Source organism: Drosophila tropicalis, unplaced genomic scaffold, assembly GCF_018151085.1.
Source record: "Drosophila tropicalis isolate 14030-0801.00 unplaced genomic scaffold, ASM1815108v1 contig_158, whole genome shotgun sequence".
Classification (NCBI taxonomy): Eukaryota; Metazoa; Arthropoda; class Insecta; order Diptera; family Drosophilidae; genus Drosophila; species Drosophila tropicalis.
Window position 1 is genome coordinate 5,717,215 of NW_027172602.1, and position 106,493 is coordinate 5,823,707.

At 38.3% G+C, this 106,493-nt stretch overlaps 9 protein-coding genes across 9 annotated transcripts; 3 read left to right on the forward strand and 6 right to left on the reverse strand.

Moving 5' to 3' along the window:
• Nucleotides 1-2,613: 2,613 nt before the first annotated feature.
• Nucleotides 2,614-4,552, reverse strand: frma (fra mauro). The gene has a single exon (XM_068303160.1). It carries the CDS (start codon nucleotides 4,543-4,545, stop codon nucleotides 2,662-2,664), a length of 1,884 nt encoding a protein of 627 aa, XP_068159261.1. The 5' UTR covers nucleotides 4,546-4,552; the 3' UTR covers nucleotides 2,614-2,661.
• A 3,303-nt stretch (nucleotides 4,553-7,855) lies between these two features.
• On the reverse strand, nucleotides 7,856-49,277 carry SPR (Sex peptide receptor). The gene is made up of 5 exons (XM_068302682.1): nucleotides 48,921-49,277; nucleotides 18,135-18,934; nucleotides 16,626-16,756; nucleotides 13,015-13,076; nucleotides 7,856-10,075 (listed from the first exon to the last, which is right to left on the reverse strand). The coding sequence occupies exons 2-5, from the start codon at nucleotides 18,832-18,834 to the stop codon at nucleotides 9,346-9,348; spliced, it is 1,623 nt and encodes a 540-aa protein (XP_068158783.1). The 5' UTR covers nucleotides 18,835-18,934; nucleotides 48,921-49,277; the 3' UTR covers nucleotides 7,856-9,345.
• An 11,852-nt stretch (nucleotides 49,278-61,129) lies between these two features.
• Nucleotides 61,130-63,711, forward strand: LOC137584066 (nose resistant to fluoxetine protein 6-like). The gene is made up of 9 exons (XM_068299309.1): nucleotides 61,130-61,403; nucleotides 61,461-61,827; nucleotides 61,893-61,966; nucleotides 62,019-62,221; nucleotides 62,281-62,393; nucleotides 62,449-62,662; nucleotides 62,721-62,902; nucleotides 62,974-63,445; nucleotides 63,520-63,711. Exons 1-9 carry the CDS (start codon nucleotides 61,130-61,132, stop codon nucleotides 63,709-63,711), a joined length of 2,091 nt encoding a protein of 696 aa, XP_068155410.1.
• A 7,000-nt stretch (nucleotides 63,712-70,711) lies between these two features.
• Yp3 (Yolk protein 3) lies at nucleotides 70,712-72,224 on the reverse strand. The gene is made up of 2 exons (XM_068302600.1): nucleotides 71,581-72,224; nucleotides 70,712-71,515 (listed from the first exon to the last, which is right to left on the reverse strand). The coding sequence occupies exons 1-2, from the start codon at nucleotides 72,142-72,144 to the stop codon at nucleotides 70,844-70,846; spliced, it is 1,236 nt and encodes a 411-aa protein (XP_068158701.1). The 5' UTR covers nucleotides 72,145-72,224; the 3' UTR covers nucleotides 70,712-70,843.
• Nucleotides 72,225-72,952: 728 nt separating this feature from the next.
• Nucleotides 72,953-74,554, reverse strand: Rtc1 (RNA terminal phosphate cyclase 1). Its single transcript, XM_068302657.1, is given in 4 exon segments — nucleotides 72,953-73,344; nucleotides 73,409-73,562; nucleotides 73,632-74,189; nucleotides 74,191-74,554. Coding segments are annotated over 4 exon segments (1,161 nt in total). The 5' UTR covers nucleotides 74,446-74,554; the 3' UTR covers nucleotides 72,953-73,150.
• A 48-nt stretch (nucleotides 74,555-74,602) lies between these two features.
• Nucleotides 74,603-76,195, forward strand: Naa20A (N-alpha-acetyltransferase 20 A). Its single transcript, XM_068302659.1, has 5 exons — nucleotides 74,603-74,769; nucleotides 74,822-74,937; nucleotides 74,996-75,262; nucleotides 75,328-75,961; nucleotides 76,079-76,195. Exons 1-4 carry the CDS (start codon nucleotides 74,717-74,719, stop codon nucleotides 75,417-75,419), a joined length of 528 nt encoding a protein of 175 aa, XP_068158760.1. The 5' UTR covers nucleotides 74,603-74,716; the 3' UTR covers nucleotides 75,420-75,961; nucleotides 76,079-76,195.
• Nucleotides 76,184-77,831, reverse strand: p24-1 (p24-related-1). The gene is made up of 2 exons (XM_068302658.1): nucleotides 77,696-77,831; nucleotides 76,184-77,623 (listed from the first exon to the last, which is right to left on the reverse strand). Exon 2 carries the CDS (start codon nucleotides 77,427-77,429, stop codon nucleotides 76,716-76,718), a length of 714 nt encoding a protein of 237 aa, XP_068158759.1. The 5' UTR covers nucleotides 77,430-77,623; nucleotides 77,696-77,831; the 3' UTR covers nucleotides 76,184-76,715.
• Nucleotides 77,832-78,080: 249 nt separating this feature from the next.
• On the forward strand, nucleotides 78,081-78,783 carry LOC137587317 (uncharacterized). Its single transcript, XM_068303659.1, has one exon. It carries the CDS (start codon nucleotides 78,190-78,192, stop codon nucleotides 78,742-78,744), a length of 555 nt encoding a protein of 184 aa, XP_068159760.1. The 5' UTR covers nucleotides 78,081-78,189; the 3' UTR covers nucleotides 78,745-78,783.
• Nucleotides 78,784-79,067: 284 nt separating this feature from the next.
• On the reverse strand, nucleotides 79,068-82,759 carry LOC137584073 (O-acyltransferase like protein). The gene is made up of 11 exons (XM_068299321.1): nucleotides 81,790-82,759; nucleotides 81,550-81,728; nucleotides 81,280-81,488; nucleotides 80,952-81,220; nucleotides 80,754-80,903; nucleotides 80,610-80,689; nucleotides 80,453-80,551; nucleotides 80,115-80,371; nucleotides 79,855-80,049; nucleotides 79,621-79,790; nucleotides 79,068-79,552 (listed from the first exon to the last, which is right to left on the reverse strand). The coding sequence occupies exons 1-11, from the start codon at nucleotides 82,757-82,759 to the stop codon at nucleotides 79,068-79,070; spliced, it is 3,063 nt and encodes a 1,020-aa protein (XP_068155422.1).
• Nucleotides 82,760-106,493: the final 23,734 nt, after the last annotated feature.

Sequence of the window (106,493 nt, forward strand, 5' to 3'; positions counted from 1 at the left end):
TAGCAAATTTTGTTATACAACAATGCAAAGAGACACGAGACGAGAGACAACCTGTGCCTAGTTTTGAGGATTGTGCCATGGCAGCCCGGCTATAGTACAAAAGTTTTAATGGTGCCACCGACTGGCTAAGCTGTTATTAAAACTAAAATCTCTTTGGACTGAAACTGCAATTATTTGACGCTAAAGTTATATACTTAATAATAAACAAAGTGTGTTCCAATTATGACAATCATTTCGGATAGTTTTGAGTTCTACTTGCTTTACTTTTCTATTCGATGGCTTTATGATAAATCGAAACATGTACAAGACATTCAGATTTATATGAGTTCTTAGTTATTCACTTGAGTTAGTTACTTTGCCAAATTGAAGGATTTGCCATTTGATATAAGTAGAGTAACTGGGATAGAAAGAAAATTGTTGCCATAATCGCTTGAGACTTAATCAAGTTATGCATAAGTGGGTATACATATATATATATATATATACATGTACATATGTATAGGCATGGATCCAAACTTGTGATGAACTTTTTCATGTTATTTTTTTTCTTCTTTCGTGCAATCAATTTTTGTAACAAATCAAAAGAATGCTGATGCTTTGCCATCATCTTTGCTCTCATTAATATAATGATGTTTTTTGGTTTATTTAGGATTTCAATGCATTACCCTGGCAACTGTACAACAATTGCTGACGCCACTCCCCCCCATCAGGAGGCGTATGAGTGGATAAGTGGGTGGTTGGGTGGTTTTTAGGGCGTTATACATACATACATTTGTAGGTCTGAGACTTTCGAGAAACGAAAGAAATTGAGAAGTTAATCATTAACTTTACCTGCATATGTATGTATGTGTGTATGTATGTATGTATGTGTGTATGTATGTACATGTACATACATAAGTCTAAACAAATGCTAACTAATTAATTGAATGATACATAATAATATCTTGTATAGGATTTCAATATTTGTAGCCATGTTGGCAACTGGCCCTGGCAACTTGAAAGATGTTGTTCTTGTTGTTGTTGTTCTTGTTGTTGTTGTTGCTACTGCTTAGGTAAGGCCAAAATATAAATAAACAGAAAAAGAAAAATTACCTGCAACATGCTTTTGCCTAATGAATACGGTGAATGTCAAATGACAAATTGACAAGCAACTGCCAAAGCCCCATTTCCTCACTCTCTATCTCTCTCTCTCTCTCTCTTTCTTTATGTCTGTCTATGGCCATATGGTTTTTTTTTTTTTGGGGCAAATTTCAGGCAGCACGTTATTAAAGCTAATTATGTTGATTCATAAATTAGAAACACCTTTTGATTGTGAGTGCGTGACAAATGTTACTCTCAGTCTCTCCCATTCTAGTTGGCTTAGTTCACCCCACTAAAACTGCTACTAATTTATAAAGTGTTAGGGTGAGACACACACACACACTCACAGAGAGAGAAAGTGTAAGAGGGGAAAATGGTGAGAAAAAAGCTCCTTTTTGGGGATAATTTGCCACTTGGCCACACAAAAATTCCAGCAATGAAAATGCGACCAAGAAAATGTGCAAAGTCATGCATAATACCAAAGCCGCCCTTCACAAAGCCGAAACCTCCACAATCCACTCCTGCTTATCGCATAATATTTGTATGGTCATAGTTGACTATTAAAAGATGATGAATGATGGCATCCATAGAGACAAAAAGGAATAGAGCCCCAGAGAGCGAGCGAGAGCAGAAAGCGAATTCTAGAGAATGTAAATTGCAGAAATAAAGGAAAAAAGCAACCGCAAACAAAATACATAAACTAAATGAAATAATGAAATGTTGCCAAAATGTTGCTCTCCTTTCGGCAATTAAGAACATAAAAACCCACAGCACAAAATGCTCAGACAAACCGCAGACAAATGTTGCCTCAACAAATATTAACACAAACAACAACAAACAGCAAACAGACAACAAAACATCTAACCCAAAATCTTGACCCAAAACAAAATGCAATTAAGTTTTGCAAAAAAAAAAGGATAACAAACAATATCAGGCATATCAATTTATTAAGAAGCTCGTCTCATTTTAGCTTAGACCAGGTCAATGCGAGTCCCACAGAAGTTATGGAAGTGTCCAAGTAACCTTCTGAACCTTTAAGGAAGTTCAAGTTCAACATATCCCAAAACTCTATACAAGTTTTTAAAGTCTTCGCACATACTTTCTGCAAGGACCTTGAATCGAATATTAAATTCTCAACATTTTTGAGGTGAGATGACATATTGATTAACCAACAAAAGTAAAGTTAGTCTCCGAGCAGCTGTGCCGTATAATTGCATCTGCAGTTTGCCATTAAACCGCAATCAACTGTGGTTCAGCTATCAATTCTGGATATGCGGTCTCGTCGAGAGCTAGATAGATTCCATGGGATGACCCTTTGTTTTGCCTAATTAGCTGCGAATGATGCGAGATGTGTGCAGGGTGTGCAGGTGGGGAAAGGGTCCATGCCAAATATTTGCTTTGTAAACCAACTGACAATCAGGTGAACTACTACATAGCTGCGGTTTTCGACAACATTTCCCAAGCTTTTGCGGAAAACCCAAAGTCAAACATAATTAAACCAAGGAAAACCATTAACAAGATTGCCCAAGCCAGTGTCAAGGAGAATTTTATTTCAGCTTGAAGCTTAAAAATTGCTTTGGTCTAATACAATTTACATTTTGTAGATGGTCTACCCTTTTTCACAAGTCCTTCACAATGAAAGGATTGCCGAAAAGTTGACAAATTTTCCATGGCCTCGTTGACTCGTTCTCTATTGCCGCCATGCTCCTCATTGGTATCACTATCCAATTCGTCTTTATCCTCGCAAAAGAACTGAGCAAAGTTGAGAAAAAACTGTTGACGTTCTCGTTTAGTTAAAGGATGTGACTCAATTTTGGCATAGGCTTTAAATGCCATGGTTAGGCCCATTAAATCGGCAAATTTCTCATCAGCCATGTCACCGTAAAGATCTAGCAAACATTTTCCTTTTTCCCGAAATCTTGGAGTAGTTTCCATTTGATCAATCATGCGATTGCCCCGACTATCGTAAAGAAAAGCAAAGTTGGGCGTAAAACCATGGGAAAGTTCATGACCTATGAGAAACCCTAAAGAACTATATATCCATATGTTTGATTGATTGGCTCCAGACAGGGATGGACCTAATAGAGATAGCGGCAAGATCATTTCATTGCTCTGCGGTAGAAAAAAGGGTGAGGCAAAACTACCATAGTCATCGGGCTGAACTACATAAAAGTCTTCCGAAACTCTACTCCGACTCGACCAAAAATCAATGTGATTAATCAATTTTAACAGATTGCCATAATAGTCGGAATCATTCAAGGCAAGATTCTCATAGTATTTCATTAGAAGCTGCTCCAAGTCGGATCCTCTAACACCGTATGGTAAAACACTGAGTCGCAGTCTCATTTTGTCAAGTTTATCGTAAAGAAACTGCTGGGATTCTTTAGGAAAATGGTTACGATTCTGAATCAGTTCCAGTCGAAATTCTTGCTTGATATCTGTGAAAACTTTTTGCATTAGAAAATCCCAACTTTCAAAATTTTCTGATCTTGCCATTAGCCATACGGCTGCATGGGTTAGAAATTGTCGTGTCTGAGTCGAGCAGGGCAAACGGGAGAATCGCGGCGAGACTTCAAGGGAATATTCCAAACGATGTTGCAGTCGCAGGAGTAGATAAGGAGCCAACAAGCCCGGTGATTGTTGACTCAGCAAGTGGTTGAGGCGTTGCAGGTATTTTTCAGTTGGTGCTGAAAAATTCTTTGACAGAGGTAATATCCAATTGACTGGTAGACCAATGGCACTCTCGGTGCCAATATCATCTTGTTCAATCTGTGTTATTTGCTTCTCCAAGTGTTTGATACGGCGCCATAGATTTCTATTATCCAAATTAAGATGCAATTTCTGAAATAAACGCTGAAATTGCTGTCCTCGAAGAGGTTGCAAGATCACACTTTGAGTTTCTTCATTATTTTCTTGCCAAAATTGTGGCCAAAATGGTTGAATGTGAGTTAACCAACGATGTTTATCTATATCCAGAGTATTCAAGTGCTTGCCAAGTACTTGACTTAGGCCAAAGTTCATCAATACGCCAAGAAGTCTCTTCCAATTCGGTTCATTCCGTTTGTTTTTGCCACTCCAATCGATAAGAAAATTGACAAATTTATCAGGCTTATATGCCTCACGACTTAGTTTCCTACATGACTTATAGTTGGTCTTCAGAAGTTTTTCAATAGATGTATTCTGCTTTTCATTATACGCCTCCTCTTCTTCCAATAAATCAGCTAGACGCCTATTGAAGACATAATCCAATTTATCCACTTGACTGCGAAAGGATCGATCCCGATACACCTTTGCCCAATTGCCGCAAGCGAAGTTGTAGAAATCTTTGCATGGATCAGTTTTGGGATCGATGTGAGGTGATATGGATTCGGGCAGCTCGAGTAGCGACAACAATTTGTTGCTGCCACTGCCAATGATAATTGTAATGCAGATAATGATGATGATGTTGATGTTTATGCACCACATTATTCTCGAGAATTTAAACTTGAACTGAAATCGATCATCGATCGATCGATCGATGCTATCTACAATCAGATGTGAGTGAGAGACGTCTGATAACCCCATTCATTATCAGTAAATACTAAAGAGTCTCAAAAAAGAGAGCAGAAGACAGAGAGAGAAAAAGAGAGAGAGAGAGATCTGATCTTTAATAGATATATTTCGATCAGTTATATATGGAAAACTTTGACCGGTTCAGTTCTCTCAATAAATCACTTTAGCTATTGGAACACACCTCGTATACGTAATTTCTTGGCTTTTAGCCACGACAAGGAGTGAAAGAGAGATGGCTATACAGGTATTTGTCACAGACAGTTAATTGCCTAACTATAGAAATGTTTGGAATAGGATGGGAGGATTTGAAAGTGAAAAGTTCTGTTCCCCCTTCTCTTTTTTTTTTTTTTGCTTTTGCGTGAGATTTATTTCGCTTGATGTCTTTGTTGTTGTGTTGATCTGTCTGCAAGCACAAGGCCTAATCCATTGGGGTGTCTGTGTGTGTGTGTGTGTGTGTGTGAGACGCATAAATTCAATTGAAAATTAATTAGCGACTGACAACATACAAACAATAGCAAAAGCAATGCTGAAAAACCTAATTGCCTTTGTTTATATACGGTTTATTGATACTTGGGCATTATTAGAGGCTTAGTCACACATACACACATATAGCCACTGACATATTTTCTCTCCTGATAGAGTAATGGCAGGGGACAGAAAGAGAGCCAGAGCGAGAGAGACAGACAGATAAATAGATAGACCCAACGTCGGACCAGACAGGCATAAGCCACACGCAGGCATTAAATTAGTATTAGAGGCCTAACCAGACAAGGCAGCAAGGGCCCAATGCTTGGACCAGAATTTGATTGGCATTGACTTGGACCTGGTAGGGTCCTTGCCAGTATGGTGAATCGTTGGGGTGGGATAGGAACTCCATTTGCCACATGCCACACACGCCACATACATTGTCGCTTTGACTTTTATTTATTTTGTTAGACGCATTTTGAAAAGGCAATAAGCAGCTTTCTGATTGATTATCTCCTCTCGCTTGCCTTTGCCATCTCGCCGGCTCTTTGTTTCTCTCTCTGTCTCTGTCTCCATCAGTATCTCTCTGTCTCTATCTTCTGCTCTCCCACGCTCTCCATTAATTTTGTTGTTGTTTACATTTGATGTGAAACTTCACGTTGTTTAGATGGGTGATGCGGGGTTTGCTATGGGTTTTTATTTTGTTTTTTCTCTCTTGTTTTTCGGGGGGAGAAGCTGCGAGGCGTCAATCAATTTTGAGTAAAATAAATGAGGCTTGAGGCAATATTTTTGTGTCCCAACCGAAAAACAAAAAAACGAAACAAAAAAGGCTTAACACATTTTACATAATAAATGCTTTCCCTCTCTTGTACTCATCCCCATGCTAGTCCCTCCCTGTTTGCTCTCCTCTTTTATCCTTGTCATCTTTGTGTGGGTGTAAAAACCTTGAGGCATGTAGTTTGTTAAAACTGCAACTGGAGCTTGCATTCGTCAGATTTTTTAAGGACATTTTTATCCACAAAAAACACATGCCACGTGCTAAAGTTTTGCAGCACTTCACTTCCTCATTCCTCTGGCAACTGGTGCCAAGTGTTTAAGGAAAAACTTTTCTCAAACTCACTTCGTTCCCCTCATCAACACCACCAGCAACACCACCCCTGAAGCAAACTGCATTAAATTTTGAATGGGGCCACCGCAGCGTGCTTGTGTGTATGTGTGTGTGTGTGTGTGAGTTATGCGTGTTGCATGTAGCCTCAAAAATTTCATTTTAGCTTTTCGGCAAAATTACGTCCGTAAGATTTACCAGTAAAATTTAGGTTTAAGTATTTGATATTATAAAGAAAAAAGAAAATGACTAAAGATTATTCTCAGGACAAGTATGTTAAAGTTTTAATACCCTTCATTTGAAAGATTCTTCTTATTTAGCTATCAATCTTGTGCGTCTCGTCGATTTTGATAATCGATTTAAAACTAGGATATATTTGCTGATCTGATTTCCTGATCGTATTTGATAATGTTTTTCGATCCTGATTAAGATTTTCACAGTAAATTAAACTAACAAAGCTTGGGACTATATATGTAAAGTTCCGATTCGAATGAATCCGAGATATGCAGTACCTACTATAAGGCTAGATTAAGGATAAATCTACCTATACACAGAGTCGAAAATGGTTTCTCTTAAGTGAAATAATATACCCCTAATATAAGGGTATATTAACAACTACCAACAAATTGTCATACTTTAATATTTCGAATTTAAAATTTCATTCAAACGAAGCGGAAATAAACATTTGAACTTTAGTTGACCCTGTGACATATGTAAATATGTACATAACACATATAATATATTTCAATTGGGATGTCAGGTAATTTTAGAAATCAAAACGAATAGAAACACATAAAGAGAACCCATTCGAGGGGGAAAAGTTTTGCTGAATTCGACAATTTTGTTAAATGCTTCTCAAACGATTGATTATATATATTTAATAATTAAACTAATTTCATATAAAATATGATCATTATTATTATGATAATCATAACGTCTGTTAAAACACGCAAGAAGCGAAATAAATAACGACATTACGTATACGCAAAGTGAGCTAACCATCAAATAACGACATTACGTATACGCAGAGTGTGCCAATTTGTTGATATTTTCACCCTCCACCAACCACCCCTTGACCACCCCCCAAACGTATTAAAAACAATTGTTTTATTTCTTGGTAACATTTAGTTAGTTTATTTTTAATGTATTTGTAAATTTTTTATTGTTGTGATATATCCAATAAAGAAATATATTCATGTATATACAATTAAACTAAAAATTAAACATACAAATCAAAAAAAAAAACAAAAAAAAATCGTACTTACCACCGACAAAAACATTTATATTTATTCTTTATTTAATAATTAAGTGTAGAGACAAGAATTCACTTCACACACGCGTACGAATTCTTGTCCGCTTACAATTTTAGCTTAGATCCTAAAAAAAACATTCATAAATTTGAAACATTGGAATTTTTATATCAAGTTATTAACATTGAATATTTCTGTTATATCTACGTTGCCAAAAAAAAAACTTATAGACTAAAACATAGACAACATTGATGCAAGTTCAAGAGAAATTCGTGTTTATTGATTCTTTATTTGATTTTTTATTTTTGCATTTGCATGTTGTATATAATTTTATCATTTAAATTGGTAAACTTTTTGGGGCTCAATTTAGTTTACAAATTTAAATGAGTTTTTTTTTTTTTTTTATTGGTTTCTTCTAATTTTAAGATTTTTATTTGTTTTTAATTTAATTTACAAATGTCTCACACAAAAATAAACAATTTTCTTTCTTTCTCTTCACTTATATATTACATATAGGAAATATTCCTATATATTATATGTATGTTTTATGTATATATAAATACCTAAACAACTAGATTCAAAATTATTTTCAGTTTTCCATCAGTTGTTGTTTTTTTTGTTGTTGTTTTGCCATCAAAGGAGTATACAGAAATTCTTAATAGAGCTGAGCACGAGTTCTAGAAAATTATTTATTTAAGGGTTTCAATTGTTATTCAATCTTATGAGTTATATATTCGCCCATGCCCAGCTCCGATATACATACTTATCATAGGCAAATGTATTTCTACTTGTTATCTAACCCATTCATAGTAATCATATCACTGCGATTTTTCAGATTCTTCTTACCAAGCCTTAGTTAAATATATCTAAACCAAAAAAAAAAAAAAAAACGTTTACCATTGATTAGAGAAACTATTGTTTTCCATTTCTGTGTGTAGTCTTAGTAGTTAGTTTTAAGTTTTGTTTCGTGTTGGTTTCTTTCTATGGATCGATCGATCTGTCAATTGTAATAAATGCTTATCAATATTATTGTTTTCTATATGAGGATAATCCTAACAAATTATTTTGGTATTCCTCAAGTTTTGTAGTAACTTGTAGAATTACCCTCGCATCTAGATTTTATATTTTGTTTTATAGACCAACAAACAGATAAACAAAATACTTCAATTGAGTTGTGTGTGTGTGTGTAGGTGTGTGTGTGTTAACTGACATCAAATATTTATTTGCTTTTTGGCATATTTGTTATTTTATTTTAGACATTCAAAATTTGCAAATTGTTAAGTTACTCATGGAGAGGGGGCAATATCAATGGACAGGTGGAAGGTATTTTGATGGAGTGGGTGCTTGTGGCGGGGGGGAAGGGGAAGTATTTGTAGTTCTCATACCTTGTACCTGCTTAATTACACGGCTTATGTTCTATAAATGTATGTATGTATGTTTGTATTACTATTGAATTTTAGTTTTTGCCTTTTTGTTTTAGTTGTCATTCAATTTCTCAGAGTGAGAAACTTTTTCATAATTGAATTTGTTGTAAGGGCGGGAACAATTTTATTTTGATTTTTGAAACCGAGAGATTATGGAAATTTATTTCATTGGACAGTTTTCTCTTAAGACTTTAGAAAAACATAAAAAAAAATAGAAACAACAATTTCACCTCAAATCAATTTAAACATTTCGCTCTTCAGTTATGATGTCCATGGTGCTAACGCGACGTTGCTGGACATGTGGGAGCAACTGTTGCTGCTGCTGTTGTTGCTGATGTTGCTGATGCTGCTGGCGCTGACCACGAGTCGATCTCTCATCCAGCACTGTCGACGCAAGGGCGGCCCGTACTGTGGTGGTGCTCCGATGATGATCACTGCTACCGCGGCGTGGCACCAGCATTACCAATTACTAGAGGACCGTCTCGTTTGTGTTGGTGCATGTGCGTGGTCCATTGACAATTGAGTATTTCGACGAGTTATCCTTTTTGCCAATGACCCGGCCCAGAAATATTTCCTTAAAGGTCTCGCGGAATTGTCGCGACATGCCGCAATAGATGCCAAAGTTGATGGGATAGCTTACGACCAAAAAGAAGTTGGTTAGCATTATAAATATATTGGCTATGCCATAGTCAAGGAACTCAATAATCAGCGAGCTCACAATGTGCAGGACCGTGACAACGGCAATGGGTATTTCGGCAATAAGGAACACCGTTACAACTACTATCAACATCAAGGTGGTGCAATTGGATTCACGAAGTTTTTTGCATTCCTTTTTGCGATTCTCACGGAATAGTAGCTTGCGACGCTCCTGGGCCTGACGCATGGCCGCGAACAGAAGAATGTTGAGTGTCACCAGGATGATGCACGGCAGCAAGTGCACGAATAGCACACGGAATAGATAGTAACTGGTGTAGTATAGGTCAACGCCAATGTATTCGTGCACCCACATAGATGTCTCCAGATGGCAAACTTCCGTCTCGTTGCCCTGCCATTCGATTTGCATGGGCAAATAGGTGCGATCGAAGAAGCGTGGCAATTGATGTAGAAATGCCAAAAGGGCTATAAAGAAAGTGCAGCGTTTTACTCGTGGCATTGTGCACCAGGTGCGTGCCATAGGTGCATGACAGACGTAAATGTACCTATAAAGAGAGAAAACAAAAATAAATATTCTTTAGCATAGTCAACTTATTGAGCGCCTAAAAGACCACTACAGTTTAGTAGTTTCACGCTTTTGATGGAAAAATGAAAGTTGAAAGGTGAAAATTGCAAATTGGTTTCGATTAAGTTTATCCTCCAATGGCGTTGGCTGAGAGTGATTCCATCCCTAGCCGGCTTGTGCCCTCTTAAACGAATTTACTTAATATGATTTGCTGATGCTTCAATTTAAGATTCCAATTTGTCAAATGCAAATTTTCTAGCGATGAATCAATCTGGCAAAGCTAATCAAGTTTAAGCTTGATAATTTCATAATTTCAAGTAATTTGTCATAGCAGCGTCAATTTTTTCTCACTTTTCATAGAATTTCAAGCAAAGTTCAAAAGAGAAAACAACGAACTTTGCTTCATTCACAACATTCGCAGATATCGAGAGGGAGAGAGATGAAGAGAGACCCGGCTTTTTTTTTTTCGTGGACATTCTCAAGGTCTAAGCCTTGGCCTAATTTATGCGCATAATTATGGGCACGCCCACACTCAAAGTGCCAGCCAGCCAGCCACCCGATCCTACCCCCCCTCTCAGCCACCCATCTCAGTCACTTGGCACTTGAGAATGTTTTTCAATCAATCTTTCATTGAACCTTTGTCAAGCGGGGATTTCATTAAAGTTGAAAGCAAAATAACAGTAAACAAAGCCGAGCCCGAGAGGAACAAAAGGAAACGATACGATACGAAACGATTGTCAGGCATTTAGCCTTAAATGGAACCGATGTGTCTCTCCCATTCCTCTCACTTTCTCATTGGTTTCTCTAACAATTTTTGTGTCTTTCTATAAACAATTTGGGCTAAAAGGCTTCTTTGATCCCTTGCTACTTTTTGTCTCTTGCTGATCCGAGATGCTTATAAAATGAAGTAGGACTGCAGGATTTTTTTTGTCTTAAACCAGTCTGTGAATGTCCTTGAAATATGTTGTGAAAATTTTAAAAGGAAGCATGAGAAAAAGTATTAATTATCGGCGCAAAATAATCATTTTATCATTGCCAAATGCTGCAGTAGGACCTAATTCATAACACGGCTCCTCTCCCTCCATTCAGTCACTCTCTCTTTCTGTCTCCCCTTCACTATCTTGCTCTAAAAACACAATAAGTTGTCAACAACAATAACAATAAACGGTTGACTGTTTTTATCGTGCTACTTTTGCTGTTTTTCTCCTTCTCCTTCACCTTGCTCTGACTTCTTTTTCTTTCTTCTTTTCTCTCTTGTTTTTTTTTTTTTTGCTGTGTGCTTCAGTTTATAGAAAATGTCCTGAACAGAGACAGAGTGCGGTCTCTCTTCTTCCCTTCTTCTTTGAGGACACCATTTCTTTTCAATACATAAATATTATTTAGCTATTTGCGGCATACTCACACCCGAACCAAGCCACACACACACGCACACACACACACACACATTTTCGACCCATTCTCCTTCTGTCAATATTGAAACCCCTTGTAGACCACTTGAAAGTGGTCCACTCTCGCAATGGTTCCTCAAAAAAGTGAAAAAAAAAACACAAAAATGTAATGGGACCAAATATTTATGACTATTTTTATACAAATTTTTCGCTACTTTCGATACCCTGTAGCAGCAAAATGGACAGGATTAATATCCATGACCAAGATATTCTGATCTGAATAGTTATTTGGCTTATATATCAGACAATAAATGAGAATTCTTAAATGACACAAACGGAAATTGATAAACGGTATTCTAACAGTCGATCTCTGTGTGTGTTTTGTTTTGAAACAATAGAACAATGCGATGGCGGCGGCGACGATGCTGCTCCGTGGCTCCTAGAGCCCTTCGTTCCATACATAAGTGGTTCATGGGTGAGCGAGCGGGATGAAAATGGGACCACTCGACACTTGGACGATTTATGTGGCGTATTTGAAATTAGTTTATTGTTTTTTATACTCGGCACAACACACACACGCACACATACACACACACACACACACGTACACACAAAATTATTCACAGCTTTTCGACCCTTCTCTATATTAGTTGATTTAATTTATGACTCTACAATCTGATTTTAAATGCCATCCCTCTCCCATCCTCCTCCATCAAGCCATAGATAGAAAAGTGATGAAAGTTATTTTGAATTGAAATTAATGGGTGTTATTAAACCTATTTGACTATGGCAATCTTCTCCCTGCACTATAAATTATGCATAAATTATCACAGTTATGTCCCCAAATGTTTAGTTTAAAACGATTCTTCAGTTTTAAGCAGACATTTCCAAACAATCCGAGAATGCATTAATATTATTTGCAATTATTTGTAATTATAATTTGTTTAGGTGTTGGCTTTCGGGCGGAAAAGATGTCACTAAAGTCCAAGTCCAAGAAGCTTAAGGGAAAGGCAATTTGTTGACGCATTGTATAAGCATAATTTGTAGGCCCCAGGCGGCAATAGTCTGCACAAAGAAAATAGAAATAGAAATAGAAATGGCAACAACATTGACATTTTATTTCTAATCCAAGTCTGTGTGCGGCTGCCGCTGCTGCTGCTGATTTATTGGCCCATTGACAAGTCAACGAGACGACATCAACGACGGCCGAAAACCGGATCCGTAACCGTAGACCAGAGAACATAGAGTCATTCAGTCAAGTCAAGTTAAGTCAAGTCAGTCAGACATTTAGTCAGCTAGTGAGTGAGTGAGGCAGTTTGGAATGTCTGCTTGCTGGCTTTGTTTTATTGACAACTCAACTGGATGTGTCCTGGACAGCAACAGGACAAAAATGTCATAGCCGGATAGGCAGATGGAATGAACAAACGAAAGATGCAGATGACGATGATGATGATGATGATGATGACAAGCTTACTGGCTAACTGGATGCTGCCTGGCTGGGCACTTTTTATTAACCTAATTGCATATTTACCTTTGTACAGCTAAAGCCAGAGTTAGCCATATGGAAATGGTGTGGCACATGGCAGGCATTATCTGAAAGAGAGAAAAGGGGGAAAAGTGTTAGCCACAAAATATAAGATTTACGGTACATAAGATACAAACTGAATATATATGTATGTCTACATACACAATGCGTTCCAGGAAGTCTACCCGCCCTTATTGTGACAACACCGACCACACACACACACACATCCGACAAATGTAACCAAATTCCACTTACTTATGTAAGTAAACTATTTTTTAATAATCGACCCAAATCAATACACACCGACCTCTTGAGCCACACACCAACAAATCATAAGGACTCTTATGATTCTTACTAAATATTAGCACTTATTCTTTTTGTATACCGAAAACCTGAAACTGCGACCGAGTCTCACACTTCTGAAGTGGGTTGCGGTATGATCAATAGCCATTGATCAACCCGAGTGAGGTATATTTAAGGCCCCTATCTCCGGAGCATCGTCAGTCTTAAGCCAGACCTTAAGCCAGACAATCAACTAAAAATTCAGTGTGTAATCTGTTCAGAGTGTTAAAAGGAGGAGTCTTGTGTCCTGTCTATCTATTGTATCACGTATGATTATGGTAAGCAACAGAGAGTGAGATCGTTTGCCAATGCACAACTTTTAAGGCCCAGCTTGCCACAGTTAGCGCTTCAGGACATTGCAAACAGAGCCACGATAGCTGGGACTATCCCGGTAATTCGCACGACGGAGAATAAGGGAGGAAGCCAGCGATATCCTGAGAGAATGGAGGGCAAGCCCCGGATGCTGGGAAACTATAAAAAGGAGACTTTAAGGCCATTATGACAAGCGCACCGCCGACGACATTGTGGCCGAAATCAAGAAACTACACCAAGGAGATGATGAGCTGGACATTTATTACAGGAAGCTCTACGCCCTGCACAATCAATGGATCGCTAAGATAAACGAAACCGCAATTGCTTCCGAATCAAAGGCCATCATAATTGCAAGACAAAACCAGAACTACATGCACACCTTCATCACCAAGATACAAGACCCATTAATGACTCATTGGCCGTCTTCACTAGAAGAGGCCCAAAAAATCAGAAAGTTTTGGGACGTAATGCGACACCCGAAAGACGCTTCGTCTGAGGATCCGAAATCCAACTTATAAGTCAAATGGCTACCAAAGACGCATCGGCAATGACAATCTCAAGGGAACAAAAGTAACAATAAAACAGCTCAAGGATAAATAATTAGTTAGTTTCCCAATAAACGATATGACCAAATCCAATTTTACTTCCTATTGCAAAATATTTCAGATTCTCATCCCCTATAAAAACAATTTAACTTTTTTTGGTTAATAATCATCCGGCTTAAAGTTAATCTAGAACCCCAGAGGAGTAATAAATTGGAGCGTTGAGCTTCATTAGCCCAAAGATTTTCATAAATTTTAAACTAATTCATAGAGGTCAGGAGGACTTGCCCAGTATTCGTTCGGTCCATTTCATGTAACTTTCACGCCCCTTTCTCTGCCCTTTGCCTATTTTTTGCTGTGTGTAATGTTAGGTGCAATTGTGCATTTGATCGCAGGTGAGTGTGTGTTTGCGTGTGTGTGTGTGTGTGTGTGTGGTTACATTTATAGACCATAATGAATGGGGCAAAGCCATTTGCCAGTCTGTTCTAGACACTCTGTGTGCTCGTCCGTCCGTTTGGACTCTCTATACTTGCCTACCACATATGTATGTACATACATACGCACGCACCCACACACGCACACTTAGACAATTGTGTGCATTTGACACATGTAAAAGAAGAAGCAGAAGCTTTTGGCCAGAAGCTGGGCCATATAATGCTCAATCTGTGGCCAAATCCGGTTTATGTGTCTACGCTGACTGCGCTGCAATTACACATAGCCAAGAGATAAAACTCATGTGTCTGTATTTTACAATGAAATGGTTAACCTGATACCTCCACCCCACCACCCATCAACCACCGTCTCCATCTTCCCCCTCCACCGCTCTACAAGCATTAACATGACCATTATACGCGCCATTCAAACAAGGGTAATGCCAGCATCACAAGGAGCAAAAGAAAGAAAGACGAGATGGGAGGATGTTCTAAGTAGCAGTATGCAGAGCCAAAAAGAAGGCAGAAGCATATAAATTGCCGAAGAAATGAAATGAAATCTTCAACTTCAGCTCAGTCTCTGGCAATGGCCGCCTGGTGGTTATTACCCACCAAAAAAAAAAAAAAAAAACCAGAAGAACCAGAAATAGACACCAGGCCAAGCTGGGGTAGCTTTGTATGTGTGTTGAATTTTATGGCAGTCATACACAAAGATAGCTCACCCATTCCCCTTCGAACCCATTCCATCATTATATGCCTCCTTACCCTTACTTAGCCATTGCCATGCATTCCGCTCATCAGCAGCGGGCACAGCATGAAATTTGGCTGGTACAAATCCCTTGGGAGCTCACTAACAGCACGTAGCAAAACCAGCAATAGCAGCAACAACTACACATTGCCACACCACAGTGGAACCAACAACAACCAAAAAGAACAAACAGAAAACACATTAATATCAACAAATTGCTTTCAATGTCAAACTAATCACAACAGGTACACCGATTTCCATGACAGTTGGATTTTCGATTCGATTCATTACAGTAGACATGAATCTAACAGTCAATGCTCTCTCTCTATCTCCCTCTCTGTCTCTGTCTCGCTCTCTTCGAGATTGAATTTGGAAATTCAGCAAGTTTTCTATATAAATTTTCTGAGATTTGTTTAGCAATTATTCGTTCTGAAGTACACTAAATGCAAATTAGATTTGGTTGGAATATTTTGTATTTGCGTTCCACTGTGCGGTATGTGCGCCATGCCGTGGGTTTGGGTCTTGGAGAGTGGTAAAAGGTCTGGACCGGGGGGTGTCCTAAGACAAGGGCATTTTATCAGCTTTGACACTACTTCATTGAAGTGAGTAAACAGTTTCGCTTTTCTTCACCATTCCCTCGCCATTCACCCTCCCTAGGCCCTAGGCTCCACCCCTCTTCCACTTTGGCCCCTCACTACACTCATTCTCTCTTTCGTTTATTCACTGTGAGTGCCATAAATTGAAAATGTTGATTAATCGAGGCACAAGCCAAATGGCAAAAACCAAGGGGGAGAAAGTGAGGGAGAAATGTTACTTTTCCTCTCCTCCCCTCCCCACCTCATCCCATCTACTTTCTTTTCTGCATGATAATGGTGAAAATGCTTCCGAATGAATGAGTGTAGTGCGAGTGAATGAATGAATGTGTGTGTGGGTGTGTGTGAGTGTGTTCAAATGGGACAAGTATTCAGCAGGTGGCAAAAAACTTGTCCTTCAATCCTTCATTGTGCTGACATAGACAATAAACCAACAAAAACTTCGATAACGATAACAATACCGATAACTAACTGCCATCACAATGGTAAATGAGAGCAAAAATTTCAATTTCAGTCAAGCATTTTATTTAGGTCAATGCGCGAGATTAGAAAGCCTTTCTTCAGTACAGAGATACGCAGAGCGAGAGGGGAGGGGGTTGAGAGACTTGACTTGTGACTTTATTCTATTTTGTTTATCCAGTTGACTTACCTCATTGAAAATACTATAGGCCAGACACATGGACACTGGATGCAGTGGCTTATAGTGATTGCCAAAAGTATAGGTATACCAAAGTCCTGGGGCTGGAAATATAACAGTCAGCATATCGCATATTGCCATGCCTAAACGAAGAGAAGAGAAAGAGATGAAGATAATTATAATATTAGGAGGTTTCGATCAAAAAGGAATGGCATTTGCAGTTGGTAGCACTTTTCAAATCTCTCCAGATTTGCTTTATGTTTATAGTGATTAAAATGATGCTTCTTTGTATAATTTTATATACTTCTTAGCTCACCCCTCTACCCATCGACAAACGCACTGCCTTTTGTCTGGCTTGCCACTTGCCCCCCGTTCCCATTGTAGTTGAACCAAGCCCAAGCTCAGTCTCCGTCTCCTTCTCCTTCTTCTCTTTGACATTTTTATGATTTTGATTTTATTTATTTTTATTCCATGTCATTTTGTGTCCCCTTCAGTTTCATTCCGCAAGTTCCCCCCTCTCCACAGTAGCCTTTCTTGCCATGGTTGGGCTCCCTCTGTCTTGTTAGAGTCATTGTGGCACAATGTTAAATCAGGCAGAAGTTTTTGCGAGATTTACAAAATAGCTAGAGCAAAATGTGCGTGCCTTGCCGCGAGACTTTGTCACCCACCACACCCACCAATCCCTCCCCTCCTCTGCACCCATTCGCCCATTCACCATGCCAATCCCGTCCAGCTATGGCAGTAACCACCAGTAATGCTGAGATATTCTAATAGCGTGTGTAATGCTAATGGGCTGACTGGCTGACGACTACATACTACATACAAACAACACAACTCTGGTAAGGATGTCGCTGGGTCTAGAAGGGGGAAGGACCGAGACTAACTCTGAGACTAGAGGGGGCACGACTGACTGGTATTTGCCGCTAATTTATGAAAAGTCGCGGTTCGTCGTTCGAAGGCAACTGCTGTGAGTGGCAAATGTTAGTTGTAAGTGGCTTAGATATGGCCCCAAGAGAGAACAAAAAACAAAAACAAAAATAATACCAGCCACAACCCAGCCAAGGGAAATTAAACCTTGCATATTTGAATCAATATCAGTTATAATGTGAAAAGTGTATACACTTTACCGCAAAGAGTTCATCATATGGGCATTTAATACGAAAGCAAAATATATTTCGTTTGAATGAATAATATTTGTCCATCCTGTTGACCCAGTTGAACCAGAGACTTAAGCATTGGATAAATGCGCATGAAATGAACTTTGAACTAAAAACAACAAAACAGAAAAAAAAAAAGAAAAGACTAAACTAAACTGAACTGAACTAAACTAAACTTAAAACGTGGCTGCCATAAAGGACAAAGGTCAGTTTGGGTCACAGTCAGTGAGTGCTTAGCATGGGGCTTGGGGCTTGAGGTCAACAGAGCAAAGCAGTTAACTTAACTGTTTAGTTTAAATATGGCCACGCTAAAAGAAAACGTTTTTAACTACATGCATACATATGTATTTAAGATGAAACTTACCCATTAAAACGAAATTGGTAGGCGTGGCCATACTCTTTTTGCTTAGCACAAGGACAATCAAAGAATTGGCTATAATGGTTAGAATCAGAAGGAAGGGCATACAATAGCCATAGAGCGGAAGAGCATAGTCCAATGGTGAATCGCAGGTGAGATTCCAATAGCTCAAATTCCCATAATCCTGTCGACACTGTCCGCCACCTTCTGCTTCTACCCCACCGGGGCTTCCTCCGCCAGCACCCGCACCACCAGCACCGTTCAGCAATTGCTGCTGTATGGAGGCATAATCCAGGCTAGAATCATTATTGATCAGCCCAGATGTGGCATAGTCCAGTAGAAGGAACTGTGAGTCATTTGCAATTTGCTGGGGCAGGCGAGGTGTTGCAGATGCGCTGGGGAAGTGATGCAACAATCCTCCAACTCCCAAACCAATTGCCCCACCTCGTGATGGGGTACCTCCTGTTGCTACAGATAATGTGGATGCTGGATGCGGTTGGGACATTACTGAAGTGGGCACTGTTGAGATGCTCGGCGACTGGGCTAGACGTGCTCCAGCTGTGGCACTCCATTGATAGAGCACGTCCGTGGCAGAAACAGACGACGTGGCTGGGGACGCATACACCGAGCTATTATCCACGCTGTTGGCCAATACGGCAGCGGCAGCGGCTGCTATGGCCACAGTTCTAGAGACTGACGGTGACATTTCCTGGGACTTCAATTAGTTGACTTTACACCAGATCCATAACAGGACATCATCGTGATAAAGTTTTTCTCTTCTTGCCTCACACTTTACCCAAAGAAGTCTGCAACAGAAAGAAGAGAAATACAAAAAACAGAAAATTATTAAAGTGAAGACAAGACACAGGCTTAGACTAGATCCTATACATATGAACCTCTATATTCATATATTTCCATTTATATCCTTCCTTTGTGTAGCCTATTGTTACCCCTTTCCACTTTCATTTTGATTTTGGGTGGTCTAAGCATTAGAAACTAATAACATGGCATTTGGCATGTTTGTGCCATGTTTTTTCCTTTCTCGGTTTTTATTATGTTATTATGCTGCCTTTTTTAATGGTTTTATTTTTGTCACACAACCGAAAATCAAAACCAAAAAAGAAAACAAAAAAGGAAAACACAAACAGCTCAACTTAACTTTGACCCATATAAACGAGTAAAGAAAGAGATAATACAGAGACAGACGGACAGACGGACAGACGAGTAAGAGAAATGGGAGAGAGAGAGAAAGAAAAGTCCGATTTGACTTTAAAAAAAAAAAGAAAACACAAATGGACAGAAAATCAAATTGTTTCTTGGTCCTTTTTAAGGTTTTCTTTAAGCATGTTGTTGGTCTAATGTCTTTCAAGTTGGCTTTCGGCTGTTCTTAAACGTTTTGCAAAGATGAGCCAAAAAAAAAGAACCTTCAAAGTTCAATTTAATTATAACAGCAAAAAGAGAATAAGAAGTCAAATTGGAACTTTATTTTTGCATGCAATTTCCGCGAAATGAAAATAATCAACTTGCTGCCAATCAAAAAGAAAATCGAATCAAAGCGTCAATCAATGCCAGCAAAGAACATCAATATCCACATATATTCACCTTGGTATAGACCACGGTTATAGACCGCAATAAATCTATATATATGTAGATGTAGATATACTTTATATGACTTATGCATGCTATTTATATACATAGACAAAATGTGATAGATACACATTGGCAGAGTGGGAGGATATGTGCCCTGAATGGATTTTAATTGACAGTTGGCTAAATTACTGCAATTACCACTCAGCATTTAGGGTTAAAATGCATCTTACGGCTAAGAGTGATAGTCGCTCCATCTTCGTACTCTTCTGCTTGTCTCTGTATCTCTCTTTTAACTGCCTTTAGTTGTGGTTTAAAGACCACTCAAAGGAAAAACTAAATCGCCTCTAAGGAAACTCCATTAGCCACTTTGCTTGTTTGCCTAATCCATTTGCAGTCAACGTAGCTGACATAAACGACTTTTAAGTACCCTGTTAAAGGTGTTATGCAAGTAAGAAGTTGGAAGAAGAAGGAAGCTGCAGATATTGGAGCAATTTAATATCAAGGCAAGTCATTAAACGTGAATTCCTGTCGACAGGACAAACATGAAGTAGTTTCGTCTAATGGGAGATTTTTCACCTGTTTCATATTCAAGACGAGCCACAGCTATACCCATACACATCTAAATGGTATATAGAAACTAATACATATACATATATATAAAATACTATATATATACATACAAGTCATCATCATAAAGCGATTAGTGAAACTAAAACTGCCATTAAAATGCCTCTGCCTTCTACTTGAAGTTCCGAGTTCTGCATCTGTAGATAAATGTATATGTGTTTGAATGTGTGTGTGTGTGTGTGTGTGCATGCCAGTCATCAAGGACATTTTTTGTGGTGGCCTTTCAATTCGTCATCATCAGTCCTTAGCTTTGTAACAAACACAGAATGCCAAGCCATTAGAAAAGAAAATTGAGAATAAAGAATATATATGTACATACATACATTTATGTTCATATATTTAGAATCACGATGCACACAAGATCTTTCAACTAACAATCGACGAGTAAAAAGAAGAGAAAAACAACGATGAACATATTAAGAAGAAGGAAAAACAATTTATTTCAACACTATGGAAAAAATATGCATACATTCACACAGAGGTAGAAAGGACACTCACCATAGTGAGAAAAAATATATCCTTTTTGGTTGAATTTTGAGAGCTCTTGCACGCCATGGCAAAAACTAATAATAATAATTCTCTTACTCGCAATTGGAATAATATGAAAATCAGGAGAAAATTACATTTTAACTCAAAGTACATAAACATATATATATATATATATATATATATATATATATATGGAATTGATATAGTTGGTATGCATAAGGATAATTTTATTCATTTTGTGGTTTAAACGTGAGAGTTAAGTAGCTAGACCACTGTGCAAAAGTGTGTCTCGTCTAGCCCTTTGTCTGGTCCTCTGTCAATGGGCCATTTGCATATTATTCAGTGTGTAATGGTAAGCCTAATGGTTACTGTAACTGGTAACGGTAAAGGTAATGCTTAACGTTCACAGAAGCTCCAAGCTCGGTGCTCTCAGAGCTTTGCGATGTAAATGCGCGCGGGTCATTAAAAATATAAATATAAACCAAACTGAAATGCAATAAAGTACACCTCAACCCACACACACACACACACACGCACACGCACACACATCACAAACAATGATATACCTGCAAATACATATACATATATGTTCCATGTAGATGTGTTTACTCATGTATATAAATATAGTCTCGGCCAAACAAAGTTGGCTGTACTCGGCTTTTGCCTTAACGAATGTTGTGGTTTGCCATGTTTTTGCCTTGCGATATTAACATTCTGTGTAAACTTCATTTCCGTTTTACATTTTGCAGGTAGGCGTATAAAAGCCCAGGTATACATAGGTACCTATGTATATATAAATGAACTCTAGGTACGTATATAATTTACTTTCTTGTGCACTTCAAGTTAAATTCTATATAAATTTCTAATTAAAATTGTGATTTGCTTCTAAAAATCATTCGTTTTGAAGGACTTCAACTGACTATGATTGCTTATTTATTAAAGGCCTTAACAGAAGGAATCCTTAATATGTTCTCTCAGCTCTACAATGGAGTTGCTGTTTCATCAGAAAGTTCATCCTATTCTCAAAAGAAGTACTGAGAATCAGATCTCTGAGTGAATGAAAAGCGTTCAAAAACGATCTGCGATCTGGAAATTTTTATAAATTTCCCGACTTTCCCGATTCGGATTGATTTGAGAGCATGACAATTTCATTGATCACCTCTTACAATTGGTCTCATCTTAACTGAGTTTTCTGTAGTCCATTTGCCCAATGGTTCTCTCTTTGGCCAAATCGAATTCAATTGGCCATCAAGCTAATGTCTAGACAAACTCACTTACTTACTTATACATTGATATAAATAAATATACATATCTTGGTATAAATGGGAACAAAAAGGGCGAGAATATTGTAATAGATTCCATTCCATTCGATTCGATTCGATTCGATTGTTATATAGACATAGACATGGACAAGGTAATCCTTTTTATTTTCACCAGACACGCAATAGGCTTGAAGGTGGCTTCTAACCAAATGGAAGGAAGGCCAATTTGTTTGGCGGCTTATCACTTATCTCTGTGTGTGTGTGTGTGTGTGTATGTGTTTGTGTGAGAATCTCTGTTGGGCTGAGGCTGAGGTCTGAGCTATATCGAGAGTCGTATGGCAGGAGGTTACGCTGTTGGCATTTTAGCCCATTAAAGTCAAAGCCAAAAAGCTGCGATGCGTGGCGAAAGCAAAAACAACTTCTCCGACCCCAAGATGGGAGACTTCATCCTTGCTTTCAGCAACTTTTGTTTCGGCCCTGGCATCGCGGCCTTAGCCAGAGGCCAGTTGCTGTTGCTGTTGGCGTTTTTATTTTAATTCCCAAATCGAAAAAGTTTGCCACTAAAACTCTAAACGCTTCAAGCAAATGAATCCATGTCTATGGATCTATGCTAAAAAAAAAGAAGGAAAGAAACCAAAATAAAGGCATTCATATGGCAGGGCAAGGGGGATGGCATGCGGTGGGGTGGTGGTGAGGGCGTATGTGAACTACTAATTCGACATGTCTGGGAAGTTTCTTTCTGTCATTTTGGCCCTCCTCTTTTCCCGTTTGGCCCCCCTGGTTGTCAAGCCACTTGGTGGCTCATTTCGTATGCTCATCGAGATGCCGCGTTAGCTGAAAGAGAGAAGGGGAAGGCGGCACTAGAGGAAATGGAGGCGTGGCTCTATGCAGCCGTTAAACGATTACAAATGATTAAGTCGTCAAGTTGGCGTAAAATTTGTCCAACAACAAAACAACACACACACACAGAGAGAAAAATAGGAAAAAACTGCAATTCAAATCGTAGCATCCCACCATTCTCCATCCCCGCACCCTTGTTGAAGCCATCATGGTACTATGTATACACTTTAAGTGGGTTGTGGGCCGGGGAAACGGAATGAAAATGTGCCTCACATTAGATTCCCCTCGGGGCAGCATCCGCAAGTAAATTTTCTTCATTTTCATTTATTATTTCGGGGAATTAATTATGTGACTGGGCTCAGATCGCCCCTGCTTGTACTCCTCTAGCCCCCCCCCTTCCACCCATCCTTTATGCATGCATGAAATTTATTCATTGCACCGCAAACAAAAAACAAACAGACGCAAAAAAAAAAAAAAGAGAAAAACGAAACATTAAAAAATTCAGACATAGTAGAAAGGAGGCAAGGACGCAGAAGAAGATGAAGAAGGCGTAGAATTGGCAAAGAATGGAATGGAAAATGGGAAATGGAAAATTACTTAAGCCAAAGACAAAGGACAAAGAAAGAAGTCGTCTCATCTCCATGTTGGGTGCTGTTGTCTTTGGCTCAGTCTCTCTCTCTCTCTCTCGGTCAATGAACATGCCCTCTCCCTTCCCCTAGCTACACCACGCTGACTTTTTAACATTTAATGCTTGTTCCGGGCAAAAGACAATTAAATATCAGAACCACAAAAAAATATATATATATAACCACCACCATCATTTCATGTTTGCCATTAAGGACATGGCTGAAGGACAAATCGCTATTCCTATTTGAGTGTTTTCAAGCTCAATAAACGCTTAGCGCTCCCTAGGACATTCACAAGGTTTTCTCCATGGATCTTAGCATTGGCCATTAGTCAACGGACTGGATTGATTTTGCTCTAAAGTCGACACCATCACGAATGCACTGATCCTTGTCACTTTGCCCCATTTTAATGATGCTCACCTAATCTATAGGCTTATGCTATCTCTCCCTCTCTCCCGATTTGCAAAAACATGCAACTAATCCCACAACTAAAAGTGGCATCACCGACAAAAACTTTCTCTGCTTTAAGCCAGTTCATGGTTTTGTTTGTTAGATAAGCCTAGTTGGCTTATAGTTGCTTCACCCTGCTCTGCATCAAACTTTCGAATACATCCTTCTATATATACATATATATATATATGAATGTATGGTCTATTCTGTTCTGTATGTATATGGTTGCAATCAGTTTTAGTTGCACAAAAATATTGGCATGATTTATCAATAATTACAGTCGAGTTTGATGTGACTTCACTTGGGCTAGTTGGAAATTAGGTAATTATGGGTATCCTTGCTTCACAGGACACCAGGAAAACTGTCCATATCAAGGATGGAAGGATCAAATGTAATGTAGTGGAAATTCTGTATTTGGCTTAGCTGCCAACAAAATCGCTGAGGTAAATAGTTTTAGTTGGCCTTAAAATTTGTATGACAACAAATGGTTCGAAGGTCAGAGATTATTTGCCATTGTCGTTTGTTTTCTTACTCTCGTGTTTTTTCCCCCTCCCCCTCAGTTGGCTGCAATTAAAAGCAAAATTGAAATTGACCACAAAAATTTGCTTTAAACTTGCCAACGCCAAGTCTCTAACAAATTGATGTAATAGGTAAACCTGGCCAACTCTGTCTGTTTGGGTCATGATGGGGGATAGTTTTTCGCCTTGTCAACCGTTAAAAGAAGAAAGAAAACAAACAAGTGGAAAATATTTATATAACAAACAAAGAACCACAAAATCAACATCAACAATAAAAGAGAAAAATAGTGAAAACTTCAATGTGATTTGTTGAAATTGGTTCGCCCCACAGGATATCCAGCAATCAGAATGGAGAATCACCTTTCCGATCTTTTGATTCATGTTCAGCTGGAATATTCATCATGGATTCATCTCCTTCAATTCATCTAGGTCATTCATTTTGTTATACTTAATGCCACTGAATTTCACTCAGTCGTTTATATTCGTTTTCATCACTTAGTTACAGGGTATCAGTGTGCAAATTGAACAATTTGTTTTGCAAAAACGCAAAAGAGTTCTCGATTTGATTTCACAGTAGTTAGATACCAGGCAAATAAATGACAAGCTTACACTATAATAAACACAATTTAGTGTAGTGTGACATGTTAATACTCGTGTTCAATTGCAGCATACTCAACTCAAAACCACATTGGCAAATTGAAAAATGAATTTTAATTCAAATATCAGTGAATTCGTATATGGTAAACCCCTCAACTTTCCCATACAGAGATGATCGCACAATGTTATCAAAGCAATTTCAATAGATCCATGAGCTTAATATCAATTTGACATTCGACAAGTTTTCAATTAATCTAGGAGATTTGCTTTTTGGAACATTTCCACTAACTAATGTGTTTCTTTCGGATTTGAAATTGAAAGAATTGCGTCATTAGCGATACTCGATGGTAAATCAACTTTTGAACTGAATTTGAATTAAGCTGTAAATGTAAACAAAATGATGGCGTCTAAAAGAGATAGCACGAGAGAGTGAGAGTGAGAGAGAGAGAGAGAGGTTCTCGGGGTCTGGGTGTCTGGTAGTAAAGTGCTAAACGATTTACGATCTAGCTAGAGATATATGCCCTGAACGAAAGTCAACTAATTAGTTTATGCTTGGCGCGTTTATGTTTTTGCTGCTACCAATTAGTCTTACTTCTTGGCACCGATGATGATGCCGTTGCCTTTGCCTTTGCTGATGCTGTGGCTCCTCCTGCTGGCTGTTGGATTGCTTTCTTTTCGCCTCTATTCATTTCTTTCAGGCTTTTCTTTTGTTATTGTTGGCCAACTTTTGATTGACTTGTGGGCGGTAGAAGATGGGCTAGAAGATGGCTAAATGAAAAGATGTAGAAGCTACAGACAAAAGCTTAAAGTTTTTATGCCAATTGTATTTAATTATGCCATGTCTCTGTCTCAAACTCTCACACTCCATCCATCGAGCCCATCTTGTTCTCTTTCTTTTCTGTCTTCGTCTGTCTGTCTGTCTGTTAGCATGTCTGTTGTCATTTAAATGGCCAACTGGCGCCATCAAGAATGGAAAATGGAAATGCTTATTGAATGTGCTACTAGAAAAGAGGGCGGACCAAGGTGGAGACTGAGAAGAAGTAAGAGCTAAGCCAAATAATTTGCCCAGTTCGTTTTTTTTTTTTTGGCAATTTTCCATTTTTTTTTTTTTAAGTCGTCTGGTTTCATCATCTTCTTTATCATCATCATCATCATCATCGTCGTCGACTTTCTCATTGATTTACCTATGTTTTTTATGGCCAAGCTTCTTTGATGGTTCTTTCACTTACATATAATTGAATTATATTTCCCTGAATAAGATTTAAATAATTTCCATCAAAATACCAAAAAAAAATAAATAAAAAAAGGAAAATTCTTTTCAATGGCCTTTCCATATTACCCTATACCATGTGGCAACAATAAAAGGGTATATACCATTTCTTAGCCAAATATAAATCCAAGGGAAAACTATTGAGAAAATCATTTCAACCTTAAGTGTTAAGAGATCAAGGAATCCCTGTAGACAAGAAATATCTAAGTTACTCATAGAAAGGGTATTCCATAGTCGTTCAACTTTACAAATATGAAGACAACATGGTTTTTGGCTGTTGTTAAAATACATTTCACAGTCGAGAACTGAATTTTGCTTTATTTATATTCTTGTAACAGTTCACCAGATGAAGGAACATCTGGAGAAGAAAGGCAGAGCTGGGCAGGGTGAAATCGAGCGAGTTTTGGGGTCATAGGGCACGTGTTGTAGAAGACGTCCTAATTAAGTCAAAAGTAAACATGAAAAAAAAGACGTCAGAAGGTTCGCAAAATAATTCATAAATACTTTTAAATACCTGGCCCAACAGCAGAGGCAGCAGCAATATCAGCATTTAATTCAAAGAATGCACAAGATGATAATAATCATTATAATAATCATAATAATAATAATAATGATAATCTTTTAGGGAGTAAGAAGAACAAAAATATGTCTGAAGAAATGGAAATGGGTACATAAAGTTTTCCTGATATAAAGCGGAAAAGGCAAACAGGCATTTAGTTTAGGGGAGTAGAGGAGAGAAAGATTTCACTTTTTGTTTGGGTTTTTTTTTTTTTTGGTTTTTTTGGAGGGAGGTTGATGAGGGGGGAAGATGTGCTAAATGGGCAAATTGTCGTTTCTTATGGCGTACGAAATCACTTAAGTCTCGGGTAAACAGCTCCCAGTGGTCAGATAAATATGAACTTGAAACCAAAGTCGTTTCAGCCCTCTATTCTCTACAACGACCTTATCCCACAATTCTATCACCCCTCCAAACCAAAGAAGACACAAAGAAACCCAAAACTAACTTTGGATTATGACCAAGTTTTGATACCCTTATAATCGTAATGAAAGCTACATACATGTACATGGTACATAATTAGATCAAGACTTAGAGAGTCAATCTGAAATTGAAGAATAAATATTTTGAATTCAGTTATAGACGGAAAGACAGATATATTATCTATCATTCTCAGTCTTGTGCTTTGTGCTGTTAGAGCAAAACTATCATGTGTAGGAAGAAATAATTTGATGATTTACTTAATTCAAGTTATTTATTTGCATCACTTTTATATGTAAAATATTTGCTATATCTCAAAATTGTGTGGCACTCAAATTCAGATTCAGAATCAAGGACACAGGCAGTGGCTGAGGCGTCGTTGACTTAACTAGTTTGATGCCTCATAATGAGCATTAGTCGCAGGCACATATCAAGTACGTGGCAAGGACCAAAATCAGAGACTGAGAGAGAGAGAGAGAGGGGCAGAGGGTAAAGAAGTTAGACAGAGGCAACCAAAAATCAATCGAAGTGAATCAATTACGACATTTGCCAGTTCGTACATGTGCTCCAAAGATGCTCAGCTGGTCAGATGGTTCAGCTGATGCTGACTTTAGTGTTGTCATGTCTCTCGATTCTGATTTAGCTTGTCGTCCTTTCACTGCTGTTTGCTTCTTTGATTCTGGTCCTGATTCTTCCTAGCCTGAGGTCGTCCGTCGCACGTTGACTTTTGGTTTCGCCATCAAATTTTGCCACTGCCATTCGCAGTCGTGACAATTTTTCGTTGAATGTTGGCCACACACACACACACACACACAGCCGTAAGAACAAATACATAGACATATTCCACTTCATTGAAGCGTCGCCATTGCCATCGATGGCATCGCCTCCAGCCAAGTGGGCATAATTACATGCCGCTGCTGCTCGGTAGGTCCATGAACTGTTAATTTCTATAGAAATGCCATTTTGCCGCTTCTCTTATTATTGTTGTCTTTGTCTCTATACACATTGAGCATTGTGGGCGGGGGTGGGAAAATAGACAAGGCCCCTAGGCCCCTTTCCCCCTATACTTAACTCATTTCTTTCAAATGGACATCAATTAGGCTTTCATTAACACTTTTATGCTTCCCTTTTCTTTCTTTTTTCTGTGCTTCTTGTGCTCTGTTGGTTCACTCTGATTTTTAATCCTTTCATCAAAACAGAAAAAAAAAAGGAAAAGGATGAGATAAATACATATTATATGAATAATTTCCCTTTTCGGATATAAAATGAACCCCTTAGCAATTAGGAATTCATTTTAGCCCATTCAGAAATGAAAATTGATATCAATTAGTCAAACCCTTGCTCTTAAAAAAACAATGTTTGTTGGCCAGTAAAAGTTCTACATTTTCGATTCTTCACTGGAAAACAAGAGCTGCCCCAAAAAGTATGCAATGAAAACATCCAATTTTCATTTTCATATGTAAATATGAAACGATGTGTATGAATAAGTACATTTGTGTGTGTGTGTGTGTGTGTGTGCGTTGGGGAGAACAGTTGTTTTTCATTGAACAAAAAGATGTTTTGTAATTTGAAGTTGGCAGGAAATTGGCAATCGATTGAAAATTGAAAGAGAATTTCTTCTCATCGCAAATTGATCAAAGCGTAGTTCAACTGTCCATCCATTTGTCTATTATCTCTTTAGAAGCAAGTCATTTTCCATATCTTTGGCATCTTTCTCTCTACTTTGAATTTGAATTGAATTGCAGATAAAGGTCATTTGACAATTATTCGTTTATTATACAAGGATGTATGGGGTCTCATTTGAAAATTAAGCATTCATAAATGAGTTAAAAGATATTTATTTACTTTCACATTAAAATGAATTTGGTTTCATTTAAAAATTATGACAATCTGACATATTGTGTTGTCTATTAAAATTGCATTTCCGTTTTACTACTTCTGTTCGTTGCCTCCCACAACCCATTCGGTAATTGTAGTGGCTGCAAAATTATGGCAAGTATATCAAAAGGCAGTAAAATACTCAATTTGAAGCAATTTATTGGCGATTATATGCAGGATAGTCTCTCTCTCTCTCTCTCTCTCTCTGCCTCTAGCTTATTGTCCCTGGTTTATCTTGGTCTTATTCTCTATTGAGTTATATTATACATGGACCGCAACATTTTTTTTAATGCCAGCTTTTTGTTCAGCTTTGAAATTTTCCTTTTTTGGTATAAAAAAGTGATTGCTGTTAACTGAAAAATCGGTTCCAGGCAGTGGTCCATTGTCTGAGGGCCTTACATGAGCTGTGCGTATGAAAGGACCATGTCGACTGATGTCCTGTTTTATATGTGAGTGTTTGGGGTTTGTTTTTGTTGTTTATTTTTGGTTTTTTTTTTTATTGCGCCCCGTGTTTCCTTTTCTTTATGCGTTTATTAACGCACATACCTATAATTTTGTTGTTGTTGTTGTTTGTTCTTCCACCAACTTGAGTTGGGTGTATTGGAAGTCATGACACATCTGGGTCAATCAAATTTAACAGAATCGATTAGAATGACATGGAAGAAAATGAAACTAGAGCCTTTTTTTATTATGCTTCTTCCGTTAATTATTCATTGTTTAGTCGAGGAATCAAGTTACAAGTTAAACTTACCTTTGATTGCAATTTAATCGATAATGGATTTGAAAGTAAATGAACAATTGGGCAACTCATTAGGTGGACTTTGCGGTTCCCAAAAGTATGCTTTGAATATTGAAAGCACTCAAACCGTTTAGAGTTACTTTCTTGTCAAAATATCGATAACTTTAACTTCTTGAGAACTTGGACAAAATGGCTTCCAAGAGAATCTCACTTGAAATTGGGTCAAACTGATTGCCAACACGATTTTGTGGTTTTGGAATGGGTAACAAATTGGTCGACTTTCGCCTGAGCTAACTGATTGCTCCTGCTGTTGTTGTTGTTGTTGTTGTTTCTTTGTGTGTGTGTGTGAGTGTGAGTGTTATATATTTGTTGGCCTCTTTTTGTTTTTGTTGTTGGCAACAAATATGCAGGCGGCTGCTGTATGCCAAAGATAGCGTCGTCCATAAGGGATGAGGCATATGGGGCGGCGGCTATGGGCAATTCCCCTTGACCAAGCCAAAAAACATATGGGGGGATTGGATCGGGATTGGAAGAGCGCGAAGGGTGCGGATGCAAGAGCAGAAGGCAATTGTTTGTTGGAAAAGGGCTACCCAGGAATGGAAAGAGTGGCGAGCAAGGGGTGGCTCGAAAGCTCGAGATGGAGATGAACCAATGTTTGTTCAAAGGCCAAAAACAATAACAATGGCAATATTGCATAGGACCTTGTCTGTAATACCCTCCTTCCGCTCTCTACCATTTTTAGGATTAACTCGTGCAGTCTCTTTCATTCCCATGTGATTGGGCTCAGTGGTTCAGTTTCAGTTACTGTTTCAGTGGCTGTCGGCCGCTTGCTCGTTGTGTGTTTAGTGAGATTTGCTTTAATTAAATTCCGGCATAAAAGGATTTCTTGGGCTGCTGCTTAAAGCTTTGCTCCTGCCGGATTCGTCTCACACCAAACCAAGCACAAATCTGTTAACCTAAGCCAGTCCCCGCTTTCCTGTAAGCATCACCCATTTTCTCGTCTGTTAGTCCTTACATGGTTTCTGATGTGTCTTTTATGCGTTTTGACAGAAGTCTTAACGGCTTATTTTGAATAAAACTCTCCCATTTCCAGTCCCCACTCCCCACACACACACACAATCACACTCACCCTCACATACACACAGGCATAGATTTTAATTACAGCTATAAATCATAGACAACTCAGGCGGGAATCCAACACCAATCGCCGCTGCCCGTTCTCTACCCATGTATTTGCAACTATTGTAGATAATTTCCATTGCTTGGCCATTGTTTTGTGGTCTCTCTCCCCCCTCCCCACCACACACACACACGCACACACACATATGAAAAAGTTTTGCATTAAAAAGTTAATAGTTGTTAGTTAGTCATTCCTTCACTTTCCATTCCCACAAGCCATCCTTCTGCCTACTTCTGCCTCTCACTTTCAGCACGTTCCGGAGGCAAATTCATCAGTCTCAAAAAGTGGCAAAAACATCAAACTCATCACATCCTTTGCCATTCATTCATTTACTCAAACGTGTCCCCCTGCTCCCTTCCTCACTCCACACACACACACACACCTACTAACGGGGTGTTTTGTGGCAAAACTGTGATAATTGTTGTAAACTTTTGTTAGGTAAATAGCGCACAAAGGTCTAAAGAATGGAGGCATGGCAACTGACGTAGGGGTAGAACGAAAGGAAGGAAGGAAGGAAGGAAAGTCGTAGTCAGAACTGATTGCCAGTTCATCAAAATTTTCAACAGTTCTGCACTATGTTTAGTTCGATGGCAATGGGGAAATATGCAAATCCGCATATTAAAACAAATGTTAGGCCAATTTCAAAATATTGTATCTATCAGTGAGTTTCTTGCTTAGTAGAGGAGATTTTCGTTTAATCATGCTTAGTTTGTGTCGCTCTTGCCTTGAAACTAAAGTCAAAGTCCTTGTTGATCACACCATGATGCAAAATTTTTTAGTGTCTCATGTGACTTCATCACAGAGAAGTTCAACTGGATGTCCTGTATAGCCTTTATGCCCATCTCCATGATGATATGTGTATTCAACTAGGAATCCTCTCATCATTCTTGGCATTATACTGCCAGTGAGATTAAGTAAAGGATCTCTCAAGCGTTTTAACGACTTCCGTTTTTGTTTGCTTTGGATTTATGTTTCACAAATTGTATTTTTAATGTTGCCACAGATTGCATTGTATTGTGGCAAGAAATGTTTCTTTTATTTTTAAATTGCTACATAGTAAAGTCAAACAAACAAAGTGAAGTATTGTGTGCGACTTGTACTGTGACTTATGATGTGTTAACAGAAAAGTTCACTGCAAGAACTTACCACTTACCACTTACAACTACTGTCTATGGTCGTTACTTTTAATGGCAGCAACAATAACATTTCTTAGGATGAAAGTTTATTGACTATATTTTGGATAAAAAGTTGTTCGTGATGGGATGCGGCTTACATATGTCATACATGTGTCTTATGTGTCTTCCCCGGGGTGAGTCGTAAAACTGAACTGAAAAAATGAACGGGACCATCTTTATCTCAGCCTCTTTATGTCTAATTGAATACGCGCGAGCAGTGTCCCAGTGCAATCCTTTCTCTTCTTCTCAAGTCTCAACTTTCAACTGTGTCGACCAACGCCACTAAAAAGCAAGAGTCAAACCAAAAAAAAAAAAACAAAATAAATATGTTCTCGGTCGAAAATCTTTTGGCCAGACTGGCGCGTGTTAAACATCAATTTGTTGCTGTTTTCGTTGTTGTTGTTGTTGTCACTTGTTTGTTAACGCATTTTAAAATCGAAAAACGGGACTCTCATCAGCCAGCAAGAACAACTCTTGGAATATTATCATCATCAAGCAGCTGAAAGCAGGAGCCGAGGAAGATGAAGAAGAAGAAGGTCATGCCGTTCGTTCATTGTCCAGAATTGTCCTCGTGCCCCCCAGGCCCCTCTCAAACCACTGACCAATGCTCGTGCCTTTCTAACCCTGCCCCTAGTCAGTCAGTTCACTTTGAATTGCTTGAAGAAGACAAGCAAAGTGGCATTCAAAGTGCCAATCAAGATACAAGCTCAAGATTTACGATTGACCAGCAATAGCAACAACAAAATAGAAATAGAAACAGAGACACACACACACAGAGAGAGAGAGAGAGAGAGAGTAAGAGAGAAAGAAGAATCACTGCAACAACACCAATCAATGAGCATTTAGTTAATCTTCTTCTATTTTCACTCCATTCTATTGTTCTATGTTGGCCCTATACAAAAATGTATATATAGTTATTTCTGATTCCACTTTAAGTGCAATTGAATTTGGTCTAGTGGAATGCAAAGCAAGCCAATTGAATTCAACTAACATTGCCCTACAGGGACAGTTGAGAATCAGTTTAAGTACAGCAAAATATTAAAAAATATAAGATATCCATTGCATACTTCTGGGAGCATTCAATCATGCATACAATCCTTTGTCTACTCTACACTTTTTAAGGCGTTTTGGCATATTTATGTACTTATCCAGCTACTGAACCGCTCCTGATTGCAATTGCGACATTCATCACTTATGTAAGTCCCTAATTTGGTTTCAACATTAACTATGTATGTCTTGTAGGCAGGGATGGGACCATTTTGGCAATTAGCCAGACATACTATATTATGGCTATTAGTTGTTCTTGAACACATATATCATGGACCTGGTCCTTGGTCCGAGGCCTGTATGTCAGCTGATAAGAGATTTCTGGGCAACATCTCTAATTGATATTTAAATCAAATAAGCCATAAACCTTGCCAAAAACTATATATACATATGTACATGTATTTTCTTGGGTTCTTGGATGTAAGATCTTTGCATAATGACTAACGACCAAAATGACTAATGTCTTTTTCTTCACAAGTTACTTGAAAATTTTTGGCGTAAAAGAACAAATACATAAAAAATATTTTTTTCTCATTTTATTTTGGGTGCTGCTGCTGCTGCTAATTGCTACAAGAGGCAAGCCCCTCCCCCCGCCCTTTAAGCCCAGGCATTGTAAAAGGGGCTACTCGACTCTTAAATGGCCATAAATTCTGTAAACGAAATTAGGGTCAATGGGTGAGAACATGCAACGAAGAAAAATAAAAAAAGAACAGAGAAAAAAAAACACAAAAAATGAACAAAATTCAGAGTCAACTTGGCCAAACGAAAACTTGTCTTGTTTGTTGCTGTTGTTGCTGTTGTTGTTGGACCCAGCCACGCCCCAATTGTTGCCCCTTCGCTTTGGTGTTGCCAAAAAGCCAGTGCAACGAAGCGAAGCGAAATGAAGCCAAAGGAAATTCTCTGTCTTTGACACTGACACTGACACTGACACTGACATGTTCGTACCCATCCGCCTATCTATCCACAAAAAAAAAACCCCCCAACTCCCTACCCCTCCATCTCCCAGACCACCACCATCTTTTGTGTCATCTATGCAGAGCCTAGCTCATCATCCATGCATCCATTTGCTCATCCATTTTGGCCATCCATCTCTCTAGCTGTCAAGTGAAAAGTGTTGATCGAACTATTCCAAAGTTGCAACAGTCAGAATTGTTGACTAATTTTTGTGAAATTTCAATTTCGACTTCAACTAACATTTCAATTCATTTCACACAGCAAAAGGCAGACATCGAAGGGGAGGGAAGAAACGGGTAGGTGAAGGTTCGAGGGAAAGAGGAATGCCAAGGAGAGATTCAAATTTGATTTGATGCCTGTCACAAGTAAACAAATTTGTATGAAAGGATTCTTTGCAGGATTCTCGGCTGACCCATATTAGCCACGTTTGACCAAACATTACTTTGGCCATTTTGTTAGAGCAACCCTCCACCACCATTTATCCTTTTTGTTCCCGTCCCTCCAATTGGTTCTCAATGCACACACACACACAGCCTTGTCGTCCCCGTGTTAAAATGTGTTAATAATACAATTTTATTTCGTCGTCGTCTGCAAAACGAGCAGAAAATTTAGGTTCCAGACTTCTTTTTGTGTTCCATTTGAAAAGGGTTTGACACACACACACACACACACACCGACACACACATACAGAGAAAATGACAAAACGATGTCTAAACGAGTCTTGAACGAGCAGAGCAAAAATAAAATGAAATAAAATAAAATCAAACATACAAAAGGAAGAAAGAAGAAAAAAAAAAACAGAAAAATAAGAAGACACAATATATATGTAAACCCCAACCGGAATGAGAGTCTAAGGAGGGAGGTGTGGGGGTTCTGGGGCGATACTTCCTTTGGTCAGTGCTTGGGACTCACACACACACACTCAGACATATGCATATGCATGACCCAGGGAAAGGAAAATCAGTTTCTTGCTGCTTTCTCATCTCCTTTTTAATACCCTCGAGACCAAAAAAAAGTCGCTGGAATCGCTTGATAGTCTATACACAATGTGATATTGAAATTCCTGATTTTGTTTATTACTTAAACGAGGGAATTTCGTGCTAACAAAAATGATTTTTAGCATAATAATCAGAAATGAATGACTCTATCTAATAAAAGTTTGAAACTATCGAATAGTTTAGTTAGCCATTTTTGGATTTGTTTATGGGAATTTGTTTAAATTATAATTGAATGATTTACAAATATGCTAAGTTAAATAATAGAGTGTCTGACCCTTAAATATCTGAAATATTTGTTGCTAATGTTTTCCCCTCACACTCTAGACACACACACACACACGCACACACGCACACACAAAAAGGTAAACGTTTTGGACCCTTTGTTAAACGAACGTCCCAAATTGATGCAACAATGGTAGCCAGGTCTCGCATGGGGGGCAAAGGGCATGGGGTCGCAACTTAATGCGAAAAGTGGTATAAAAGCAGCATACAACATTTTCGTTTTATTCATATTTAGATGTCCAGGACAAAGGATATATATATATATACATATGTATGTATTTACAGGGATCTGTGTAGGGGGGAGGGGCACTTGATTTTGTTCGCATTTGATTCATCTTTTATTTTCTTACAATACATTAAAATGTCCTATAGGTAAGCAGAATGAAACTAAATGAATGGGTGGCAAAGGGCGGGGCGTGGCAAATGTGACAGCTACCAAAATGCGGGGACAAGCACAACAAACACACACACACACGTATTTTTGAATTGAGCAATTTGTATCTGTTCGCTCTACCACAATCCCCTTTGTTCTTACATATAAATATCTCTCTCCGCCCCCTCACCCCACCTTTACCCCTGATGGGCCTATCGTTTATTTTGCAATAATGCCCAATAATAATAGGAATGGGCTCTTGTTTGTTTGCCACTTGATAAATGAGATGCCTCAATAGGGAGCCAAAAAAGAAGAGCGAGCAGAGCGGAGAGAAAGAAAGGAGGAGAGAGAGGTAGATGGTATATGGAGGTGATGGGGTCCCCAAGGTGTTAACTGTCATGGCCACTTGGGCATTTGTTTTTTTGTTTTTGTTTTCTTTTCGCCTTCTCCCCTTTTTGGCGTCCAATTTTTGCGTCACTTTTGATTAAGTTGTTGGGCGTGGTTGGTCGCAGTTGCTTCTGCCAATGGCAACGGCACGCCCCTTTGCAATAACATATGCCCACAAACACACACATACATACACATGCATACCTATGTATGCTTTATATATACATAAATATAATAACGTTTATTTTGTTAATGGAAAACCACAATTTCAATTGCCACAAATCAAAAAACAAAATAGAATAACTTTGAAAAGCATTTGATTACAAATACACAAAAACTCTTTGAAAAGTAATAAATAATTAAATAAATATTATTATTATTGTTGCAATTTGGTTAAAGATTAAATCAATTTCAAAGACCTGGATTCATATGTACTTGGGCCAGAGATTTCTGAATTAAATCTGCAAGTGAAATTGATAACTTTGAAAAGATAAACTCGGCTGATCATATAACTTTTCTCTATCCTTCTCAAACTCTCTATCATTCATGGCAAAGGGTTAATGAAGAGTTATATAGAAGTGCGACAACCTTTGTTAGCTTTTTCCGCATTTCTGATGACATATTCTTCTTTGTTGTTGAAATCAATTTCGTTTAACAAGACTCAACAAATTCGGCTGGGCGTTTTGTTGGTTTATTGCCCCATTAGCGACCTTGTCTATTTAATGGTTTTTGGTGTTATACCCACTACTATATACACATATACATGCATACATACATACATACATAGTATGAACCAATTCAAGCTAAATTGTCTAGCTGGAGGAATATGTAAATTTTAGCCCCCTTCATCTTGTCTTACCGAAAAAAAAAAACCACTGAGGAGAAAAGGAAAGGGGAAAAACAAGTAGAGCGTAAAAGTGCTGACACCATCAGCAATAACAAGAGCAACAACAGCAAGGAACAACAATACCCTTAGGGCAGGCTTAAACAAACAACAACAATAACTACTACAACCAAAAAACAACAAAACCAAACAGGAAAAAAAAGGGGCAACAACATCTATGGTTATAGAACTCATTAAAATATGCTACCGGAAAAAAGTTTGTTTTGGCTTCGCAAGGAAGGAGGAGCAAGGAGCAAGGAAAGGATAGAAGAACCCCTTTCAATCTAGCAAATAAAAGGGCTAAGGAGTGGGCTAAAGTGGAAAATGGAAAGTCGATAGTGAACTGAAAATTGATTGACATATGTTAGCAATTTCGATAAGTTTCATTAAATATATTGTGTGCATTTTATTAGCAACTTTTACACAATATCACTTCCCCCATCTAGTTAGGGTGAAACACCCACACAGATACACGGGGAGAGAATATAGTATAGCATACCTTTGAGCGCTTGCCTTAAGGTTTCAAGTCCTTAACGTCCCTGTCGGTCCTATCGTGTGCTCGCAATCAGCTTGAATGACCTTTTGTTGCCACTTAAGTGGCTTGGCACTGGATGATGCAGGATGCAGGATGCAATTGCACTCCAAGTTCCAGTTGCAGTTCCAGTTCGAGAGCCAGTAAGCCAAAGTGTGGGGAAAAAGGGGCAACAGCAACAGCAGCATGCCACATTTAACAAACTTTCATTTCTAACTCTCGCCGCTTGCACAAAATGTGGTTCATTTTTCACATGGTTTGCCTTGCAGGAATCATCGTCTCGTCTCCCTTTGCCCTTTGCATCCTGCCAACCGTTGCCCTCTCGAACGAAAGAACGTTTCCTCTCAATTGTTTTTCATGAGCATTTTCCTTTTCTTCATTCTTGGTTCTGTTCTTCTCCTATTTCCCGGTTTTCCTTCCTTTATGTTAGAGTGTAAGTATTTTATTGTGGGACTCGTATTAGCGTAATTCCCGAGCTCATCTGTGAGAGCAACAAGACAAGCATCTGTGATTTTGTTTCATCACCCCACCGCCCCTTCCCACTACTCCCATGTGTCCACCCGTGGCCATTTCTTCCCTACCCACTTACATCTCTTCTGTTTTTTTTTTTTTGAAGTTCATTAATTTTTATGCCAGAATCTTGAATTTGAGTGGCGAATAAAGAAAAGTTAGTCAGAGTCGTCCCTGGCAAATGCAAATCTCAGGTCCCAAACAAAACAACAAACAAAGAAACAAAGCTACAACAACAACACAAAATACTTACATACAGCAACAAAATAATATAAAAATATAATAATATTTCAAGAGAATTTTCATATTGTTTTGTTTTTATGGCAAATGGCCGGGACATACAACAAAACAAAATAAAATACAACAAAAAACAAAAAAGAAATATATAAAAATAAAGAAAAGAAACAGAGAAAAAAAAAAAGTTGAGCAAAAATGTTATAAAAGTGCTATAAATTATGAAGACACACTGACAGCATCATGGCCACATTGCGTATACTTAATAAAATGAAAACTGAATACCAAGGCCAAATGAAATCTTCTCTAAATGAAAAGAAAGACACTTGCACTTGACTTCAACTACTTGCACCTGAATCAATCAACAAGTGAAACATTTAATTAACTAATACGAAATGGATTTTGTTCCATTTACCTGTTGGTCCATCTTAATCTTTTATGCCAATTTCATTTCATCTGTCTAGTTCAACAAGGTGTTTTCATAGGGTTACGCGTAGGAAACTTTCATTTTCTTGCTGTTTACTTGATGTGACGTGACATTATTCTCAGACTGGGATACGGATTTGGATTTGGATTCGGATTTGGAGTCAGATTCAAATGCTAACTTGACAGACATTCATCGTTCTCTCTCATTCTCTGTTAGTTTCTCTGGCTGCGTAACAAATGCCGCTCAATTACAATAAAAGCAACAATAATCAGAGGCAGACAATGTGTGCGAATGTTACGAGATGAAGAGAAGAATGAAGAATGCTGGAAAAGTGAATGGGAATGGGCTAAATGGGACAGCTGCCTAGTGCTTTGGCTAAATTGAAGCTGACATTCAGCAACGGCATCTCTCTCTCTCTCTCTCTCTCTCTCGTTCTCCATCTGTCTCTCTTTGTCTCAGAATCAAATCACAGTCAAGGCTGTCCTCCAGGCAGCTGCCTCTGTCTGTGTCTCTGTATTTGTATGAGACAAAAGCTCTTGCATATGCGTATGTGCCTGCTGCTGTTCGCTTGTTACAATATAATATTCTTATATTAGGAGACAACAACAACAAATGAGTCTCACCAGTTATCTCCCTCGAAGAGGTTAGCCAAAACATTTGCTAACTAAATTTACATATTTTATAACAAATATCGATCAATTGGTTTTCTGCCTTTAAGTGCACTTAAAGTCCATTCGGAAGTATTCAATATAAAGTTTTCAAATATATGCAAGGAAATGGAGTTGAAGAAAATGCTTTTAAATGTTTTGACTTGCCCTCGCCAAAATGATATTGTTATTTATAAGTTTTTTTGTTTACTCATCTCAAAGTGGAAATTATTGGGTTCGTTTCGCTTTCGCTTTTTTCACGAAATGCCATTGATAATTAATAGTTAATTGCTTACAATTTGCCACAACTTCAACATGGCCAAAACTAACCACGTTGCCATAAAATTCACGTCTGTGGGAAGGGGGTGGGGGCAATTTGTTGTTGATTTTGTTGTTAGTTTTCATACATATTTAATTTCGTTTGCTTAGGTAACATTTTCTTTTAGTTTAGGGCTTCTGGTGTTGCTGCTGAGTCTCGAACTTATTTTCGCTTGTTTGTTTTCTCTGGCCAACCCACAAAATGTAAATGTAAATAATGTTTTCTACAACATATTATTATTGTTGTTGTTGTTGTTGCTGATATTTTTGTGGCTTTTTAAAGCATTTTTTGTTGTTGTATTGTGTTCCTGGTTTCCGTTTCTGTTACTTCATTATGAAAACTTTCCAGTCGCAATCCAATAAAGAAATCTTTGGCATTAAAGAGGATTTTCTTAAATTTAGGCCTCACATGAATTCTGTGAATCTCTGTGGGCCAAAGACAAGTTTTGTTGAAACAAGAACAATACCAACAACTTGACCAAAAGTTTTTTTTCTCTCCTTTATTACTCGCCCCGTTCACCTTGGTCCTGTGGGCAAATTAATAACTTTGAGGCAAGTTGATTAAAACAAATTAAAAGTGCAGCAACACCAACAAGCGCTCAGTGTTATCCCTTCCCGCTCTACCCCTGAAGACACCACTGGTGTATGAGGTAAGAGGGGTCTTTAGGAGGTGGGAGGATACATAAAAACCACTAAGCCACGCCTTCCACACAGACACAGCCAGTTGCCTAGTTATATAAGGTTTATATAGAGAAAGCTTTATGTTTATCTAAGCTCAGGCTCGGTATTTCATCTTGGTACTCCCCTCTCTTCCTCCCACCACTCACTCTCTCTCTCTCTCTCTCTCTCTCTCTCTCACACACACTTTCTGTCTCTGGCCTCTTTTAGTAGCAGTTTTTAATGAGCAACACAACACAAAACTGTTAAACAGGGCGAAAAGTGGCAAAAAGTGGATAAAATAGAGACTTGGACTTGGTAAAGAGTAAATAGTAGAAAGTTGTGGACTTGAGCTCTTAAATTCTGTACGACATTTTGCAATCTTCTGTTATATATATATATATATATTCTTCGTTTAGTATCTATCTTTTATATATGTATGTGGGTACTTAGTTTATTCAGCGAAAATATATTACAGAAAATTTAGTCATTTGAGAATTTTTATGTGATATTTTTCAAGATGGTTTTCAACTTTTTCATAAAACAAGTTGGCAGTCCCAGCAGATGTTATGCACTTAAACTAGCATTAGCCCACAAAAAGCATGTAAGCCAAGTTAACTTTCAGCAGCAGCAGCAGCAGCAGAAAAAATAAACCAGAGAAGAAGAGCACAAGAGAATGTCAGTGCAAACGAATTCGAAATACCCTTTACACAATATTTTTTCTTTAGATTAAAACCATTAAAAACCATTGCGAATGCAATTTCATAGAAATATTACGCATACGCCCAGTGATACCAACTGATTTAAGAGACAGAGAGAGAGAGTTCATTTACCATTTTGAGTCTTTGGATGCGTTTTACTTGATTCACCTAAGCCAAATATACCCATTTACTAAGTCTCTATGCTCAGAAAGTGTGTTTGCTGCAAAATGTTACGCATACGTCATGTGTGCCAAGTTGCTAAGAACAGAAACGAAAAACATTATAAGAAAAAAAAAGATAAAGAAGAAACTGAAACTGAAACTAAAGCAAAGGACAACACTTGATGGCCTCAGCGGTAAGTGTGACTGGTGGCTGAAAAAGTGTTAGCAGCAGCAGCACAAGCAAGAGATAGGGAGCCTGCCTGGGTTAGGCTGGCTTGGTTGTCAGTTCACACACAGTCAGCAAATCTCTTCTCAACTACTTAGATATGGTTGATGTTAACAGCTTTAGCTCTTTTTGGCAGTAAAAACTATGTTTTTCCTCCAAGTTCCTTATTTAAGTTAAAAACATGACACAAGCAAGCAACCAACAAGAGCACAGATGGGACACAGTTGGGACAAAAGGGACAAACTGGAGGACAAGACAAAATAGCTCAGCTGTCAATTGAATTGTGTGTTGTTGTCAATAAACACAAAATTGAAATTTATGAGTAAACACAGGAGATACAGAAGAGAAGCTAAGTTTGCGGGAAAGCATAAATCACACAAAACAACAGAAATCACAGTCACATGAATTCAAAAGCATATACATATGTATGTATGCTACATAAGTATGTACACATGTACATACTCATATGTAACAATAAATCACAAAAAGCATTGACAAGCAGCCATCAAAGAAGTCGAAATGCCAAGACTGAAATTTAGTTGCCACGAGGCTAAACAATGTGTAGAATTTAATAGGTTTCATTTAGACAAAGAGAGGGAGAGAAACTGAGAGAGATAGAATTACTCTCGTAGACAATTAATTTCAATTCAGGTTATTCAGATGAGGTAAACTCATGAATCAGCATTAAACTTTAAGGATCCTCTCCATTCCCATTCCCATTGCTCTTCATTTGCCAACTAAATCACAACCACAAGAGGAGAATAAAAACATGTGCTCTCTACACCCTCCCCCCCATCACACCACAAATGGCCCTACATTGTAATAATCAAAAAGGGCTATGGGCAAACAAACGGTAGGCGTGGAAGTGGAAGAACAAAAGCACCAAAAATTATTGACAATTTTTAGGTGACGAAATGGCGGCAGCGGCTGCTGTTCGATAAAGTTGTTCGATAAAAGCCATGGTGAGTGTGAGAGAGCAATGGGGCCAAAAGAAAAGTGAGGATTGAATTGGGTTGAATTCAACCGAATTGGGCATAGGCGGGTCTAAGTGTGTGTGTGTGTGTGTGTGTCGTATGATAGGGTATTTGTAGGAAAACCCAAAAGCAAGCACTTTATTATATTTGATTTGGCGTTGGCACTTTTTTTCTTTTTGTTTTTGTTGAGCCTTTTCAATGGAATAGTTGTTGTTGTTGTTGTTGTTGCTGTATGCTGTTGTGCTGGCGTCAAAGAGATCGGGTAAGCATACATTCTGACGTATGTATATCTATATAGCACGCAGGTAGAGAGAGTGAGAGAGAGAGAGAGGAGATATGTTGGCACATTTAGTTGGCCATATAATCAATAAATTTGATTAAAATAAATTGATTAAAATATAAAAAAATACACACACACACACAAATTGATTGATTAAAACACCAGACCAAAGCGCGAAATGGAAGCAAAAAAATCCCCTTTTACATGTCGATTAATTAATTTGATTGTATTTACGATTCAATTAATGTACTCAATATACAGCAAGTATATGGTTATAAACATATAGACATGAGGTCAAAAGTTAGAGCACGACCAAGATCATTTCTATAGACCCCAATAACCCGATCTGTTCTCAAAAGTTCAAAGAACAAAATGGAATTGAATGACAAGCAATGATTTTGGAAAGCTGTCAGTTATTAAATGCAATTGAATTGCCTTTTCACTTAATTTGTTTAACAAATACTGTCTAAATTATGAAATATCGATTCAATGTAGAAAGACCTAATGCGCATAATTGTTTAATGAGGTGTTAATTATGCAAAACAACAAACAACCAGAGGAGAGCTAAACAGAATCATCATCATCTCTGTTATACATACATACAAATTTATATATATGTATATATATGTACATGCATAAGTAGATAAAGTAATGCAAATTTTATTGCTATTGCTACTGATGATACTGATGGTATATATTTGTTGTTGTTGAATGAACAATATTTCATTTGTTGCTTTCAATAATTAATTAAATTGCTGGTATCCATCAAATATTCTATGGACCTTAGCAATTAAAATTTCATGTGAATAACTCAAAAAAAAAATAAAACGAAGAGCATAAAACAAGAACAAACAAACCCGAAACCCAAAAAATGGCAAGCTAGCCTTCTAGGACCCATACAGGACATACCAAGTGCCAGCTGCTACCAAAGCAAAGCGAACTTGTTGCGGCAGAAAACAAACCGCAAGTATAAAAGCAGGACCTGCCCTTTTTTTTGTTCTTGGGTCTGGGTTTGGGGTCTGAGGTACCATCCTACCCACTCATATATGTATGTATGTATGTATGATGACTGGCAAGTTGCCAGTCGCAAAATCATTCTCATTGTTCGTGTCGTCTCGAGAGACGAGAGGAAACAAAGAAATCTTTCAAATTTGAACCTGAGCTCACTTTGTCTTCATCTCTCTTTTCCTCTGTTTTTTCTTTGGTAAGAAGCATTTAATTAGTCATTATTTCATTCATTTTTAATTTGTATGAGTTTTGCTGTAAACATTATAGTAATTGGAGACTTCTTAAGAGATTTTATAAAAATATCTTCTAAAACTTTCAATTATAATAATATATACCTATAGGTAAAACTATGATAGTTATACTTGGTCTTGTTTTAGCTAAAGCATTTGTAATACTTTCCCCTTAACAACAATTCTGATTTGAGGATGTATTTAAGACTTAAATTGAATTAAATGTTCACTTTGATTAAAAGTATTTCAAATTCGATTGTAATGCAAAGTAATAAAAGTACAGACCGATTGTTGTTGGTTATTAGTTTGTAAGTTTAAGAATAACAAAGATAAGAGAAAGCGATTTAAAAACTTTTGCATTAAAATAATTGAAAAGTAATTGTACAAAATTAGAAGAAAATCCTTAAATAGAAGAAATCCAAAGCACCAGTTGCAGATTAACAGGACAACCTTCCTAAGAAGATCACGTATTGCCTTTGCTTAGGTCATTAAACCAAGAGAGAGAGAGAGAGAGAGAGAGAGAGAGAAACTACAATATAAAATAAATACTTGCAATATTGGTTTGTCAATGTAATCATTATTTTGCACGTCTGCGATTTATAATATTAATGAATTAATATTTATGCTAGATTAAAAAGCTTTTAGATAATCAGTTGCTAATTGAATAGTGAGCAGAAGTAAGTAATATGACTATGCTTAGTGTCAGAGATTATTATTACTTTTTTTTTATTGTATTTAAGCCCTTTTGTTATTGGAATACTCCTCGTTTTTCGCCCACTGCCAATGAACTTGACAGGGAACCCGGCAAGGAGGCTGCTCATCCATGGACAGAGACAGAGACAGAGAGAGAGACAGAGACTGGGTCATTCCCACTCTCCATTCAACTTAAACTTATGCTCGTCGTTGTTGTTTACATTTGCTTTTACAAGGACCTCCAACGCCTACGCCGATGCCACATTGTGCCATCTCCTGGGTGCCCTACCAGAAAATCGCGCTGTGTGCACGCGCTTCTCTCTTCATTGGGTTTCGGTTGTCGGTTCACTTTTTGGGGTTTTGCTTGTGTGTGTTTTTCCTTTTTGTATTTCGTTTCTGTCTTTTTTTTGGCGACACTAAATCTAAATTCAATATGTTGTCGATTTAACATAATTCATTTTTGGCCATAGAGAATCATCGCATCATCGTTTGCATAGCATCGTCTTACTCCAACCTCCCAATCTCCCAATCTCACTCTCTCTCTGTCCTATCCTCTTTGCGCCTTCCTTACTTGTGTGTGTGTGTGTGTGTGTTTGTATGAGCAAACGTTAGAGTTATGCCAAATATTGACAAAGCCCATGGGCGGCGGCCTCTTCCAACACTTGGAAAACTTTCGTCTAACCTCTGTCCAAGAAAAATCATTAAAATTACAACATTTTCCCATTTTTTGCATTGTGCTTTCTCTCTCTTCCTCTCTCTCTCTGTGTGTGTGTGTGTGTCCTAGAATGAAGGCATATCACATTACTTCAAGGCCAAATGTCTTTTGTTTAACTTTAAGTAATCGGATACTATATGTCTTAGATATGTATGATTTATGCAAATGTGTGTGTGTGTTGATCGGTTGCTTGTGAGTGTGTTTGGTATTTTTTATTAAACAAACAAGTTATATCTATTCAATCTGGCGATTTCTTATAAGAAGAAGGAAGCAATATACTAATTTTTCCAGTTCTTTTCGCCATTCGGAATCCAAATCAAAGTCAGATTGAAAGTGACAAAGTGACAAGCAATTATCACAGGACACAAGACAGAAGCAGAAACAGACACAGAGACAAGGAAGGAGAAGGAAAGCGAACTAGAGAAGGAGGATAACCCGAGACCGAGATAGCGACAGAAGCAAAAGTGTAGGAAAAAACCTATTAAAGTTATTGTTAATGCACTTAAGCGGCAAGTGCAAAAGTAATTAGGCAAATGAAAAGATGTGCAGTGGGGAGAGAGAGAGAGAGAGAGAGAGAGGGAGAGGGAGAGAGGTTACGAGTGGAAAGGAAAATGTTGGAAAATTTAATCGCAGAACAACGAACAGCAGAAAATGTCAATCCAACTGAATTGTGGCATTCGGAATCTATAAAGATTATTTTCATTACACACTCAAACACACAAACACACACACACCCAACGGTATTTCGGTGGATTACAGTTAAACCGCTTGCCCCATACTCGGGCGAGTAACCATTTAAAATGGCACAAGAAAATGAAAGCAAATGCAACAAGCACAAAGCAAGTGCCAACAACAACAACAACAACAAATCGAAAAGTCAAAAAAAGGGAAAGAAAATGATGAGAAAAAAAACCCAACAAAAAAACAAAAAAATGTGGTCAAACCAAAAAAAAAAAAAAGAACAAAATAAAAGGAGGAAAACCCTTTAGCACATTTTTTGTGCTCTTTTTCTGTTTTTTTGTTGTTGCTTGTATGATGACCTTGCGCTCGTCTGACCCTCAACCTGCGACCCGGAGTCTCTCGACCCCTCAATGGCCCGACCCTTGTTCCGCTTTGGGTTTGAGTTTCATGCGCAAATTATTGAAAGAAAAACATTAAGATGAAATCCCCTCACAGTCATAACTTTTGGTCGTTGTTTGGCCAGTTCTGCGGTCACTTGGAATTTGTAGTCGACTCGACTCGACTCGGTTTCTGTTGCTGTTTCTGTTTCTTCTTTGTTCTGTCTTTTGGGACTACCCTGTGTTAATGTGGCACCTGTGGCTGCTCCTACTGCTAATCATGATTTCTAATGATTCTTCATGGCTTTGCGAGTTTTCTTGCTGAAAGGTTTAACAAGATTTTTATTATATTTTTCTTTGGTTTTTCTCTCTCTCTCTCTCTTTCTCTGGGGGCATCTTCAATTAATTTTTTAAAATCCCTGAAAGCAACAAGATTGTTTGACAAAGGAAAGGAAACAACAAGGCAAAATGAAGGTGATAAAGAAGGAAACGATTTGTGTGTTTGTGTTCACCTGTTGATTAACTGAAATGAAAAGCAAACGACGTATAAAAGGGATAGAAGGCACTCAAAGAGTGTTCAAACAGTTAATGGATTAAAAACGGATTGATATTTGAACACTGATAGGGCAGTAGATAGAAGGCGTAAGTAGCTATAAATAAGAAACCCTAAAGATACAAAGATTTAAATACTAATTACAGCAAGTAACTGGCTGAAAGAGCGCGAAGCAGGAAGCTTAAACGGAATGAAGGAGTGAATGATGGCTCACCCCTTTTACACCTTGAATCGTTAAAGGAAAGTAAGTGCAAAATAACTGAGAAGTGCCACATTAGATCTAAATCAAATAGAAATAACATCTTACTAGCAATAAGTCATGGTCTAAATGACCAAATTATATCTTCAAACTTAAAACCAGCAGAGAAATCCAGCAAAATAACGATCTAACAATAGGACATACTTTCAAAGACTTCTTGCAAATTTTCCATAGACATCACATACTTTTTGATTAAAGCTAAAACAAGTTGAGAATTAAAGCGTTGGCTTAAAACATTTCAAAGAGCTCGTCACACGACTAAACTTCGGCTTCCTGAATTTTCCAAGCTTAATGCAACTCTATCTAAATGATGAACAGTAAGAGGCAGGCATCCTTGAATTCCAGGATTAACTCTTGAGCTATGTATCTCTTCATAGTTGTAGAAATTCCAGCAAACAACTTTTCTCAATGATCATTGAATTTCCTGTTGTTTGAAAGCAATTCAAAAACAATTTACTGCAAATAGTTTTCTTTCTAAATTTAAAATGGCCAAATGCGCCCAAAGACAAAAGTACCTACAAACAAAAAAAACAAAAGCAAATTCAAAAGCAAGTACTTGTCTTTTTTGGTTTTTATTGTTTAGTTGTTTACTTGTTATTTTAGTTTTAACTTGTTTCGTTGTTATTGTTGTTGTTATTTTGTGTTGACTGACTGAAAGAAAGGACCCTAAGGGCAAAAATCTGCGTCAAAAAGTTGTCTAAAAGGAAAAACAATCCTAAAGATTCTACAAAAACAACAAAAATACACACACACACGTAAAGAAAAAGGCAAATTTTCTGAGTATTGCCAGAAGAAAACAAATATTAAACAGAATGTACATAAAAGTATATGTTTTAATAACTTGAACTATTTCAGTAATTTCAGCAAGCAAAACTTTGCCATAGAAGGCTAATAAAATCTTAATTTCATTAAGCCAAATCATTATCCTAGCCGGCACAACACTTCACACCGAGACTACTTAGTATTAGCTCAAGGATTCGCCAGTTTTTCGTAACATAATGAAAAAATCAATGCAACAGGACACCAGAGATGAAAAATTTCCAACTTTCCCAACGTTTTCGAGAAGAATTTTGAACTACACACTTTCTATGTAAATCGAAATTGGTTTTCGGAAAATAATTTTTCCTTTCGATTCCTGTCAATTCACGATAAGAGTAAAAAACATTGGGAAAACGTTTTCCTCTTAAAATCCTTAAGAATCCGTTAATACATATAATAAATCTTCAAATTTTAGTTATTATTTGGACACCTTAAACGCTTGACTTAAAAATAATAACCATTAAATTTACAAAAATGTAAAAATAACTTTACAAGAAACTCAAAATGAAATTTCACTCTAAACACTTTCGCTCAAAAACTGCTTATAAAAATGTTGAAAACTTAATTCTAAAATAATCTCACTGAAACAAATACACAACATATTTTCTGATTTCTATTTGATATTTTTAAAATGATCTTTGGAATTTACCTGCTTTGAGATTTTAGTTTTCAATTGTTTTTGTTCTTTGATGAAAAACTCACTTGATTTCAATTCACTTTCTATTCAATTGTTAACAGCCAATATTTTTATTATATTTTTGAATATTTAAGAAGAAAAAAATTACTTGGTGGAGAAAATTTTGACAATTTTATTTTGGACAATTTTGAGTTTTAAAAAAAAATGTATTTAGTGTGTTTTAGTTTAGTAGTTTTTGCCGGTTTTTGGTTTAGATGTTTTGACTACGTCAAATGTTTATCTATGATTTGATGGTAGTTCAGAGTTTGAATTTTGTATTTTTTGGGCTTTTGCAGTTTTGATTATCAAAGTTGTGTTCGCTTTTAGAAAAACCCGCAACGACTGAATCAAAACAAACAAATTCCTTTGGTTTTATTCGGAAATGATGTCCAAAACTCGTGTCCGTTGCTCGTTGCTCGATGCTCGATGATTTGGTCTTCGGCATTTACTTACCAAAAAGTTTTTCCACATCGTTGCTGTTGTTGCTTGGGGCCCTTCATTGTGGGAGTCAAGAGAGAGAGTGTTCCCAGCACAGCGATTCTATCCGTTCTAATGGTATCCGTTTTTATCCAGCTGCCCCAGCTTTGTTGGTCGGCATTTTGGATAGAAACCAAAAGAAATATTCTGCGTCTGCGCCATTTTCAGTTCACAACCAACACTTGGCCTTTTCTGGTTTCCGATTTTCCTGCTAGCAACGAGACTTGAATGTTTTTTGTCTTTGGTGTTGTTGTTTTAATCTTTTAGCCAGTCCTACAAGACTGCGACTGACTAGCTGACTGACTGGCTGACTGACTGTTGTGGCAAGAGTGGCAAGATGTTGGCAAGGATGGAGAATAGAGGGCACTCAGCTGTTTTTGGCGTCGCCGTGTTCGTCGAGGTGTTTGACACTTTACCGCAACAATTTACGCACATATCCAGGACCTCACTCAATCACCACGAAATGTTTGTTATAGAAACAAAGCCGAGTAACCTCCTTGGGGATACTTCTGCAGACTCATGAATGCTCTGTTCTATTTGCCTTCGGAGTGTTGTTCAAATTTGAAAGTGGTTGGGGCAATTTGAATTTTGATTTAAGCCGGAACTAAAGTTATTTTAGCCTACACTTAATTATTAGCAGGCCATTCCTGGAATCCATGTGCCTTGGAGGGAACACACACAAGGTGTTTATGGCCTTGGTTACACTGAACTGAGAGTCATTATATGCAAGTGTCTAGGGCGAAGGGCGAAGGACAAATAGTTGTGAGCTAAACTTTAGCTTGGCTTGAACTGATTCCTTTATTACGTTAAACAGGTTTCAAATGGTTTTCACCTCTGAATTAAAACGAACTTCAACTAAATTCTTGATAATTTCATATAGTTAATTAAACTATTTCTGAAACTGTTTCAATTTCAAATCAAGTTATCGATATAAGAAGCTAATGATGTATTTATTAACCTTAAGAACATTTGATTTTAAACCAATATTTAATACGTTTAATATAGATTTAATATTTAAAAACCTACTTAAATACTGAGTCCTGACTTCTTTTAAATTCTTGACGGAAATATCCTTTTTGAAAGCATTTTAAAATTTGAATTTTTCTTTCTTTTGTTTTATTGTTGGTTAAGGAATTTGTTTATACAATTCGCAAAGAGCTTAAACAATTTCATATGATCTCTTTCCATCTATCTCACTCATTCATTCTCCCTCTTCTCTCTCTCTCTCTCTCTCTCTTTGCCATGGAACGAAGGGCATAACCCAAAAATTTGTTTTATGACTTTTACGCGGTTTCTGGGCTTTGTTCTTATTGTTGCTGCTGCTGTTGTTGTTGTTGTTGTTGCTTTTGCTGGTGTTGCTACTTTTTTTATGCTTTTGATTTTATTTTATTTCTTGGCTTCTCGCTTAACTCTCTGCCCTGGGCCATTGACTTTTGCATGAACAAAATGAAAAATATGGAAAAGTCATTAGCTTTTAGTACTTACTGTATGAGTATATACATATATATGGATAAAGATGTGAGTGACGTTGTGGCTCAACAAAACCACCAAAATGTACACACACCGCACACACACACACAGAGGAAAGACACACACGCACACAATAAATGCAATTTCCTTATCACATATCAGGTTTTCTTTTCTTTTCCATTCTTTTCTTTTTTTTTTTTTGGGTGCTTTAACCTCCTGCTGAACCTTTATTTGATTATAAATTGTCGTTGTCGTTGTCATTGAATCTATTTATGGTTTCCACAATTAGAAACTCACATTTTCCTTTCATTCGCATCAGTCACATATGAAACATCCCGACCCCAGACCAATCATCCCCTTCTATCTACCTTTGTTCATCTAGATGTAATACAAATTGATTTCCTGTTTTGTTCTCAATTTCATCTCAGTTTTTATACCCTTACGAAAAGGTTATATTCACTTTGATCAAAAGAAAAGAGTTTCTCTCCTTCACTTTAGTAGCGGATTCTGTGGGGGTAAGCTTGATTGGAGTTTCGTCCTTGCAAGGGTATTTATTTTTCGGTACAGATGAAGTCTACTCAGTTTTCTCGGTTTTGTTTCAGTTGTGTGGGCCACTTGAAATTCAACGAGTATCAGCTTCTTGAGCTTCTTCATGGCCCTTCGAGCCATTGAGGTGAGGAGGCATAGCCATGCCAATGAACCCAGGAGAGAGACACGAACGATGAGTGCTCGACATGTGTGTGGGGGACATGGTAACAATCATTGAGAAATTGTGATTAATTTGACAATAGTTTCGATTGCATCGACACAATAATCGATTGGGACTTGATCGAACAAAATGGCCGTAGATGGATACCCGTTTAACCCAGAAGTATCCCATCAATCAGGCCCCTCCCATAAATTGGTTATGGCCACTGCCACTGTTTGTCACCGAAAAGTGTTTATACATATATATGAATGTATGTATGTATCTGTAAGTGAAAGAGAATCTATAATAATCCTTTTCTGCCCATACCTCACGATGGCATGGCAATAGAATTGAAACTTTTTGAGTGGCATTATTAAGGCCTAAATAATAAATAATATGCCAATCAGTTGGTAAACATATTTTCCAAAGCAACATATGAAAAATACTTGAAAAAGGTTTGCATCTTAAGAAGATTCAAATATAAGAGTTGGCTAGAGAGGGGGACGGGGAGGTGAAAGTTAAGTCATGCCTAACTGATTTATGCCGAGAGGTTAAAGTTCGATATGCTGTGAACTCAAACAGATTTCAGTTTGTGTTTTTCTCGCTTCGCTTTTCCCCAGCAACTGCAATTGCATTTTTGTGCAATGAGAAAACTGGCAGTTGGCCATGAACACACACACACACACACACATACGAACATGGTACAAAGGACACAAAACCTCAACTATATAACATTTCTACTCTGTCAGTTCGTTGAAAGAAAAATGTCTCTTGTGCCGAAATCGAAAATGTGCAAAAAGGATTTTTTGGTCATTTGAAAGAGGTGTGAGACTGGAATTTCAATTTGATGACTCAATTAAAGCACGTATTGAGCCAAAAACAAAAAATAAAGGAGAAACCAAAGTTACCAACTACTACCAACTGGTATAGATTGATTTATATATGCATATATATATAGATATCAGAAGTGGATTATGGATGAATTTATACTCAACGACCAATCGTTCAAACTGTGCTCAATAAGCACTTCCGCTTGTCTCTTTTTTTCTCTTCCTTTTTTCAGTCCTGAAGATGAAAATGCCTAAAGATGAAGCTAAAAGCCAGAGGTGTAACCATTCAGCCATACCGATTTCAACCTCTTGTCTTTAGTTAACCCCCCTGAACAAGTCACACACCCCGCAAAAAAAAAAAAAAAAAACCTGAAGTCAACCATATTGGTATTCAAATTTCACTCAGGACACCAGCAACAAGAAATATCCTTATATGTTCGTGTGTAAGGGTTAGAATCAGGGGCGTAGTCCCTTGAATTAGCCAACAACGGACTAAAGCCGGTCTCAGAAAGATGGAAATGGATAAGAAACACTCACTCAAAAGAAATATTTTGTATAGTTTTGTTCTCCAACTCAAAAAGATATATAGACCAAGTCACTTAACGCATTCTCTTGTATGTATGTATATCATATGTAAAAAGATCTTAAAGTAGCTCATATTTGGTTTGATCTTATATGAAAATTGTCTTCGTAATCCAACAATTTTTGCTTGGGATTGTTGTAATAGTTTCCTTATGTCCTACGTCTCTGGATATTTGGCTTAGACAACCTGGCCTATCCTTTTTTGTCCCACCTCCCACATATTCGTGTGCATATTCTTTTCCAATGATTTTATTTTGCCTTTCTTCCTGTATGTATATTCGTTTTTCTGTTGCTGTTTTCTTGCCTTTCCTTTCCTTTCCTTTCAGGATTTTTGTTTCTTTTTTCGTATGAGTGTGTGCCTTACCTGTTTTAGCTCTACTTTTCAACCAGGTTTCCCTTTACGTCACGCACTCCAAACCCGCCCGCCGTTGACTTTGGTGCTGGGTTTGGCTTTGGCTTTAGCTTTGGCTTTAGCTTTGACAAAGTGCTTCAAAGATTCCAGCCTCTATGTAAATAGCTTTGTTGTTGTTCACATGTTGTCTCTATCAGTGTACACCACCAGTTCCCCCAGCCCCTCCTCCTGCAGTCTAGAGGCGTCGTTTACACGCCACTACCTATAGATGTATGTACATACATATGTGGATGTTTAATATCCTGTGTAGTAGGTTACCTACATATGTTATGGAATTGGTTGGAAACGGCGGATATACATCGATATGTGTGTATTTTTAGTATTGGCATTTTCCTTTGAATCGCGATGGGGAGAGGGCTGAGGGCACAGAAGGGTTTTATTTGGGGGAAGCCTTTTATCCATTTTTAAGGCGTGTGTGTGTGTGTGTTTGTGTGTGCGTGAGCGTGTGTGCCCAAGTTACAAATTGAATTTAACGTATTTACTTTAAATGCCATTCCCAATGCCACAATCCCTTTCGCTTCCCTCCGCCCCACCTCCACAATCTCGTATTATACTTTTCAAGTTTTTCGATTCTGCATACATTAAATATGCATTTTGTGGGCCATTCATCTGATTTACACTACTCCAGGAGCTCACGTAGCGAGATGGCAAGTGAGAGAGAGAGAGATTTCGATGAGACCCCATTAGAAATTATGATCAGGAGGAAGCCGGGAAGACCAATTATTGCGTCACACTAGATGTCTAGTGGGCGATTGCTTTTCCCAAAAATACGGAATGGATTTTGTTTAACTTTGCATTTAATTCTCAAACGTATTCCTCATGGATGGCGTCGCCCTCAGAGCGTGAAGCAGATTATCGCTTAAATCATGATTAACGCAGGAAAATTCCAACTGACTTTCGCAGCGGTAGTAATTAGGAAACACCACACACACACACACACACACACTCACATAAGAGTTGTAAATACTCTTAAGATTGCAACCACAACCACAAGGAATTCCTACACAGAAGATGTTCAAATGGCCTGGAGAAGGGGATGCGACTCTAAAGAGAGTGTGAGAAGGATGAGGGAAACGATGCGAGCAATTTGCTATTACTTATCTTGGTTATTGTTATGCGTGTCGTTGCGGCTGCTCTTGGTGGGTGGGGAGGGGGGAGGTGTGGGGAAGTGTGGTTTGTGAAAGCATTCTGCATTTGCTTATGGTTCGTGCGTGCCAATATCTTTAAGAAGGAGTGAGACGAGGCGGCGCAAAGGCATCAGAGGAAACGGATGAAAGAATATGAGAACTTCAACTCAACAGTCTCACAGTTCTCCACATGGAACCACCAATACACACACACACACGTACATATATTTGTCCAGCTCAACCAGCAAGCAAAAAAGAAAGCAAAATACATTTTTCTTTCCATATTTTCCATATCTAACACAATAAAGTTAGCTCCAACTTTGACAATAACTTTTTTACGATTTATTTAATCAAAATTTCAATAATAAAATATGGTCAATTTTAAAAGTTTTTTGAATTAAACTTAACTAATGATGTCAACAGATCTCAAAAGAGTGAATAAGTGTTTCATTTTGTCGCCAAAATGTTCAGTTCAATTAACAAAGAATGATTCGTAAGGTATAAGCCAAATGCTTATAGAAATCTCTCCCTATGAAAAGGTTTTCCAATCTAAATTGTTTTCTCTCCGCGTTTTGGCCATGTGAAAAGAATGCGCCACTCCCCCGCTGAGTCCGTCCCTGGGTCTTGGCCGTTGTCGTGACAATTGAAATATAATTATTTCTGCAATTTTTAAACAGAATTCTTGTCATGCGAGAAATATGAAACAAAATGTAAGCAATTTATTTTGAAAATTCCACAAAATTATCTAGAGTTTTGTTCATTGTTGAACTTTTTTTTTAACTTGCATACAAATAATTATAGTTATTACATATAGTTAGTTAGTATGTAGTTGCATATGGCTAACCAAAAAACTAATTCGCAACTTTAATGAAATTTTCCTCAAATTAATTAAAATGTTCATGGCAGAAACTAGTTTTAACTCTCTATACTCACAAAGGGCTATGAATGTATTCATACATACATAAAAATTATTACTTTGCGGACACCCACACAGGCTAATGTGTGTGTGTGTGTGTATATATCTATATGATGTAATATTCTTGCACTAACAGCACTAAGTTAAAGATAATTTAATCAAAATGTAATAAAATTCTCTGTTTTTGCAGGCGAACACGATAAAATAATTTTTGCCATGTGCCAAGTGGGCGGAGAGTGAAGAGAGGGATGCGGTGCCGATGTAAGAGGAGGTGAAACAATGCAAATGTCGTATGCTGCAGGCAATATTCATGCCATTTTCATACTCTACAGCCTCCTCTTGGCCATGACACACACACAGAGAGAGAGAGAGAGAGAGGGAGCGAGAGAGACGAATCTGACAGGCGAAGCTAAATTCATTTGGTTTTGTTTTTGCTTCCTTTCGTCCTTTATTCACTCCTCACTAGCACACTCCGACACACCCACACACACCCATACACACACTCATAAGCAGCGCGGTTTTGCATTACGTCCGGCAAACCGCTAAAACCTACCATATGACGAGCCATCCGACCAACGGCCACCTGCCATTGGCCATCTTTTGCACAACTTGGAAAAAGAATGGACCGAGTACCAACTGGCCAAAACAACGATGAACTGCATAATACCCTTTTAACAGCTTATGCCTTAAAACTTTTCTACATTGTTGTTCCATACGAAAACCTTTGAATTATTCTTGGAATGGTTTGCACAAAGGCGTAGCCAGATAATGCCAGGAGGGGGGCAGCTTCCAGAAGGGGTGGACCATTTTTGAGGTGGCTTCATAAAGACAAACAGACAAAAATAATGAGTGATCATTTTAATCATTTGAACTAGGCTCAATATTGATCCATTGCAATGAGAAAGAACTCAGACATAATCTCACCTTAAAGTAGTCTCGAGAGATATTGGATAGATACAATTGAATCGCAAATAAGGTAAGCAAATGAATAAATGAATCAATCAAAGCAAAGTTTAAAGTCTGAAGTTATGTTAAAATCTCCCTTTTAAAGCTATTGTCTCTCTTGCTTAACCTAATCATCTACTGATTTGTCTATCATATTTTGGGTAACACTTTAGTCGATCATTGCGAAAACTTTTTGGTGACATTTTAATTGAAAAATGTCTGGTACTTTGTCAAGCCAAACTTTCTCTAACCGGCTGCTTGTGTGTCCCAGGATCCCTATGCCCCGTCTTGGCATTCTCTCAAATACACTCTCGAGCACCTTGCACTCGACAATTCCATCTTGTTCTTCTGTAGATAATATGCAGAGTGATGAAGCCCTCGAAACGCCTTGCGAGTTTGTTAAATTAAAAGCATTAAGCTAAAGATTATTTCGATATTAGCGACGCATAATTGTCTGATTAAGTACATATATGCGGGCGGGGTCTACGTCCTTCCACCGACCACATGATTTGTCTCGATGTCTGGTTTACTGTGTGTATGTGCGTACCTATACATACATATATACATACATACATATGGATAATGTAATGTAATTTTGCAGACTAAGAGTCTACTTCGACCTGCTCCTCAGACCGAGAAGGTTGTGTGTATGTGTGTGTGTGTGTGTGTTTGTGTTCATCATGGCAATTAACTCATGAGGCTTATGTCCTTCATGTTCGTATTGAAGCCACCAAAAGTCAGGTATATCACACATACTCGCTTACTTATGATTTAGTTAAAGGTATTTTGCTAAAACCGTCAACAACATGTTTAAGTGTTGGAATCCTTGGATAAATTTCATTATTTACACCTTTTTATATTTACTCCAATTGGTATGTAGAAATGGCAAATTTTCATTAAGTTAATAATTAAATAATTTCGGTAGTGGATTTTTTGTTTGGGCCCTAAACTAGACACAACGAAGACATAAGGCAAGAAAATGTTCAACTCAATTTTCTTTCTGGTTCTTCTGCTCGTTGAACAGGGAACTTCAAACAATTCTTTAGTCTAATGGGCACACATAGACACAAAGAAACCCCTGCCCGCCCCCCTCAATGGGGGAAACAAGATACATATGTATAAAAGAAACACACACACACACAGAGAGGGAAGAGAAGGCGACACACATAATTAAAAGCAATTTTCCTCATTTCTTTTCTCCTTTTTTTTTTTTTTTGTTTTCTTCTCATTTTTTTGCTTAGGCCAAAAATAAATAAAAAATAATAAGTAAATGTTGTCATTTTAAGCGGCTTGAGCAGAACAAAAACAAAAAAAAAAGAGCAGCACCCTAACCGACCCGAACACCCCCCGCACCACCACCCTCTGACAGGGAGGCCTTGTCCTTTGAATTGGAAATAGAAGGAAAAACAACAAAAATAAGAAAATGAAGCAAACAACTGAAGTTGGTTTGATGTGTCTTGGCCCTACTCTTGGTCTTAGCCTTGGTCTTGGTTTCTTGCCCTGCTTTCATTACAATTTAATGCGCTTTGTTTTCGGTTGAGCTGCCCCTCCCACACCCCCCTTTGCGGAGGAGTCTCCTATGAGACTTCTCCCGTTTGTTGCTTTTGCCATGCTTTTGGCATAGTCGTCTATTACATTTGGTTAACCATTTAAACCGATTTACTTAATTAACAATCAGCCATCCATCCCAGGCATACAACCATCCAACCATCCCACCATTCATCCATTCTTCCATTCATCCAATTGTCTTTTATTGTAAATTGTAAGTGCATGAAATTGATTCTAGCCGCAATTTTGTCCCCAAGCTTTACGTGAGATATGGGCCTAAACATGATTGTAGATGGGCGTAACTGAACTTAGAAGATTTTAAGGGGGGAACGTCAAAAACCATTAGTATTAATGTTTCTGAGTCTTCCTTTTTTTCTTATGATTTTCCTCTGAATCTCCTTTTTTCCCATTGTTAGTTTCGTTAGTGTCACCATGGAAATTCCATGTCTATGTCCGCTTATGTCTCATAGAGATAAATTTTCTATCAATATTGCATTCAACTCGGCTTGAGTGTGTGGCGTAGTCTAACCCATTGTCAGGTCTTATCTTTCAACTGCAGTACTGCTGGGGGGACTTGAATTTTCATGGAGTCCTTGCATGTCCTTTATGTGTCAAAAATTTTCTGCTGAAGAAAGTTTAATAAAGTGGAAATTGTGACTGCTGCTACTGCTGCTGGCCCCAGGCGAGCAATCTCACTTACTCTCAGTCACCAGGTAATTTATGCAACATTGCTGCAACCCCATCGCCACCCCCGCCACCCTCTCCATCCACCCTTTTTCTCTGTGTGATATTGCTTTGCCACTGGCATTTCTTATTACACTCAACCCCTTTGTCAATCAAACTGAAATCGGCAATCGCCAGGACAGGGTGGGTTGGGTATCGGCCATATTTCAGTTACGTTTCAGTTTCATTTGTCATTTCATAATGTTCAATTAATTATTAATTGAAATTGTTGCCACAACTGTTGCTTATGACCGAAATCGAGGTTTTATTCTCATTTTTCATTCAATTCGAAATCGAATTGAATAAGAACATCATGGGAAAATATATTCCTATATGCCAGAACAAATGACCTTGCTACTTTTTTTTTTTTTCTTCATTCGTTTTTCTTTTTATTTCCAATCTCATTTCTTTTGGTGTTAATTGCCTTGTTGCTGACAGCCCTGCAGAGTGTGAAATGTCTGTGTGTGTGTGTTTAATAATATGTGTGTATATATAAATATAGCAATTTCAATTATTTGATTCAAAAGAAAGTGCCATAAACAATAAGAAATGAACGAACTCCCATGCATATTTGTGGTTTACTTTTCTTTATCTCTCTCTCTCTCTCTGTCTCTCTCCTTCTCTCTGCATATTTTTGTTCTTCTCTCTTTTTCTATTATTCGATAAGAAATTTCACAAAAACTTAGAAAAGGAAAACCAATATGAAATTGAGTTAAATTCGACTCCCAAAAGTATGCAATAGGCTGCCAAATTTTTGCCTTGAGGTTCTATTTATTTGTTCATCGACTGCCTTTCGCATATGTATATGTATCAGTTCACTGTAATTACTTTTTTTAATGCAAAAAATTATAGTTTAAACTTTGAAGGCTTAAACAAACAGGCAAATGGCTGAAAGCTCAGCAAATGTTATTTAACGATTTATATTTTCAAAAACAAAATCAATTTTTAATGTAATCATAAAATAGTAAATTGAATTCAAGTGGATTAAAGTTATTGATTTAGTTACAAACTAAAAAGTTTTATGATTTTTCCAACATGACAGGTCTTTGATTATTTCAAGTATTGAATCATTCATCCATCTAGCCAGCCAGCCAAACATTTATCTATCCATTTATCCACCCATTCAACCCACTGGCAAGTGTTTTCTGTATTCTAAGGGAACAAAAAACAATCAAAAAACCATCGTTGAAAGCTATAAAAACCATTAAGAATGAACATTAAATGGCAATCGAACATGAAGTATGTAGTAGAATTGCTCAAATAGTCGGTATTTTGATAACGAATTGCCTTTTCGGTTGATTTAGGTAAGTATTTAAATAGATATATATATGTATGTATATAGATTGTAGCATCAATTAAACTGGCATTTAAACTTAAAATACAAAATAAACAGAAAGCAAAGCAAAAACAGAAAGAACAACAAGGAGGCAATCCAGAAAAACAGCGCATTTAAATTACCGTGCTAATTGCTCAAACGGTTATAATTGTTAGCCAGATCGACCCAGATTGAACTAATTGCCAAGTGAGACAGACAGCCATAAGCCAATATATATTCAGAACAGACTTCCATTTCAAAATTTAATCTTATACTTCACTTTGCTTTGATATTACAACAATGACTAATCAAAGTAGTTGAAAATAAGTTGAAAATTCATTTCAAATCGAAAGGGAATTACCTAATCGACACGATCGACAAATGACAAAAAAAAAAACTAAAGCTGTCTCAAAATTCTTGTATTAAAAAACCAAACATCAAATTTGCAGAGAAACGTATTAAATATTAATAATGACAAACACACAAATATAACACAGAAGCGGAATTAAAAAACAAACTAAAAGCATTGTTAACTAGTATAAAGCGCCACAGATATTAAATAAACAAACTAAAACAAAAACAAAATAATAATGGAATATTTAAACAATTATAAACCATTTAGTTTAGTATTTTTATTCTCCTGCTAAAAGTTTTAAGTATCGCCAGGTCAACAATGACGTATACGCACCGTGTGCCAATCGAACTAATACCATTTAGAACTATTAAGGTTGATTAAACCTTAATGCTTTTCCTTGGAGCCAACGATTAAACTGTTTTGAAATAATTGCTGATATTCTGAGAAAATCAGTTCCAATAAGTTGCTATAAATAAAACACCTCAGATAAATCAATTTGGTCAAGATTGACAAAAAATCAATGAGACTTGCCAGACAAGCGATTACTAATCTAGGAATAAGAACAAATGAACTTATATGGAATTCTCTATAAAAAAATAATTCCGGTTAACCACAAAATATTATGCCAAAATCAACGTATACACGGTGTTAACTGGAAACTCTCAAACATATTAATGATAACGGGCATGGTCATCTTATCAGCATACTAATCTATTCAGACATAGCCGTATATAAAGGCCGTTGGAATGGGTGAAATTTATTATAATTCGATGTTAGGCTTGGTTGGCAGCAACATGGTTAACATTATCGGGGCTCTGGTATTTGCTCTTTTTACATTATCCCCAATTGGGGCCACACAGGGGGTATTGGAGCTGGAGCCAATATCTGCTAACAACGTGAACTTCCATAAACTTATGAAGCTGCGTCCTCTGGGAGTGGAGTTTGCGGAATTTTTGCAAAACACATCTGCCCTACCAGAGCTACCCAACAAGCAGGATCTGCAGTGTTTGGCCGACATAACTCAGTGGATGAGCAGCCTTACTTCAGGCAAATATTGGGCTTTGAAAAGTGAGTACTTCACGTGTAGGTATCCCTTAGAAGCCTTAATCTGACTGCTTTTTCTAGTGATTGACTCCTGGGGATCAATACCATCGGGCTATTTGTATGGAAGTCGTTATGATATGGGCAACTTCGATGAATGCCTGGGAATCAACAAAGTGATTACCTCAACTCACAGCATTAAGGGCAAATACTGCTTTATGGAATTGCCAATTGCAAAATATATATTTGGTAAAGACTTCAGCGTTATCAACATGGAAATTGCTACTTGTTTTCCGGAGTCTTGCTCGAGCCAGCTAATGGATCGTTTACTGGGTACAATGTTGCAACGTTTAATTGGATTGGACAGTGCCGATGGTTTCCTTTCCATAGATGAGAGTAGTTGCAAAACAAGCGATGCCCAACCCTACGATGGCCTCACAATTTTCCTTATGTAAGTGATATTTTCAATTTAATAAAATAATGATTTTTAATATTATACTTAAATTTGTTATTTAGTGTGATTCTATCGCTCCTTGCTTTGGCTACGATCCTGGCTACCCTCTATGACTATTTTCTGTGCCAAAATCAAGGTAAGCAGATAGCTTTTGTGTCACATCAGATCCAATAACAATTGATTTTTAGAACAACTCCATCAGATTGTAAAGATTTTCTCAGCACGTGCCAATTCACGTGTCGTATTTCGCATAGTGGAACCCTCTTCGAATCCAAATGTTATAGATTGCCTACATGGCCTACGATGCATGTCCCTTATCTGGGTCATCTATAGTCACGAATACATTTTTGGTTTGATGGCCCCTAATCTCAATCAATGGGCCTTAGTTAGGGTAAGTGTGTGTGAACTGAATTGAACTTGAAACTTAAATATGAACTTTACTTTTTACAGTGGTTTGAACAGCCATTTAGCTCTTTTTTAATGGAGGGATACTTTTCGGTGGATACATTCTTCTTTATCAGTGGCCTACTCTTGGCCATGATTGGTCTAAGATCTTTGGAAAAGTAAAGTTGTGTGATCTTTATTAAATATTCTGTATGACTAATCGTATTCTTACAGACTTAAAGGCAAAATCAACATACCTTTGATGTACTTGCATCGCTATCTTCGGCTAACTCCCGTGTTGGCAATAGCCGTATTGGTATACTGGAAGCTCTTACCCCATCTAGTCAAGGGGCCTCTATCGGATCAAGGTTTCGCCGATTATTCCGTGTGCGAAAGGAATTGGTATAAGACGTTGCTTTACATTCAGAATTATGCTAGTAATGACCAGGTAAGTAGTGAAAAATGGACTCATTCTCCATGAACTAATGAACTCTTTTTTGTTATAGTGTATGCCGCATTCGTGGTACTTGGCGGTCGATATGCAGCTCTATCTTATCTCACCCATTCTACTGATTGCCGTCTACAAGTGGGGCAAAAAAGCTGCAGGCGGAATCGTTATCCTGATACTTTTACTTTCAGCCTGCCTCTTTGCCACAATGCTCGTAAATGATTTGTCCCGGCAGTTTAAGTAAGCTATACGACTTTCGATGGAAAAAATTCAAATTATAATTTATACAATTTTCACACTTTGCTTTTTAGAAACTTCGGGAAAGAGGAGGAGGCACAACATAAGCTATACTTTCCCACCCACACACATGCCGCTCCCTGGTTGGTAGGATTTCTTTTTGGTTACTTCCTGCACTTGAAACGGGGCCACAAATTTAGTTTAAGCCGGCCTATTGTATGGCTAGGCTGGTTACTATGTCTTGCCATGATCTTCACCTCGATCTTTGCCCTTTATCCCTATGCCAAATTAACAAAGCCCACCTTGTCCATTCTGGGTGAGGCATTTTATTACACACTGACGCGCATCGGCTGGCCATTGTCCTTGTGTTGGGTAGTATTTGCTTGTATGCAAGGATATGGTGGGTTGGCCAATAGTTTACTTTCCTCCCCCCTTTGGCAGCCATTGTCAAGACTCTCCTATTCGATCTACATTTGGCACGTTTTCATCCAGGAGTTTAATAACAGGCGAATCCAAACAGTAACCATTTTCTCAGACTATGAAATGGTAAGTTGCTTTTATGGATAACTTTACGATTTTTCTTGTATTTGTTTATGTTTATGTGTTTTTTTTTCTTTTAGATGTTGAAGTTCTGGTCATCTTTTGGCTTCGCAGTAATAATGTCATATGTGATGTATATTGCAGTTGAAGCACCTTTAGGTGGATTAGAGTCTTTACTGATGCCCAATAGAAAGCCAAAACCTCATTCTAAGGAAGATACGTCTGAACCGAAACATAATAAATCCAATGAGGAAATCACTAGCACTTCATAATAGGTACTTTAGTTACTACTTAGATTATTACTACATATTACATTCATTTAGTCAACAACAGCTGTTTGCAGTGCTTCAGATATGACTTATGTATGACCCTGATTGTATTACAAATGATAATAATACATATGAACTTGACGAATTCCCATTAACAGAATGTAGATAACGTAAGTTAATTGTGACTGAAAATTCTCTTTACCATGTAATCAGACAAGAAATAAATCGATTGTAATATTAAAATTCTATTTTAAATTTAGGTTCTACCGAAAAAACGACAAACAAACAAATAGTTAAGCATCGCAATTCAAACTAATCGCTTATATTAACTGGAAACCCTCAAGTTATCTGTATAACTTTCGCTTGTCTATATTTGTCTGTGTGTTTATCTATTGAGACAGGGCCATATACATATGTGTAACGATTGTTGGGATGAAAAAAGTTATCAAAAAACAATAGTAATATTATCGGTGGTCTTAACTCGAACTAGAGGCAATATTGTTTCTATCAGTTCATTGGGCGTTTTTACCGTCCAGTGATGCTTCATACAACTATTAGACCATTTTGAGATGAGGAGAGAATATTTCATATATCTAACCTTATGTGGGATGCATTGTATGCAGAAATTCTCTAATCTAGATAAATCCATGTTCATCCAAAGTCTGTCTTGGACACCAGTGTCAAATGCTGGGAACATAATTGCCCAAGAGTCGAGCGAAAGTCGAGAAAAGTTAAAATGGTTTAGATAGAATCAATTGGCATAGAGATCTCTTTTTCTTAATCTTAGCAGTTCTACCACTAACTATTCTTTGTTAGCCTCAAATGCTACATAAGAAACCAGATCAACATAATCATTTTAATGCTTTAGATTTAGTGTAAACTCAATGACTTTGTTTGCTTCACTTTATCATGGGAACAAAATCAATGTTAGTGCAAATTAAAAAGGTTTGAAATGAAGTCAATTTCGAAATACATGCAAATTTTTACAACTATTTAGTTTCCTTGTGGGCCAACACTTACACATATTTACATACATACATATATGATATTTGCGAAAGGATGCTTTGCCCATTTTATGCCGTGTGCGAAATTCGATTTGTTATCTAAATGGCGAGAATATGTTATTTTTGGCAATCTGCATACATTTATATTGGCATATATGGCATAGTGGCTTGTAAATCGCATAAAAACCAAGCAAATATGCTAGCCGAAAACTGTGGCTGACGAAGGAGCCAAGGAGCTATCCTTCGACACATGAAGCCAATTATTCCATTTGCCTTGCACGCACGCACACCCACACACACACACAGACACACACAGAGACACACATCTCTGGCAGCCGCTTATGGGGAAAAATTAAATCAAAATCTTTATTAAAACATTTTATGCAAATGAATAAATAAGCAAGACCAGTGACAAGAGGCCAAGAAGGAAGGGAACTGAAGACTGACTGAGAACCGACTGACAGCAAAGAGTCAGTCAGTCAGACAAACAGAAAGACAAACAGACGGACGAACAGCAAGAAGTGGCAAGAGGCAACAGTTACACATATTTACATAAATATTACAAGGCTATTACCTAGGCAAATATAACACTGTGTATCTGTGTGTATCTGTGTGTGTGTCGACAATACATACATACATACATGTGCATGTACATATGTGTGTGCATTACAATAATATGAAAATTATTTGTAATGTAATTTCAACTTAATAAATTTTCATACGCCTAAGTGTTTAAACAGAGAAGGCAAGATAGGCACAGGTAGGTTGGGTGGCAGAACGGTAAAAGCTTGCAATTATGAAAGCAAGAGAAGGGGAACAAGAAGTATAAAGAAGGAACGGGTAAGGCATGACTAAAGGCGACACTCAGGAAGTAGAAGTTGGGCCAAAGTGAATTTGCATAAACGTATGAAATTTTAATATTTACGACAAATTTTCAACAACTCTTGGTGCCTATAGATCTCCCCACCACCCCCTCCCCATCTCAACGGTCGCCACCATTGCCACCTTCATCAAATAATTGTAGCTACATACAACTCAACACACATTTTGTGCAGCATACTTTTCAGCGCTTACTCACCGAGAATGTGAGGCAGGAGGCTCGAGCAGAGAAAGAAAAAGTTTATTCAGCCTGTGCCTATGCTTGCCATCTACCTGGCTATGTGTGTGTGTGTATTGTGGGTGTGACTTTGATGACAATGTTAAAGTGCCTTTCCCCTAGTCTTCACTCGCTTAGAGGCTAACTAAATTGAGTTACAACCAACTTGGCAGTCCACACATCCAAGTGTATGTATCTCTATCTCTTTCACTACTACACTTCTACGCTCTCTCTCTCTCACACACTCTCTCAGACTTAAAAGTAATTGCAGATATGCATTTAATCAGCACCATATACCAATTTATCCAGTCACAGACTTAATATTAATTGTATTCATATTTTTGTAACTTATTGCAATAAACAACTCCAACTATACCCTACCCCCCAATGATTCCTATAGTTCTCTCATTCATTTTGTTACCAACGAAAGTTTTTTGGTCCAAAAAAAAAAAAAACAAAAAGCTATTACCAATTGACTTTTAATTGAAGCAAAAGTATATTCTCTTATTTGTGAGGGTATTTAAAATTCGCTGCAATGCAATTAGCTTTCTGCATCCCTTTCATTATAAATTTTAATGGGCTAATTAACTGTTTCAGCAACAGGCAGCATAATTTAAAGGTCTCTTAATGGAAAATATTAAGCATGTATTTTTGTTTTTTTGTACAAACTGCTTTTTATTGCCTTCTGTAAATTAATTGAATGCATTTTTCGCATGAAATCAGCAACTCATGCGAATACATATATATACATATATATATATGAAGGTACAGCTATAGCTATAGATATTTTCGATCTCTTTGCATGGGGGTTTTGTAATGTAATTTTTTGTTCGTTTTCTTACTACTTTTCGTAACCAAAGTAAAAAGTTCCCTGGACAAACATTGCATACGAAATTGAGAAAGGCATTGCAATTGTGTGTAGACAAAGGTTGGGCAGAGAATGGGCGTGGCTGAGTAGATGCGAGAGATGCGGAGAAAGGTAGTGTCAGTTGTCCCACATTATGTTACACAGTTTCGTCGTCTTCTTTAGCATTTACCTCACGTAGCCTGTTCGCACAAAACTTTCTATGTATCTGCATTCGCACCTTGTTTGTTGTCCCCCGCCTCCAGCATCTATCCAGGCCCCGTCCATTCCCGGCATCCGCGCACACATCCATTATGGGACGGAAAATAGTGGAAACTTCATTGCATGCGGCTGCTGTTGCTGCTCCTATTTGCTGTTCCTGCTATCGTCTTATCGCATTTGCAATGTGATATTTATTCTGACAACTATTTACTGCCCTACAGCAATTGTTAAAGAGCTATGTTGGAAAATTTGAGTCAAAAGTTTTTTAAGTAGCTCAACTAGTTTCAAAACTAAAAGTCATCTACATAGACTTATTGCACGTTGGACACTTTGAAGGCACATGCCCTGCAACTGGAAGTCGATCAAATTGGTCAACAGATCGACTTTGACTCTATCCTACAATTCATTCCTTGTAATTCAGTGGCATTATCTTCTATACTTCATTTTCATGTTGTTAGTAGTTGATAAAAGAAGTTTTCATCTTGGCTGTTAATCTTTCCTAGCTCCTTAGGTTTTTCAAGTCTTCTTAGTGTTTTTTGTTGGTAAATTATTAAGTAATATATTGAAATATTTTACGGCTTTTATTTTATTATATATACATTGTAGGACTTATAGTAATTCCAAAACTTCTTAGCGCCTTCAAACAACTCTCTCCCCTCGAAAAAAAATAACAAAAATCACTAGGCAGATGGCAAGCACTTGGAATGGGTAAGAGAAAATGAAGAATTATTTCACTTAGATTGAATTTTAAGCTGTTGATGTTGATAAAGTTGAAAGGCGGAAAGATTTTTGCCACCTCACCGCCACACTTAGACCCAACATCCAGCCTTCCACCACCCCTCCTAGACAGAGAACTGGCATCTCTATTCCTCCATCCCTCTGCAAAACGAAATATCTACTTATTGCCTGGTCCAACTCCCATTGAAGCAGCTTCTGCTGCTCCATCTTCCACTTCCCAGCTCTTCAGTTCTCCATCCCTCCAACCCTTCGCATTGCCTGTCATTGTCAGTCGTTAGTGTGGGAATGGGCTGAATGTCTGGGCTTGATTTTGTTTTAGTATTACTCAAACCAAATCTCCCTTTCCCCCATCCAATGTACGTAACGCTTTCGCTTAGTTAAGCCGCGTTACCATCAATTCGCCCCTCTGCCGTTCGCCATCGTCTGCTGTCTGCTGTCTGCTATCTGCCACGTGTTTATTTTGCCAACATGTGGCAAAATTATTTCCGCTCAAAAATCCACTTCCGGCAAAGATTTTTCGCCGTTTCGACGGTTTTTTTGTTTTTCCTTTGAGTAGAAAAAATCCATAATAAACCATCATCAGCTTTGCCTGCACATGACAAAGAAGCAGCCAAGAAAACAAACAAAATATATAAGTGTAAGAACAAAAAATCAGACAATAAATAACCTAACAAAATGGCAACAGAAAGAAAAAAACACGTAGAAAACTTCTTTTGTTTGTCAAATTGTCACAGAGAAATTGAATAAAGTTTTCTTCTTCTTGGTTTGGCTTTTCGTTGTTGTTTGTTATTTTGGGCCACCTGTTGGCAAATTGTAAATGGAAAAATTTCGTTTATTCTTGTAGATATTTTGTTTGTCTTTCTGTTGCATATCACAAGGAGTGGCAATAACGGGTTTATGATCAAACAGAGTTGCCAAATCAATCATTGCCGATCAAATATACCATAAAGTTGACAAATGTACATACATATATGTTCATATATAGTCTAGTAATAGTTAAGGAATCATACGGAGAATAGTTTTGACGACAATGAATGTCTGAGAATAAGTGAACCTTCGTGACTCTTCAGTTTTGGTAACCTTCAATGGATTGTAAGTGTCTTAAGAGTATGACTTATGAGTTGATATGTTTTACTTTTAAAAAATATTCCTATTTTTGGATAGGTCTGTGTGTAGGTTGTGTGTTTGTGGTCCTGTAAGCCTTTTATTTAATATTTAAATGATACTTTAAGCTAAAGTCGGTTCTCTCCATCTGTGTTCTCCATCAACCATTCTTTGGCGCTATCTCTGGTGTGTTTTCTTTCATTATTAAACAGCACTTAAACCACAGGCCAACTACCCGGTTAGCCAGTGCCTTCAACTTTCACACGCTTTCTGCCTACACATACACAAACATGCACACACACACACACACATGCGACTCGGCACACACTCCTCTTCTCAGTCTGCCCACGCGACTTTAACCGTTCCCATTGACCGCCCACAATAATTTTGTGTTCTGCGTTGTAATATTACGTTCAAGCGCAAAATATGATTTCCGTTCCCATTAATTAGGGGAAATGAATGTGCATCGTAAGCTGAGAACAGTTCACAGCAAACTTATTCCCAGTATATTTTACACTCTCTTAAACGGAATTTGCGCTCTCTTAAATAGGGAAACAGTGTGACAGTCAGAAAGGAGAAATACGTTAAAACTGGGTACAGATAATGATAATGTGTCAAATTATCAGACTTGGCTTGAAATATATATATTGGAGATCTGAGAATAAGGTGAATTTGGGAATAGTGTTTACAAAATTGATAACAAAACACTTAAAAAAATCCAAAAAAATGTTGATTCTTCTATGTTTTTATATCCCTGTTTTGCACAGATCCCTTAAAGCTCTGCAATTTTTGAATGCTGGAACAGTTTAAGCTCCTCCAAAAATACTGGGTTTAGGTTTTGAGAGCTGCTACCCCTCCATTCACTGTTCTTCAACGGTTTTGTCTAGTTTATTTTCGTCCTTTCATTAAGTTGGCCTTTGTAAAGGATAATTAGATAAACCACCTCTTCACGAACATGCAAGAGGCTTACAACATAAAACACTGGACAGTCCAGGCATTTAGTTAACCCATCCCACAGTTTTTGCTGCAAATGCCACTACCGGTCCATTTCGTTTTTAGTTTTGAGTTAGTTCACCTGCACTTTAATTAGATTAGGCTTACACTGATGTATGCGGCGTGTGTCATCCTTTTTGGTTTGTTAGAGATAATCCCAAAATAGAACTAATATTTGGATGGACACTCAAATGCCTAAAATCAATGGGTGACATTTGCCCTTTAAAGTATGCTATCAGCATGAATTCACAAAGCAGTGACATTTTCAACATTTAGACAATTTTTCGACTCGCCGTTGCATACTTCACGGGGCAAGTTTTCATCTGCAATTGCTTGCGGTTCGCTTTAAATTCAAATGAAATTAACTAAATATCTACTAATCTTACTAACTAAAATAAACAAACAATTTAACTCATCATAGTCATGGTTAAATTTCTTTACGCCTTTATATGTAGGTCCTTCTGAAACCCATTCACATTTCTCATTTAATCTTAACAACTTTTTCGAAAGGGTAATCAAATTTCGAGCTTATTATTTGAATTTTATTTAGTTTTTGGTTTTTTTAAAAAGAAAAAACAATCATGGAATAATTTTTCCTGTGTGTTAAATAAATCGTTCTAAATGTACTTACATATACATACATATATATGCAAAGGCTGGTAATCCCTTTGCACAAAAGCCGCTTTAAACGGATTTAAATGAAATAAAATTAAAGTAACAACAAAAACTGCAAAATCATATTAATTGTTTTTTGGCTTCGTGTCCCAGTAGTCGGAGTGTCAATCGATTGAGTAAATGAACGCCCAGAGGAGTGTTTACCAGATGGGGAAAGAGAACGCCCTAAGGGACACATTGCCAATCCTTAACCAAAGGATGCAGACAAAACGCTGATGATATTTATCCTACGCTTGCAATGGAACTTTAGTCAGCGAAAAAATTAATTAACTAAAGAGGAAACATTGCACTGACCTCTTTTTTTTTTTGAACAATGAAGTAATAATGTTTATTATTTACGAAAATTTGCTATTTTATTTTTGTGATTTTTTAAAGTTTTCTTTTTTTTTCTTTTCTATGCGGGTAAGTTCAACTTAAGCATTTTGGATTGAATAATCTCTCTCTCGATGTGGGGACCTCTTAGTTCTGGCGGTGGACACCGTGGTAGTTGTTCTGCTTCTGGGCAGGAGTGCGCTTGCCGAAGGGACTCTTCTCGTTGACCTCGAGAATGTAGTCGCCTTGCAGATCGTAATCGGCCTGGATGCCCATGAAGGCACGCTTGCCGAAGCCATCCTTTTCCTTGTACTGTTTCAGAGAGTTGGCTGGAACGGCGGGGAAGTTGCGCTCGCTGCCGGGACGCACAGACTCGGCAAAGTAGCGGGTGGCACGGGCAACAGCCTCAATCACATTCTTGGCACCGACAACACCGGCGGATGGGCCATTGGGATAGAAATCAACATCACCGGAGCGGATTGGTGTACCCATGGCGAAGGCCGAGGTGTGGATGGCATCAACGAAGTCAGCATCGCCGCGGGCAAGACCCACCAGAGTATCACGACGCTTGGAGATCAGTTTGGCGGGGTCCAGACCGGTGATGCGGCGCAGCTTGTGGCCGGTTTGCATGGTGAACTCATTACCGGCGGCACCAGCAACATGAGCGGAAATACCCTGGCCGATCAAGTGAATAATCTCCTGGGGCACACCCTTGTTGGTCAGATCCACGAGAGTTTGGGCAACCATGGCGCCGGTGTTGGTCACATCGAGCAAGGCATAACGCTTGAAGTTGGTCAGAGTGGAGCCCAAATCAATGATCTAGAAGTAGAAAGCAGGAAAATATTAATCTGTGAGATGATTCTCCCTAATCAATTTAAACCTACGATCAAATCGCCGCTGCGGGACTTGGCCGATTGCCATTGATCAGCAGTCTCATCGCTGGATGTGTAATCGTAATCCTTGTTCTTCAATTGCTCCTGGGCGAACTTCTGTTGCTCCTGCAGGTTGTAACGCTGAATGTAGGCCTGTTCCAGTTTACGCATGGCCTTCTTCATGGTTGGCGATGTCTGGGGCAAACCAGTCAGCACAACGGTAACCTCATCCTCACCGAAGTTCTGCAGTTCCTTGGCCTTCTGCACGTAATTGTTCAATTTGGCTTCCATGCGCTGACCATTGCTGACAATCCAGACTGGGACATTGCTGGGGCTTGGCACAAAGTTGGGACGCAAATCGTGATTAATGTGAGCAACATGGTAGATTTTCTCGATCAGTTCGGCACCGCGCTGCAGTGGCTCGTTCTCCAAGCGTTCCCAGGTGATCTCATCCAAAGATGGCACGTTCTCCAATTCGGATGGTGTTAGCCATTTGGTTGGTTTCAGTTGGGCATCCTTGTTGGCATATGCGACCACCAGAAGGCAGGCGGCCACTAAGCAGAATCGCAAACTCATGATTGAGATTTTTGTTTGTCTTCCCTGTTCTGTGTACGGAACGATCGATTTGTCCAAACGATTAATGGCGTTTGATGCCAATCTCAGGGCAATCGTTGGCTTATATACCCAACCATTTCACCTGCTTTCCCAACAGATTAGTGCTGACCAAAGAAACGCCTCGTCATCGTCGCTGTCGTCGGACATTGCTGATCTATTTCTGCTGATCTAGGCAAACTTGTGCAATACAAAATTGCAAAATTAAACAATAAACAAAAAAAAATCTGTTAAAGTTTGCATGTGTTTGGAAATCAATGGGTAATCAAAACCTTGAAATCGGATAGGTTTTTGAACCTTGTAATCTAAGCTGATCTTATTCATTGATTTCACTTTACAACTAAGTTGTAGGGGTGAACGATGTTAGCTAGTAACAACCTTGCTAATCAAAGGCTTAGCAAATCTTTCAACATATACATATTCCATTTACCCATAGATAAATATCCACAAAATTATAAAGATATATATTACTTTATAATAAATTTTCGTATTCCATTTGACTTTGTCATCAAAAGTTGTAACGGAAATCCTAAAAACTGTTGCATATTATGCTTAGTTAGCTGTTTTATGTTTTGATTATTATGATTACATACAGATGCCGGCATGATTGGGTGACTACTAGATAGCCAATAAATCATTTTGGACATTCTGAAGACAGTTTTCCCAAGAATAGATACATACATTTCTCCCTTAGCCATTGTATTTCACGTATACGTACATAGATTGAGATACTTTATTTCAAATTTAACAGATACATATGCACCAATATGAGTGAGATAGAAAATGTATCTTTATTTCAATTCTAGCTTTGTATACTAGAATTGCAATTCTTTGCTTCATTTTTTATTTGTAGTTTGAAGCAAAATAAGTTTTGATGGATTTGCCATTGTTTTTAAAAAAATATATAAATACAGATTTATATTTATGTGTATATGTATTAATATAGATAGTAAACCTAAGAACATAAATTCTATATAACACGCTTATTGATATTAGTATAGCCGATGCCTATGCAAGTTAGGCGCACTTTTTGGGCGCCACGCACATTTCGGTCTTCATCAGCGTCTGCATCGTCTTCATCCTCGGGATTCTCCAATTTAAAGGTAATGGAGAAAAAGTCACGTAGATGTTGAAGGAAGTGTACTGTATATGTGGACAAGGCACCTGTAAATAAATGCATATTTTGTATATGTATTAAGGAATACGTTGAGGGAATTGAATTTGTTACCTGTAACAAATTTGGAAACATTTTTCTGAGACAGGGCCATGTAGAGAGCAGCAAGCCATTGATAAGAAGAATCACAACAGCCACCACGATAGATTTCATCAAGCAGTCGCATAGCCGCCTCCTGCCCTAGTTCCTCCGGTATGGATGGAGACTCCTAAAAGAGAGAGAGAGAGAGAGAGAGTAAATAAGCAGACAATAAATTTGAATTAAATATTTAGCTTACTGATTCCTTTCTCGTATTGGATGTGCAATCAGCTGCAAAGCAAACACCATCGGTAGTCTCGGCCAATAGACAAATGCCGAATCCTGGAGACTTGCCAGACATAAGACCACGATTCTGGTCGGTGTAGATATAGACATCGGGCAGGAATTTCAGCATACAACCCTTGGCCGCTTCGACAGTTCGATTGGCCATGGCCGGTGACACTTTACTCGCATAGACTGTGCCCCTTATACGCTTAATCATGCCTTGCTCTAGGCACTGAATAGCCCTAAGACTTTTACGCACAGGACACCGAAATACAATTTCTCCACCACCCAAAGGGGCAACACCACGTCGCACCACCCTCAATTCGAGGCCCTCATCAACGAGCAGGAATCTTTTCAGTAGCGAGAGAGCTGCACCCTTGATATGGTCCACAGAGGGCGAATCTTTGCTGTTGGTCACTCCACTCAAATTGCAATGCAAGGGCATCTTACAGAACGGACCCAAGGCAATCAACGCGTCCAAATAGTAGCCAATTCCTCGTTGTGTGCAACAATCATGATGCAATTGGCCCCCCATGGAGCAGGCCGGGTGTAAACATGATGCTTGTGCCGGCTGGATTCAATTCAATTTTCGTGCCATTCGTCACTTTATCCAGCAAACGTATTAGACTAATCTCATGCTCATGAAGTCCAGGAGCTCCTTCATTCTCAGATCTGATGTGGGTGATCTTCACCGGTTTTCCACTTAGCAAGGACAGCACTAAACGCTGTTTTAGAAAATTACTGCCACGATAGATAAGGCAATTGCCCTCTTGGGCAAATGGAGGCATGCTTAATTATTTAGTTTTATATAAAATTCAATTAAGTTTTGAAAAATAAAGATTCCAGACGCGCTGCACGTGCAGTGATGTTTATCGACCATCGATAGCTATCGATGACAGACTCGATATCAGTGCTGTAATTAACAGGTGCGCAAAAATGAATGGTCACACTAACAGCTGGGCAAAACCCAAAATAGAAGGAAGTCGGAAATTCCAAGCCGATTTGGCTCACATTTACAACACACACACACGAGACACATAACAAACACATACACAAATTATGACTACACTGAGGCCTTTCACATGCGACGATCTTTTCAAATTCAATAATGTGTAAGTTAAATCTAAATAAACACACTAATTTTTTACATTATTTCTAATTCAGAAACTTTGACCCACTTACGGAAACCTATGGACTATCTTTCTATACGCATTATCTGGCAAAATGGCCAGAATATTTCCAACTTGCCGAATCGCCAAGCGGCCAGATAATGGGCTATAGTAAGTTAACATATTGAAAAGCAAAGGAAACTTCATACTAAGGAATTTGTATCCACAGTCATGGGTAAGGTGGAGGGTCTTTCCGACAATTGGCATGGACATGTTACGGCTCTGACTGTATCGCCTGACTACCGACGCTTGGGACTGGCGGCGTTGCTTATGAACTTTCTGGAGGATGTATCAGAAAAGAAGCGCGCCTATTTTGTAGATCTTTTTGTGAGAAAAAGCAATCAGGTGGCGATCAATATGTACAAGAATTTGGGCTATATTATATATCGAACTATACTCGAGTACTATTCGGGCGATCAGGATGAAGATGCATATGGTGAATGGAGGCAATAGTTTATTTCAATTTGATAATTAAATTCCTCTTATTTTCTTTTTATTCAGATATGCGAAAGGCTATGTCGCGGGATGTCAATAAGAAATCCGTTATACCATATACGCAGCCAGTACGATTGGAAGATATAGATATGAATTGATATCAACCCACCTCTGCCCGCATTCGCACTTATGTCTAAATAACCCAAACAAATCCAAATCTCGATTTCGGAGCGATGGCCGATCGTATTCCATATCAATTAACTTACAACTTAACACACATACACACAAACACAACCACTTTGTGAATGTGGAAGACCAATGTCAGTCCTTTAGTTCATTTCCTTTCTTAGATTTCTTTTTTCTTCTGTTTGGTTTTAAGCAAAATACTACATGAAGTTTTTTGTAGCTAATTCAAAAGTATTCCAAATCGAACCAGTGGTAACATTTAAACTAAATTTTTTGTTGGCTAACATCAGAAAATCAATTTGAGATTGAACATCTCTCCCGACTTCCTTGACCCTCGACCCATAACTTGCTAAAATTGGCTTTAAATCACATTATTTAAATTTTGTTGCTGTGCCTGTTCCGTAAATTGATTAATCTTTATATATATATCCTCTAATTCTTTTGGATATTTCAAAACATTTTTCGAAAAGTCGATGCGTAAATAACTCAATATACAAACTCATCAGTTTGCAAGGTAAATAACTTAATTCTAAGCACTATATAAAGAAGTATCTAACCAACAGAGATCATATTTATAATCGAATTGAAGTAAATGTGCTTCTATTAAATTTATATTGTAAATTTCTTACAGGTAACCATGCGCGAATTGCGAAGAGAGTTAAGACACGAACAGCAGAAAGTTCAGCAAAATCTATAACCCTTTTTGGAAATAAACGCCACAACATCGTTTGAGAAGTTTAATTACAAATGTCTGTTTATTTTTATCTCTAAACTGGCATTGGAAGGTGTGGCTTTAATCGTTCATGTTTGTTTAGCTGTTTCTTTTCTTTTGTTTAAAGAAAAGTGTAGTCAAAAAGGCGTTTAAATTCTTCATCATTTTGCATGTATTGTGTAAAACTTTCTTCCCCCTTTCCACCATTGTCACCGCTTAATCCGCCGAGGCGGTAAGGGGTGGTTGGAATGAGAGAGATTTTTAAACATTTACAAAAAGTATAAGACAGCTAATTGAATGATTTAAAAAAAAAAAATGAGATTGTGGAACGTATTAACACAAAAGCGCAGCGCAAAACAAAACAAAAAAAAATTAAAGGGAAAGATAAAGGAATGGCGGGAAACAATTATTTAATTAATAATAAGGTAGATGGTAGAATTGCCCTGACTGCTGCCCGGTTGCCGTGCCCATAACTGTTTTTTTTTTTTTCTTTACCTCCGCCACCTCACCTTAATCGTGGCCAGCATCTGCTTCTCTGATCCTTGTCCTAGATGTCTTACAGGCGTCCATAGTGCACCTGGCTGGGCTTGCGATCCGTGAAGAAGTTCCGCAGTATTATTATCAGGGCCACACCAATAAGCACCATAGACGCCGTCTCTAGCGTTGACCAAATCATCACACGATGATTGAGTTCATCTGCCCGCTTGCGTCCTTGGGCCTCACGCAACCGATGATGCGTCTGGGCATCGAGTATATCATTGAGGCTCTTGTGTATAGCCTGCGATGATGTCTCCATTTGTGTCAACACAGTGGCATGCTCGTCGACACCAGGCAAGGCCGGCTCCTCGCCCACTTGGAAGTCCACGTAGACGATTTTGTGGGAGAAGGCCGAAAATTGATTGCCAAAGCAGGCTGTGTACACACCCGATGTCTCGGCCACAAATTGGTAACTGTCAAAGGTGGAACGCTTCTGTTCGTAGATGATTTTGCCCTGAGGATCCTTCAATGTGACATCAACATCCAGTTGACCACCGGCCGACACTTGAAATTCAAAATAGGCGCTGGTGTTGCGCTTAATCTCCTCATAGAAACAATCTTCCGCATTGTCGGCCAAATCAAAAGTGAACTCCACTCCACTAACGCACTGCATCTGCATTAGAGCTGCAATGCCGGCCACTAGGGTCAACATGCACAGTTTTGTTGACTTCTGTCGGCTGGTGGTGGTCTTGGCGGTGGCGTTCGTGGTGGTTCTGTGGCAATTGCTTCGCATTTTGTCGGCTATCTGTCTTTGCTTCAGCTTTACTGCTATCGTATTATTACTAATTGGTAGGCTGCTAAGTGGTTGTAGTTCTACTGGACGTGGTTCTAGGTCGTTTACGTGTGCTGCCACGCAGCAGCTGGTTCTGGCGATGATCCACGGATTCCTTCTCAGCTGTCTGACTCTGCTTCTGCGTCGCTCCTCAACTGTGTATACAAACGATGCGTTAAAACCAAGAATAAACACGCGTTTTAATTAAATTTGCATTTGCTGCTTACCTATTAGTTGCTAATTTAGCTTTTTTTCTTTTTTTTGGTTTTAGTTCTAGCTTCTAGAATCGGAATTCCACATACACATATGTACGCTAAGCATACGTGTGTTTGTACCGGTAGTGTGGCCAGACGATGCGCGGAAGTTCTGGTCACACTTAATAGTGGCAAACCCAAATAGGGGCCACAAAATGCCAAAAACCAAATGTGGCGGGCAACAAAATTCAAAAAATGTAAAAAATTAAAAAAGAATTTCTTCTGCATTTTTCATTTACGGATTTGTTTAACCGTAAATGAAAAATGCAGAAGAAATTCTTTTTAATTTTCTAGTATGACTACCGTATTGGCTTTTAAATCTTGTCTAGTTGTCTTTTTTACTTTTCCAATTTTCTTTTTTATATTTAGCAGTCAAATCGAAATTCCAAAATTCCATTCGTTTCCCACAGTCGGTGGTCGTTGCTGGGCCAACGCAAAGAAGGACATAAGAAACTTGTAAATGAATTATGTTACTAAGCTTAATGCTGCACAGATATTCAGTTAACGGAAAATATACCTCAACCATGGACTGGAGTGAGCCACCAATGGCCTTATACAATGACGAGTCGCTTATGGTGGTCCTTGGACTTTCGGTGTGCACACAATTGGTGCTTATGATATATATAATGATGACCCTTACCCACTCAAATGCTTTGCGCCGTAAGCAATATAACGAAATGAGGCGGCGGTATTTTGGGAATTTTATATTTCGTCGTCTTTTGGCACAATTGGATCAAGCTTGGATGTCTTCTTCTCGTTGTGCGGACCTGGATGCTTGTCGCTTGGCTCAGTGCCAGGCGCTGGATGCCATTCATTTGTTTCGCCACAATGCAACACAATTGCTATATCCGGAATTTGAGATGCACACAGAGCTGGCCAGCGATGCATATTCTGTACTCAACGAGCAGGAACTGGAGCTATCGACTGCCGGATATGCCTTTGCCGATATAAGTGTGGAAGTAACAGATGATTTCTTAGTGCATCTATTGCATCCGGAGCGAACCGATGGGGTGTATAAATGAAATCAAATGATTGGGATGATGGATTTCTGATAATAATAATTTTCACTCTATTATATTTTTTTTTTTTTTCCTTTTTTTTAATAGTCTCTTACATCTATAAAGAGCTGTCAAACAATGTTGTTTCATCACTTCTATATACATAGGTCTATGTATGTATATATATGTATATTTATCGTAAGTATATAGTAATGATAGAAATTTACATACACCTATGTACATACATACATATGCAAACGAAGCGGAGAAAAAAAAAAACAAACAATTAGAATACTAAATTTAAGAGTAGAAATCAACACGTGACGTTTAGCTAGTTAACCGGAACTTTACTTCTTGAAGCATATTTTGAGGATCCGGATAACAGGCGCCTCGAACAGCGCCGATATAACAAATGCCGAGCCGAACGATACGACAGCATTGCCCAGAAACATGGTCAATATCATGGGATTATTCAGATGGACTGTGCCACTCATATGCGATGAGCAAATAAACATTATAATCGGATGGATTAGATAAGCGCAATATGTGAGTCGGGATAATGGCCAGAGTACACGATACGAGAGTATGGCATTCACTGTGGGTGCCAGGCCCCAGCAACAGGATAGGACAATCCAGATAAGTCCACAACCGAAAGCGGTGTGACCCACTCCCACATAGAAGGCCGTATTAACCGTGCTCAGTTGGCCTTCCCAAACGCCAAAGACGACAACTAACAGGAGACCCAGACTACCCGACCAGAGCAACAGATTCGATCTTCTTGATATTTGAGGTGGCGTCTTTACCTTATACAGCACATAGCCAGCAAACATACCTACAAATATATGATTTATGAATGATAAAGACGTGGATGTAACATAAGTCCAAGTGCCTCATACTCACCCACTATGTAGGAGCCGACACGCTGCCAAGGTTTATCATATAGAAAATCAAATGATTCAAAGGGTAGGGCCACCTTATGAGTATACTCATGTTGTATGGATAAAATGCCGGCAATGCTCCACGAGCTAAGCAAAAACACTATCAATGTCAGAACCGTGGCCTTAAAGTATCTGAAAGGCAAGAGGGGCATAAGAAACTGATACCACTGACGTGCCATGTAATGAGTCTACTCACTTTCTGGCAAAGGCCAGGAGCAGAGCTGCCATCACATAGAACTGCATATCATTGGCCATATACCAGCTCCACATCATGCACATTTCGCGTTGCGGATAGAAATTGTTAATATACAAAATATTGCGCCACCAATAGATGCGGCAATTGTTTGGCTCAATTTTGGCCGGCTGAAATACAGAGGAGTCCAGGCCTTGTCTGTTCAAAGGAGTATCAAGATTAAGATTAAAAGAAACTGGTGTCAATTTGTTAGACTAACTTACCTCACGGCCAGGTCATTGAAAAAGACCACAAAGAGATAGACAGGAGTTAGACGTAAATAACGATAGAATAACATCATTAATGTATCCAGACAACTTCGCCTTATGAATGGACATGTCTCTGTGGGATACTTGCGATCCTGCTTGAGGTAGAGCAAAGTGACCAATAGGCCGCTGATAAAAAAGAACGAGTCCACCGAGAAGGTGGCATTACCAATGATTTGATACCACACAGAACGTTCTGTGATCACACGTTCAAACTGTGCAAACAAACAAAACACAAGATTAGTTTGATTATCGAGTAAAGTCGGATTTGTGAGTAGCCCATTAGGCTTACTTACTTTATTTTCGCCAATGGCAAACAATTGTAGATATGTGTGCACCATCATGGTCCATAATACAGAAAAAACCCGGAGGCCATGCAGACAAGATGTGTGACTCTACAATATGAGAATCACTGGGTACTAGTTCAAGGACTCTGATAGACTTTTCACTTACCTCCTTGGTGCGATCAATGTTTAGAATGGCCTTTGCATTGGTCTGCAATGCAAAGCACAGTAAAAGCTGCTGATGAAGAGCTATGAAGGAGATCACAGGTCACTCAAAACGACAAGGAGATAGTCAACAATGGTTTGGACTTACCCACAGGTTGCTCAGCCTCATATGTTCCGGCCACACCGGTACAACTACCCGTTTCCACTTGATAGTCTGCCATCTCAGTCTTTTCAATGCCGCTTCCCGATGCAGGAGTTGCCATTGATGTCGCTGGTGTTGGCAGGCCCATGGGCATTACTGTCAATACCTCACCGTCGGATGGCGCAATCCCTTGGTTAATGGCACTTCCATTATCTCCTACCTGTCGCTGTCGATTCCCATTTACATCCACATCTGGTGCATGATCTGTGCCATTAACAATGCCATTGCTACCCAAAGGACGCATTTGGAAGAGCTCAAAGGGTTTGCCATAGTAACCATTCGAACCATTCGAGGCTGCATCGCATTTGGCACTGATTGCCGGTATGGTTCCAATTACCAGACGACGTTCATCAATCCTCATTTGATAGTAGGTGGCCACAATTACCACCATCAGCAGGGTGAGCAGAAAGCTACTACAGGAGAATTAGGCAAGATTTCAGCCGATTCTTATCATTGACCTCCTGATACTTACATAAACATTTGAAACTTGAGCTGGCGCCAATGACTATAGACACCCGGCACAGTGCGCACATGAAGGACCTGCAACGGTGGCTGTTGCACTGTAGCATTGTGTGCCCCCAACACCGTCAGCATGCGTGCATAGGGATCCAGGGAGAGTATCGATTGTACATCATGGGCCGAGCAAGATTTCGGCAAACATTCACCCAGACTCAGCAGAAGCTAATTGATCAGTTTTGCATTTATTCTGATTCAAAGGCCAATCTTTTGGTATGGAACTCACCGATCTGTTCAATCTGGGCAAATGCAAAGCAATATCCGCCACATAGAATTCCAAATCGAAGCGCTTACGCTCTTCATTGGATACCTGACGATTGACCTCATAGCAGAAACCCAATTGACCCAGCCACTTATCATTGCCAAACAAAAGCTGCCCGCGATAGCGTCCCGAGGCGTCATAGGCTGTGAAGGATGTAAATATTTCGATAAACAATTGAGGATGAAACGACTTTTTCCTCCTCACCTTTTTGCGCCCACTCGTAGCTGGAATGCAATGCTGTAAGATATGCCTGCATCTCGAGACCACATCCCGTGCGCACATTCGTCCTTATTTCCGAGACTTGCCAATAGAAGTGATCGTATAGATTGGTGACTATCTGGAAATAGTTTGCCGATCCGTAAAGACTATCGGCCATGCTGCTGCTGGCATTCGTTGTGGCATTCCCGCCCAGATAACGACTGATACTGTTTATGGTGCTGCCCAGTGTCTTGAGTTGCGTATCATCGTCGCTTTGTTTGAGCAGTTCACGTCCCCTCTTGGCCGTGCTAGCTGGCTTGCTACGCAAGATCTTTAGTATATGGGTGCTGGATGTAGTTGTTCCTATGGTGGTCATTGGGCTAGTCGGACTGGTCGTATTGCTATCGGCCATTGGAGTGGTTGTTGCCGGCGATGTGGCTGTAGTCGGTTCTGTGGAACCGCCACTCGTCAATTCGGCAATTTCCACATCAACCGTATCATTGCCATCCGGATTATGGGGTCGATATGACAACTCAGAGTCATCATTCTCGACATCGGCATCGCCATCACCATTGGCCAGCACATGCTGCTCCTGCTCGGCACTGCTGAGATCACCCTTTTTGATCACCTCGTGCTCCAGATCCTCCAGATCACCCAAATTGAAATCAAATGTGACTGGATGGAGTTCATATTCTTTTAGCGGATGTGGTTTAATATACTCAATGCGTGGCAAGATCTTTTCCAATGGTATGTAAGGTTTCTTTTTAAATGGCTTCAGTGGCAAAACTTCATGAGTGTTTAAACTAATCGTTGACTGATCCTCGCTATTAACCTCATGTAGTATGGTTATGTTATCACGGCGATATTCCAATGACTTTGCATCCGTTTGATTGGCAGCAATATTGATTTCGATTTGATTAAAGAACAACCATGTGACTAGCACAATAATCATATATCTATTGATATCCCTGGTCATATTTGATTACGTATACGCCCCTAGTGCTGCTAGGTTGCTGCTGCTGCTTCTGTTTCTACTGTGGCTTATTAGCTTAGCGTTTCTATATACTATTAGTCCCTTTTGACTGTTGGCAATTGACTCTGTTCTGCTGCGCTGTCATGGTCGTCATGTGAAAGGGTCCTCAGTGCCTCGGTACAGGATCAGGATGCGATTAGCTTCATGCGCACAGCGTTGAAAAAACAAAAAAAATGCCTGTGCAAAGAAAGGTGTAAGCTTGAGAGGATTGAACTTTGCATTTGGTCAATGGATAAAACTGTCATCTCATTTCTTGTTTATGATTTAATTTTCATTTATGGATTTTGATTTCTTTGACTTTTTTTTTCTCCACATTTTCATTTTCATCGTTGTTTTTTTTTTTTTTTTCTTTTTGCATTTTATTTGTTTTGGCTATTTGCCCATTTGGCTTTTCTTGCAAACTGTGAAAGCAGCAAGAGGAAAATTGCAAAATTTCCTGGTGAAACTTGTTTAACTTGTTGTGTATAGCACCAGCAACTATCAACTTATCTATCTATGCGCCATCCACCAATGGTGGATGCCTATGAGATGATGCTGGTGGTGGTTACCTCGGCCTCGGCTGCTACTATTACTACTACTGAAAAATGCCGAAGACTTGCAGTTGTTGTTGTTGTTGTTGTTGTTGCTATTATATAACTTCCGCGTCTCGTTCATCAGCAATTTGTAATGGTGTGGCAATGACTATGATGCCAGCAGCAAAAAAAAAAAAAAAAGAGATGCCGTTGATCTTCAATGACTCCTGAACACCTGATGATTGTAAGGATCCATATTTTTCGGTTATAGCATGGCTTTAAACTTTATTCTTTATAATTATGGCCATGCTGCAACAATTTTAATATAATTACTTGACAATTTGTTATCAATTTCCTTTCACCATGTACAAACTACATAATTGCTTGTTGGCCAAAATTTCTTACATATTTATTTAACGATTTCACATATTCACAAGTTTTTAAGACTGATTTAGTTAACTTTTTGCCCTTTTATGAAAGGTATGTGTAAAAATTAAATAATTTTCTTATTTTTTTTGGTAGATTTTCTGCTTCCAATATTGGTTGGAAAAAGAAATGCACACTCGAGAGCGATGAAAGTAAAACTGAAGCGGTGAAGGGCGCCTTTCGCACAACCACTTGAATGGCTAAGAAAAAGTTACACTTTTGACTAGTTTTGACCAAGAGTTTAACATACACAACAACAACAACAAAAACATAAGCAACAACAGCAACAATGAAACAAATAAACACACACTTGATTACAACATTAGAGCCAAACACTTGGGTGGTAATTGGGTGGGTAAACACAAATTGTATGTAATAACATACAATCTAAGAAAAAATTTAAGAAAAAAATGCAAAAAACAAAGATAAAGAAAAGCAAAGTGTCTACAAGAGACACAGACACACCAAAAAAAAAAAAGAAACACTAACTTTAAATATATATTTTGTTTTGGAGTTTGTTTCGCTATATTTCGGTTTGTTTCGGTTATGTTCAGCTGGACACATCCACGGCGGCCACAACAACCGATGCAATGAAAGTAAAAACCACAACTGATCAAGCGCCAAGCTCCGATGGAGCTCTAGAAGGCAATGCACCAGCGTCAGCACCACCAAGCCGAACCAAACGGACACCAAAAACTTGTGCCGATGGCAAGAGCCAAAGCCACCAAGTCACAGGCAGTAACCGAGATTCAGAGAGACGCAATGCTGCACACACAAACAAACCAAGAGGCAGACAGACAGACAGACAGATAGATAGACAAACAAACAAACAAGCAAGCACGCAACAAACCCAGTGAGATTGCTGAATGGTGGCCATCGGGATGTGGGAATGTGCGGATTGGGAGTGTCGACGGAGGAGTTGCAATAACGCAAACAAGTGGAAAGCATAATATACGCTAAAAACCTGGCAACTGCCAACTGACAAACTAACAAACTGTAAATGCAACTGAGGTGGAGACTGCAAATCGAACGAATGCATTTTATGATCAATTTTCACACTACTTACAGAAAAGAGAGCGACAAGCGAGAGAGAGGGCAACAGGCCGAGAGACACGACAGGAAAGGAGGAGTTGCAGTGCAGTGGAATGGAGTGGACTGACCACATGTCCACTGTCCAAACGACAGAACTTGCTTCAACAACAATAAAAAAAAAACAAAAAACAAAATATTTTTATATATATACTTGCAAAAATGTCGCAATGATCCAAGACTGGATTTGGCTTTCCACAATGAAAGTGATTCAGGCATAAGGTGTGTATGTGTGTGTGTGTGTGTGTGTGTGTGTGTGGTTAGTGGACAACCTCCTTCATTCAATGGGATGAAAATGTGCCCACATTCTATTTGCTTTACTCGCCTCACTTGGACTTTGGCCCACATAGTTGTAGCAATTAAATTGTATCCTTTCAAGAGAAACTTTGGCTAATATTTATAGAAAGTGAGTTTTCATACATTTAAAGTTTTTCAGTTTTTATTTTGTACAATTTTTATTTGCTGCAATTGCTGTCTGAGCTGTTCAATTGCAACCGACCTCAGATTTACAATGGGAACTCTCTTCATGGGCGGTGTGCATACTACTGTACAGGGGGTTTCTTCACAAGAGGTATCAAATGTATGAAGACTAAGCTTCTCTTGTGTGGTAAATATACATACTTAATCCCTCTCGAAGGACACACCTCTGCTTCGGCACGAGCCGCCGTTGCGATGACTGGGCACACGCCTGAATATTGAGCCTGCTGCTGCTGGTTACCTGAGTCTCTCTCCCTCACTCTCGGTTCAAATTGGAATTGGGTAAGCCAACGTACCATGGAATGATGCAATTTTTGGCAGACACTCTAGTCAATTGTTACGACAATAGCCAATACCAGTGGGTTAATATAACTATAAAAAAAAACCCAAAAGAAAACTAATAACTAAATAAAAACAAATTGTAAGCGCGATTGCATAGCAATCTACCTACCCGAGCGGCATATCAGGTTTTTGGGAAATCTAACATTTGATTTTCTTTTTTCTTTAATTTGAGATATATAACATATTTTTTTTTTTTTTTTTTATTTTAATATTTATTGCAGAATTTGCAGCCGTTTTTAAATATCTATTGCCTAACACAGGGGGCTGGCGCCTAATTGGTGGCAATTCTTATTTATAAAATTCACATATTAAGTTTGATTTTTTTTTTTTTAAGTAAATCAAAATATTACTTAGAGAATGAGAATAAAAAAACATAAATTTTGAAAATTGAATTGAAAATTCCGAAATTACACATTTTTAAAGTTAAGGACTTTTGTCTATCTATTTTCAAGTTTATTATGCTAGTTACTCCTGATTAAGTGCTCTCTACTAAAAGGAGAAACGTAAGCCTAAAAGTATGCAATGTAAAATATAATTAGTTAAACAGATTTCTTGGGTTTGCTTGCAGGAACTTGAAATGTAACTTTTGATTGCAATTTCTTATATGTTCAGCTTGATATCACAGAGAAATACTGATACAGATTTATATGCACATATTTAAACAACATTGTTCAATCAAGAACAAAAGAGGATATTGGGGACATTTGATATACTCTTTTGACGGACATGACATTATGCTAACATTTCCCGTTTGTGGGCCATCAGCCACATCGTCCACATCATCAACATAGATATTTAGCATGCAGCACGGCAAAGTTTTCAAAATGATGACAAATTCCCACTGATCTTCATTTGGCATTGGCATCGGTCTGGCGAATTACTTATTATTGTATCGTTTTAACGCCTAACGACTCTTGCTAACGGTATAGAAAGTCGTTAGCCATCACAGAGCACGGAGGACGAGTGACCGCGGAGAGTAATGGCAATCATCATCAAGCCGAAACATTGGCAAAACTAAATATACATATGTATGTATATACCTAATAGAATAGTTGTTGTTGCTGTTGTTGTCTTATATATGTACATAGGTATGTAAGAACAGTGCGAAATATAATCACCTATCTTAATGACGAAATATTTTGATTTCATCAAGGGAGAGAGATGGAGAGACAATAAAGCAGCGTGGCAAAACGCGACGACAAACAACGACAGAGACAATAGAATGGCAAAAATTAGTTGAAAGAGTCAGGTTACCAGGTCAATGTTTGTGGCATTAGATGAGTTACATTTTTTTTTTTTTTTTTTCGCATCTGATGATGATGAAGGTAAGATCAGCAGAGCAAGATTTTAGGCTAGAAACGCAAAGGAAAGATGGAGAGGGGGAAGAAACTTAATTTTGTATAAGGACTAACTGTTATGCGGCATGCATAGAATATCGTTAATGTTTCAAAACAACATTCACTGAGTGGATCATCATTATAATTTCTAGAAAATTTCACATTAAACCTTTAAAACCGGACAGGGAAATGGCATAACGAATGTACCAAATGGCCAAATGGAAAGCTCCAAGATATAAGGGGAACAAGAATTGCAAAAACGAAAAAACCATCGGGTTTCAGTGTGTGTGTGTGTGTGTGTGTGTGTCTGATGCCTTGCGCCTGAGTGACTGACTGCCTGCCTGCCTCCTCAAGAGAACTAAACTGTACTCAACTTAAGTTAACAATTGGTCATTTGCATTTTCCCATGCCCATGATGAATCCCAGAAATCTGTTGAAAACCAAACAACTTGCCTTCTTAACTTTGTTCAAACATTGATGTAAAGGTCAATTCGTCAATGGTAACTTGGCTTTTATGGCAAATGTAACGGTTACATTTTACCTCTACATTGTTTTGACCAAACAAATGAACCTACATATACATACCTCCAGTGGTGGATTTAAAGCAATAAAAGGGCGTCTGCCGTAGCTGCCCTAAGATAACTTTTGATAACTAACTTTAAGCACTAGCTTAACTAAATAGTTAGACATTCTATCAAAAGTCCATTTTATTTGTTCTCTCCTTTTCGTTTTTCGCTTCATTTGGTTGTGATTCTCAACTAGTTTGTCTTGAAATATAAAGAGCCCCAGCCTTCTACGAATCGTAGTAGTCCGCTTCTGGTCGATGCCTAATGCATATGTGTGATTTTTCGATAGATACATTGGAGGATAATGAACACGATAATGATGATATGGTGGTGGTCCAGCTGTGCCACACAATTCTTCATTCTTCATTCCTGTATGGTGCATACAATTAGTGATGCAATTGAAAACGATGATGCATTTTGGAGAGACTGATGCAGGAGGGGGAAGGGAAGATGAAGAAGGTGAACGATAACAAAGGAATGGGGAGGGCAGGTGTTTTGCTGCTGATGCTGGTGCTGCGAGATTTATGGCTACAAACAAATACTAAATTATCGATTTTCAATTCGGTATGGGGATAACAAACCAAAATAAAATAAGGAAGATTATGCCTTTGGGTAGGCACGTTCTATAGTAAAGGGCATTAACAGAGTCGTTGACATATTGATGGAAATTTTATGGTTACACTCTCCAGAACGAAACTGATTTATTTAGTTAATACCAATCATTAGCGATTGCTTGCAATGAATTATGAATATTTGAAGTGAATCTATGCCAAGGTTGTCTTTGAAATGCCGAAAATACAAACGCTTTCACCAAGTTCAGACTGAATTTCTAATATGATGCATTTGATTTGCTGCCTTTAAAATGCTTATGAACACAATTTGCAATGATTGCTTTAATGCCGATTTCCCTCAATCAATTTGTAGAATGTTGAAATCTATTTTTTGAGGCAAATTCACAGACACACACACATACATACATACTTAATATACTAACAGCTATTCAATATACGCTATGATTTGTCTATTTGTGGTATATCTATAATATGTGAAAGAGTTTCAGATATTTATCTCGACGAGCAGGTTGTCTGAGTTTTGTATTTTTGTAGGTCATTAAACTGGTGAATTTTTCGTTTCTTTCGTTTCATTTTTTATAAAATGAATTGCTCTCTTTTAATACATATAATTATTGGCCTGAAGATGATGTTTCTATCGAAAAATGGAAAGCTTCTACCAGCAACAGCAACGACAACAGCAACAACAACAACAACAAAATGCAACCGAGGGCTATATGGTGCGATGCCGATCTTGATGCAATTATGCGAAGCGGCGAAGAGTCAGCGTTTCTGTTCAAATTTAGCTTCTCTACCTATGGGCCATAAAGACATAATTGGCTTGTCTTGAAAGAAGAAACTTCGGCCAAACAGAAGGCTAAGAAAACAAAAAAAAAAAAAGAATAATAATAATTTAATTTCCAAATAAAACGAGCGCTTCAAATTCTGGGCTCTGGTGTTTATCTTTGTTTGACCTTTTTGCCTCTTTATTTTGTTTTTGGTATCTTGGTTAAATGGGTCATTCGTCAAGGTAACTTTCATTTGGTCTGGAAACGAACTCAACGAATGTGGCCGGAGCAAGCACTTAATCATAATTTCATTCTTGCGTTTTGTTCTTGTCATTGTTGCCGTTTTCTACGGGTTGTTAAGACCAAGAATCTACTTACTAACAAGCCGCCCAAAAAAAGTCTAAAAACCGAACAACAGGGCTGGAGTCGTTTTAAACAAATATGATAGTGCAACCTGATCTAAACAACCGAATTCCGTTCCTGGCCAAGTCAGTGGAGCATTTGGAAAGAAAACGGAAAGCCTTAGAAAACTTCGTTGACTACTAATTGAGGTCTTCTATTCTGTTTTTGGGATGCTGCCAGCTAGCAGGTTGAGGTGAGCGAGTGAGCTGAGTGATCTTGTCAAGGATACCTATGTATGCATATGGGGGGGGAGATGTTAGCCAAGATTAAAACGGTACACAAAAACTTGAGTCTTGCAGCTTTCGGGGTTGTGAGGCCAGTGGTATCCACTTGCCATCAGCCATTGAAACCCAGAAGGGGTCAATGCTAATTTCAACCTTTTGACAACTCAACTCGAATCTATGTGGCCTCCAACTCAAACTCTTATTCCTTGGCCACGGTCCCAGTCGCGGTCGCAATCTCTGGGCTCAACTCAATTTGCGTTGAGTGTGGAAATTGCACTCGGAGGCCATTCTTTTGTGTTGTTGTGGCTGCGAATCACTTTCTTGCTTTAAGATTGTAATTTGCCCCTTAATTGAATTTTCGTGCTGGTCAAAGCCAGTGCCGGAGACGGAGTCGAAGCCAAAGCCAAAGCCTATGGCATAGCCAAAAGGCTTACCGACATCGTCGTCGTCGTCGTCGTCGTCGTCGTCTTCTTCATCGTCCCATAATCGAAAGCCATCAACGTTGAGCTTTAATGAGGCTGGAACTGCCAAGCGGCCAGGCCAGATCCGTCAGCGTTGACATATCTGTCAGTGGTTGCCCCACGCCCGAACCACATTTCCCCTCATCTATTTCAAAATGCTCTTCATTGAAATAGTGTGTGTGTGTGTGTGTACTTGTGGCGGCAGCTTCTTAAAGATTGGGTTATTAGATGCCTGAAGATCCTAACATAGAGTTAAGGGCAATTGTTGCTTTTTCCTGTCATCAAATGAGTTTCCTGATTCATCATAGATATGCTAATTTCTTAGGCTAACTAACTAGCAGTTAGCCCCCCTTGGAGTGGAACACAAAGTAGTTAGAGTATCAAGCTGTCGTGAAGAACTTTTGGCCAACAGAATTTTTGTATCTCTTCTTGGCATTCCGCTTGGAAGTGTAAAATATTGCATAACCAGCCAAAATGAGCAAATATAATAGCATTGTGTAGCCAATGTGGCCAATTTGGTATGTCTAAATGGCTAAATTGGCCAAACTAAAATACATTTTGAGATTAAGAACTTTACTCGCTTGCTTTCCTTGAGTGTAATGGCCATTATGTCAGACACTTTTGGCTTTAAGCTTAACCATATCACAGACCAAGTAGAAATCCATTCCAATCCAATGCAATCCAATCCATTTCTAAGGTCTTAAGGCAGAGATGGACACCTAAATTGCAGTTTACACATGGTTTCATGTTTATTGCCCCAAAGGACACTTGTCCACATTGATTCACCTGTCGATCTGGCCATATAACAGAATGGCAGGGACCCTGTCAGCCCTTTTTGTTGACAACCAATAAAAATAAGGGCAATGCCTAGGGCTAAAGCTGCGAAGAGCCCTGTCAGTGAATGAGAAGATTCATGAGTTGATCCTTTTGTTGATTGCCTGCTTTCGACACGCTGCCAAGTGGCCAGTCAGCCAGCCCACAACACTCACACACACACACACACACACTATCTGTTCACCATCCGTTTTGGGCCCCAACATGTTAATCATTTCGCGCGTCAGGCCATGTCAAATGGGGGGAAAAATAAAACCAGACCGTTTGTTGTTTGCTTAAGATCAGGACAACCAGCCAGAGCCAACACCGCCAAGACCGCAGCCCAACCCCAACTTCCATCGTCATCTCCAACTCCATGCCTTCATTCTTCATTTGCGCCCCGGGGGCTTGTTACAAATTTTGATGGACGGCCGGTGGTTGGAATTGATTAGCTTTAATGGTGGCAAAGTTCTTTGCCTGCATCTCGACTAGATGCAGATGCAGATGCGGATGGATATGCAGCTGAACATGTACATATGTATGTATGTATATGTATGTATGTAGGTATTCCTAATGGAAATGTAAAGCAAGGCGTTGGAGCTTGAACAAAGAAGATGAGAAAATGAGGGCTAGCTTCAAAATCAATCAAATCAAATATCAAGACAGACATATAATTTTAACACTTGCCACAAAGAAGCCATGTAGCTTCATTATTATTATTTTCTGGTAGCCAGAATGAGTTCAAGGACTTTAACACCAAACGTTGATCATAATAACTTTCTCAAGCAATCAAAAACGAAAGAATCTTGTATCAGCCACAAAACACCCACCCACATGATGATGTGTCAAGAGAGGAAATTCATTTAGCCAACCATGACCTGTCCAACTTGAAGTCATCTGCCATTCCACAACCTTTGGCTCCATCATCGTCATCATCATGCCTTTTGCGGTTTTTGACTTTCACAATCAACAGAATTTGCCTAAAGCCCAATTTGAAGGCAATGTCTTGGCTCTGCCATCGAGCTCTAGCTAACTCTAGCAGCCATTTTATGCTTCATTAAGCCAAAAAAAATTATATCTCATGGCTTTGACTTTGCAGATTGACAGACAACCCAAGCGAACCAACCGAACCGAACCAAACCAAACCGACCAGCCAAACAACCAAACAACCAACCGACTAAACCATCTGCCAAGTCTCTCTCAACAGCAAACAACTGGCATCAAAAGAAGGCGGTCAGGCGAGACTTTGGTGTTCCAGCACCTAAACCTTTAGATTTTCAAGCTATTTTGCGTTATCTCTTTAGCATCTTACCTCCTTCTCCTTGATCTCCTCCTCCTACTCATGGTCATCATCATCATCATTATTATTGTCTGCCTCCTTGAACTGCGTTCAAGTGTTGATCAAATAGTTGATATCTTTTTTAATCGATTAGAAAAGATAATCCAGTGGAAATTGATTTCAATAAAAAACAAAAAAAAACTCGAAAAGTTGCCAATGTTTGTTTACAATGAAACGGAAACTTGAAAGTAATTCTGAGAAAATACAATTTGAAATCGTGTGATTTTTGCTTGATTAAATCTGCGTTTTTGTTAATGCCCAAACTATATTTAGCATCCGAAACTGGAACATAGAGCCGACTTATAATCAATTTAACATCGATTCAACTTTAAGAGAAACTCAAGTGGGAAAAAAGTAAACGTCAAACTCCATCTAGATATAAATTCTGGCCATATTTGTAGAGAAACCTCAGGCAGCAAAAATGCAACCCACATGTAAGCTAAGTTACTTGTGCTGTGACCATTGAAACAAGAGGCTGATGAGATTCTTTATATATGTATACATTATACATAAGTAGTTAAATAAGAGCCCGCAGGAATATCAGTTCAGCTATTGTTGAAATGCTGGTTGAATTGTCCATACAAACGGACAGTTGGTTGTGAGTCGTCCAACACCCGCACTTTGCCAACAGAAAGACAGTCTGCATTCCATATCTATGGAGATCTTTCTGGTCGGACTTGAAACCAAAAAGGAAAGGGAATCAATGCACAAAATGCAGACATTAAATGCTATAAGCTTTTGCTCTAACTGATTGATCAACTGATTCAAAGTGCGAAGTCAAATATCAACGAAGCGACAAATGAGCAGACGCAGATGCAGACACCAAGATACAGATGGCATAGCCATTGGGCTCTATATAGAGATAGATTGGTCTGCTTTGGGATTGGTATGGGAACTTTTGGTTCTAGCTGAAAGGCAATTGAAAAAAAAACAACAACAAAAATCTATTGCATAATGGAACCGCAAGCATTCCCATCTCGTCCACGCTCGAGTGTGCAAAATGATGATTTTTTTTGTACCCCCCCTCTACCACAGTTAACCTCTCCCCACTTGCATCCTTCTCTGATCATCTTCAGCTATCTGTTCTCTTCTATTCTATTCTGTTTTGTGCTCTGTCGCTTCGGGAGAACTGCTTTGAGGTATTTCAATTTATTTCCATGTCCATGTCCACGCTTGAACTGCAAATGCCAATGCCGATGCCAATGCAAATTACCAAAGAGTTCATCAAACTCTTAATGATGAGAGACAGAATCGGACAGAGAGTGATAGAGAGAGAGAGAGAGAGATAGGCTAAGGGAATGGAGAAATTGTGAGGACTACTACTGTTCAAATGTGACATCTGTACCATCGTCAGCACCTGTGCCTAGTTCTTGTTATCCCTCCTCTACTAACCCCAACTGGTATTGATATCGTTCCGGTTTTCCTATCTGGCTACTGAAGTAGCCTTAAAACACCTTTAAGGAAGTTAAGCAAAAAAAAAAAAAAGGGTGTCTCAGAGATTTAGATAACCAGGTGAGAGACAAGCTGATTGACTAGATCGCCTATGCCAACAGGTAGCCAAGTGGATATAGGTAGTCAATAATACTTTTCTTCCACTTGTTGCCTAGATATCTATCCAACTAAAATGAAAGTAATGCTTTATGATTCTCAGTAAATATTTGGTTTTTGTTGTCTTGATCAGAAGTGAAAACTATGCGAAAGTGTTAAGCGACCGTTTCCTTAGAAACATGTTTTTATTTTTTTCGTTTTAGTTTTTGTCGCTATCGAGGTAAATGTGATTTCCCGTTTAGATTTCTTTCATGGAAAATTTGAAAACTTTACTTAGACTTTTCCAAACTTTTAGTTTGGTATTATCAAAGTCACCTTCATGATGGTGATAGAAACTGTTACATAAGAGAATTGCAACTTGCATGGTTAACTATTTGGAATGATTTCATCAGAGAGTGACAGAGAGAGAGGTTAAGATGGTGAGCAAGGGAAAGAGAAAGAGAACGGCATTCGTTACGCCTTCACAAAAAGACATCACCCTCGGCCATTTTCAACTTGGCTTTTTTTTTTATATCATTTTGTCCATGTAGTTTTGCTCCATTTCTGTCACGCTTGAAGACTGCAATTGAGCCAATTGAGACGATGCCTCAACTGTTGTTGCCTGTGCTCTTGTTGTTGTTGCAAATGAAGATGCTGCCACACGTAGAGGCAGCAACTCCAACTGGAGTTTCAACTAAAGTTTTCGGGGGCGTGCGAAGAGTGGCGCATTAGATACAAAAACAAAGAAGACAAAAGCACAACGAGATAATAATAATACACATAATATTAAAACGAGAACAACGACACTAAGCAGCCATGGCAAAGCGACAACAACAACAACAACAGAACTAGAAGTCAGTGGGTGGGAAGAGGAAGGGAGATTGGCAGTCCACCACCCTACAACCAGAGTCAGTTAGCTTTAGATCCAAGGAAAACTACTAATTACGTGTGTAGCAGCGGCAGCAGCAACTCCAGCACGAGAGATGCGAATGGCAGTGGAATTGATGGAGTCGATGGGGCTTCCAGAGGGGGTTCGGGGGAAGGATCGGTAGAGATTGGGTTGACGCTGTGGCAGGCAGCCTTTACCACATTAGCAAGGGGGGCGCATGCGCTTAGACTTTGGCTTTGCGTTTGTTAGCGGTGAATGGTAATTGCAAACCGTTAGAATGCGAGAGTGCATAATAAGAAGAGTTAGGTAGAGAGAGAGAGGGAAAATGGGGAGTTGGAGGCAAATGGATGAAGATAGACCTGAGCCCTGGAACGTTAGCGTATTTGCTCCAATTCCGCTAGGCAAATGTGACACCTCATGCCCATGCACATTTCTATCTTTTAACCACTCCCTAACCCCCTCTCTGCCGCACACACATAGGAAATCTCCTCCTCTCATTAGTGTGATCAACAATGATGACCCAGTTTGTCGTGTACATAGTTAAAAACATAATAAAATCAGAGTGTAGGACAATTCTGGACGGGGATCTGGATAGTGGTTTGTTTTTTTTTTTTTTTTTCTTTTCTCCATCCCACAATCTTTTGTATTCTGCCAATAGTGAGAGCATTAAGAACAAAACTGTGTCAGTAGGAGCACATCCACATTGGAACTATGATCGCCTTTTGGGTGTCGATTCCATTGCCAAGACCAGCACCAAGATGTGTGTGTGTGTGTGTGTGTGAGAAGACCCACCAATTTGTGGTGTTTGCCATATTTAGTTACCAATGGCTTGCTGACTCGTCGAGTTGTCAACGCCTCGGGTTGAGGCAAATATGGACAAATTGCAAAAGAACTAACCCATTTTGGTTTGAATAAGTAAACTCTAATGGGGATGAGAGTGACATGATTGATGAGTGGCATTTGCCTCAAATGGCAAATGTGAACCAAACTTTAGTCCATCTCTTTGAAGTTCTCTCTCCACTAGAAGAGTATAAAACAAATCTAAAGCAAATTCTAAACCCAAAAAAATGTTTTAGTTTGTTTAAATTTTGCACTAAACTTAAGTTTGAAATGAAATCATAAGAGCTGTTGTCGTATGCGTAATTTAAGTTACGCATACGACAAGTTGTCCCATCTTATTAACCTTTATCGGGTTTAATGACATTTTTTTTCATTATTATTGAATTATCTTAGTAAAACCTCTTATATTTCTTATCGAAATGACACTATATTATGAGAAGAGAATATTTGAAATGTAAAATTATTGTTTTGTTCTTTTCAACTGGAAAATGAAGCCTAAAATCTAGAATGAGATAAACACAGACGAGTCTTAGAGCAATGGCAAAACGTAATCATAATGGTAATCATAATCGCATTGTCATCATCAAGTGTTATTGCTCCGATTTAGTTAGTTAACTCTAACAGTTAATAAACACATATGGGAGGGATGCGATCTTTCTGCGTTCTTCTTCATGGTTCCGTAGAGCTAAATAATGCTGTCATTAATCGCAGATAGCAGAGTTTCGAGTCCAAAGCCTACGAAAATTGCCATCAAGCAGAAGAACAACTCGTACATACATACAACAGAATGGAAATGTTAATAGAAATGTCAATGGCAGGGGAGTAGAGAACATAAAAAGAGAGATGGTTGGTGGGGACGATGGATGATGTCTTATGAAATGCCAATGATCTTATACCAAACTAAAAGCAAAGCGAAAACCAAAACCAAATGAAACTCTTGGGCTCTGGTTGGGTATGATTACTTGATTATCTTTAGAGCAAAGTTCCTCATTGGTTTCTGTTTTGTTCTTAGACTGCCATGCCACTTCAGTTGATCGACATCATCTCATAATCATTAGCTTGCCATTCCGTGCTCGCATTCCGTCAACTTCAATTCGAAATGATAATGTCTGTGTGCCATGTAAACTGAAACCGCAAAACGCACATAACTGTCATTGTCTATGTCACTAAGCAAAATCCAACTTCCACTTCTTGTCTAACTATGACTGCCACTTGGAGTTGAGAGCGGGAACTGGCAGTTTGTTCGCTTGGCTGATGTTCCGCTTCTTTTTTTTTTTTTTTCATTAATGAAATGCTTTAAAGCTATACAAATTATTCTCTTTTGTACTGATTTGCGTGAAGCGTGGAGTTGCTCACTTTCCCAAAATGGCCCAGGTACACGTACACTCACATACTTATGTATGTAGGTATCTATCTATCCATCTATCTATGTATGTATGTATCTGCAATAACTAGGCAGGAAAAGTAGCTGACTGAGTTTCGCAGGGCGGTTACTCTTAGAACTGTTCCGTTAATGCTATCCCATTCCTTCTGGCCAACAACAGCCCTTCTAATGGTAGGCACAAATGGAAATGCAGAAATAAATGCAAAACAAGAAAAACTAAAAAGTTGCGAGTGTGGGTGGAGGGGGTGAAGCGGCGTGGCAGACGAAGAATAAACGACATACTCGCTCATTGGTCGTGCCGCCCCGCGGTGGCTTTCACTCATTGAGTGACCGCGACCGCGTTCTGTGCCTGCTTCAATCCCATGGATCACATCCCAGCCAATTACTAGAAATCACTTTCTTTCAATAGACCAGGCTGACCAGACTCCACCAGCTTTATTTAGCATTCAACATCCAACATCAACTCCAAACCTCCGACTCCATCATCAGCATTTGGAGTCTGACTTTGTGTGTGCCCATTCTTCTGCCACGGAAGTGGGTGAAATGTGTTTGGGAAAATGCATTTAACGGAATGCACTTGGTTGGAACTCTCATGCAAAAACAAAAAAAAAAAAAAAAAAAAAATAAAAACCCAACACAACACAAAAAAATACTAAACAAAACTAAAGAAAAACTTTAGAGGAAAAACTGAAAAATAAAACGTGAGCCGATGACGTTAGCCCGTCAGGCATCAAGTGAACTTAGGTTGGTTAACTTCAAAAGGAATAGTCAATGTTAATCTGATGTATAAGGAAATACCCTACCACAGAGAGAAGAAGAGAACCTTTGGTTAAATATGGAAATCAACTTTCCATTTAATACCCTATCTATCTACTTGTGATTCTCAAATAGTTTTAGCCTCTAATGAGACAAACTGCTCATCCCATCGCCCTGAAGCCAACTCATTTGAAAGATTGAGACAAATAACAATAAAAAAAGAAAAATAAATTCGATTGTAAACATAAATTCTTAGCAAATTAAATTTCGCAGTTTCCGAAAGATTCTCAAGACTCAATGATGCTGCATGAAGGCTATATACCCACTGGCATACCTCGTAATGTGCTCCATAAACATAGAATCATAAAGAAGAAGAAAAAAACCCAAAAAAAAAAAAAACGATTTTTCATAATCCAAGATGTAGCAGGCAGCAGCAGCAGCAGCAGCTTAACGATGGTCTCTGTCGATGATGCTTCTTGCACGTCTGCATTTGGGTCCAAGCGAGAGTCGCATCTTCAAGCCGCCAGATAACCGTAGGCGACAAAATGCATATTTTTAGAGTCGCCGTTTATGCATCTTACACTTCTGGCAATGCTTTTTCCTTATTTTTGTTTTTCATTTCTTTTTTTTCATCCTTTTTTTTTTGTAGTTGTTTTCAAAGAAAGTTTTTTCGCCAGCATTTGTATTTTTGTATTTTTGTATTTGTTTGTTGTGTGTATGTGTGTGTTTGTTCTTTTTCTTCATCTTCTTTAGTTTTGTTTTTCATCGTTTTGCTTTTGGGTTTGGAAAATGCTATCTAACGGCATCAGTTACACTATATAACTGTTCTCACTTTCTTCACTGACTTCCAACTTTTTGACTAACAATAGTCGGTGGTGCCCTCCCTCTGACCCGAGCCGCCAGTTGGATTTATTGTCTATTTGGTTTCCGGTGCCGCGACTTTTGGGTTTTAGAATTAGAACTAGAACTGAAACCGACTCTGGCCAGTGTATGAATGTGCCGGTTGGTGGATGGAGTGGGCAGGGCAGGGGGGATTGCCTATTGCTTACTTAGAATGCATTACATGACAGAAAACAATCTCCGAATAATTAAACTCGCTTAATAATAGACCTTCTACTCTTTTACTTTTTATTGTTCTTTTGTTCATTTTTTAGCTTTTTGTTTTTTGCTTTTGGTTTTTGACTTGCATCTTTTAGTTTCACCTTTCCATTGTCTTCGTTGGTGGGTCTCCTCTCCATTAGCATAATTTCTATATTTCAGATGCACATTCTATAGTCACCAAACGCAATTCCCGACTCCGACTAAGAGTTTGTCTACGGCTTAACACTTTCACCTATTGACCATGGATTATGGGCTAAAAGAAGAGGGGAATAAAAACAAAGGCACAACAGACAGGTACAACGAATTGGTAAATATATTTGACTTTTTTATAGCTCCAGCCAGAAGTATGACAACATATTCCTAATAAGCATAACCAACTGATTTCAAGCCTTATCTTCCATTTGGTCAAAAACTTGGCAATTCATTTTCTTGGCCAATTTCAAAGCAAAGAGTTAATAGAAATCTCAATTTAATGGGATTCTTTTGGTATGATGGATCTAACAGGAATGCCATATATGTATATTGAAATCGGGTGAAATCTACAACAACAATTGAATTTATTTTTGGAATCTTCTTCTTGTTTTCAATTTGTAATGAAAGTAAAACCTATTAGATTCAATTGCTAGCATTGAATGAATGGAATGAACATTATGGGCATAACAACACAACAAAAACCACACGTTTTTCAAACCCCCAAACCCCCTCCTCCACGCCCGCCGTCATGTCAAAAAAAGTAAAGAAAAAGATATCGCCAGACGTCTAGCCGAGCAGTTGCTTATAACTAGTGAGTAAAAAAGTAGAATAGAAAGATAGATAGACAGAGGAAGTGTAGGAGGGGTATCAGGGGAGCAGCAGCAGAAAAACCATTAAAATAAAATCAAGTTCACACAAAATGGTGACTAGAAAACAACAACAACAAGACAACATATCGTTCAGTTCATAGTTGAAAACTTCCATTGCAGAAGATTTGCCGGCTTGTGCTTTTCTTTAAAGTGAAATTTTCTTCAATGCCACAAAATGCTACAATGCGACAGCACAAAGAAACAAAAAAAAAAGACCAAAAGAAAACAAAAATATATATTTAATAAACTTAATAAACTATGACAAAGTTTCTATACTCTATCTGATTTAAGCATCTGTCCATCTTCCTTTCTAGAATCTATGCATTGTCTAGTAGTTATAACTACCCAAGTACTTAAGTTGGAAATAAGTATTTTACTCATTTTACTTAAGCTTTGAATCTGTCTTGATTTTGTAGTTAACCCAATTGGTGAGAGTATCGGCTAAGGAATGCCACACGGTTCGGTTCGGTACGGTCTCTGGACTCCGGACATGCGTAATCGTAATGAAAAGTGCGTGTGCCTTCACACACACACACACACACACACATAGATCATTACCCTGTTTTACGGAACGATGTCCGCTGTTGGACTGTTACCTTTTCATTTATTATTCTGCTTTACGGCTTTCTTCTTAGTTAGCCGCATTGTTTGGCTTGCACTTTAAACACACAATTTATTTCGAGTTTAATGACTTACAATTGTGAAATTAATTTCGTTTTCGCTTTCAGTGAAACTTCAGTTTTCATCAACAACAAAAAAAAAAAAGAAGAAAGAAAGAGATAAAAAAAGACAGTACTCATCTAACAATTCCATATGAATGAAAAAAAAAGGCGCCATTCAACAGTTTTGAGGCACTCGACACCTAATTGAATGAATGATTGACTCAAACACGTTTCGACATTCTTTCAATATTGCTAATGAACTTGTGAAATTGTTTTTGGAAAACAAATCAGAGACTTGCCCTTACTCAATATGAATCAGAATCATTATATAAAACATAAGAATCATTTGTAAGGAAACATTAACCAATTCTGGATAAAGTTAAGCTCTATCGGATAAATTTTTATAAAATAAACCATAAAATTCGAATTATTAACTAATTTTCAAATTATTTACATTTTTGTTGGTTTCTTAGCCCACATATTTGTCAGCCAAAAATGGCACAACAATCACATAGTAAAAGAACGAAATGTGAAGAAAATAGAGGAGAAAAATAAGAATCTGTCTCGTTTGGAGTAAGATTTTTGCTACATCATTTTATTGAATGGCACACAATTAGCACTTGAAAAGTCATCGCCCTGTCCGACCCCATCCCCCCTCTGGATGAACCAAGTCGATGGGCATTCAATTTGGGTTTTATTTACACTCAAAATTAGCCGCAAATCAATGGCAAATAGAAAATCTAAAAGCCTCAAAATGACGCCCTCATTCAATATTGGCTGACTAAACATGGCCCACAAAGAATGCCCAAAAACAGGCAAAAGAACCGAAAGATGAAGGAGAAGTAAAATAATCAAAACAAAGCAAAATTGCAGACAGAACGGAATAAACAAAATTATGCGAATAACTGGCGTGTAACGAACGAAAAAAGGAGGAGGAGGAGCAGCAGAAGACGCAATGGGAGGAGGAAGCGGAGGAGGTGGAGGAAGTCTGAGCTAAAGACTTGGGCATTGGCAATGGTAATGGCAATGCCAAATGGCAGCCAGATTTGAGTTTCAAATCAAAAAGCTAATGAAAAGGTTATAAATTCCGTTATGCTGGCAAACATGGAGATGCAGAAAGAGAGAGATAGAGAAAAAGAGAGAAAGAGCGACATTCATACATATACATAAAAGATACTTAGAAAGAAATAGAGTCAGAAATTAAGCTAATACAAAAGACTAAGAAAAACTTTAGTTACTCTAACCCAAAACAAATGAAAAAGTCGTCTATAGATAGTTACAATCTAAACACCTTTAGAACACTTAAATTTTAAATCTCTTATAAAAATTGAGTAAATTATTTGTTTATATTTTTAGAGTATAACAAATTTTCATTCAGTTATATATCTATTCATATAGTTTTTAGTTTTAAGTAGCAAAACGAAACGAAATCTTACAAAAAAAAAAAATAGTTCTAACCATGCAAGTCGAGTGTACTTAGCAGAGACTTTAACTTTAATACGAGTGGAGGTTGGGTTACACCCAAAAAAAATAAATAAATAAAAAAGAATTATCATAATAAAGCCCAAAAGAACCAGCGAACTTTTTAGGAATTTTTATGTTAAAATTTTTTAAAGCTATAATTGAAGTAAAAATTTTATTACTAAATTTATGTAGGAGCTAGTTTAATAGATTGTTTTTGTTGTATTTTTGCCAAGTGTAAGCATCTCTCAGCTGTATGCGGAGAGCGCTTCACACGCTGACTGACGATGCACAGCACAAGAGGCGAATTGATGCCGCCGATGATGAGGTGCCAGGCGAAGCCAAGCCAAGCATAATAAGAGACCAAGCTGAGACTCCAGCTCTCCATGCGATGCCTGAGATTATGCTAATAAGTTAAGGCTGTTGCTGTTGCTGCTGCCGTGCTGGTTGCCAGTTGCCAAGAAACGGTATTGGTAACCGATGTCATGGCCAAAACCGCTGCAAGCTACGACTACGACTACAGCAACTATGATGTAGAAACATACAAAACAGAGAATAGAATAGTTAGTATAGAATAGAATAGAATAGAATAGAACAGGCAACAACGACAACAACAAACACGGGGACAGCTTGCAGAACAGCAAACGGAATGGGGAGACAACAGCAACAGCAACAACGACAACACAAGACAACAGTAAAAGCTTTAGCTGATGCTGCATTCTAGGTCAGTGACTACTAGGAGCAAGCAATATTGTGGGATGTGGGTTGTGGGTTGATGTTGTTGCTGTTGTTGTTAATGTTGCTATTGCTTTAGCTAGTGGTGTTGGCCAATGTCTCATTCACTTATCAGTAATACTACCAGACTCTAACTAAACTCTATCCAACTCTACAACTTCAATTCCAACTAGCTGCACAGACTGCAAAACGAGCCATGAAAATCGGTCAATTGGTGCCTGCTGCCGGGCTGCCTATTGCCTATCTGCCTTCTGCCTTCTGCCTGTTGCCTGCTGACTGCTGCCTGGTGCCTGGTCAACTGTCAGCTATATTTTGTGGCATATTGTGTGTTGGCCTAAATGGAAATCGAATTGAAAATGAACATTGCTGTTTAAATTAATCAAGATAGGGGCCAAATCTTCTTTCATCAAAAAAGCCAACATATAGATGACCTTCACCTTAATTGAATTTGAATTGAAATATGTACATACATATATGATCGAATCATAAACACTTGACATAAATTGCTTAACTAAGACATGAATTTTCTACTCTACTCACGTATATATGTACATAAATACATATGTATGTATATTCAAAACACTTTTCTTTATTGAAATTAGTTCCTGTAACTGATTATGATTCAATCGTCTATGCTCTGTTTGTCTTTCAATTTATTAGAAGTCATTTGTTCAACTACTTTTGTATATGTGTGTATGTGTATTGTATATGTTTGACTAACATGTTATGCTGTCGATTCGTGATTGTTCTGTCACCAGACTCTGTCTCTGGTTGACTGAATGCTAATGATGATAATGGCCGTGCATAAGCGATAATGATCGTGACCGAACTGCTGCTGCTGCTGCTGCTGCTGCTGACTAACAATCAACTGTCTAAGCAACTGATGGTGTATCTGGAATGCGGCTAGCAAATTGCCAACAAAATTAGTGACAACTTGACATTGATTGTTATAATGCTCATACTTCTTCTTCTTCTTATAGTGTGAGGTGAAACAAACCGACAGACCTCCCCAGATGTTTGCTCTGCTTTAAGAACGGGATACATGAAGATCAATTAGAATATGTCAGTTTTCACAGTTGCAATTTATTTCTGTTTTAGTTGTAGTTCTGGTTTTCTTTTTTGTCTATAGATTACACTGTGAGTCATCAGAGATCACATCATCGGCAATTGCCACACCCACCCACACACACACACACACACAGACATGAATGACCGCCTTATTTATGCAAATTAATTTCGTTTGTTTTGTTAAATTGAAATTTCTTTTATTTTCGGCATAAAGACCAATGACTTTCTAATGGCATTTGGTAACCATTTCATTACGATATCGTGACTGAGTGATCAGATCAATTTTGATCAGTTCACACATGCTGTCAGAGAGAAAGAAAGAGAGGGAGGGTGAGAGAGAGAGAGGAATTCGTTTCTATTCTGATGAGATATATTAGTCAATTGAGTATTTTCTTCATCTTAAAACAAAGTCTTGTCGATACTTTTCTATTAGAAAGAAATGAGTTTTCAATTAGTTAGAGCATTCATTTAGTCAACATAGGTAAGTAGATATTCTATTTGTTTTACCTTCTTTTTCCTTAAAACTTGAACCTAATTCCACATATGTATAAGCCATAAAACTGATAATTGAGGCTGCTGCCCACACCTAAATGGATTTTGTCTCTCTGTTTGCTACTCTCCTTTTCGGTTTCTGTGAAAGAATTGTGTGTCTGGGTCATGTATCACTTTCATATTGATAATCGTAATAAATCAGAAATTATTTATATGGTCTTACCAATACCAAAATACAAATGTATACGTATATATATGGCAAAATGTGCGTGGCCATTGAAAATGTTTCAAAGATCGAACCAACAGAAAGAAAGAAATGGGAAGAAAGGAAACAAAAAATGTTCTGTAAATCGTTTTGTCTGTTATTGTTGTGTTTGGGCCAAACAACAATGCTGACCCAGTAAAAGAAAAAGTTTACTCTTTTTTTTTTTTTAAATATATGTGTTTTTGGTATTTATTTATCTCGTTTCTTTGGTTAAGGTTTTCCGCCAAAACTCAAAACTGAAAAAAAAAAATGCTTTTTGCCCAGATATGTAGATGGATATTAATTCTTAACGGTTTTTACTTTCACGTTAGAACAATATGGACAGAGGGCGATAATTATATCTAAAGACGCCGTTTGCTGTTGCTGTTGCTGTCGTTGTCGTTGTCGCAGCCGAGCGTTTTGGCATCTAGCATCCGTCGCGTTCGTTGCCTAAGTCTTTTGTTTGCTCTTCCGTTGTACCTTTTTGCCTTTGTTTTGCTGTTAGCTTTTTGAACTAAAAATCTATGTTATTTATATACACTATTTTTTTTCTCTTCTTTCTTCTTGATTTTGGCAAACTAACGGTCCGGTCTCATGGTATGACGTGCCAGAGAGTTTGCACTATATATTTAGTGTTCGTTGTTGTTGTTGGTGTTGGTGGCGGTTTTGGCGATGGCTTGTAACAAAAGCAAATAGAAAATGCTATGCAAAAAATATTCTCGAAAATCTAGTACATAATGCAAATTACAACAAGAACAAGAAGAACACCAACTGGGCGGTAACTGGACAATGGCCAAATAGAAAATTTAACTTGGCACAGACAAGTCACCTTTTAAGGTAAAAAAAAAGGGGGGCGAGAAAAAGAAGACATACTCAAATGTAGGTTTAAATTTTAAGGTGAAATGCAAATATTGATCGAAAACGAATTGAGAGCATAAGCTAACGAACATTGGCAACAAGTTCAAATACAGCCGACCAAATGCCATCTAAAGAATACAATTGGACCAGCATAAGATGGTTGATATAATTCAATTTTGCATTTAAGCAGGGGTCAAGAGGAGAAATGTCTGCCCATGACTTTCCATTCTTCAATTGGAGATGCATCTTCCAACTTTCTTAGGCATTTAATCAGCCAACGAGTTGGCTTTACTTGGCATTAAGCTCTGTCAAACTGATTTCTGACCCAATTATTGTCAACTTTCATGATCCCATCAATTTTCATTAAGGATCGTTAAGATTTATGCAAAAATCACGTATGCAATTTTCCAAGCAGCAGTAAAGAAATAATAAAAAAAAACCAAAAAGAAAAAAACATAATCTCATAAGTTCAATTAATCAAACAGAAACATTTTCAAATACTTCTGTGTGTGTGTGTGTGTGTGTGTAGGATGTTGCCATGTTAGATCTTGATTTCAATTCGGATTTCTCCTCTCCCACCATTCTATTGAGGGATAATTTTCAATTATTTTGGTCATGTGTGTGTGTGTGTGTGTGTGTGTGTGTGAGTCTGTTGATTACAATTGAGTAAGTTGAGTGATAGTGACGATGACCATCATCATAAACATAATCATCATTATCACAACTAGTTAACCACCACATGGCATGATCTGATGCCGTTGAGACGAGCCCAAGTTGCGAGCACTTTTCTAGTCAACGTTTCTTTCTGGCCGTAGTGCTTTTTCCTGTGATTTTCTGCTTGTTGTTTCTTGATTTTTTTTTTGTGATTTTCTAAAATAATTTTTCTTGTTTTTTTTTTTTTTTTTTGTTGCTCAACTTTCACATGGAATTGTGCGACTGCCGTCATCGCCTCCGCCTTGTAGTTTTTGTTTTTGTTGTTTTTTTTTCGCATTGAGTTTGAGTTCATTTCTCTCTCTGACTGTCTTGGTCAAGATGTTTTGGCCATAATTATGATGGCTGTTGGGAATTTTAAAGGATATTTAGAATCGGGTCTGCATTCTTCTTCCTAAACTCTTTCGATTTCTCTTATGATATTCATGCGATGGCCATAAAAAAGGGAGAGTATAGAAATTCTTATTGTTAGTTAAAATATGCATTATGCAAGTTAACATCGTCCACTCCCGCTGGGCCTTAGTCTAAACAACTTGTTGTTGTTGTTGTCGTCGTCGTTCACGAAAAAGACATTTCACTTTTTACGTGCCGCAAATGATGATCGATGTGCGCATCGCATGTTGGACGCCATCGTCATGAAGAACATCCATTTAAATTGGCTAAATGCAAAGTGGCAATCTCTTACCTCTGGCAATAACTAATAACATTTTTCTCTATTTTCAGTCCCGCCTGTGGCTTAGCTCACACCACCACCACCACCACCACCTTCTCTTGCACTTG

Bases quoted from the DNA above. Each gene is read 5' to 3' on its own strand.
- frma (XM_068303160.1), bottom strand. From the start codon at position 4,545: ATGTGGTGCATAAACATCAACATCATCATCATTATCTGCATTACAATT.
- SPR (XM_068302682.1), bottom strand. From the start codon at position 18,834: ATGTCACCGTCAGTCTCTAGAACTGTGGCCATAGCAGCCGCTGCCGCT. The intron at 16,757-18,134 runs GTAAGTTTCATC...CTCTTCGTTTAG, and splicing joins TACCAATTTCGTTTTAATGG to GCATGGCAATATGCGATATG. The intron at 10,076-13,014 runs GTAAATATGCAA...CTCTCTTTATAG, and splicing joins CTGGCTTTAGCTGTACAAAG to GTACATTTACGTCTGTCATG.
- LOC137584066 (XM_068299309.1), top strand. From the start codon at position 61,130: ATGGTTAACATTATCGGGGCTCTGGTATTTGCTCTTTTTACATTATCC. The intron at 61,404-61,460 runs GTGAGTACTTCA...TGCTTTTTCTAG, and splicing joins CAAATATTGGGCTTTGAAAA to TGATTGACTCCTGGGGATCA. The intron at 61,967-62,018 runs GTAAGCAGATAG...ATTGATTTTTAG, and splicing joins TTTTCTGTGCCAAAATCAAG to AACAACTCCATCAGATTGTA.
- Yp3 (XM_068302600.1), bottom strand. From the start codon at position 72,144: ATGAGTTTGCGATTCTGCTTAGTGGCCGCCTGCCTTCTGGTGGTCGCA. The intron at 71,516-71,580 runs GTAGGTTTAAAT...TTCTACTTCTAG, and splicing joins CCCGCAGCGGCGATTTGATC to ATCATTGATTTGGGCTCCAC.
- Naa20A (XM_068302659.1), top strand. From the start codon at position 74,717: ATGACTACACTGAGGCCTTTCACATGCGACGATCTTTTCAAATTCAAT. The intron at 74,770-74,821 runs GTAAGTTAAATC...TTTCTAATTCAG, and splicing joins CTTTTCAAATTCAATAATGT to AAACTTTGACCCACTTACGG. The intron at 75,263-75,327 runs GTGAATGGAGGC...CTTTTTATTCAG, and splicing joins TCAGGATGAAGATGCATATG to ATATGCGAAAGGCTATGTCG.
- p24-1 (XM_068302658.1), bottom strand. From the start codon at position 77,429: ATGCGAAGCAATTGCCACAGAACCACCACGAACGCCACCGCCAAGACC.
- LOC137587317 (XM_068303659.1), top strand. From the start codon at position 78,190: ATGTTACTAAGCTTAATGCTGCACAGATATTCAGTTAACGGAAAATAT.
- LOC137584073 (XM_068299321.1), bottom strand. From the start codon at position 82,759: ATGACCAGGGATATCAATAGATATATGATTATTGTGCTAGTCACATGG. The intron at 80,904-80,951 runs GTGCCATTAACC...AGGTATTGACAG, and splicing joins ACAGGTAGGAGATAATGGAA to TAATGCCCATGGGCCTGCCA. The intron at 79,791-79,854 runs GTGAGTAGACTC...CTTGCCTTTCAG, and splicing joins CTCCTGGCCTTTGCCAGAAA to ATACTTTAAGGCCACGGTTC.